This window comes from Sciurus carolinensis, chromosome 10 (assembly GCF_902686445.1).
Source record: "Sciurus carolinensis chromosome 10, mSciCar1.2, whole genome shotgun sequence".
Taxonomy (NCBI): domain Eukaryota; kingdom Metazoa; phylum Chordata; class Mammalia; order Rodentia; family Sciuridae; genus Sciurus; species Sciurus carolinensis.
Genome location: NC_062222.1, coordinates 108320262 through 108464440, shown reverse-complemented (window position 1 = coordinate 108464440; position 144179 = coordinate 108320262). Strand labels below are relative to the sequence as shown.

At 36.7% G+C, this 144179-nt stretch overlaps 1 protein-coding gene and 1 non-coding gene across 8 annotated transcripts; both read left to right on the top strand.

Annotated features, from left to right (window-relative positions):
- The first annotated feature begins 51569 nt into the window (after nucleotides 1–51569).
- Nucleotides 51570–127279, top strand: N4bp2 (NEDD4 binding protein 2). Of its 7 annotated transcripts, XM_047566305.1 has the most exons (20): nucleotides 51570–51618; nucleotides 54268–54367; nucleotides 64931–65010; nucleotides 66666–67012; nucleotides 70727–71879; nucleotides 75277–75401; nucleotides 79774–79862; nucleotides 84352–84428; nucleotides 88750–88905; nucleotides 91061–93429; nucleotides 94204–94289; nucleotides 94831–94876; nucleotides 96949–97145; nucleotides 101312–101430; nucleotides 105457–105595; nucleotides 109561–109749; nucleotides 110731–110899; nucleotides 118825–118948; nucleotides 120197–120272; nucleotides 126712–127279. In XM_047566305.1, exons 4-19 carry the CDS (start codon nucleotides 66784–66786, stop codon nucleotides 120240–120242), a joined length of 5313 nt encoding a protein of 1770 aa, XP_047422261.1. In that variant the 5' UTR covers nucleotides 51570–51618; nucleotides 54268–54367; nucleotides 64931–65010; nucleotides 66666–66783; the 3' UTR covers nucleotides 120243–120272; nucleotides 126712–127279. The 7 variants fall into 7 exon arrangements, with proteins under 7 accessions (XP_047422261.1, XP_047422258.1, XP_047422257.1 ...); XM_047566302.1 differs by lacking the exon at nucleotides 126712–127279 and having other exon boundaries at nucleotides 66757–67012; nucleotides 120197–123470; XM_047566301.1 differs by lacking the exon at nucleotides 126712–127279 and having other exon boundaries at nucleotides 120197–123470.
- Nucleotides 54791–54989, top strand: LOC124995147 (small nucleolar RNA SNORA73 family). The gene has a single exon (XR_007110625.1). It is a non-coding gene; the product is annotated as a small nucleolar RNA SNORA73 family (small nucleolar RNA).
- Nucleotides 127280–144179: the final 16900 nt, after the last annotated feature.

Below are 144179 nucleotides of genomic sequence, written 5' to 3'. Positions count from 1 at the left end.
TATTTGGAACTTGTTCTTACAGATTTTGAGTTTGGGGGCTTTGCTTCTAATTATTCTGTCTCCATGAGTCCTGGAATCTGGTATGTATAAAGGTCACCAAAATTCTCCCTTCAGGGTAATCAGCAGGGAGAAGTTTTGGACCTGCATTTCTCCTGCAGATAACAGGCCGTTTGCTGAGGAATGTAGCATATCCTATTGACTCACGCCAGGCCAGGCCACAATGGCCTCAGGCAAATTGTTTTTTTTTTTTTTTTTTTTTTTTTTAATATATATTTTTTAGTTGTAGGTGGACACAATACCTTTATTTTATTTTTGTGTGGTGCTGAGGATCAAACCCAGGGCCTCATGCATGCTAGGTGAGCGTGCTACCACTGAGCCACAACCCCAGCCCCAATAAATTGCTTTTTAAAGCAAGTGGGGGCCACCCAGCAGGACCAGTCAATAGAATTATCCCTGAAACCTCATGTTCCCACTGCTCATGTATTCAAATCATTTAACTGGAAATTCCATTTTGTTCTTAAGAGTGGTTTATTTTGTCCTAAGATTTTCTCTACTCATGATGATTTTAAAAATTCAGGAGGTTACTTAGGCCTGAGAACCATTGCCTTTAAGAAACCAGGGAACCTGTTCAATTTGTTCTTAATGGATTATTGGGTTTCCCCTGGAGTGTCCCGACCACTGAGTTTTCCAAACAACCTTAGGGCTAAAGCTTCAATGGCCTCCCTTAAAACTGAGACAGGAAAGGAAAAGGAAGAGGTAGAACGGAGAAGACTTTACCAAAGAAGAAATACTAGTTCTTAAATAGACTTTGCCAGATGGACAAGGGAGTAAACAGTATTTAAAATGGAGGAAACTGCATGAAAAAACATCATAGCTGCCCTCAGACCTCTTGTGAAGCCCAAAATTGTCAAAAAAAGGACCAAGAGGTTCATGTAGCACCAGTCGGACCACTATGTCAAAATGAAGTGTAACTAACAGAAACCCAGAGGAGTTGGCAACAGGGTGTGGAGAAGATTCAAGGGCCAGATCTTGACGCACAGCATTGGTTATTGCAGCAAACAGAAAACAAAGCCATGCTGCCCAGTGGCTTCTGAAAGTTCCTGGTCCACAACATCAAGGAGCTGGAAGTCTTGCTGATGTGCAAATCTAATTGTGCTGAGATTGCTCACAATGTTTCCTCTAAGAACCACAAAACCAGTTTGGAAAGAGCAGCCCAGTGGACCATCAGAGTCACCAATTCCAACACCAGGCTTGTAAATGAATAGATAGCCCATGTAGACAATTTTTTTGTGCCTAAATAAACTGCAAAAAGGAAAAAAAAACTTCAAGGTAATGTTTATGTGCATGCCCTTATAATGTATAGACACCCAAGAGATACTAAAATTTTTAATATTTATATACTAAACATATTTTAAAAACCAAAATTAATTTCTGAAGAAGCATTTTTAACCCCCATTTTTTGTGTGTGCACGCGAGGCAAGCACTCTACCAAATGGACTATATCCCCAGACCTTAACCCCCATTTTGCCCTTACCTTTTGGTCTGTGGTAATTCATTGAGTACATACGAGTTTATAAACTCAATAGGAACATGGATAGTGTTTTATTTAATCTTTTAGTTCTCTGAGTACCTGAAGTTACATGCATGGCACACAACAGACATAAAACTTTTTTTAAAAAATTGAAACTTGTACACCTACGAATGGGTCCATGTTTTCACTGGTTCTCCATCATCCTGCCATATTTTAAGGCCTCTAGATAACTCCAAACACCAGTCTCACATTTGCCTTCTTTTTAAGGTTTTTGGGTCCAAGAGAAAAGAGCATCTGTAAGGGCTTGGAATACCTATTTCACACCAGTCTTGTTATGTCACACTATAATGTTTAAGAATAAAGTTGGTATAAAGAAGAAAGGAGGGACGGGCTGTAGCTCAGTGGCAGAGTGCTTGTCCAGCACGTGTGAGACACTGGGTTTAATCCTTGGCACCACATAAAAATAAACAAATGAAATAAAGGCATTCTGTCCATCTACAACTACAAAAGATTTATTTATTTATTTATTTATTTATTTTAAATTTTAGTTGTAGATGAACACAATACCTTTATCTTATTTATTTATTTTTATGTGGGGCTGAGGGTAGAACCTAGCACCTCACACATGGTAGGTTAGAGCTTTATCACTGAGACACAACTGTAGCCCCAACTATAAGAAGAAGAAGAATGAGGAGGAGGAGGAGGAGGAGAAAGAAGATAAAACATCCTTGTAATTTACAGGATAATCCTTGCAGATCACTTAGTATGCTAATCATTACAGAGTACAGAAAAGTCATTTGATATCATGTAAGGCTTTTAGGAAACTTACACATGAACTGAGTCTTAAAGAACTCTCCATGTCCTTTGTACATGATATAGTAATTTTCATATTATATCATGTTGTATTACACCAGTTTATAAGTTGCCTAATTAAAATATGAATGCTTCAGGATAGAGTTAGCATTATTGGCAGTTTGTGTCTCCCACATTTGGCATACAGTATTGCCCAATAAATGTTACGAGAGAGAACAGGAAAGCAAGGAAAGTCAGTGGGTGTAGCTCAGTAGCAGAGCAATTGATTAGCATGTGACCCCAGTACCACACACACACAAAAAAAGCAAATAAAGTGACAAGAAGAGAAACAGGAAAGTTCTCATAACCAGAACCAGAAGCATCCCAGACAAGTGCTCTACAACTGAACTATGTAAAATTTTGAAACTAAAAACTCCCATAGTATATATTGTTAGGGCTACAACATTTACATTGGCTTAAACCAAATGAAATTGTTTTATAGTTCTAACTAGTCAAATCATTAAGATTTTGTGTAGTTAAATCTAATGGTAAGGTTCAAATACATGCAAGGATGGTAATGATATACATCAATTTTAGGACAGTGAACTACCTCAGAGAAAGAGAAAAGATGGTAATTAGGCTTCTGGTGGACCCATCACAGAAAACATATGTAGAAAAATTGAGAAGTTTGTTTGCACAGGATAGTAGAGATCCAAGTTGGCAGACAGGGAAATGGAGTTGGAATTTTCCTTTGCTTTTTTTTTTTTTGGTACTAAGGATTGAAAACCAGTGATACTGTACCACTGAGCTACTCCCCCAGCCCCCAATTTTATTTGTTATTTTTTAGTTGTAGTTGAACACAATACCTTTATTTTATTTTTATGTGGTGCTGAGGATCAACCTAGGGCCTCACATGTGCTAGCTGAGTGCTCTACCACTGAGCCACAACCTCAGCCCCCAAATTTTAAATGAAATATAATTTAATTTAATTTAATTTAATTAATTAATTAATTTTTTTCACAGGAAACCACATAAGGGAGTTTATTAAGTAAACAGAGTATCTCCCTGCAGGGTAAGAGAGAAAATGAGAGGAAAAGAAAGGGAAAGAGAAAGGGCGCACACTAGAGAGAGTGTGAAAGCCAGGAGGATAGAGAAAGTGAGTAGGAGAGAGAGATGAGGAAAGATGGCAGAGTAGCTACAGAAAAGCAATTGAATTCCACCGGGCTAACAGGGGACCAATATCAGAGAAGAATACTTGCAAGCTGACTGATGAACCAATAGCTAGCTAAGATGTTCACAGATTGACAAGTGGTTGGGAGGCGGGGAAAATGGCTGCACCGGAAAGGTCGGGGGAGCAGCTTTGTACATTACATTCCCCTGTTTCTGTTTTTATAAGAAAATCTTTTGCTCTCCAGTTCTTTCTGAAGCCTTCTCTCCCCTTCCTGCCTAAGTGATTAGGTCTGGTTTTGCAGGTGAGATGTAAAAAGTCTATTCTCTCAGGGGCAATCTTCAACTTGCAGACTTCCAGAGGCAGATGGTTTTCATGGACTTCATTTCCTCAATTTGACTGATCCCCTATTTCTATACTAACTGCCTGTCCCCAATTCTGGCTTCATTCATCCCTCTAATTTTAGGAACTCCTTTGCTGTAAGGAAAGGGGGTCGATGACCGCTCGGGCTTCTTCGAGCTGGAAGGGGGCAGCGTGGGCAAGCAGTTTGGAGTTCCCTTTTAGAAATCAGGTCAATTGAGGGGTCCAAGGTAGAAGTCCAGTTGGGGAAGAGCAGGTTGTAAAGGCATCTGGGGATGGGTGCTTCTGAAGTTCAGTGATGAATGCAGAGCAGAGAGTCTGGGCAAATGGAAGGTGGGACTGTGTCCAGGGGGAACTGGGGCTCAGATGGGGTTCCACTCACTTAAGAGATAGTGGAAGAACCCATCCGAGTCACGGCACCAATGCAAGGAATCCTATGGAAACCACGCCGGACACAGGAAACCACATAAGGGAGTTTATTAAGCAAACAGTGTCTCCCTGCAGGGTAAGAGAGAAAATGAGAGGAAAAGAAAGGGAAAGAGAAAGGGCACGTGCTAGAGAGAGTGGAAAAGCCAGGAGGAGAGAGAAAGCAAGTTGGGGGAGAGAAAAACAAGAGAAAAGATCTAATTTTATTTTTTATATAAAATTTTATTTTTATTTTGCTCACCTATAATCCCAACTGTCGGATATAATCATATAATTTTTAAATCTAATTTTATTTTTATTTTAAGAAAGGGTTTCTCTCAGTTTCTAAGGTTGGCATTGAATGAATCCTTTTACCTCAGTCTCCCAAGCAGCTGGGATTATAGGCATGCACAGCCATACCCAGCTGCATTTGCTTTTTATATTGGGAAAGACTACATCCTATTTGAATAATGAAGAAAAGATCCAGTAAACAGAAATTGAAAATCCATGAGAAATGGGAACTAATTCAAATGTAAGGTAAGGAATCCTCAAGCAGGAATAGGTAAACTGAAAAGACTGGCGATTATTGTTACTGAATAGTGAAAGACTGAATATACAAATGAACATTGACCAAACCACACATGACAATAGAACTCTGACACGTAATTTGAAGCAATGGGCCATAACCAACAGGACTTGGTCAATAACTGCCAGTCCCCCCACCTTTTGTTTTATCCTTGCATTCCAATTAAGGACAAGAGAAAGCCAAGTGTGCTCGCTAAGTCAATATGATGAGACGTCCCGCTTCTAGAAAGCCTGTGTCCAGCTTCCTCATACTCTGAATCTGAATTCCAACCAGACCTTACCTGAAAAACTATTTTAAAGGTTTGTTTGTTTTGGTTGTTGTCGTTTTATCTTTATTTTTTGGCAAGTACTTAGGATTAAACCTACAGGCTCACATGTTAGGCAAGCACTCTACCATTGAGCCACATTCCTAGCCTTTTTTATTTTGAGACACAGAATGGTTAAGTTGCCCAGGCTGACCTCCAACTTGTGATCCTCCTATCTTAGCCTCCTGAGCATCTGGGATGACAGGTGTGCACCATCACACCTGACTGTTTTTTTTTTTTTTTTTTTTTTTTTTTTTTTTTTGTGAGGCCCTAAGTAACTTATCAAAGCCCTATATCAGAAATACTGGCTGTTTTTTTTCTCTATACTACTTTCTGCTTGCCTTTGAGTTTCTGCTAAAGACAAGTGATGGTGACTGACTCCCTTGCTAGAGCAAGCTCTGTGTAATAGCCTGTGTCCTTCCAAGGAAATAGCTTCATTTATTTCCAGAGTAGATGGCTAAATTCGTGCTTTCAAAGATAAGTGTGTGAGCTTTCCACCACTGGGACAAAAATCCCTGAGAAAAACAATTCAGAGGAGGGAAGGTTTATTTGGGCTCACAGTCTAAGAGTTGTAGTCCATGGTGAGTTGGCTTTACTGCTTTGGTGCTGAGGTGAGGCAGAATATCATGGTAAAACAGTGTGGCAGAGGAAAGCCACTTAAGGGGAGAGAAAGATTGGATCCAGGGACAGGATGTAATTCCCTAGGGAACTCCTCCTATAAGGACTGGCTTCCTTCAACTTGGCCTCACCTCCTACGTATTCAACATCTCCTGATAATGCCATCAAATTATTAATCCACTGGTGTGGTCAGAATCCTCAAGATCCAACGCCTTCCCCAGAGCCCCACCTCTGAACATTGCTGCACTGGGGACCAAGACTGAAACACATGAGCCTTTGGGGGGAATTCCAGATCCAAACCTTATCACCTAGGTATGACCTTCTGAAGAGATGCTGAAGGGAAGTCAAGAACCCCAGAGGACAAGTTTTGGATGGACTGTCTTTATATATGTGGAAACCCAGAAATTTGGCTGGATTTAGGAAATGTGACTGATCAAAAGGGCTAAATTCTTCAACAAACAAGGGAAAGTGGCAGGAACAGAAGAAAGAAATGGCAGTGGGAAGGAGGTGGTGAGTACTTTCTTTCTACTTTCTACTCTTCTAAAATAGTACTTTAAGTCTTCCCATAAATCTGGGTGCATAAAGCCAGGTGCAGTGGCATGAGCCTGTAATCCCAGTGACTCAGGAAGCTGAAACAGGAGGATCGCTGGCAGCGTAGTGGGATCCTCTCTCAAAATAAAAAATAAAAAAGGTCAGGGATGTAACTCAGAGGTAGAGTGTCAATCAATAAATGGGACAGATTCAAACTAAACAGCTTTTTCTCAGCACAGGAAACAATCAATAATGTGAAAAGAGAGCCTACAGAGTGGGAGAAAATCTTTTCCACACACACTTTAGACAGAGCACTCATCCCCAAAATTTATAAAGAACTTAAAAAACTTTACACCCCAAATACAAAGAACCCAATCAATAAATGAGCTAAGGAAATGGGCAGACACTTCACAGAAGATATACAGGTGATCAACAAATATATGAAAAGTGCTCATCATCCCTAGTAATTAGAGAAATGCAAATTAAAACACTCTAAGATTTCTAACTCCAATTAGAATGGCGCTTATCAAGACACAAGCAATAATAAGTGTTGGCATGAATGTGGGGAAAAAGGCACACTCATACATTGCTGGTGGAGTTGCAAATTGGTGCAGCCACTCTGGAAAGCAGTGTGGAGATTCCTCAGAAAGCTTGGAATGGACCCACCATTTGACCCAGCTATCCCACTCCTTGGTTTATACCCAAAGGACTTAAAATCAGCATACTATAGTGATGCAACCACATCAATGTTCATAGCAGCTCAATTCACAATAGCTAGATTGTGGATCCAACCTAGATGCCCTTCAATTGGTGAGTGGATAAAGAAACTGTGGTATATATACACAATGGAATATTACTCAGCCATAAAGAAGAATAAAATTGTGGCATTTGCTGGTAAATGGATGAAGTTGGAAAATGTCATGCTAAGAGAAATATGCCAAGCCAAAAATGTTTTCTCTAAGTGGATGATGATATATAACGAGGGGGGGTGGTAGTGGGGAAGAAGGAAGGAACTTTGGATGGTGTAGAGGAAAATGGGGTGGGAGGGGAGGAGGACAGAAAGATAGTAGAATGAAACAGACAGTATTACCCTATATGTATGTATGATTACATGAATGGTGTGAATCTACATTGTGTACAACCATAGAAATGAAAAGTTGTGCCCCATTTGTGTACAATAAATCAAAATTCAGTCTGTAAAAATAAAAAAAACTTTTAATTAAAAAAAAAGACCCATTTGTTTACAATTTAAAAAAAAAAAGCAAAAAAAAAAAAAAAAAAAAAAGAGGTAGAGTGTCCCTGTATTCAACCCTTAGTACTGCCGAGGGAAATAAAATATCCACAAACGCAGTGGCACACTCCTGGAATCAAAGCGACTCAGGAACCCAAGGAAAGAGAATCGCAAATTCAGGGCCAGACTCAGCAATTTAACAAGACCTTGTCTCAATATTAAAAAAAAAAAAAAAAAAAAAAAAAAAAAGTGGGGGTGTGCTGGGATCGTGGCTCAGTGGTGGAGCGCTTGCCTCCCACGTGCAAGGCACTGGATTCAATCCTCAGAGTAAAGATATTGTGTCCATTTAAAAAAAAAAGTTGGGAGTGTAACTCAGTGGTAGAGTGTCCTGAGTTCAATATCCAGTAGTGCAAAAAACATTTTAAATAAGTATAAAGGAACACCAGAGGCTGAGGAGGGAGAGTGACAAAGAGTAAGGTCTCTGTCCTCATTGTTACTGGGGGAGGCAGATGCTAGAACAAGTGTGTGACATTCTGTGAAAGTTGTCAGAATCAAAAAGGAATTGCTTATGTTAATCAACCACACACGCACACAAAAAAAAAGGTTAATAAAGCCAGGAGGTTATAAAGGAAGGGTTCTTACACAGATTGCCTAACTCACACAAGACTGTCAGAAACACATGCTTGCACAGAGACTACTGCAACCTTACACAAAAAGTGCTTCTCCAAGGACGCCTGCCCAGCAACTGTTGGTTTGACGCCACTCTTGTTATGAATCACTGAGACCAGGGATTATTTTTTCAAAACACCTGATGTTAAGTCTTGTGGGTTTTGCCTTTATAGACTTCCCCTTGCTGCAATCTCCTTGCATGCACTGATAGTCTAGATAGCAAGCATTTTCCCACTGTGATGCTGTTATTCTCAATGCCATGAAGTTCCCATGTAAGTACCAGTATTCTTGGGAGAATCCAGTTTTTACATTTTGGTTGACAGTTCAGTATAGGGAAAGAGAAAGAGGGCTATGAAAAGACCACAGGAAGGAAGGGATTCTTAATCAAGAATTTGAGGGAGGAGGCAGTGATATTCATGTTGTGCCCTGAGGGATAAGTAAGAACTAGTGAGCAAAGAGAGTATTCCATTGTTCTAATTTTATTTCTGTAAGGAGATCATATTGACTTTGTAAAATTTGTTTAGTTATAAAGAAAAGGTTTATTTTGGCTCAGGCTTCTGTAGTGCAATGTCAGGGGACTGCATCAGGTGATGACCTTCTTGCTGGCAGAATCCAAAGGCAGTTCAGGATGTCCTATGACAAGAGCCACAGAAAGAGCTGGGTGTAGTGAAGTATACCTATGGTCCAGCTACTTGGGAGGCTGAGGCAGGAGGATCAAATGTTTGAGGTCAGCCTGGACAATTTAGTGAGACCTCAACTTAAAAAACAGACAAACAAACAAAAAACCTGGGGACGTAGGTCGATGGTAGAGCACACGCCTAGCATGTACAAGGGCTTGGGTTCAGTTCCTAGTGTTGCCAAAAGCTTGGTCCTTGTCCCCGATGCCAATCCAAAAAACGAGGACAACGTTTTGAAAAAAAGATAAAAGGCAGTTTATTGCTTTGCTAGCAAAGGAGAAACACAGCAGACTCCTATCCAAAAGGCTGTGATTCTCCCCATCAGCAGGAACAGGGAGCTTTTAAAGAGGTGGTTCAGAGAAAATGAGATTAGTGGAGAGTGATCAGGAAGGAGAAGATCAGGGAGGAGAAGATTAGGGAAAAGAATATCAGATCAGGGAGGAAAAGGTTAGGGAAAAGATCAGAGAGGAAAAGTTTAGGGAAAAGAAGATCAGGGGGAAAAAAGTTCAGGGAAAAGGTTGGGAAATAGCAAAGTACCATATAAGTTTCAAAGGATATAGTCAAAACATCCAGTGAGCGCTTGTTAGGCTAGTACTGCAAAAGAAAAAAGAAAAGAGAGAGAGAGACAAGAGACAGAGAGAATGCACATGTAAAAGCATACTGTCTCAGGGGAAACAGGATTACCTTTCTTCCCCATTTTAGGCCGATTTATCTGTCCTTGAGCACACACCCACCGTAGGAATGAAGTAATCCAGACTTTGGGAATGGTACCAAAAGATCTCAGAAATGACTATCTCCCAAATTAACAAGTGAATTATAACTCCAACAGAACCGTGGAATATAGCCTTTGAACTAATTCTTTAAAAGCCCCCTCCCTCTTCCTGCTGATGGGCAGAATCACAACTTCTGGGATAGGAGTCCCTGTGTTTCTTCTTTGCTAGCAAAGCAAAAGAGTATACTGAAGAGTATACTGTCTAGGGTTGAGGTGTACCTCAATTGTAGAGTAGGTGCTTAGCATGCATGAGGCTCTGGGTTCAAACCAAAGTGCCAAAAATACCCAAAAAACAAAAACAAAACAAAACAAAAAAACAAGAAAAGAGAAAAAAGAAACAAAACAAAACAAATAGCTTCCACCCAAAATACTGTGTCCTGGTTACTATAGTTTTATAATAGATCTTGTTCAGATACATTATACCATCTTGTTTTTCTTTAAATTCATTTGACTCTTCCTTTTTTAAAAAGACTATTTTTGGATGTTGATAGACATTTATTTTATTCATTTATTTATATGTGTTGCTAAGAATTGAACCCAGAGCCTTACACATGCTAGGTAAGCACTCTACCACTGAACCATAACACCAGCCTCATTGTTTGATCATTTGGCTTTTCTTAACCTTTTCTTTTTTGGTATGGGGGATTGAACTTAGGGTTGTTTGACCACTAAGTCACATCCCCAGCCCTATTTTGTATTTTAGTTAGAGACAGGATCTCACTGGGTTGCTTAGTGCCTCACTGTTGCTGAGGCTGACTTTGAACTCTGTCTCAGTCTCCTGAGTTGTTGGGTCTTCTTAACCTCTTAACCTTAGTTTCCCCGCCCCCCCCCCCCCCCCCATATCTATAGGTTCTAGTCTGCTTGTCAAGTTTCATGAAAATCTGTGATAGGATTTTGGTAGAAAAGGCACAGAACTCAAATCTTTCTTGAAATCTTCTTATGTATCCCTTAAATATAAACTTTACATTTTACTTTCCTCAAAGTGATCTTACCTGATTTCCTAGACAAGGTTGAATTTCCTTTCTATATATTGCCACTGCAACCTACACTTCCTTTTAACTAACATAAATTAAATTTGTAATGTTTTATTTAATTTGTGTTCTGAGTGGAGAGTTCATAGGGACTACTTCTTTCTAGTTCACCACAATATCCCCTAGCACATGGTCAATTTAAACTCAGAAACTGCAGAACTAAAAGAACTTTATTTGGGGTCTCAGCAATGGCAATTCAGGAGACAGTTTCAGATAACTCTGAATCTGAATCTGTTCCAATGAGGCTGAGTGGGAGCTTATGCAGGCAAGCATTACTATTTATTACAAAGCAGTAAACATTCCTTTGTAGGAAACTTCTGTTGAAATGTTGAGGGAGAGCAGTAGCTAGTGACAAAAGATAAAGAAAAGAATGTATAAACAGAATGGAAATGTCCGATAATCTCTTGATACACATCACAGTGTAATGACCTGAGGCCTGCACCCAGGGGCACGTTACCACTGAGCTACATTCCCAGTCCTTTATATATTTTATTTTGAGACAGTCTGCAGGGCAGGGCTAAGGTGATCAAAGTTTACATTTCAGGCAGCAGCATGAGACGCTCCTAAACCCTACCTAATGGCCTTGAAACTCTATTTTGAAAAACTCTTCAGTGTTTCATCATTTCAAAATTATGTTTCATCATAATTTTCCTTTTTTTTCATGCACAGAGTCTTAAATAATTGTGGTTAATACGTGTTATTTATTTACTTTTAATTATCATTATTATTGTGTGTGGTATTGAACTCAGGGGCCCTCTACCACTGAGCAACATCCCCAGCCCTTTTTATTTTTTATAATGAGACAGGATCTCCCTAAGTTGCCCAGGCTGGTCTTGAGTGATTCTCCTGCCTCCGCCTCTGGAGTTGCTGGCCTTACAGGTACGCTTCACCATGCCTGGCTCTGTGAATTCCGTTTTCACACTATCACTTCTATTTTTCTCTTGTGTAGCTCTCCCTCCTGGAGGCCTCTCTCCTACTCACATCAGTACTGATTTCTTTCTAGACTGGCTGCACAACTGTCACTCCTGGACTGTACCATTTCCTGTACCTCATGACTTACTCTTTCTTTGTGTGCCCACTTATTTTGCTGGAGTGCCTCCTTTAGCCTCATCCTGAGAAAGGGTGCAAAGAAGTTTAACATTCTGATACTCTGTATGTCATGTCTAAATATGTCTAGGTTAAAAAATCATTTTTTTAATTCTGAACTTTTTGCACAATGATCATTGTCTTCTAGCATCCAATGTCGTTGAGAAATTCAATCTTATTCTAATTCCCAATCCTCTGTTTATGGTCTTTCGCCCACTTTCTTTATGTACTTTTTGAACTTTCTCCTTTTTCTAGTGGTTCAGAAACATCAAGATGATGTCTTGGTGTTGATGTTTCTCTCATGTATTTAATTGGGCACATAATAAGTTTCTTTAAAGTAAAGACTTGGAGTCTGCGGGCTGGGGTTGTAGTTCAGTGGCAGAGCACTTGCTCAGTACATGTGAGACACTGGGTTCAATCGTCAGCACCACATCAAAATAAATAAATAAGACAAAGGTATTGTGTCCATCTACAACTAAAAATATTTTTTAAAAAAACAACTTGGAGTCTGGAGATGTAGCTCAGTGGTAGAGCACTTGCCTAGCATATATTGGGTTCTGAGTTCCAATTTCAGTACCGCACAAACAAATAAAAACAAAATTGGAGACTTGACCTTCATTTCCAAAATTAATCTTGTGCTAATTTCTTTTTTTTGGGGGTGGAGGAGGACTGGGGATTGAACCCAGGTGGAGGAGGACTGGGGATAAACCCTGTCCACTCAACCACTGAGTCACATCCCCAACTCGTTTTTATATATTTTTTTAGAGACAAGTTCTCGCCAAATTGCTGAAGCTGCTTTGAACTCATGATCCTCCTGCCTCAACCCTCTGAGCCACTGGGATTATAAGCATGTGCCACGGAGCCTGGCTTGTGCTGACTTCTTGATAATTTCATTCTCATTTTTCTCTTTTTTGGCATGTTTCTTTTTTTCTTGTGGGACTAGGGATTGAACCCAGGGCTCTTTCCCTCTGAGGTACATCATGAGCATCACCCCCACTTTTTTTTCAGCCGGGGGCAGGTACTGGGGATTGAACCCAGAGACACTTTACACTGAGCTATGTTCCCAGTCCATTTTATGTTTTATTTTGAGACAGGGTCTTGCTAAATTGCTGAGGCTGGCCTCAAATGATTCTCCTGCCTCAATCTCCCCAGTTACTGGAAATATAGATGTGTGTACCACAACACCTGGCTTGGGAACTCTTTTTGTTAGATATTAAATCTCCTGGAATGGTGCTTTAATTTTCTTGTCCTTTTTACTTCATCCCCATTTTTAATTTCTAAAAGCACCTCTTGCTCTCTAACGTTCTAACTCCCTCTCCCCCTCCTTCCTCCCTTGCTTCTTTTCTCCTTCCTTTCCTCCTTCTTCCTTCTTTTTTTACCTCCCTCCATTTGTTTCTTAGAGGATTAAAGTCTTATTTTATGATGTAAAATCGTATCTCCCTGAGCATATTAGCTTACTTTTTGAAATTTTCCTCTACTGCCTCTATTATCTGTCTTCTGAGTTCTTTCTCTTCCTCCGGTTTGTTTGTTTTGGTCTGTCTTCCCTGTTGGAAGCTTTCCTCAAAGGCCTGGTGATCCTTGGATGTTTGTTCAGATTTTTAACTGAATCGCTGCAAATCTGATTCGAAGCTCTGTGTGAGTGGGCAGGCCTTGTCAGTTTGTGGGTTTATATTTAGATCGATGTGATCCTTAGCCAGCTTTTGTATGTGGGTGAGCGTGTGGTCCCCAAATGTCGGTATGTGTAGGTATTTTCTATGTGACAATTTTGGGTTTTTTTTCTGGAGAAAGTCTCTAATCTCCTGCATGGGAAATATAAACCTTGTTCTGGCACTGTAGTCTAGAGTGAGGGAAGGATGAAGGAATCTCACAGTTCAGTGTGTAGACTTGGGCTGAATCCATACCCTGTCCTCCTCCTGCCTGGTGCTCCTGAAGTTCCTCAGATAATGGGGGAGGGGAATGGGGGAGGGGTAGTTGCCTGCCTAGGGAGGGTGTTGTAGGGCTAACTACTTTTTCCGACCTCAGACACCTGAGTTTTCAGTGGACATTTCTTATCACTGTCTTCCAGGGTCTCAGGCTTCAATTGCTGAGACTTTCGGGACGCACGGTCTTACTTCTTCTGGGTATTCTCCAACCAAGCTCGGCTTTGCTCTGCTAATTTAGTTACAGTTCCTTCATCTGTTTTCGTTTTCATAGGTTGTAAGTTTTGAGGTACCTGTGTTTCCTAGTTTAATGGAAGGGAGGTTTGTGTTTCCATTACTTGTTTTGATGTGTTTGGGGGAGATTTTCAAAAGGAAAGTCTGGGAAGGTCAATGCTCATTCATTCGCTCCTGAAAATTCTGAAGGACATCCTAGCATTTGTCTTGATCATCACCATCCAAACCTAAAAACCAAAACAAAACACAAGTGTGCAGTTTTGTACTCAGTGCTGGTGCCAATCAGTGCAGTGCCTGGGCATATTGCAGTCTGAGACAAAAGAAAAAATAAGTAATACTGATCAGATTTTTAGATTTTTGATATTTGATTGTGGGGTCTTTTATACCAATTATCACATTTTAAAAAAATTATTGAATTTGGGCTGGGGAGATAGCTCAGTCGGTAGAGTGCTTGCCTTGCAAGTACAAGGCCCTGGGTTTGATCCCCTGCACCACAAAAAAAAAAAAAAAAAAAAAAAAAATTGAATTAAAATATAATTTATCTTAATTACTGAGTCTTTTGGCCCACCTAATACTGGTTAAGTCACTTAGTTGCATCACCAAATCCTGGCCCTGAAAGGTATTATTTTCCTTATCAGATAAGCATGCCCATCCCACAGGCTGCTTCTAATCAGTTTGTCTTCCTTCTTCCTTTTTTTTTGGGGGGGGGGTACTGGTTATTGAACCCAGAGGTACTCTATCACTGCTACATTCCTACCTCTTTTTTATTTTTTATTTTGAGACAGGTCTCAAAGTTGCTGAGGCTGGTCTTTTCCTTTTTCAGCCTCCCAAATTGCTGAGATTATAGATCTGAGCCATTGCACCTGACCCAGTGTATCTTCCTACGACCTCCTACATAGCTATACCTGAATCTTCTCTATTCATGGTGGACAAAAGTTGATTGCTTCTAAGAAATAAAGGATTGGGATCTAGGTGTGGTAGTGCAAACTATAATTCCAGCAACTACTCAGGAGACTGAGGCAAGAGGATTACAGGTTTGAGTCAGTCTTAGCAATTTAGTGAGGCCCCAAACAACTCAGTGTAGACCCTACCTCTAAATAAAATATAAAAAAAAGGGCTGGAGCTGGGCACGGTGGTGCATGTCTGTAATCCCAGTGGCTCAGGAGGCTGAGGCAGAAGGATCACGAGTTCAAATCCAGCCTCAGCAACAGTGAGGTGCTAAGCAATTCAGTGAGACCCTGTCTCTAAGTAAAATACAAAATAGGGCTGGGGCTGTGCTTAGTGGTTAAGCAACCCTGGGTTCAATTCCTGGTAAACAAAACAAAACAAAACAAAACAAAACAACACAAAACAAAAAACAAAAAAAAAAAAAAAAAGGAAAGAAAAGAAAAAGGGGAAAAAAAAAACAGATCCGGGGGTAGTGGTGCGGACCCGTAATTCCAGTGATTTGGGAGGCTGAGGCAGGAGGATCTTAAGTTCAAAGTCAGCCTCAACAATGTAATGAGGCCCTAAATAATTTAGCAAGACTCTGTTTTGGAACAACAAAAAAGAAGAAGAGGAGGAGGAGGAGGAGGAGAAGAAGAAGAAGGAGAAGGAGAAGAAGAAAACAGTCGGGGAATGTCTCAGTAGTTAAGCATACCTGGGATATATCCCTGTACCAAAAACCAAAAACAAGAAAACAACTTAGAAAAAATCCTCCTATACTTCTAAATTCTATAATTTAAAAAAATCAGTTGGGCATTGTGGCATAAGCCTGTAGTCTTAGCTATTTGGGAGGCTGAGACAGGAGTATCCTACGAGCTCTAGAATTTGAGATCAGCCTGGGCAACATAGTGAAAAACCGCATTAAAAAAAAAATTGCTAGGCATGGTGGTGCATGCCTGTCATCCCAGTGGTTCTGGAGACTAAGGCACGAGAATCTCAAGTTCAAAACCATCCTCAGCAACTTAGAGAGGCCCTAAGAACTTAGTGAGATTCTGTTTCAAAATATAAAAAATTTAAAGAAAGGGCTGGGGATGTGGCTTATTGCTGAAACACCCCTGGGTTTAATCCCTGATACACATACAAAAAAACCCCCCTTGGTTTCCATCTCCAGCATCACAAAACACAACAAAACAAACAAAAAACCCCCTATACTATAATCTAGCATTCCAACTTGTGGGGTATACAACCTCAAATACTGAGAACAGACACTCAAAGAGATTCTTGCACAACCATGTTCACAACAGTTCTATTTGCAAAGCCAAGAATGAAAGCAACCCAAATGTCGGTTCATGATTAAATGAATAAAGAAAATGTGGTATATGGGCTGGGAGTGTAAGTTGGTGGTAGAACCCATGCTTTAGCATGTGCTATGCTCTGGGTTCACTTCCCACCCCTGAAAGCCCAAAAATAAACAAATAATAATAAAGTACCAAATATATGAGGAAAATCCATCTCTAGTATTTTATAAATTATTGTTGCAATGTACTCTGGGAAAAACTATTTCAATACAATGGAAGTAATACTAAAATGAATGATATGAATAGATTGGGAACATTTTGGGGGGCGGGGAGGGACACTGTGAATTGAACCCAGGGGCACTTTACCACTGAACTACATCCCTAGATCTTTTTTACTTTGGGACAGAATCTCACTAAGTTGCCCAGGCTGGCCTTGAACTTGTGATCCTCCTGCCTCAGCTTCCTGAAACATTGGGATTATAAATGTGTTCCACCATGCCCAGCTATTTTTTTTTTTAGATTAGGTTTTACTATATGCTGACCTAGAACGCTGGGACTCAAGTGATCCTTTTGTCTCAGATTCCCAAGTGGCTTGGATTACAAGCATGTACCACTGCACCCTACTTAGACTAGGAACTTTTAAAACCATTTTCTGTTTTGGAAATTTCACAGTAGATAAAGAAGTTGTCATAGTTTGGACATGGTTTCTTCCCCAAAAGTTCATGTGTTGGAAGCTTGGTCCCCAGTGTGACAATGTCAAATGGTAGGGGGACCTTTGAGAGGTGGGACCTAGGGGGTAAAAAATAGAAGAGGTAGGGCCTAGTAAGAGGTCCTTAGGCATCGGGGGGTACTGTCCTTACAGAAGAGATTAAGGTAGTTTTTGTGGGGCCCTGACTTAATTCTTGCCAGTGCAAGTTGTTACTAAACAGCTGCTCTTGCTCCTCTGGTTTCTTGTCTCATTGTGCGACTGCTCCCATTCACATATGCTCTCTTCATGATGCCACCTGCTAGTGTGATGTAACCAGGGGAAATTTGCAAATGTTGGCACCATACTGTTTGGACTTTCAGCCTCCAATACTGTGAGTTAAATAAATGTCTTTTATATACAAATTATCCAGCTTTAGGCATTTTGTAACAGTGACAGAAAACTAACAGAAATAAAATTTTAATGTTATACAAAGCAATACTGTAAATAAAAATGTGTAACCTGGACTGGAGCTGGGGATGTAGCTCAGTGGTAGAGTGCTTGCCCAGCATGTGGTAAGGCTCTGGGTCAATTCCTAGCCTTGAAAAAAATAAAAGCATAAATCTTTTATATTTTTTATGGCACACATGCTCATCTTCCTTCCTTCCTTCCTTCCTTCCTTCCTTCCTTCCTTCCTTCCTTCCTTTTTCTTTCTTTCTTTCTTTCTTTCTTTCTTTCTTTCTTTCTTTCTTTCTTTCTTTCTTTCTTTCTTTCTTTTATCTTTCTTTCTTTCTTCCTTTCTTTCATCTTTCTTTCTTTCTTCCTTTCTTGTACTAGAGATGGAACCCAGGATGTGCTACCATTGAACTATGTTTCCACTACTTTTCATTATTTTTATTTTGAGACAGTGTCTTACTAAGTTGCCCAGGCTGGCCTTGAACTTGTGATCCTCCTGCCTCATCCTCCTGAGTGGGAATTACAGGCATGCACAATCACGCTCCATTTAATCATATATTTTAAGACCAACAAATTAATAGTAATAACAACAATAACAATAAATGATTGTAATAATAATGCAGCAGCACAGTAGTATATTAGAAAGAATATTGGCTTACACAAAACCAAACATCTTAGTTTTTTGTTTTTATTTTTTTGTGGTGCTGGTATTGAACCCAGGGTCTTGCTAGTCAAGTTCCCTACCATTAAACTATAGTCCCAACCCCCACAAAACATCTTTTTTGAGATATCATTCATATATCATAAAATTTACCCATTTAAAGACTGCAATACGGGGGGGGAGGGGTAGGGGGGAAGGAAAAAATAACAGAATGAATCAAACACCATTACCCTATGCAAATGTATGATTACACAAATGGTATGCCTTTACTTCATGTACAACCAGAGAAACAACATGTATCCCATTTGTTTACAATAAAAAAAAAGACTGCAATACAATGACATTAGTAGATTCACAAAATTTTACAACCATCACGACAATCTGAGTTTAGAATATGTTCATGACCCCGAAAAGGAAACCCATTACTCTTTGACAGTCACTCCCTAGTCCACCCTTCCCAGGGTTAGACTGCCACTAATCTAGATTCCGTCTTGATATATTTGCCTATTCTTCGTTTTTCATAGAAATGGAACCATAAAATATGTAGCTTGCCGAAAGTCAAACAATAAGGGACTGTTAGTTTGGATCTGGAGTGTCCCCCAAAGGTTCCTGTGTTGAAGGCCAATGCAGCAGTGTTCAGAGGCGGGGCTTTGGGGAAGTGATTGGATCATGAAGTCTGACCTCATCAATGGATTAGTCCATTGATGAATTCATCCCTGAATACACTATTGGACGATGGTGGAACCTGAAGGAGGTAGGATCTAGTTGAAGGGAGCAGGTCCTTAGGGGCATGCTTTTGGGGACTGTGTCTTGTCCCCAGCCACTCTCCTTCTCTCTGCTTCCTGGTGACCACAAGGTGATCACCACACCCTTCCACCATGATACACTGTCTTACCACAGATCCAGAACAAGAAATCATTAGACAGAAGAAGTCTTCCTCCTTTAAGCTATTTTTCTCAGGTATTTTGTCAGTGACAAAAATCTGACTAACATGGGGAATGTCACCGATTGAATTAAATGACATTTGTCTGTGCTTTCATGGAAGCCTCTGCACATATGGTTTCCTTTTTAAAAAAATGTTTTTTAGTTGTCAATGGACAACTAATTATTATTTATTTAATTTATTTATTTATATGTGGTACTGAGGATAGAACCCAGGGCCTCACACGTGCCAGGCAAGCGCCCTACCACTGAGTCACAACTCCAGGCCCACATATGGGTTCTGTATCTCAAAGGTTCTTTATCCCTGCCTACCATTCAGTCATTCATTAATTCCTCAAAGGACTCATTCCTCCATTAAAAAAAGTGGTTATCATATATTAGGCACTTTGGACAGTGCTAGGAACACAGTATCAATGTGACAGACACGGTCACATCCGGGACTTCACTGAGTTTATATTCTGGCGAGGTGGGTGTACAAAAACTTCAATTAAATGAATATATGCTGAGGTAGCTATTAGCATGGGGAAGTAATCAGTGACTAAGAGAGCCTGAAAAACGATTTAAAATTTTTAAAAATTTGTTTTACATGACAGTAGAATGCACTTTGATATATCATATATAATGGAGTATAATTTCTGATTCTTCTAATTGTACACAATGTAGAATCCCACCAGACATATAATTATATATGTACATAGGGTAATAATGTCTGATTGACTCTAATGCCCTTCCTACCCCCATACCCCCTCCTGTTTTTTCACTCCCCTCTACCTAAAATAGCTCTATTCTTTCCTAGCTCCCCCCACCCCCCCTGGACCTTATTGTGAATTAGCATCTGCATATCAGAGAAAACATTTGGCCTTTGTTTTTTGGGTTTTGGCTTATTTTGCTTTTGCTTAGCATGATATTCTCCAACTCCATCCATTTACAGGCAAATGCCATCATTTCATTCTTTTTTAAGACTGAGTAATATTCCATTGTATACACACACACACACACACACACACATATATATATATATATACACATACATACATACTTTTTAAAATCCATTTATCTGTTAAAGGGCACTTAGATTGTTTCCATAGTTGTTTAGCTATTTGTGAGTTGAGTTGCTATAAAAAGTGTTGTGGCTGCCACATTTTAATATGCTGATTTTAAGTCCTTCAGGTATAAACCAAGGAGTAGGTTAGCTGGGTCAAATGGTGGGTCTATTCCAAGTTTTCTGAGAAATCTCCATACCACTTTCCATAATGGTTGCTGAAGAATGATTTTGAAATGGATAATTATAAGGAAAATTATGGATTAGTGAGGTGGGTTAAACATCCTATGATGTTTGACTTACACATGAAGGGGGCAACTTGGCATATGATATTAGATATATATCTTTGAGCCACCCAAATTTAATGGCTTAAGAACAAACATTCAATATATCACAGTTTATGTGGGTCAGGGATTTGGAAGTGGCTTAATTAGGTGGTTATTTTTCAGAGTCTCTCATGTGATTGCCATTAAGGTATTGGCTAGGGGTGAAGCCACTGGAAGCTTGATAAAGCTTCCAAATGGGAATTTGATTCCAAGGTGGCTCCTTCACCTTTCAAGGTGGCTGATGGCAGGAGATCTCAGCTTTTCACTTCATGGGTCTCTCCACAGAAGCTTCCTCAAAAGTGAGTGATCCAACAGAGCAAAGAGGTCACAATACCTTTTATGACCCAATCTCACAAGTCACACATTATCCCTTCTACCACATTCTATTCTTCAGTGGCTAGTCATTAAAGCTACTCCATACTGAAGTGGAGGAAAATAAGGCTTCAACTTTTTTGAAAGGGTAGTATCTAAGAGTTCATAAACTTATTTTAAAGTCAACATGCACGTACAGGGAAATGCCAGGAAAGGTCAGCATGGCTAGAATTAGAGTGGAAGAAAGAGGAGTTAGAGGAAGAAAGAGGAATTAGAGTGGATGACTGAGGAGACGGTAAGTGACAATGCTGGGGAAATGAGCAGGGGCCAGATTACTGCCCTACTCACTTTATTGATTTAGCTTCTATTTAAGGACAATGGGGAGCCATTAAAGAATCAACTAATTTATTTATTTATTTGTACTCCTGGATTGAACCCAGGAGTGCTTTACCACTGAACTATATCCCCAGCCCATATATATATATATATATATATATATATATATATATTTTTTTTTTTTTTTTCTTTTTAATTAAGAGGAGACAGGGTCTCACTGAGTTGCGGAGGATGGCTTTGAACCAGGAGTCCTCCTCTCAGTCTCCCCAACCACTAGGATTATAGGCGTGCCCCATAGAGACTGGCTTTAATTTTTATTTTGTGACAAATTCTTGCTACATTGCTGAGGGCCTCACTAAATTTGCTCAGGTTGTCCTCAAACTTGCCCTCCTTCCTTCTTAGACTCCCAAGTTGCTGGGATTACAGGCACGTGCCACCATGCCCAGCCGACTTGTGAATCGTATTTCAGTAAAAATCTTTTTTAAAATGTTCTTCATGTGGGCACAGCGGGTATGCCTGTAATCCCAGCAACTCATGAGGCATGAAAGTTTGAGGCCAGCCTCAGCAACTTAGTGAGACCCTGTCTCAAAACAAAATGGGGATATAGCTCATTAGTAGAGAGCACCCGGGGGTTCAATTCCTGGTACAAAAAAAAAAAAAAAAAAAAAAAAAAGAGAGCGAGAGAATACATTATATTAAACCATATGTATCAGCCATTTAAAGTTTTCAATTTGGGCTGGCAGTATAGCTCAGTGGTAGAGAGCTTGCCTAGCATTTGGAAAACTGATTTATACTCCCAGCACCACACCAAAAAAAGTGTTCCATTCAATGGCTTTTAGTATATTTATAGAATCATGCATTTATGACTACAATCAATTTTAGAATATTTTCATTATCCCCCCAAACCCCTTAGCTGTTACCCCTTATCACCCAGTCTCCATCCCACAACCATCATTCTGCTTTGTCCTTTCCAATAAATGGGGTCATATAATATGTAGTGCTGTTGAGTGGCTTCTTTCACTTAGCATGATATTTTTCAAGGCTCATTCATGTTGTAGATTATTATTATCATTATTACTATTATTTTGTGGTACTGGGGATTGAACAAAGGGGAACTCTGCCACTGAGTCACATCCCAGCTCTTTTTATTTTGCCCAGGCTAGCCTGGATTTGCGATCCTACTGCCTAAGCCTCCTCAGGAGGGAGGCTTATTGCTGGGATTATAGGTGAGCACCACCTCATCTGGCATAGGATGGGCTAGTTTGAGTAATTTCAGTGGTCTCTGAGGTGTAGGGACTGCACCTACCTAGGGGTGCTACCTAGGGGTGATTAGGGCAGGAGAATGGCGGCCTGAAGTTTAAGAGCACTATAAAGGATGTGGCCTGTGAATTGGTTGATTTGCATATAAAAGATGTGCTCTTAGGCAAGTCCTTTACTATCTCTAGGAATTGACTAATCCTGGGAAGAGCAGTCACTCAGAGTCAGCAAGTTCCCAAAATGCTAAAGCATCCGAAGCACATGGCTAATATAATTACCCTGGTGATTAATGTAGAACATCTTTCATGTGCTCATTGTGCGTTTATATATGTTTGTATCAGTGCCTGTTTAGATCCCTTACTTATTTAAAAAAAATTCATAGAGGCAGACAGTAAAATGACGATTGCCAGGGACTGGAGAAAAAAGGAAATCGGGAGGTGATGTTCAAAGAGTACAAAGTTTCAATTATGTAAGATAAGTACATTTTGGAGGCCTAATGCACAGCACAGACTCATTGTTAGTAATACAGTAACAGTGGTCCACTTTATGCTTTGTGAAGGGTTATGCAAAATAATATTCCTATAAGATAACTCCCCAAGAAAATGGAGGGACAGTGTGGCTCCAGAAGTGGGAAAGGAAATTGGCCAAACATTAAACCTCTCCCCTCACCCCCCAAAAAATACATTTAGTTGTAGATGGACACAGTATATTCATTTAATTTATTTATTTTCATGTGGAGCTGAGGATCAAACCCAGTGCCTCACATGTGCTAGGCAAGCGCTCTACCACTGAGATAAAGCCTCAGCCCTCCTTTACCCATTTTTAAATTGGGCTATTTGTGGGGTTCTTTTTTTGTTTATTTGATTTTTGTTTTTGCTTTACTGGTGATTGAACCCAGGGCTAAACTACTGTTTATAGAGCTACATCACCAGCCCTTTTTATTTTTTTAATTTGAGACAAGTTTTGGCTAAATTGCCAGACTGGCCTCAAACTTGTGATTCTCCTGCCTTAGTCTCTTGAATAGCTGGAATTACACGCATGTACCTGTATTTACTATTGAATTTATTATTAAATTACAATAATTATTACAGAAATAAGTCCCTTTTAGTTATATGATTTGCAAATTTTTGTCCTATTCTGTGGATTGTCTTTTTGCTTTTTTGTTAGTGTCCTTTGAGGCATCAAAGAGAGAGTTTAATAGGAAAGTGATCTAGGAAGATTAACATTTTAGAGAGAATACTCTGTTTATAGTATAGATAATTATGTGTGGGTAAGCAAGACTGGAGAAGAGAAACCAGTCAGTAGGCAGTTGTGGTGATCCAAGAAAGAGAAAATGATGGCCCAGAATAGAGCAGTAGCAGAGTTACAGAGAGAAACAGGGTTTAGTAGGAGCTAGAATTTCTGGGACTTGAAAATTGATTGCCTACTGATGGAGGAATACAAGAGTTGTATTAAAGAAAGAGGAATCATGAATGAAACCTATGTATCTTTGGCTTGGACAAGTTAGAGACACAATGCAACTGTAATTAAAGAAGTACCAGAGGTAGGATTTTCTTATATAATTGATACTGTATTTATTTATTTATCTTGGCCATACTGTGGGTTGAACTCAGGGTCCCACACATGCTAGGCAAGTGCTCTACCACTGAGCTACATCTCTGCCTTATAGTTGATTTTTTAAACAAAACTGAAGTATATCAATTTCTGTGTGTGTAGGGGGGAATGTACTGGAAATTGAACCCAGGGGTGCTCTACCACAGCTACATCACCAGCCCTTTAAATTTATTTTTTATTCTGAGACAGGGTCTTGCTGCATTGCTGAGGCTGGCCTTGAATTTGTGATCCTCCAGCCTCAGCCTCCTGAGTAGCTGCTGGTGGGCATGTGCCAGCAACCCCACCTAAATATATAAATTTCTAACTTCTTGAATCAAAAGGAATACAACCTAGATGGGATACAAACATGTTGAATTACTTTTGTTTTGTTTTGTTTATTTGGTACTGGGGATTGAACCCAGAGGTGCATAACCACTGAATCATATCCCCAGTCCTTCTTTACATTTTATTTAGAGACAGGATCTCACTGAGTTGCTAAATGCCTCTTTAAGTTTCTAAGGCTGACTTTGTACTCATGATCCTCCTGTCTCAGCCTCCCAAGCCACTGGGATTACAGGTGTGTGCCACCATGTCCAACTGAATTATTTTTGATTTACAGAAAATAGGAAATGAAGTTTGGATGCAAGATGTTCATTGCCATGAAGGATGTTTTCCTGTTTTGAAAGTTTTATATAAAATTTCTGATCGATTTTAGGCAAACGTGATTTATTTATTTATTTTTGCAGGGCTAAGCTCAAATGCAGGGCCTTGTGAATGCTAGGTAATTGTTCTACCACTGAGCTACATCCCCATTCCAGGCAAATGTGATTTAGATACAAGAGCAATGTATGTGTCACATGCAGAAATATTCGTAAACAAAAAGTATGAAAAATGATTAATTTATTCATATCTAAAATGATTGACTTATTTATATCTAGAATGATTGATTTATTTAAATCGGATTTATTTCTATAATGTAAATATAATTTATTTATATTTTATATTAAGACTGAACAGAAAAGGAAGTTTTAAAAAAACTTTTGAACTGGTGTGGTGGCTCACACCTCTAATCCCAGCAACTTGGGAGGCTGAGGCAGGAGGGTCCCAAGTTCAAAATCAGCCTCAGCAATTTAGGAAACCCTGTCTCAGAATGAAAAAATAGGACTGGGGATATAACTCATTGGTACGTGCCCCTCAGTGGTTTAATCTCCAGTACCACAAAATCAAAAAACAGTGTGAAAATAGAATTATGGAAGCAAACCAGTTCTTTTCTTTTTTCTTCCTTCCTTCCTTCCATCCTTCTTTCCTTCCTTCCTTCCTTCCTTTCTTTCTCTTTTTCTCTTTTTCTTTTTAGCAGTACTAGAGATTGAACTCAAGGTCTTGTGCATGGTAGGCAAGTGCTCTACCAATGACTACACTCTCAGTTCTTATTTTATTTTCCAGGCCTAGTATTGCTAAATTACCCAGGTTGGCTTTGAACTTGCAATCCTCCTGCCTCTGCCTCCTGAGTAGCTAGGATCACAGATGTACTCCACTGTGTCCAACCCCAAGGAGAGCCAGTCAGTTCTGATGATGGATTATAACTGAATTGTTGAAACTGGATATCCACATGTAGAATGAAATTAGACCCTCATCTCACACCATACACAAAAATCAACTCAAAATGGATAAGACAAATGCAAGATCTAAAACTACAAAACTCCTAGAAGAAGACAGGGGGAAAGCTCCATGACATTGATCTGGCTAGTGCTGTGTGTGTGTGTGTGTGTGTGTGTGTGTTACTGGGGATGAAACCCAGGGGTGCTCTACCACTGAGCTACACTCCTAGTCCTTTTTATTTAAAAAAAATTTTTTTTTCAGAAAGAAAAATCTTATAAAAGATCAAATCACAGGCTGGGGTTGTGGCTCAGTGGTAGAGCACTTGTCAAATATCTGTGAGGCACTGGGTTCAATCTTCAGCACCACATTAAAAAAATAAATAAATAAAATAAAGGTATTGTGTCCAACTACAACTAAAAATATTTTTTAAAAAAATCAAGTCATATTATCAGTGACTGTCAATATTACTGAACATATATTCTAACTTAAGGTTTTGAGATTTTCCACAAGAGAACTATTTTTGATGTAACTAGGAAGATGACAGACCCCAAAATAAAGACATAAACCCTAACTGCTCATTCTAATAATAATCTAGGGAATCCTATATGATTAAAAAAATCTCAATAGAACTATCATAAGTAAAGGAATATGAGAGAATATTATTACAGGTGGATTGGCCATAAATTTGTAAAATGAATTTTTAGCTCTCACTTTTTTTTTTTTAACTATTGGTAGACATAACTATAGAGCAATAACTGGAAAAGGTATAGTTCTTAAATGATGACAAATACATCAGAACATTAGTAATAATATTGAAAAAAGTGGCAATGCTTTCAAATTAATACAATTCAATGTCATTTTTTAAATGACATAAGAATTACATGCATTTATCATGTACACAATTTTAAAATAAGTACACATGTGGAATGGCATAATCACCATATTACTGTTCTATGAATTTAAGTTTTTTAGATTCCACATATAAGTGACATCTATATATTTGTCTTTTTGTCTTTTTGTGCCTGACAGCCTTTTTTATTTTTAAATTTTAAGTTAATTTTTATTTTCTTAATTTTACGCCTCTGGATATTGAACCCAGAAGTGCTCTACCATTGAACTACTATCCCCTAACTACTCCCAACACCCCCCTGGCCCCCTCTTATTGGTACCAGGGATTCAACCCAGGGGTCCTTTATTGCTGAGTCACATCCCCAGTCCTTTTTATTCATTTATTTTTATTATTATTTTTCGTGGTGCTGCGGATTGAACCCAAGACCTTGTGCTTGCAAGGTAAGCACTCTACCAACTAGTTATATTCCCAGCTCTCTATTTTTTGTTTTGAAACATGGTCTCACTAAGTTCCTTAGTGTCTTGTTAAATTAATTTAACAAGTCTGGCTTTGAACTTGTGATCCTCCTGCCTCAGCCTCCTGAGCCTTTGGGATTACAGGCACATGCCACCATGCCCAGCTAGGGTATTGCTAAATTGCTGGGGTTGGCCTTGAATAGGCAATCCTTCTGCTTCAACCTCCAGAGTAGCTGGGATTACAGGTGTGCACCAGCACACACAGCCCACCCAGTGATATTTTTTTGGGATATGAACCCGAAAGCACAAACAACAAAAGCAAAAAAAGACAAATGTAATTATATCAAACTTAAAGCTTCTATACATCCCAGCAAACAATAGAGTTAAGAGACTACTTATGAGATGGGAGAAAATATTTGCAAACCACCTATCTGGTAAGGAATTAACATCTGAAATATATAAGAAACTCAAACAATTGAATAGTAGGAAAAACAAATGACCTGATATAAAAATGGACAAAGTATATATTTATATAGGCATTTACAAAGGAAGATATATCAATTACCAAGAAGCATATGAAAGTGCTCAATATCCCTAATCATCAGAGAAATGCAAATAAAAGCCTCAGTGATGTATACCCTCACACCTTTTAGAACAGTTATTACAAAAAAAAAAAAAAAAAAAAAAAGAGAGAGAGAGAGAGAGAGAGAGAGAGAGAGAGAAAGATAACAATATTGGAGAGGATGTGGAGAATAGGAAACCCTTGTACATTATCAGTAGGATGAAAATGAGTACATCCATTATAAAAAATAGAATGAGGTTTCCTCAAAACATTAAATATAACTACCATTATTGAACTTGTTGACATGAAATTCTTTCAGGGTATTCAATGGAGTTCAACTAAAAACATTTGCATATATGATTCTAGTGCCTCTGGACAAAGCTAAATTATACTTCTAGATTTTAGAGTCATTTTCACATATGTGGTAGTTAAGTCATTGACTACAATGAGATTATTCATGAAGTTGGAAAGTGCAGATGGAGAAAGTAGGTTGAGGAAAGAATCAGGGAAGAGCTGGGCATGTTTGGGCATGCCCGTAATCCCAGCTGCTGAGGAGACTGAGGTAGGAGGATCGGGAGTTCAAACCCAGGCTCAGCAATTTAGCAAGGTTCCAAGCAACTTAGTGAGACCCTATCTCTCAATAAAATATAAAAAGGGCTGGAGATGTTGCTAAGTAGTTGAGTACCCCTGGGTTCAATCCCAATACCAGAGAGAGAGAGAGAGAGAGAGAGAGAGAGAGAATCAAGGAAGAATCAATCAATATTTAGGAGGTACGAAGAGGAATTTCCATTGGGCACAATGGTGCACACCTGTAATCCCAGCAACTTGGGAGAATGAGGTAGGATGATCTGAAGTTCGAGGCCAGCCTCAGCAATTTAGCAAGACTCCCAGCAATTTAGTGAGACCCTGTCTCAAAATTAAAAAAAGAACTGTGGATGTAACTCAATGGTAAAGCATCCTGGGTTCAATCTCTGGGGGGCAGGGGGAAAATCTTCCAAGAAGATCCAAAGGATCAGTCAGAAAAGTAGCAGGAAACCACAGAATGAAAAGAGAGTGCTGGTTAATTTTAGGTGTCAATTTGACAGAATTAAAGTTTTCTACATAGCTGGTGAAGCATCATTTCTGGGTATGTCTGGGAGGTGTTTCAAGAGGAATTGGCAATTGAATTAGTGACCCAATGAGGAAGATCTGGCAGGCACAATTCAATGGGCTCAGGGCCTGGATAGAACAGTAGGGCAGAGGAAAGGCAAATTCACTCTCTCTTCTGGAGCTGGGACATCTGTCTCCTGCTCTTGGCCATCATAATTTCAGGTTCTTTGGCTTTGAGATTCTTGGTATCAGAGATCATACAGGATTGCATGTATTTGGCCTCTGACTAAGAGTTACACCACTGGCTCTCCTGGTTCTGATTTTTTACTTTTGGTGCTTGGGGTAGAAACCAGGGTCTTACTCATGCTAGGTAAGTGCTCTACCACCCCCAGCCCTTGGTTCTGATTTTTTTTTTTTTTTTTTTTTTTTTTTGGTAAATGAACACAATACCTTTGTTTAATTTATTTCTTTTTATGTGGTGCTGAGGATAGCTCAGTGCCTCACATGTGCTAGGCAAGTGTTCTACCACTGAGCCACAATCCCAGCCCCTGATTCTGATATTTTAAAACTTGGACTGAGCCACACTAATGACTTTCATTGTCCCCCAACATACAGTTGGCCTGTTGTGGGACTTCTCAGCCTCCATAGTCTTGTAAGCCATTTCCTCTAAAATTTCCCTCAAATATCTTTCTGGGAAGGAAGATCACAGGATGAAAAGTCCACCTCAGAATTTAGTCATCTAAGTAACTTACTGAATAACTTACTGAATAACTTACAAAATAAAATATAAACAAAAAGGGCTGGGGATGTGACTAATCCCTGCCTACCCCCACTTCCCCAAATAAAAATCTTTCTCCTTATAATTCTGATTAGTTCTGTTTCTCTGGAGAACCTTGACTGATACAAAGAGAGGGTTTAACATATGTATTTTTTGAGAGATAAAGTAAAATTTTTCTGCTGATAATAGGAATACGGAGCTTAGCAGTGATGGTGGGGGATTGAACCCAGGGCCTCACACATGTTAGGCAAGTGCTATACCACTAGAAGTGATTTTAGCAAGGGCGGTTTCAGGAGAGTATGAAGATGGAATTAGAGTGCAATGAGTTCAAGAGTGAATGTAGGGCTGGGGAGATAGCTCAGCCGGTAGAGTGCTTGCCTTGTAAGCACAAGGCCCTCGGTTTGATCCCCAGCACCGCAAAAAAAAAAAAAAAAAGAGTGAATGTAAGAGAAATAAACCAAGTGTGGTGGTATGTTTTTCAATACATAAGTATATATAATTATAGAAATAATTACAAATATGTGTGTATGTGTGCATTAATACACATACATATAATTATTTAACTCTTTTCACTATGAGGGCCTAGGAACAGTGATACTCCAGTAGCAACGATCACGCCTAGTGCTCCTATCTTGATTCTTCAATTCTATACTTTTTGTTTGTTTGTTTTTTGTACTGGGCATTGAATTCAGGGGCACCCTATTATTGAGCTACATCCTCAGTCCTTTTTATTTTATTTTTTATTTTCTATTTTGAAACAGTCTCATTAGGTTGCTAAGACTGGCCTTGAACTTGCAATCCTCCTGCCTTAGCCTTCTGAGGAGCAGGGATTACAGGCATGCGCCACTACACCCAACTCAATTCTATTATTTAATAGATGAAACCAGGTGTTCCTTGAAGAAGTGATTGATTGTAGGACTGGGACAGGATGAGCCTGGAACATCTCATGGTATTAGGACATAAAAATGTGCTTAAGAAAGAAAGTGGTCGTGCTGAAAGGACTCGGTAACTACTAAACTGAAGGAGGTCCTAATGGTCAAACCTGGAATAATTTGAGAAACAACAACAACAAAAATAATGATAGTGTTGGACTATAGCAAGTAGAATAACCATTAATCCATCCTGACATGAATATGATTAAATGAATAAATGGGAGAAAGGCAGCAATTATTTGTCACTGAAAATTCCGATTAATGAATGAATGAGGAAAACACGCAGTCTTCATTAGGCAAGCACAACAGGTAAGATTCAGTGGTGGGGGCTGGGGTTGTGGCTCAGTGGTAGAGCACTTGCCTAGCGCATGTGAGGCACTGGGTTCAATCCTCAGCACCATATTAAAATAAATAAATAAAATAAAGGTATTGTGTCCAACTACAACTAAAAAAATAAAGAAGACTCAGTGGTGGATGGTAAAATCAGTAGTGGAGGGGGGTGATAATGGGAGGGGGGCAAGTAAAGACTCAACAAGTTAATATCAATAACAGCAAATCATGTTTACATATGAGAATTATAGTTGTGGGAGGGAATAGAGTTCTGTTATATTTCCTTGCTCAAGTTTCAGACCAGATGCACTGATCCATGAAGGATTTGTATCATAGTAAACGGGACACCATTCTGTGCTGAACTAAAAGTGATTTTGGGGGGGAGGGGTACTGGGGATTGAACCCAGAGGTGCTTTAACACTGAGCCACATCCCCAGCCCTTTTTTATTTTTTATTTTAAGACAGGGTCTCACTAAGTTGCTTAGGGCCTTGCTAAATTGCTGAGGGTGGCCTCAAACTTGCAATCTTCTTGCCTAAGCTCCCAAACTGTTGGGATTATAGGCATGTGCCACTGCGCCCAGCTAAAAGGGATTCTTTAGAGACATAACCTGCTTACCAGTACCTGTCTTTGACTCATATTCTACTTTCAATAAAGCATGAAATTGAAAAACTTGCTGCTACTGTGGAAAAGTGTCCTCAGTTTTAGACTCCCCTCTAGGTCAACTGAAGCCCAAGGACTGCCTGGAGGCCTGTGCTGGTAAAGAGGAGGCATCTGCATGTCTCCTGCAGTGAGCAAAGGACTGTTTCCTTGTTGGCTTTAAAGGCTTTCTGCCTTAGTGCATTTCAGAAAGCATGGAGAATGTGCCTTACATGTGTAGCAGCGTCCTCTGGTTTTGCTCTTATTCAGAAGCGGAAAATAAAATATTCCTTGTAAGTCAGTATCCAAAGTACATTTGGATAACAGACTTCTTAGAAAATTTGTTCTTATCATTCTCCAAGTCTGCTGTTTCTTGGATCTCCTGTCTCTTTAAAAAGATTCTTCTGAAATACCCTGAAAGGATCTTTTAGATCACTTTGAAAAAGAAAAAAAAAAATGAGTGTATGGATGGGTGTGCTATTTTATCCAACTCAAGTTTATTGTTATTAGCAACAAATAATCAAAGCAATATTCTTAAGATTATTGAAGAATTTTTAAATGAAAAAATAGCAGTGGTGGAAAGTTTACTTGCATAATATCAATGTATTTCCTTCAAAATATTTATCAACACAAAAGAAAAACGAGTAACTTTACTAACTGGTAAATACCAGCTTGACCCTGTGATCACCACATAATATCACCAAATAAGACGTTGACTTCTGATATCATCTGTTGAAAAGACAGTATTGTTTCTATGGTATTTTTGTCAAAAATTCATGATTTAAGTCTAAGTATGAGAAAATATGAGAGAAACCAAATTGAGAGACATTTTGCAAAATGACTACAGATGCTCCTGAACTCAGGCTGGTAACATCTGGATAGGCTCATCTGTGATGGCTAATTTGGGGTGTTAACATGACTGGATTAAGGAATGCCTAGATAATAGGTAAAGCATTACCTAAAGCATTACCTCAGGGTGTGTCTGTAAGAGTTTTTCCAGGGAAGACTGGCATGTGGGTCAGCAAATGAATGGGGTAGACCCTCAGTGTAAAATCTAGGTGTACAGTTCAGTTAATTATATATATATTAGGCAACCTTAGTCCTAAGGTTGTTCAGCCTTTGGACTAGAACTTGCACCAATATCCCTCTGGGGGCTCTTGAGCCTTTGGCCTCCAACTGGGGACTACACTAACGACCTTACTGGTTTTGAGTCTTTTGGGTTTTTGGACTGAGTCATGCTGCTGACTTATCTGGTTCTCCAGCTTGCAGTCATTGTGGAAATTTTCACTCTGATGTTGTGACTCCATTTCCTAATACACCAATATTCAAATGTAAACATATATTCTATTGGTTCTGTTTCTCTGAAGAACTCTCATACACCATTTAAAGTTGGAAATACTTCAAGTTGAAAATATGTGTAATTCATCCGGCTTGCTGAACATCTTACCTTAGCAATAGGGTACTCTGTAGAGTGTCCGTGGTCTGCCCCTCCCCAACACCATGTGGCTGAATGGGAACTTTGCCCCACTGCTACATCCCAGGATTTAAAAAAAGTATTCTACTACATATTCCCACATTTTGAAAATTCAAAATTCAATTTTTTTCTGAATGTGTATCACTTTCTCACCATCTGAAAGGTGAAAAATTGCAAGTTGAGCCATCATAAATTGGGGACTGTATTAAAACTCAGCGAAAGTGTCAAGGTCATAAAAATCAAGGAAGGCTGGAGGAACCATTATAGATTGGAGGAGACCAAGGAAACACATTAACAAATGTCGTGTGGGATTCTGGATTTGGATTCTGGAACAGAAAAAGTGCATTAGGAAAAAAAGTGGTAAAATCTAGGTGTACAGTTCAGTTAATTATATTTTTAGCAATGTTAATGTGCTGGTTTTGATAATTATACTGTGGTTATGTAAGTTGTTAATGATAGAGGAAGTTTTGTGAAGGGTATACATGAACTCTGAACCATTTTTGAGATTTTTCTGTAAGTGTAAACTTATTTCAAAATAGAAAGTAAAAAAGAGAGAGAGAGAGAGAGAGAGAGGGTAGGGGTGTGATCTAGAGTGTAAAGAAAGGAGGAGACTTTGGAGGAACTAAGTCTCTTCCTCTGAACCTAGAGCTGGTAGAAAGCATGAGTGGTGGTGGAGGTAGGTTTACTGGCTCGGTGGCTAGAAGTTGATGGAGTTTTTCAAGGGCAGACCTTGGCTTTACTCTCTATGCCAATTCACAGGGCCTATCACAGAGTGGGGAACTCAAGAAATCTTTATTGAATAGATCTGAGTTTGAATCACTACATTATGATTATATCATGATTTCTAGCTATGTGACTTTGAGTAAGTTACTTATTTTTTCTGGGCTTCAGTTTCTTCTGAAAATGGGAATAATAATCCCAGTTGTTGAAACAGAGATTAATAAGCGTTCATGGGAATCTGTTTCCTTCTCCTTCTGGACACACAGCTAGATAATGCTTTCCAACTTTCAATCAAGTTAGTCCCATAACTGGCTGGCACTTCAGATGAAAGAATAAATGTATTAACATGTTCCATTTCAATCTTTATTATATCATCAGTTCTTTCTTGTGTCATTCAAGATGACACGTTGTCTGGTCATGGAAGTTGTTTAAAATCAAATGAAGGGGCTGGGGAGATATTTCAGTCAGCAGAGTGCTTGCCTTGCAAGCACAAGGCCCTGGGTTCGATCCCCAGCACCCCCCAAAAATAAATAAATAAAATAAAATAAAATAAAATAAAATGAAGCCACCATGCTGATGATAATGATGATGATCTCAGTGACTTGGGAGGAAGAGTAACTGAGGCAGGAGGATTGCAAGTTCAAGGCCAGCCTGGGCAATTTAGTGAGACCCTCAGCAACTTGCTGAGACCCTGTCTCAAATAAATAAATAAATGGACTTAGGGGTGTGGCACAATCATAGAGTGTCCCTGGATTCAATCCCCAGTACCATAAAGCAAACAAACAAAAAATCAAAACCAAAACTAAAGCAAAGAAACCCTCATGAAAATTTCCAAGAGATAATTTTTTATAAAAGATATGATTTATTTTATATAGAACTAACTGCTAATGACTAATCCTTCCCTAATTATGAGCCATGGAGAAAAGCCATGTATTTTTAATTCCTTGACATTGTATAGAACTGGAAGAAAACAATAGCTGCAGAAAAATTTTGCTTTAATGTTTCTTCTCCCATCCCCTTGGCTAATGTGAGGATTTGAGATCATGATAGGCAGTGTGAGGACAGCAGGGAGTGCTGTTCCTAGAGAATGGAAAAATTGAACTTCAGCTAATACAATCTTGTTGGTCATTCAATCTGGAAGGGTTGTTGTAACTTAGATTCAGCTGTCATGGTTCAGATTTTGAAACTCAACTTTTCTGGCTCAATAACATGATCAAGTCAGTTAAATAAATAAGTTAAATGAATCCATGGATTCTTAAGTTATCTAGTCTCTTGTGAGAATAATATATAGACCAGAATGCTAATTTATTAATTTATAATTAGAATGTAATCAGATAGAGATTGTGTATTTTATCAGTTGCTTGACATACTCTTCTTTGTCGGAATAGCTACATGGGAAGCTTAGTTATAATCAGAAAATTTTCTAGTAGTGGAATCTGGAGAAAAAAGAGCCAGATGGGTAAGTTTCTTTTTTTTTTTTTAGTACTGGGGATTGAACTCAGGGACAGTGGACCCTTGAGCTACATCCCCAGCCCTTTTAAATTTTTTTTTATTTTGAGACAGGGTTTTGCTAAGTTGCTTAGGGCCTTGCTAAATTGCTGAGGTTGGCCTTGAGCTTGTGATTCTCCTTCCTCAGCCTCCCAAGTTGCTGGGATCATAGGTAAGTGCTACTGTACCCAACTAGATGGGTAATCTCTCTCTCTCTCTCTCTTATTTTTTTTTTTTAAATATTTTTGTAGTCATCAAAGGATCTTTATTTTATTTATTTATATGTGGTGCTGAGAATTGAACCCAGTGCCTCACATAGGCTAGGCAAGCACTCTACCACTGAACTACAACCCCAGCCCTAGATTGGTAATCTTTTTTTTTTTTTTTAATTTATTTTCATTGTAAACAAATGGGATACATGTTGTTTCTGTTTGTACATGGAGTAATAGCATACCTTTTGTGTAATCATACATTTACATAGGGTAATGATGTTTGATTCATTCTGTTATTTTTTCCTCCCCCCTTCCCCCACCCCTCTTTTCCCTCTATACAGTCCCTCCTTCCTCCATTCTTGCCCCCCTCCCACCCCCCCATTATGTGTCATAATCCGCTTATCAGTGAGATCATTCGTCTTTTGGATTTTTGAGATTGGCTTATCTCATTTAGCATGATATTCTCCAGTTTCATCCATTTGCCTGCAAATGCCATAATTTTATTATTCTTTATAGCTGAGTAACATTCCATTGTATATATATAACCACAGTTTCTTTATCCATTCATCAATTGAAGGACATCTAGGTTGGTTCCACAGTCTGGTTATTGTGAATTGAGCAGCTATGAACATTGATGTGGCTGTATCTCTATAGTATGCTGATTTTAAGTCCTTTGGGTATAGGCCAAGGAGTGGGATAGCTTGGTCAAATGGTGAGTCCATTCCAGTTTTCTAAGGAATCTCCACACAGCTTTCCAGAGTGGCTGCACTAATTTGCAGCCCCACCAGCAATGTATGAGTGTACCTTTTTCCCCACATCCTCTCCAACACCTGTTGTTGCTTATATTCTTGGTAATCGCCATTCTAATTGGGGTGAGATGGAATCTTAGTGTAGTTTTGATTTGCATTTCTCTTATTACTAAAGATGGTGAACATTTTTTCATATGTTTGTTGATTGCTTGTAGATCTTCTGTGAAGCATCTGTTCATATCCTTAGCCCATTTGTTGATTGGGTTATTTGTATTCGTGGTGTAGAGTTTTTTGAGTTCTTTATAGATTCTGGAAATTAGTGCTCTATCTGAAGTATGAGTGGCAAAGATATTCTCCCACTCTGTAGGCTCTTTCTTCACATTGCTGATAGTTTCCTTTGCTGAGAGAAAGCTATTTAGTTTGAATCTATCCCAGTTGTTGATTCTTGCTTTTATTTCTTGTGCTATGGGAGTCCTGTTAAGCAAGTCTGATCCTAAGCCAACAAGTTGGAGATTTGGACCTACTTTTTCTTCTATAAGATGCAAAGTCTCTGGTCTGATTTCGAGGTCCTTGATCCATTGTGAGTTGATTTTTGTGCAGGGTGAGAGATAGGGGTTTAGTTTCGTTCTGTTGCATATGGATTTCCAGTTTTCCCAGCACCATTTGTTGAAGAGGCTATCTTTTCTCCATTGCATATTTTTGGCACCTTTGTCTAGTATTAGAAAATTGTATTTATTTGGATTTGTGTCCATGTCCTCTATTCTGTACCATTGATCTACCTGTCTATTTTGGTGCCAATACCATGCCATTTTGTTACTATTGCTTTGTAGTATAGTTGAAGTTCTGGTATTGCGATACCCCCTGCTTCATTCTTCCTGCTAAGGATTGCTTTAGCTATTCTGGGTTTCTTATTCTTCCAGATGAATTTCATGATTGCTTGATCTATTTCTGTAAGGTACTAGATGGGTAATCTTAAAGACCAGGGTTATCAAATTGTGAAAACCAAATGCAACCATTTCAGTAGTAAGGATATAATTGCTAAGAAAGGGTTTCTTTTTCCCTTCTGATATTTTCTTTCACGTGGGTTGAGCTAGAATGGTGCAACTCCTAGCTTCTTAACTACCTCTTTACTCCTTCCATCCCAGGGAAGGAAGAGAGTGATTTATCAGATTGGTAGATTCAGGAAGAACAATCTAGGGGCTGGGGGATGTGGCTAAGAGGTAGAGCACCTGGTTAGTATGCATGAGGCCCTGGGTTTGATTCCCAGCAACACAAACACACACACACACACACACACACCTGAAGAAGAAGAAGGAGAGGAGGAGGAGGAGGAAGAAGAAAAGGAAGAATAACCTAGGCATTCTGGCCTCATTTCCTCTTAAAGAGTATGCCTACTTGGGCTAGGGTTATAACTCTGTGGTAGAGCGCTTGCCTAGCATGTGTGAGGTACTGGGTTCGATTCTCAGCACCATATATAAATAAATAAATAAATAAATAAATAAATAAATAAATTAAAGGTCCATCAACAACTAAAAGAAAAATATGCTTTTCCTTCAGGATTGAAGTTATCTGGTCCAGTGTGTTGCCCAAGACCAACTTCTCCATTAGACATAGTGAGCACAGTGTCTAGGGTCACTGTGCATCAAACCCAGAGCCTTGCACATGCTAGCCAAGCTCTCTACCACTGAAGCTACACCACTAGCCCTTTTTATTTTGAGAAACTGTCTTGCTAAGTTGCTGAGACTGGCCTTGAATTTGTTATTCTCCTGCCTCAGTCTCCTGAGTAGCTGTGATTATAGGCATATGTTACTGTGCCAAGCATGCTTGCTGCTATTTACTGGGCTACCTCAAGACTCTAACATAAACCATAGGAATATATTTTCTTATATGTTACTATATTTTTAGAAAAATAACAACAAAATGATGACTTATATTTCTATATATTTTCTCAGATAAATTACAACCAAGCTCCTTAAAGATAGGAACTATGTGTTATACTTTTATATTCCTAATAATAAGTTTTCAAGAAATATTGGTTGAATAGAGAATAACAGTCCTGGTATTTATAGAACATTATCTTTCAATGGAATTTCAATGATAGAAATAAATTGTGCTTTTTTTTTTTTTTTTTTTTTTCAGTACTAGGAATTGGACCCAGGGCCTATGCGTATGCTAGGTACAGTTCTACCACTGTGCTATATCCCCAGTCCTAAATTAAGCTCTTAAGGTGCTTAGATTTGTACCTGGCATATTGAAGATGCTATGTGTTAGCTATTATTATTATTGTAATTATTAATTGTAATCATAACTCAAAAGAACTTTTATTTTAATTTTAAACACTCATTTTTCTTTTGTTTCAGGAAATTTCGTAGGTCATTAATAAAAGGTTATTCACAAAAGGTTGTGCTCTTCTACATTATAGTATTCACAATGCAATTATTCTGACATTTTATATCAGATACAATTTCATTCTTGCTTAAATTTGCCTTATATAAAAGATATATGAATATATATGAAGCTTCTATACTGCAATTCTTGGAGTGTACATTATGATACCATGCTCATATAAAATATATCTAACTCTAGGAGTTTCTTTGTAAATATAATTCTGGGCCTTCCAGAAATTTCCCTAAGAACTTCTTATCTGTTTGGTACTGAGAAGAATGATAAAAATAGTATAAGAAGATAGTACCATCTGTAGGTTTGAAAACATAGGGAAAGGGACACTACCTTCTGAAGGGAGTTAGCCTCAAAGTGTTCAGTAGTTCTAGATCTGGAAACTCATTTTTGAATATGCTGAAACAATGATAGCCAAGGTCTGTTTACCTGGGATTGTTCTCTTACCCTGTCCTTAATGCCTTTCTACTGAAAATACACCAGACCAAACCAAACAAATAAAAATGTCCCATAATGCTCAAATTTCATCCTAATTAGTAAAATTCATGAGTTTTTCAGACAGGCCATCATCAACCTTTAATTTGATCAGTCTTAAGTTCTTAGGTGGAGACTAAAAGGAAAGTCTAACAGGTGGAATGTATTACTTGTCCCAGGTCGAGGTTATATTTTCCATCAGCATATACCACCTTAGCTTAGGGTGAATATCTTTCAGAGTGGCCTTGGATGTGGCTTCTCTCAACTGGAGTTTTTTTGTTTTGTTTTGTTTTGTGGTACTGCAGATTGAACCCAGTTATGCTCTACCACTGAGCTATGTTCCCAATTTTTAATTTTTAATTTTAAGACAGGGTTTCACTAAGTTGCCCAGGCTGGGTTCAAACTTGAGATCCTTTTGTTTCAGTCTCTTGAGTGTCTGGGTACAGATGTATACCACTGTATCTGGCCTGGATAGTTTTGTTTGTTTGTTTGTTTGTTTCTTAAAAGTACAATCAAATTTTGAGAACCCAAATAACTCCATTACAAAGATTTTTTCACTTCAACAAACATTTACAGAAAACTACCAAAATAGATTCTTTTGGATGCAACTATCAGAAAATAAGTCAAGTGAGTATAGGCCAAAAGAGGGAGAGGTTTATCATAAGAATGTAAGAATGTTTTGAAGAAACCAAGGAGAGCTGTCCCCAAAAAAGGCTGGAACCAATTTGTTGAGAGCCCGTCTTTTCTCTTCATCTTTTTGCTTGTAGGCTTCATTCTCTCTAAAACAGCTTCCTTTGCTCTCCAGGTCCCACGTGCAGTGTGGTCGCTCCCAACTCATGAGTTAAGCCCATAGACTCGGTGGTGCAAAGAAACCGAATCTCTCTAGAATCCCCAATCTTTTATTCTCACTGAAGTGCTATTTGCTTTTACAAAAAATTCATTTGATTCAAAATTAATACAGTTGACCCTTCATACCTGTAGATTCTACTAACTGAAGATCAAAAATATTCAGGAAAAAAGAAAAATTGCTGGGCGTGGTGGTGCTGGTCTATAATCCTAGAGACTTGGGAGGCTGAGGCAGCAGCTCAAGACCAGCCTCAGCAATTTTGTGAGACTATGTATCAAATAAAAATTAAAAAGGGTTGGTGGTGTAGCATTATGTAGTGCATCCTTGTGATCAATTCCCAGTACAAAAAGAGAAAAAAAAAAGTTCACATCTGTATTGAATACATACAGATTTTTCCCTTATCATTCTCTAAACAATACAACTTAACAACTATTTACATAGCACTTCCATTGTACTAGGTTTTGCAGATAATCTAGAGATGATTTAAAGGATATAGAAGGATGTGCCTACACAATATGAAAATATTATATCATTTAGTACAAGGGACTTGAATGGACAAAGGTCCTGGAACAATCCCATGTGGGATACCAAGGGAAGACTGTGCAGTGAAAAATCTCTCCATCCTCTTTCTTTTAGCCACCCAGTTCACTTTCTCAAAGACAACCAATGGAACAGTTTGTTTCATCTTTCCAGAAGTATTTTATGTAAATGTGGTGAAATCCATCTATGTATCTATGTATCTATCTATCTAGTCATCTCTCACTGTATTTTTTACACCTATGGCAACTTACCATATACATATTTTTCATGGAAAATATATCCTGGAGATTTGAAGCATCAGCACTTAGAGAATGCCATCATTCATTTATATTATAGGATTCTGTTGTTTTGGTGTAACACTGCATTTAACTGCTTCCCTACTGATGAACATTTAGGTTTCCCCGATGTTTTGCTATTACAAATCATGCTGCAATAAAATATCCAGGAAGATACGTGATTTAAATATGCTTAAGAACAAGTTGTATTTCTTTTGCTGTGAGAATTCCTTTTATGTTTTGTCCATTGTTTTTTCCAATTGGATTGCTGGTCTTTTCCTTACTTTTTGTGGTAATGGGTATTGAATCCAGGGGTGCTGTACCACTGAGCTATACCCCCAGCCCTTTTATTTTTTATTTTGAGACAGGGTCTTACTAAGTTTCTGAGACTGGTTTCAAACTTGTAATCCTCCTGTCTCAGCCACCTGAGTAGCTAGGATTATAGGCCTGCACCACTGTACTTGGCTAGATCTTTCCTTATTGATTTCTAAGTGTTTATATATTTTAGAAATCAGCCCTTTGTCTTCAATACAAATTGTACTATTTTTTCTTGTTTATCATTTGCATTTTGATTTTACTAATAGCCTTTGCCCCAAGTCTCACATTTTTTTAGGAAGGGGCTATCAGGATAAAGATATCCAACCATGGTCAATGAACTGTGGCTATGGAGGGAGAGTAATTTCTCAAAACCCTGGAGTCTATTCTTGTAGATTGGGAGTACAACCAACAAGGACATAGCCAGTTAGGAAGGTACCTGAAAGTGGGTATACTACATTTCAATGTGTAAGAAACATTTTCTAATTACTGTGCTTACATCTGCTTTTTTAGGGGACAAGAGCTCACGGTTCTAGTGAAGATATACACCAATAAATAGCTGCATTGTGAATGAGTGAGAGAGATGTATGCAAATTGCTTTGGACATTGAGGAGGAAGCAGTTTATTGTGTTTGGGACATCTGGGAAAATTTTATAGGAAGAAGGACATTTGAGTTGGGTTGTAAAGACATAGATAAGTGAAAGTGAATGGCTATGTGGGCCAATGGTTTTGCCATCATTGGAAGTAGGATGTGTTTGGAAGAGTGATTTTCTCAAAAGGAAGAGTGATATGACTGACAAAAAATGTCAAATGTCAATAGGCCCTGGGTTTGCTCTTTAGCACCCCACCCCTCAAAATCATATCCTTTGCCTGTAAGAAATCTTTGCATCCTGTAACCATATCTGTTGACTTTGTGTGTGTGTGTGTGTGTGTGTGTGTGTGCGCGCGCTCACCCATATGTGCACATTGGGGATTGAACCCAGGGTCTTGTGCATGCTAAGGATCTGCTTTACCACTAAGTTACACATGAACATTTAGTGACATAAAGCTAGAGCTACTACAATATGCTTGCAGCTTGAGTTATGACTTCCTGTAAAGTCACTCACAAAGATACAGAACTGTGGATGTATCATATGACAGAGGAGGATTATCCCAGTAATGAGGAAGCTATCCTTGGCATTATCTAGATTTTTTTTTTTTTTAAATACTCTGTGGCAATCCCATCTCCACCCTTTCAAGTTTGGAGAACTGCCCCATGCCTTTCCATTTACATACAGAGAAATTGGATGAAACAAAGGTCTTATTTCTCAAGAGCATCCCTCAGCAGACTTAGGTTTGAGGCCTATTTTGGGTTCATTTCTGCAGGAGTAACAGAATTTGAAAGCCTGGATTGGGGGGGGGTGTTTAGATTTTATCTTCAAAAATGTAGATAAGTGTATATAAAAAACCCGAGTGTGGCCAACCACATGGAGTGATCCCAGTTACTCAGGAGGCTGAGGTGGGAGGATGGCAAGTTTAAAGCTAATTTACTAAAACTGTCTCCAACACACACACACACACACACACACACACACACACACACAGGGCTGGGGATATGGCCAATGGCAGAGTGCTTGCCTAGCATTTATGGGCTCCTGGGTTCAATCCCCAGTACTGCAACAAAAATGGTAGCAATGAAATTCCAACCAAACAAAGGAATGAAAACCTGAGTATGTCCTGAGATACTCTTCAAAATAAAGGGTTTGTAGTAAGTTTGGAAATATTTACTATTATATCCCCTTTCTTAAAGTTTTACTGAGTCACATCTCAGCCCTCTTTTAATGTTTTTTTCTTTTGAGACAAGGCTGCTAAGTTGCGGAGGCTGGTCTTGAACTTGCAATCTTCCGCCTCAGTCTCTTGAATTGCTGGAATTACTGGCATGTGCAATGGCGCCCAGCCCTCTCTTAAAGTTTTAAAGCACACTATATCAAAAAACCTTTGAGAATTTACTTAAAAGAAAAGCAATGAGAAGTCTTCCAGTTTAAAAGAAATGAATAACTTATTTATCTCTTATTTACATATTTTCTCACAATTTTGAGAAAAGCTAATGTAAATAGTGGGGAGCTGTTAAGTTTCTCAGGAGAGAGAAATAGGTTTGGTTTTTCATCAAGTTTTAACTCAGACTGGAGTGTCTTCATTTTCCTCATTCTGAAAAGTTATCTCTTCTCAGATGTTCTTTTTTTATTAATCTTTTTTAAAAAATATTTTTATTAGTTGTTGATGAACCTTTGATTTATTTATTTGTATGTAGTGCTGAGAATCAAACCCAGTGCCTCACACATGCTAGGCAAGTGCTCTACCACTGAGCCACAAACCCAGCCCCTTCTTAGATATTTGTAGTACCCTATTCTTCTCTCAGGAGATTTAATTATTTCCTTAGTATTGTTTAGAAGAGTTTAACTGTCTTTTATAGATAACTAAATGAAGAAAATTACTTTTGTTCATGACTGAGTACACTAATGTGTAATAATAGCTACCATAATTCTCTACTTTTACAGGTATTATTTTAATTTATTGGAAAGTAGATATTATGCCATTTGAGAGATAAGAAAACTGAGTCTTAAGTTTAAGTAATTTCCCCAAGGTTTAGAGCTTGCAGCAACTGTTGAGTGTGGCAAAGCAGTTTTTTTTACTGTTGTTGTGGTACTGAGGTTTGCATATGCTATAGCTCAAGCATTCTACCTCTGTACCCCTAAACCACAACTCCAGTCCTTTAAAAAAAAAAAAAAAATTCAAGATACAGATTGCTGACTTGAACTTGCAAACCCCCTGCCCTGGCTCCAGAGAAGGTGGGATTAACAGGTGTGTGACACTCCCCTTCCCCTCAGCTAGCTAGCTTTCAACCCAGGTCCTCCAAGTGCTCTACCACTGAGCTACCTCCCCAGCTCTAAAGCAATCTTACACAAATTCATCAAAACTCACTTATGTTGGATAATAGCAATATTATGTAATATTCAGTTTCCATCAGATTTGAAATAAAAAAACACAGGCATTCCAGCATATGTTAGTCCCAGTTTTCTTTCAGTAAAGTTCTTGCAACAATTTTAACCTATGTTTAATTGAGAATGAAAACAATTTATGAGCTATCATGTAAAAGAGGAAAAATTCCTGAGACAGATTTTTCTTTTGATTTGCCATATACTGTGTCATAGAGTAAATGCTTTTTCATTCGTTCACTCAGCAAACAACCATGAAGTGTTTATTTTGTACAAGGCTGAGTTTGGCAGTAAGGAATACAAGGCTGAATGGGAAACAAACCTATCTTGAAGGAATTAGTGATCTAGTGAGGGAGATTATAAATGTGTAAATAATTATAATTCACTAGAATACTCCAAGTCAAAATCAAATTCATAAGAATATAAAGGTGGCACAGATCACTTTTTGGTTGGAAAGAAATCATACTCATGTTCTACATGAAAACAAACTTGTTTAGAATTTAACCCATTAAACAGACCAAAGGTGGCCTTAGACAAATAAAAAGGTTTATTTATAATGCCTTACCAATTTTATCTACAAAAGTTGAAAACATAAACTTCACTATTTAAAGGCTAGTCTTTTTTCTAAAACATTAGGACCAGCTAGGTGTGGTGGTCTCCCAGTTACTGGGGAGGCTGATCTGGGGGGATCCCTTGAACCTTGGAGTTAGAGATGAACACCTGGGCAGCAAAAGTGAGATTCTTTCTTTAAAAAAAAAAAAAAAGAAAGAAAAAAAACCTGAATTCAGCTTTTTAAAAGTGTTTAGTAGGTGTTTCACCATTTTTCATATTCACCTATCATTATAGAGTATTAAATAATGTCACATAGTCAACTGTAGCATAACCAATTGTAATACAACCAACTGGTCTTCTATAGAGAGTAGGGTGTGAGCTGGAGTAGCACCCACATCAAGATATTCAATAATTCAAAGATTTTTAAATTTCTTCTTACAAACTACAAGATACATGATCTTGAATGTGAATGAGCAAAAAATAATCCGTTTATTCCTTGTCAACCTAAAGCTGCCTCTCCCTTTGAAAGATGTGTTGTACTTTTCCCATTGGCTTAGAATTTGAACCAATAAGGGAGGAGGAAATCTTTAAACATCCACAAAGGAAGGCTGGCCTTGTGAATGTTGAGTAAAGATTGCTTTGTTCTTCATTTGAGTCTGACTTTCAGAATTTTATGATATTGATGTTTTTCTTTTCCTGACACAGTAACAAAAAAAAAAAAAAAAGTTTAAAAAACTATTTGGCCTGGATGTTGTCTTTGTGCCTTGAAATATTTTCTCCAATGTCAAAAACACTTCATTTCTTATTGTTCAGATTTAAGATGCGATAAATCCTTAACAGATGTTCAAAGGAAAACAAAGAATATAAATTCAATCTTTATTATCATGTTGAACATATTTCATATGAACAAAATTAACATTAATTTGCTATACTTGTTTGAAGTTTATAATTACTAGGTTTCTTTCATTTCTAAAGTAGCATATATTACAGTTATTAGCCTCTTTTAAGGACTGTTGAGAGGCAAAGTTAATATTAGGTTCTCAGCAATGGCTATTTATATCTTGAGATTCCAGGTTACTACAATTTTTGTTTTTGACATTTAGTAAAAGCATTAATAAAGGTGTTTGCATAGTAATTTCTTAACGCTGGAACTCAAAAAGAAAAAAAAAAAAGGAAAAAAATCCCCCCTCCTTTTTCTTGTGTGGGTGATTTTATCAGAAAATTTACCATCCTGAGTTCCCTGCTTAAATATTACAGGTTTCTAGAAAAATCAGGAGAATGTTTTCATTGAGTGTGAGTAGGGGCACCAATTAGATCTAAATGAAGAAAAAAATTAACTTGCACTTTCGCCAAATTTACACTCGGTTTATAGCAAGTGCCCTAACAACACTGACAGAGCATGTCCTCTCCAAGCAAAGGAATACTTGGTCATAAGGTTATTTCATTTCTCTGTTATGTGAAAAAATAGTAAAAGTGGGATACAAAGTAACTGCAAAGAGAGGGAACAGAAGAAAACAAAAACATAACAAAAAGTCAAGCAAAATCATCACCAATAGCATCACCAGTCAGAAAGCTAGGGGGAATTTTTCGTAACCTGGAATACTTCATGTCAGAACACAGAACAAATAAATCAGGGAAGGCAGAGTTCCGGGGGAAAAAAAGAAGCAGGCTTGGAGGACAGGCTAATAATACAGCAATCGCAAAAAGGAAGGGAATACTGTTGCTTTTTCTTGGCACCTGAAAAAAACTCAAGCTCTGCAGTGGGCACAGGCCGGTGCCTGCGGTTCCACATGCAAACGTGCAGGCACATTTGTGTTTCCGCCAGCGAGTTCAGACCGCACGTTGGCAACACCGCTTGGGAGCAGGCAGCCTCCGTCCGTGCCGCGGCGGCCGCGGTCTTCTTTGTCTCCCCGCTGGGCTCAGCGGCTGCGGCGGCCCTTCTTGGCCCGGAGTGAGCAGCCCCAGGGAGCAGTGCGGGGCCGTCCGGCCCGCCCGCCGTCCCTCCCAACTTGCAGCCGGGACCCCACGCTGGCGGGCCCGCCCCAGCTCTTATTTCCTCCCTCACCTCGGCCGGCTCGTACGACCTTGTGTTTGTTTTGGTTTTCGGCTTGGGAGAGAGTAACGAGGGCTGGAGTGGTTTGCTGCCGTGGTTCAGCGAACTGCTTATTTTGGCAGGAATTCCGGGCCCCTGGTCGCTACATCCAGCAGCGCGAAACGGCTCCTGCCTTCCCCCGAACCTAACCAACCGACAGGAGCTTGCTCCTTCCGGTGCCCCCGACAAGGAAGGGGGAAGCCACAGGCTTTCGGGCGAGCCCTCGGGGGCTCGGGGCCCCAAGCTGTAGAACCGGCCCGGCCGGGGCTCGGTCTCCTGAGGGAGAGGGAGAGGTGGAGCGCCGGCGGGCTCGGGTCGCCCGGGCCGGCCCCACGGGGCGGGTCGACGCGCCCTGGCGGAGCCCCGGGACGAACCAGAGGTCGCGGCGGGCAGCCCGAGGGTGTGGGGGAGGCGGAGGGCGGCGATCCACCTGGGCGACGTGGCAGCCATTGCCTACTCCCAGAGACCCCTCCCCACGCGGCCGCCCACCCGCCCTCTCGCGGCTGGCCCCTGCGAGGCTGCTCTTCCCCGGTCGGACAGAGAGCGGCAGTGTCTCCCTGCTCCGCGCGCTCGTTGCGCGTCTCCCCCCGCGGCCGCAGCTGCTCGCCAGCCCTGCGCGGCGCCGGAGAGCGCAGTGGCGGCGGCGGGAAAGGGCTGCGGACCCGCGGTGCCGCGTCGCACACTCGACGACGCGGCTCCGGCTTCGGCGCCCTCCGTCCGCTCCAGGAGCAGGTAAAGGCATTGGGCGGGAGGCAGGCGGCGGGTCCGGGGAAGGGGCCCGGGAGGGAAGGGATCCCGGGGCGCCGAGCCGAAGCGGAGGGCCTGAGGCAGCGGCGGGTGGCGCTGCGACTGAAAGCAAAGCTCCGAACGTGGGGGCCGACGCGGGCTATCCGGCCCGCGGGCCGGGCCTCGGGACACAAGGGAAGTGAGGCGTCGGCGAGAGGCGGGCCCTGGCGCGCCGCCCGAGGCCGGGCGAAGGCGGGCGCCTCGGCCGCTTCCTGGCCTCTCAGTGCCTGGCGGGCCTCCAGGCCCCAGACACGCCCCTCTGGCCCCCCTGGCCGCCCCCTCCCGATTCCGCTGGGACTTGACCTTGCGCCCCTCGGAGCGCCTTCGGTGTTTCCCAGGCGGAGCCTTCTGGGAACTTGAGGCCACCTTCCCGAGCACGTAGTCCTAGCAGAGCTGTTTATTTACTCACTTCTTCAAGTCCAAACACACAGCTACTCACTCCACACCTTTGGATTTTGGGTTCTGCAGGGAGACCTACCCCTTCCTTAGTATTTGTGCGTCTTAGACCCTCTTCCACTCCCCACCCCCACGGCAACTTTGGGACTATTCTGGAGCTCTCTGTTCGGGACCCTCTTCCAGCTCTCCGTTTGGAAATCCGACTTCGATAGTGTGAGTCATCTCACCGGGGACAGAGTTTATCCTCATTCGTTTTTGGTTGCAAGAGTTTTTCTCTTAAGAGAGCTAGAGGAATGAAAATTTGTAGATGTCAGATCACGGTCAGGATTGGCCTTAAAGAATCTTCCCTTTGGCAACCGTCTTAGAACTAGGATCAGATTCTTTGTAGCACCGACAGGTTTGTACACATTCTCGCCATGCAGTGGTTGTAATGTCTCCATAGCACAGTTCTGACTTGAAGGCAGGATTGGCTGGCTCTTCTACTCGACATCTTTAAGCCAATCAAGAAGCGCGGCTTGCCTGGAGACTGGTTAACTCAGAAAAGGTGGGGATTGGTTGAACTCGGAGGAGAAAATCCAGATGAACCTGGCCTCTTAGAAAACAATGACTGGTTTCCCCTTGCCTCGTCTCTCGCTTAAAAAAACAAAACAAAAATTGTTACATTTTGATACAAGTATCAACCTTTGCATTCTGTTTTTGTTTCCTGTGTTTTCTCTCAAACCATCTCTCTTTTGCAACTCGTTTTAACCTCACCCTTCAGTTTTCCCCCAAAGAATTCTTAACACCGTTAGGAAATGTAAACATATGTTTCGCGTTTTGGCAAGCGTGGTTCCATTTTTTTTTTTTTTTTAACATCGTTTCTTTTCAAAGGTCAGAAATTAAATCAATTTTTGGTTCCTATGGCTTTTTAAGTGCTATGTGTGGATGGGTATGCTGGAGGTGGTGGGAGAATAGGATAGAAATGGCTGCTCTTCTGCAGGGAGGGTACAGTTAAAGAAAAAAAGACTAGACTGTAAAACAATTAAAAAAAAAACAAAACCTCTACAGATCATTATACAGTACTTGAGAATATCAGTTTGTGCACCTGTTGACTTTAGTTGCCTTGAAGGGAAGAGAATGGGAGTACTGAACTGTATAGAAAAAAATCACTTGAGTTATGATAAAGGCATGTTTTCCTTCATTAAAGCGCATTAAAATGGGCACAGTGTGTTATGTAGAAGCTAAATTAATGTCAGTGCATGTGCATTTTCTTTTAAAAGCGTTAATTATTTTCCTTATAGCACTTCTCCTTCAAGCCCAGCCCTGTGGCTCAGGCCTGTAGGTGAGATGTTGCTTGAGACCCCACTTAAAGGAGGGGGGGGGCATTGTCTCAAAAAAAAGGGAAGTTAGCGCCTCTTTCCTTCTTTATGATTATTCACGATTATGCATGTCTTTTGATAGGCAATTTATTAGTGAATGTGAATTTTGGAAAATAACTAACTTTGCCTTCCCTTCAACACCCTCCCCACCTTGTCCCGCTTCTTCCCTTGAACCCGGTATTGAATCCAGGGGTGCTTTCACTGAGCTACATCCCCTGCCCTTTTTGTTTTTTATTTCGAAACTGGGTCTGGATAGGTTGCTTACTCTAGCCTTCAACATGGGATCCTCCTACCTCAGCCTCCTGTGTCGCTGGCATTATAGGTGTGTGCCCATGTGCCAACTGCAGCAGGCCTCAAGTTTTTTATATATACAAAACAACATTAAGTTTGGGAAGAAACTGGGTTTGCTTTGTGAAGCAGTAAATAACTATCCTTGCCTTTAAAAGTAATTTACATTTGGAATTAAGAGATTGAAACCCCTGCTCTCCCCCCGCCTCCCCCATTCTGGGGATTGAACCCAAGGGGCATTGTAGCACTGAGCTACACCCCCTGCTATTTTTATTTTGTGTTTTGAGACAGGGTCTTGCTAAGTATAGATTCTTCTGCCTCAGTCTCCCAAGTAATTGGGATTTAGAGGTGTGGGCCTCGAGGCCTATTTTAAATTAGCTAGATTTTTATAATTACCAGTCAGTGGAATTACTGGATCAAAGAGCCAGCACTGCTAACACTTGCCTGAGAATTGGCCCTGGGTGTACCAGTTTCACTAAACCTTGCTAGACTGATGGTGGATCCTGTTTTTCTGAACGTGGATTGTCTATAACCTTTGATCATCTGTTTGATCAAGCTATTTTTCTTAAAACTGAGCAAGCCCCCAGAATATAATTATTAAGTGTCTTTTTCTTGAAAATATTTTTCTTTAGTTTGCTGTTACTTTGTAATTACTTTTTCCTTTTTGCAGTGCTTCCCAGGGCCTTGTGCATTCTAAACAAGTGTTCTGCCACTGAACTGTGTATGTCCTCAGCGCTTCTAATGTTCATTCTTTTTCTCTTTCGTGTTCTGATTCTTCACTGAGCCCCACTGTATTATTGTATTATTTTTCTTTAATAATCTCTTTAATATATTCCTTTTCTTTCTTTTTTGAAATGTTGATAGACCTTTATTTTTTTCATTTATTTATATGTGGTGCTGAGAATTGAACCCAGTGCCTCAGCACATGCTAGGCACGTGCTTTACCACTGAGCCACAACCCCAGCCCTGTATTCCTTTTCTTAATCTCTACTGCTACTGTCCTACTCCAGGTCTGTATCATCTTTCACCTGGCTTGCTGCAGTGGCCTCCCAACTGGTCTCCCTGCTTCCGGTCTTGTCCTGCAGTCCTCTTTTTATTTCCTTCTCTAGCTATAGTCATCTTAACACATTCAAGCATGTAACTCCTCTACTAAAAACCTTTTTTTGTGGATTTTCATTGCCTTCAGGATAAAGTCTGAACTCAGGACCCTCATGATTTGGCTTCTAATTAACATTTTCATTCTCTTGTCACTGTCGCCCTTTGCCCTCAATATGCTGGTTCCATTCAGTTACTTGATTTCTCCCTTAAGATACAAAGTTCATTAAATATATAGACCTTAGCACAGAAGCTTATCACTCCTTACCTCCTCTTTTGCTTTGTTAACTCATACTTGTCTTTCAGGTTGTTTCTGAGCAGTATCTTCATGAGAAAGCCCTCTTTTGATACACATGTGGGTTATATGAATCTCCGGTTTATTTCCCTAGCACTCTGTTCTCTTATCACATAGTGATCGATTATTTGTCATCTCGTACCATTTATTGGTTAGGTTGTAACAAAGGAGAGAAGTAAATTGAGCATCTTCAAATGATGCAGTTTGCATTGAGTATATTAAAAAGGGTATTAAATAGTACTTTTAGGGTCTATCTAGTAGGGAAAGGACAGGGACATTGTATCTGATAGATGAAAAATTTCTAAGCCAGGAAAGGCATATTAGACCCATTTATAGCCTGAATGAAAAATACCCTTTTGACATCTAATTTCTACCTGTTCAGTTTCTGTTTATTAGTTAGAACTTTTTTGGGTGCAGAAGATAGAAAATAGCCTGGGGAGTGGCTATTGGTTCATATGACCATTTAATAGAAATTGTATGATAGAGATGAACATGAGGAACTAGGGTGTCAATTTGCCCCTAGGAGGGCCTTTCCTATACTTAGAGTGTATATGGGCTTTATTCCTCTTACTAGTTCCTGGCAGCATACTTAGGATCTCATGTCAGAGGCTCTAGATAGGTTTGGTCACTTGTCCATCTCTTGACCAGTTCCTGTAGTTGAGGGGATGAGGTCATGTGATGTCACTTACATGACCAGGACTCTCTTAGCAGAAAATGGACCCGCAGTAGGGTAGAAGGTAGTCATTCAAAAAGAATCTCTGTCGTAATTCTTTTTTTTTTTTTTCTTTTGGTATGGGGAATTGAATCCAGGGTCACTTAACTGCCCAGCTGCCCACTGTCACCCCCCCCCCCCTTTTTTTTTTTTTAAGTTTTGAGACAGGATCTTGCTAAGTTGCTTAAAGCCTCACTAAGTTGCTGAGGCTGACTTTGAACTTTGAATCCTTCTGCGGCCCCCTCTGAGTTGCTGGGATTATAGGTGTGCACCAACATGCCTGGCTTTCAATTGTAATTCTTTTTTTTGAACTCAGGGGCACTCACCACTGAGCCACATCCCCAGCCCTATTTTGTATTTTAGTTAGAGAGGGTCTCACTGAGTTGATTAGTGCCTTGCTTTTGCTGAGGCTGTCTTTGAATTCATGATCCTCCTATCTCAAACTCCAGAGCTGCTGGGATTACAGGCATGTGCCAACACTCCTGGCTCCATTGTAATTCTTAATTACTCTTCTGATTATGAATTTATCTTTGTAGGTACTTTATTTGTAGGAAGAAGATGCTCTGTATTGTGGACCTGAGTATTCCAGGAACTGAAATGGTAAGTTCAATATTTTAGAGTACTAAATTGGCATTTTGGTTTGTGCTAGCATATGACAAATGTTTGTTGAGTGTTTGCTAAATAAGACACGGATCTGTAAGATGCTTATACTAGTAGTCTAAACAAACACAAAGGTGCTAAGATAAAGGTATGCCTAAAGTGCAGTAATAACTGAATCTAAGTTAGATTTTGGGAGAGTGGAAAACTTTCCTAAAGTACAATTAATTGAGCCAAGAAGTATAACTTCTGGGGGATGAGGAAGAGGGATTTCTGGACAGAGCATGTGTGAGGCAGAGTATCATATTAGCCTACTTGATGAGGGAAACGAATAATTAGGTGTAAGTGAAATAGCAAGTACCTGGGGAAATGGGGAAGAAGAGCCCCTTAGGTAGGTAGGTAAGGGGGCAGGTTGAATTATGGGGAATGGATATGATATCTGCACAGTCATTGGGGAATACAGAGTAACAGATGGAGTAAGTTTCACAGATCATTTCCAGAGCTATCAGGATCTAGTAAAGTTATTTGTCAGGGGACCCAGAGTTGGTATTAATTGTGTAGTTGCAATTAAATATAATTCATTTTTCAGGATTTCTATTTGTGATTTTCTTTTCTGGTTCTTACTGTACTTCTCTGGAGTGAATATTCTCTTTTGCTGCTAAATCACTACCTCTTTTTCTTTGTAGTTAACTCTTTACATCTTAATCCTTTTTTTTTTTTTTTTTTTTTTTTGTGGTTCTGGGAATTGAACCCAGGGACACTCCACCAGTGAGCCAGCGAGCTATATCCCTAGCCTTTTCTACTTGTTGTTTTGAGATAGGGTCTCCTTAAATTGCTTAGAGCCTCACTAAATTGCTGAGGCTGGCTTTTAACTTGCAATCCTGCCTGAGTTCTTGAGTTGCTGGGATTACAGGTGTGTGGCACTGCACCTGGTTTATCCTAACCATTTAAAAATGTCATCTTAACTATAGGCACACATTTTCATCTTACAAAATGAAACTCTGTATCCATTGAACAGCTTCCTTTTCTCCCTCCCCCGATCCTTGGCAACCATATTCGACTCTCTGTTATCATTTTAGTAAAATTATCAATAATATATATACTAATTACACCATATTCATGTTTCTCCAATTGTTCCCAAAATGTCCTTCATTGCTGCTTTTTATTTTTAAATACCAGGTTTCAATCAAGGGCTACCAATTGCATTTGATTATTCGAATTGTCCTTCTTAGTCTCCCACTTTTCCACCTTCCTGTCCTTCACCATGATACTGACTTGTTAATTCTGTTGAGGCCATACTACATTCATATTGCTGATTATTTCTCATGATGAAGTGTGACTGCTTTCCCTGTGTCCTGTAATTCCTGTAAACTGGGAGTTAGATATAAAGGTATGAGTAGACTTAGGTAAAACATTTTGGAAGAGTATTTCACTTAGTAATACTTCATACTTCATAGTTTTTCGTGTTGAAAGGCAAGTAATATCTTGTTGCACTATTACAGTGTTATTTTTGATCATCAAGGTTAGTGACAGACGGATGATTATTTCATTGTAAAGTTACATTTTTCTTTTTGCCTTGAGCAGTAATCTGTGGTATGTTAATATGGCACCAGGTCAATTTTTTCTCTCTCTCTCTCTCTTTTTTTTTTGCATGCTGGGAGTTGAAACCAGGGCTTCATGCACACCTGGCAAATGTTCTACCACTGAACTGTATCCCCTGCCCATCAGGTTAATTTCTATTAGTCTTTCACCTAGTAATGATTTTAGCATCCATTGACAATTTTTTCAAAAAGTTTTTTTAGATGTTGATGGACCTTTATTATTTATATAAAGGTGTTGAGAGTTGAACCCAGGGCCTCACACATGCCAGGCAAGTGCTCTGCCACTGATTCACAATCCCAGCTCCTCATTGACAATTTGTTTTGGAGGTTCTGTTATCACTTATTTGTGAAACTGCAAACAAGTGATAAAAAATAAAAGCTGACATACAGACTTTGCTTTTTGTCTTGTTCTCATTGTTTTCAGTCTCCTCTTGAACAGATGAAAAGACAACAGGTTAGACCAGTCATGGAAGTAGGGGATAGGCCAGCTCTGGATAGCTGGAGTGGGTGGAAGAAGGAGCCAGAGAAGAGAAGCCTGGGAACTTGACTGATGGCCAGAGGGATGGTATTATAGTACCAACACCTGGTCCAAGGAGCTGTACCCTAACAACTCTAGCAGGAAGTTCTTTTTTTCCCTTTTCATTGATAATTCTTGATTGGTGATTATATGATTATCAGAATTATATGATTATCAGAATTTTGTGTTACAAAATGGTGATTTGTTTCAAATTCTACTTTTCCTTTTACATTGAGTTAAGGTAGCTAACTGCCTCTATAAAGGTTTCCCTCATCAACTAGGTCTATTTTATTACTTTGAAATAGCATTCTACATAAAAAAGCAGAATAAATGCCTGGTTCTTTCCCTTTATATAACCATTTTCAGAGTGTAATATTCCCTTCCATTGATGGTGAATGAAGTCTTATCTTTTTATGGCTTTCTCTTTGGAATGTCATGTTTACATTATGAACATTCTATTTGGGATTTGATTTCATTTAAGATGATAATTTGATATGAGTTTGCTTTTAATATATGATGTATTTTATTTTATAGTAAGAAGACTTTATATTGGATAACAGGAAGAGGTGTAGAGTTTGCAGGTATCAACTGTGGTCTTACTAAGCATGTCAGTGTCATCAATGCCAGACAGACGGTAAGTATTATTAAAATCGTAGGATATTTTACACATAGATTTTCAAGTTTTCATTTATATAGTTGAATGATTAAAAGAACAATGTCTTATGAGAAAAAAAAAATCATGGATTTTTTTTTTTAATTAGAATTTCTAAAGAAGCTGGTGGTTGTATAAAACATCTTGACTTAGAGAATCTAAAGAAGTATATTGTGGTCCCAGTTTTTCCTTTAATGAGTGTTTTAGTTTCTGTATCTCTAAAATGCCTCTCTTACTCATTCACATTTTATATATTGTTAGCCATCCACAGTTATTATTTGTGTGCTTATTTTATGCATGGAACTATGCTAAGTGCAAGAATGGAGTATATGATATGATTCATGTTCTCAAAGAATATGGCTAGTTGGGGAGACAAACATATGTAGATGAAATTGTAAGTTGGTTGCAATGTAGACACCGTGGGCGGTCACTCTCTCCAGGCTCTGTCTAGCTGGTGTAGGAGAGCACAGGGCTCTGCCACATATTGTACAGTCCCTTTTCACAATGTTGCAGATGAAGCTGGGCTTTGTGTCTGTATTTGCATATTCCTATAGCATCTCAGATTCTTTTGGGTCTGAGGAGACAAACCATGTAGAAAACATGTTAAGCGAAAAAGAAATAGAAAATATGTCAGTAAAACTATTAATGGAAGGCTCTAAAATAATTAAGCAGGACTAGTACTGCAGTAAGTGGTTCAGATTATAGAAAATATTGAAGGACCATAGAGAAAACTATTTTCCTGCCATTCTTTGAACAAAAACTATATTATTCAGCAACTGGTTTTTATCTTTAGCAACATGTCTCAGAGCTCTGTCTGGTTTCTACATGCTATTTTTTTAAACTGCTGTATAATATTTAAAAGGGTGATTTTGCTATAATTTAACCATACTCATTTTCATCAGTGTTTAAGATATCTTTGATTATCAGTTATAATATTTCTTATAGCATGTAAGTATCTTTTAAGGTGATTGTTTACATTTTCTGTAAATTGTCTTTTGTAGTGACAGATCTTTTGTACTTCCATGAGATTTTAATATCTGTTTTACCCTTATTATACAGTACACTTGAATTCATCTTTTAGGTAACCTAACCCCAAGTAAAGATCTATTGTGTTGATTCTTGGTAGCATTTGTTTTCAAGGGATGTGATTTCTGATCTGTCTGGAATCATGATATGTTTGGATCCTGTATAGGGGAATTTTTTTGATGGTGTTCTTTTATTTTGATGATTTTAAAGAGCTAATTCATTTTTAACATATTTAGTTGTTAGTATCAATTTTCTTAAGCCTGTTCTTCCTAAATAACTGATAATGAGTGTTAAATAGAATTTGTGTGTGCATGTGTGTGTGTGTGTGTGTGTGTGTGCGTGGTTCTGGGGATTGAACCCAGGGCTTATGCATCCTAGGCAAATGTTTTACCATTGGGTTACATCTCCAGCGCCCAGAACATCTTTGTTGTTATGGAAATATATTATTTTTTGGATGTTATTTCACAGTGACAGTGGTAAGTTATTTAAAGTCACTGGTCCTGACAATATCCTACGTATAGCAATAGGTTTATTCATAAAATGATATGGGAAATTTTTTGTGTTGATGATGGAATTTTCAGTTGGAGATTTTTTTGTTTGTTTTTTGTTTTATGTGGCATTATTGGTATGTCCACTTTAATGGCAGTATTGACCATAGCCATACCACTGTAGAGTTTATGTTCACTCTAGTATAGTTGGGCAACTTTTTTTTCTCTTTTTGGTGATGGGGATTAAATCCAAGAGCACTTGATCACCATAGCCCTTTTTATTTATTTTTATTTTGAAACAGGTTCTCACTAAGCTGCTGAGACCGCCTTCAAACTTATGATCCTCCTGCCTCAGCCTCCAACGTTGCTATGATTATAGGCTTGCATAACCATACCCAACCCCAGTCATTTTTATTTTTTATTTTTGAGATAGGGTCTTGCTCAGGTGCCCTACCTGGCCTCAAACTCCCAATCCTCCTGCCTTAGCCTCTCAAGTGGGTAAGATTACAGATGTGTGCCACTGCACCCAGCATATTTTGGCAAACATTACAAAAACTTGTCTCAAAATTTAGAAGAACTAGAAGTGTAGTTCAGTGGTAGAGTACTTGCCTAACATATGCAAGCCCCTGGATTTAATCCCCTGTACTGCATACAAACAACTAGAGTTGTTAAGACCTCTGCTTACTGGACTGGAATGGTATGGTGTGGTTATCAGGGAGTAAGTATCGATTATTTTCTCTGTTATTTTAAAATTGAATATTAGAGGTAGAAGGGTTTGGAAAATAAGTATATATGGAATTTATTTTCATAGTATTATTAATAATAAACTACTTTTAGTTTCTTTATATGAGCCAGTCTTTTCAAATTTCTCCAAAATATATCAAACCTTATTCATTCTTATTTTCCATGTCCTTTTAGAATGCATTTCTATTAAGGTCAGGTTTGTATGTGAAGAAACTATATATGCTTGTTTAAATTTGTGTCTTAATAATGAGACTCATGAAAAAATGATGATACATAAAATCAGATAGTAAAAGAGTTAAATATGAGCATCACTTATAGTGGAATAAGTAGAACTTAAATAAGTTGGATATATAAGCAAAACTGGTGATTGGGAGATCGTACCAGCTTTGTATGTTTATATATCATATTTTTTCTCTAAACATTAGTTGGATACTCAGATTAGGGAAATACAAATCAAAACTAACTAGGTCAAGCTAGATCCAACTAGAATGGCCATAATTAAAAAGAAGGTTAATAGCAGGTATAGGTGAGGATGTAGTGAAATCTGAATCCTTTATACATTGCTAGTAGAAACTGAAATTGATACAACTGCTTTGGAAAACAGTCTGGTAGTTCCACAAATGTTAAACAGAGAGCCAGGTGCAGTGCTATATGCCTATAATCCCAGCAACTTGGGAGGCTGTGAGGCAGGAGGATCGAAATTTTGAGACTAGTCTCAACCATTTAGCAAGACACTGTCTCAAAATAAAATAGAAAAGAACCGGGGAGGTAGTTCAGTGGTAAAGCACCCCTGGGTTCAATCCCCAACTAACCAACCAACCAAACCTCTTGTTTATGGTGCCATATGATCTAGCAATTCCACCTTTAGACCTATACCTAAGATATGAAAACATATGTCCACACAAAACTAATATATGAATATTCATAGTGACATTATTCATAATAATCAGATGTCCATCAACTGATGAATAAGTAAATGAAATCTGGTATATTTATGCTACAGAATATTATTTAGCACAAAAAGGAATGAAGGACTGATACAGGCTGGTTGCAACTTGGGTGAACTTTGAAAACATTAGACTAAGTGAAAGAAGCCACTCATAAAAGGTCACATTGTATAAGTCCATTTATATAAATGCCCAGAATAGTAGGCAAGTCTACAGAGACACAAAGTAAATTTGTGATTGTCAGTGATTAGGGTATGGAGTTTCTTTTTGAGTGATGGAAATATTCTGGAATTATATTGTGGTTATAGTTATACAACTCTGTAAATATAGTGAAATCCACTGAATTGTGCACTTAAGATTTGGTGAATTTTGGGCTGAGGGTACAGCTCAGTGGTAAAGTGCTTGTCTAGTATGTGTCAGGCCCTGGTTAATCCCCTGCAATACATACACACAGAGAAAAAAGAAAGAAACCCCAAATGGTGAATTTATAGTTTGTATATTGTATTTTAATAAAACTGATATTAAAAAAAGATAATTGGGAGCTAACACACTTAAAAAACAAAATCAGATGAGAGACGATGCTGTTTTTGAACCAGATGAGTGGTGGAGGTGATGAGAAATGGTTGGATTCCAAATGTATTTTGAAGTTAGAAGTGGCAGGATTTGCTAAGTGATAAGCAGATATGAGGTGTGAGAGGAAGAGGTGGCAAGAATGATTCTCTTGGCTTTTTGGTCTCAGCAATTGGAAATTATTAGCTGAGATTTTGAAAACTAGTTAGGGCAGGTCTTTAGTGGAGGATCAGATTCGTCATAAATGGAATGTTGGCTTTTCAGATGCTTTTTCAGTATACATTGAGTTGATTATGTGATTTTTCTTTATTAATGTCAGGAATTACATTGATTTTTCAAATATTAAAATAATCTTTTATCTTTAAAATAGATCCATTATTCTTTTTGTAAGTCACTAACGTAACTGGTATTCTGTAACCTATCACTCATATAATTTATTCATCTCTACTTTAAAATTTTATTTAGGAAAGTTACATGTGTTTTCTATGAAACAGGACTGTAATTTTTCTTTTTCTTTCTTCATGGGGCTGGGGATGGAATCCAGGGTCTTGTATGTGCTAGGAAAGTGCTCTGCCACTGATTTACACCTCCTGCCCTGTTATTTTTCTTTTAAAGTCTTTGTTAAGGTTTAGGTATCAAGCTTAGGCTGACTTCATAAAATGAGCTAGAAAGTGTTGCCTCTTATTTCTGCCTTCCTTCTTCCTTCCCTTCTTTCTTTCTTTTCTTCCTTATGTTGTCCAGGTTGGTCTTAAACTCAAACTCTTGGACTCAAGCTATTTCCCTGCCTCAGCTTCTGGACACACCTGCCTGGTTCAGATTTACCATTCCCCCCCCCATTACCCAGCATTGAACCCCAGGGGATTATACCACTGAACTATATCCCCAGCCCTTTAAAAATGTTTGAGACCAAAAAAAAAAATTTTTTTTTGATACAGAGTTTTGCTAAGTTACTGGGGCTGACCTCAAACGTGTATTTCTCCTGTTCCAGCCTCCCAAGTACCTGGGGTTATAGGTACATGCCTAAAGTCATCTTAATTTTGATTGCTTTTTGTGTATTTTTTCTTTTCTATTTTCTGCTCTTTTGTTTTTCTTTGTAGTTTCTTTCGATTTGATTCACTGTTTTTTTCCCAATTGCTTGGGAATGATGGATGCTTCCATCATTGATTTTTTTTTTTTTTTTCCAGTCGTTCTTCTTTTCTAATATACTTTTTTACATATTGTCTTCTATGCATGACTATGATATCCCAACCTGTGGGATACAACTAAAGTATATGGTTCAAAATATTTTATAAATGAACATAGTGAGTTCTTCCTTGACTCACTTGTAGAGTTGTATTTAATTAACTTTCAAGCAATTGGGTTCTAATTATATTTTTGCTGCTGATTTCTAGCATAATTTCATGTCCATTTGAAAATAAAGAGTATACTGTAGTTATTTGGGTGCAGTGTTTAACTGATACTAAGTCTAGTTATGTGTATTATGTGGCTCAAATCTATGTCCTTACTGTTCTCCTCCCTGCCTCCCTGCTCCCTCTCCCCCCACTCCCACCTTCTTCAGTTTCCCTGAGTTGTATCCCCTTATAAAAATGTAGATTGAGATCACTACCAGGATATAGACATTTATACAGTCAAATTATGGTAATTCCTTAGGCCATTTATAGCCATTCCTCCTTTTCTTCTTCTTCTTCTGCTGCTGCTGCTGCTTCTTCTTCTTCTTTTTTTTAAATAGTATTAGGGATTGAACCTAGGGGCACCTAACCACTTAGCCACATCCCCACCCCTTTTGTTTCTTTGAGACAGGGTTTCACTAAGTTGCTTAATGCCTCATTGTATTGCTGAGGCTGGCTTTGAACTTGTGATCCTCCTGCCTCAGCCTCCCAAATTGCTGGAATTCTAGGCATGTACCATTGTGCTTTATTTCTCCCTTTCCCTCCCTCTCTTACTCCATTCTTAAGACTTGGAACCACTAATCTGTTGTCCATGTCTATAAGTATGTCATTTCTAGAATATTATATAAGTGGAATCATTCCATATATGCCCTCCTAGGGTTGGCTTTTTTCACTTAGCGTAATTCTCTGAAATTTCATACAGGTTGTTGTATGTACCAAGTATGTTTTTTAATGCTGACTGATATTTCATAGAATGGATGTATCATATTTGGTTTAATCATTTATCCATTGAAGGACCTCTGAGTTGTTTCCAAGTTTTGATTATTATTAATAAAGCTGTTGTAGGCATTTGCCTACAGTTTTGAGCTTATATAGTTTTTAATATCTCAGAGATAAATCCAGAAGTGCAACTTGTGTGGTAGTTGCATATTTAATTGTTTTTTTGCGGTACTGGAGATTGAATCCAGGGCCTTGTGCTTGACAGGCAAGCACTTTATGAACTGAGCCATATCCCCAGCCCCACATATTTAATTTTTTAAGAAACTGCCAATGTTTCTAAAGTGACTGTACTATTTTACATTCCAATCAACAACATATGAGTGATCTAGTGTCTCTGAAGCTTAGCCATTATTTGGTGTTGTCAGTATATTTTATTTTAGCCAACTTAATAGGTAAGTAATATCTCATAGTTTTAATTTGCATTTACTTAATGGCTAATGATGTTGAAGGTTGTTTATTTGCCATTTGTATAGCTTCTTTGGTATAATGTTTTCTCTTTTTTTACTGATTTTTTAGTTGAATTGTTTGTTTTGGCTGTTAAATTTTGATAAGTTCTTTACAGTGTTCTAGATATTAGTTTCTTGTCACATACGTAGTAGATAAATATTCTCTCCTAAGTATGTAGCTTGTCTTTTTATCCTCTTAAGGAGATTTTTTTTTTTTTTAATATATATTGTTAGTTGTAGGTGGACACATACTTTATTTATTTTTATGTGGTGCTGAGGATTGAACCCAGGGCCTCACTTGTGCTAGGTGACTGCTCTACTCTCAGCCACACCCCCAGCCATTTTTTTTTTTTCTTTTTTCTTTTTTTTAATAGGATCTTTCATGGAGCAAGTTTTTATTGTGAAGTGCAAATTTTCAGGTTTTCTTTTAATGGATCATGCTTTGATGTCTCCCCCACCCACATTTAGATCCCTGAAGATTTTCTCCAGATTTTTCCCCTAAAAGTTTTATATCTTACATTTATTTATTTATTTATTTATTTATTATTTTGTGGTACTGGGGATTGAACCGAGGCCTCTCCACCAGTGAGCTGCATTCCCAGCCCTTTATAATTTATTTTCATTTTTTATTTTTGTGGTGCTGGGAATTGAACCCAGGGCCTTGTGCATGCCAGGCAAGCGCTCTGCAAACTGAGCTACATTCCCAGCCCTTTATTTTTTAATTTTGAGGCAGGATCTCATTAAATTGCTGAGGCTGACCTCGAACTTGTACTCTTCCTGCCTCATTCTCTTTAGTAGTTGGGATTATATGCATGTGCCACAGCACCCTGTTATTTCTTATATTTAAATCCATGATTCATTTTGAGTTAATTATTCTGTAAAGTGTGAGACTTAGATCAAGCTTTATATTTTTTACCTCTGAATGTCTGCTTGTTCCAGTATCATTTATTAAAAAGTCTGGGGCTGGAGTTGTGGCTCAGTGGTAGAACCTGGCATGTGTGAGGCCCTGGGTTCAATCCTCAGTACGGCAAATAAATAAATAAATAAATAAATAAATAAATAAATAAAAGATCCATTGACAACTAAAAAATATTTTTAAAAAGTCTATATTATTCCATTGAATTTCTTTTGCACCTTCATCAAAAACCAGTTGGGCATATATATGTTGGCCATTTTGGGGTTTTCTTTTCTATTCCCAGATTTATAGTCTGTTATCAAGTCTATATGTCTGTTATTCTGCTGATAACCATCCACACTTGATAACCGTAGTTATTTAACAACTCTTGAAATCAGGTTGATTGCTCCTTCCCACTCTATTCTTTTTCAAAATTCTTCTAGCTGTAGTTTCTTTTTCTTATAAATTTTAGAGTAATCTTGTCTATATCTATAAAAAAACAAAACAAAACAAAACAAAAAAAACACCTTACTTGAGTTGATAGGAATTGTGTTAAACCTATGCATAAATATGGGAAGAATTGACGTCTTTTCCACGTTGAGTCTTTCAGTCTGAACATGCTGTGTTTCCCCATTCATTTAGATCTTTGGTTTCTTTTATCACTGTTTTGTAATTTTCAGTATAAAAGTTCTTCATTTCTTTCGTTAGATTTGTACTTAAGTATTTGCTTTTTTTGGAGTGATTGTGAATATTGTATTTTAAATTTCTGTGTGCATGTGCATTGCTAGTAGAGGTAACTGTTTTTTTTTTGTGTAATTTCTTTCTTTCTTTCTTTTTTTCTTTAATCCTGTATCCTTGTTAAACTTGTTTGTTGGATATTTTGTAGATTCCTTAGAATTTTCTATATAGATGACCCACATCATCTGCAAATAGGGACAGATGTATTCCTTCTTTTCTGATCTATATGTGTTTCATTTCTTTTTGTTTTTTTTAATCCCTTATTTCACAAACTAGAACTTCTAGCATTATATTGAGTAAAAGTGGTGAGAGTGGCCATCCTCACTGTGTTCCTGATTTTAGGAGGAAAGCATTTAGTATTTTACCAGTAGATATAATGTTAACTATAGGGTTTTTAATTTATTTTTATTTTTTATTTATTTTTATTTTTTTATGGTGGTGTTGGTATTGGGGATCAAACCCAGGGTCTTGCATAAGCTAGGCAATCGCTCTATCCCTAGCTAACTCCCCAAACCTTTTTTAAAATTTATTTTGAGATAGGATCTTTTTAAGGTGCCCTGGCTGGCCTTGAACTTGTGATCCTCCTGCCTCAGCTATCTTAACAGGGATTATAGGCATGGACCACTATACCCAGCCAACTGTAGGTTTTTTGTAGATGTTATTTATCAAGTTGAGGAAGTATCCTTCTATTCCTGTTTTTCTGGTAGGTTTTTTAAAAATTATGAATGGGTGTTGAATTTTGTCATATTTTTTCCTGAATTGATTGATGTAGTTGTAATTTTTATTCTTTAACCTGTTAATATGATAGATTGCATTAATTTTTGAATATCGAACCAACTTTGCATCTTTGGAATAAACTTCATGGTGTATAATTCGTTATACATATTACTGAATTTTACTTGCTAATATTTTGTTAAGAATTTTTATATCTACCTTTAAGAGGAAAATTAGTCTATATTTCTTTTAGCTTTGTCTGGTTTTGACTTTTTCTTTTTGTGCTGGGGATCAAACCTAGGACATCAGGTGTGCTAGGCAAGCTATATCACCAAAGTACATCCCAAGCCTTCTGATTTTGGTATCAGTGTAGTACTAGTTTCATGAAATGAATTGTGAAAGTGTACCCTCCCCTTATTTCCTAGAAGAGTGTAGCATTAATGTTAATTTTTCTTAAAAATGTTTGTTAGAGTTCTCCATTTGGTACTGAGATAGATAAATTATTTATTGTTAGTTTTAAAATCGTGTATTAAATTTCATTTAAAATTATACGTCTTTTTTTTTTTTTTTCTCTTTTAGTACCAGGGATTGAACCAGAGGTGCTTAACCACTGAGCCACATCCCCAGCCATTTTTTATTTTTTATTATGAGACAGGGTCTCACTAAGTTGCTTACGGCCTTGGTAAGTTGGTCAGGCTGGCTTTGAACTTGTGATCCTCCTGCTTCAGCCTCCCTACCACTGGAATTATAGGCTTGAGCCACTGCGTCTGGCAAATACAGGCCTTTTATCTATTGAGTGTGTATGGTAGTCTGTGGTTTTTGAGAAATTGGTTATTATACTTACTTCTGTGTGTATAAATGTTCATAGTTTACTAGTCTATTGATATTGTTGGGGTCTGTAATGATATTCCTTTTTCATTCCTGATATTGATAATTTTTCTTCTCTCTTTTAACTGAAAGTTTGTGAATTTTATTTTTTTCAGTTAACTAGTTTGTACTTCTGAAAATTGATTTTCTCTTTCTCCTGTTTTGCTATCTGTTCTTACCTTTTTAATTTCCTTCTACCTTTTCTAGGTTCTTGTGTTGGGGGCTTCTGTGTTGATTTGAGATGTTTCTTCTTTTCTAATGTATGCGTTTAGCACTAAATACTCATCACTGCTTTAGCTGTGTTCTGGAATTTTTTGATATGATGTATTTTCATTTTGATTCAGTTCAGCATATTTTAAAATTTTTTCTTTATACCTCATTTTTGATCCTTGGATTATTTAGAAGAATATTAGGCTCCAAATTGGAGATTTTTCTGTTATCTTTGTTATTGACTTGTTTGATTCTCTATGGAGAACAAATTGTATGCTTTTCAGTTCTTTTAAATTTGATAAGCTTTGTTATGTAGCGTAGGTTATGGTTTGTTTTGGTAGGTGTTCTGTGGGTGTTTGAAAAGAATGTATGTTCTGCTGTTGTTCTAGAAATGTTGATTAGATTCTTAATTGTTGGTATTCTTGAATTCTATATCTTTGGGATTTTTTGTCTAATTCTATAAATTGTTATTGGAGCAGTATTGAATATCTAATACAGTGAATTTGTCTTTTGTTCTTTCAGTTCTATCAGTTTTTTCCTACCTGTTTGGTAGCTCTCTTGTTGAGTATGTGGACTTTTAGGTTTGCCATGTCTTCCTGGTGAATTGATCCTTTATCATTATTTAACATACTTTTTTTTTGTCTCTGATAATTTCTTTGCTCTGCATTCTACTTATATCTAAGATATAAAAATGTAATTTTATTTAATTTTAATTAATTTAAATTTAAATAGGCACATGTGGCTGGTGGCTACCATATTGACAGTGCAATTCTGGAAGGTGGAGAGAGCTATGACACAAGTTTAATTAAAAGGTAAATTTTATAGTATGTTAGAAGGTGACAAGGGCAATGGGTGGCTAACAGGAAGGAGGAGACTGGGGCAGAGGGAGTCGGGTATTTGATTTTCAACTGGACAGTTTGAAAAAAATCATATGATACTTGAACAGAGACTTGAAGGAGTGTGGAAGTTAGTAATGCAAATATTTGGGGAAAAGTAAATTAAGAGCAGGGTTAGCAGGACGGGAAGCCACTGAAAGAACTTTAGCTTTTATTCCAAGTGACATGGAGAACAACTTGAGGATTTAAAATAGATCCTGATTCAGTTTGATTTACGTTGTAAAATAGATTTTAGGGGACAAGGGTGCAAACTGGGAGATGAGTTAGGAGACAGGAATACAGGTGAAAGATGATGGTAGTTAGACTAGATGGTTAGAGTGGATTTTGGGAAGAATATGTTAAGTCTGAAGTGTCTATTGGATACATCCAAGCAGAGGAAACAATAAATTCTCTGTAGTTTTATTCCCAATATATGAGTCACTGCCCTTGTGGAGCTTACATTTTACTGGATTGTGGATAGTAAACACAATGTTAATAAAACATACACTATGTTAGAAGGTAAGTCTTAGGCAAAAAAATTCAGGTAGAGAAAGGAATTAGAGGACTTTCTAAGATGGTAACATTTGAATAACCATAAGAAGGTGGTGAGGAAATATATCTTTTAAGTACCTTGGGGGAAAAGTATTTCAGGTGTCAGGAGCCAAGGTGTAAGGGTTCCCAGGTATGAGCATGGCTCATGTATTTGAATAAAAGCAAGGAGGCTAAGTGGTTCTGAAGTGGCATGAAAAAGAGAAGGAGGATCTGGAGATGACAGTACAGAGGTAACAAGTTTCTGGATTAAGACCATTTTAAGGGCTCCGGCTTTCGTTGTGCATGAGATGTGAAGCTAGTGGATAGTGTAGGAGAAGAAAGGGGTATGAATCAGCTTAGGGTTTAATTGAGTCACTCTGCCTGCCGTGCTAAATAGACTGAAGGGGCAAGGGTGGAAGTAGGGAGATTGATTTGTCAGATTAATCCAGGTGAGAGTCTGAGGTAGCTGAGGCTAGGGTGGTAGCAGTGAAGATGGTAAAGAATGATCATATCCAGAATATATTTTGTGGGTTGCATTAGCAAAATTGGCTTACCAGTTGGATGTGGGATGAGAGGAGTCGAAGATGATTCCAAGATTTTTGACACGAGCAATTAGAAGGATAGAGGTACATTAACAGAGATGGGAAAGACTGGAAAGAACAGGTTCAAAGGGTGTGATCAGGAGCTCAGTTTTGGACATGTTAAGTTTATGATGCCTATTAGACATATGAGTGTAAATTCAATAGGCATTCTAATTTTATTTTTGGATGCTGTTTTATGTGTTTAAAATGAAATAATGGTATTAAAACAGTGTAGTCACTGTTTTATACAGTATATTTACTATTCTGAAATATATTATGTTTTGTTAATATTTTAATTTTTATTTAACATGTTCAATCCTGGCAACACTGGAATATTTTGGAGAGAGAAATTGTTCATCTGTTTTTTGGCTTTGCTGCCAGAGTCGATGGTACTTTCTTAGCATTAAATAATGATGTCATTCCAGTTTTAGAAATAGAAATATAACTATATAGCCTGAGTGTTTTTACTTTCTATTTTAGGTCCTATTACCACTGGATTGTGCAAGATTTTTAATGATACTTTCTTTGAATTATGATTTAATATCAAACATCTTAAATTTTTTTAAAAAAGGGAAACATTTTAGTTTTGGAAGTCAGAATGCCAAGGAAAAGGAAAAATCTTGGGGGAAATCCTATTCTGAAGACTGCAAACTCTAAGGAAGTTGTCGTATCCAGTCTTGCTAGTCATGAGGAATCAACCACTACTCTTCCTTCCGTGTGTGAGACAAACATTGATCAGGAAGAACTCTTCACCAGTATCTCAGAGATGTTTTCTGATCTGGATCCTGATGTAGTGTATTTGATGCTTTCTGAATGTGATTTCAAAGGTGAGAAAAAGTTCAGTTTGAACCCTTTGCGTCTAATAAGAAGACTTCATATATATGCTATGATTAGTAGTAATATAGAAAAGTAACTGTACTATTCCCTTTTGTTCATTTTCTAAGCGCCTGCCATGGGGCAAGGTACTAAGTAGTTTGGTATTAGGAGGACTGAGAAGAAGAATAAAGCATAGTTTCTACTCTTAAAAAATGTATAGTTCTAGATGTGAGATGCATGTATAGATATTATTCTACATTTTATTTCTTCTTATCTTTCCCCTAGAACAGGTTGGCACTGTTGACATTTTGGACTGTTAATTCTTCATTGTGAATGGTTCTTCTGTGTATTATAGAATGTTTAGTAGCATCCTTAGCCTATACTCACTAGATGCCAGTAGCACCCCGACCCCTGGTTGTGAGAATTATAAATATTTCCCTATATTGTCATTTGTCCCCTGGGAGACAAAATTGTACATGGTTGAGAGCCAGTGTCTTAGAATGTAAGCTCCATGAAGACAGAGATTTTAAAAACTTTTTGTTTTACTTCTATATTCTCAACCCCAGTCCAGTGCCAGTCCTTGTGTACAATAGCAAATGACCCATAGTCGAAGTTAGCAGATATTTATTGAATGACTAGGTAATTATTTATAATTATAGAAATAAGAGCTGATTAAGAATTGAGGCTAGTAGTATTGTTTCATAACATTGACTTTGGACTCAAGAAATTTGGATTTCAGTTCTGCTAACCTCTCTGAGTCTGTTTTCTACTCTGTTAATTAAAAAAAAAATAGCATATATCTTATAGGACTTTTTGGTTGAGGATTGAATTTTTTTGTGTTTTGGTGAAAACAGTAGAGTAGATTATTAATAACTTGAAATAAATTGCTTAGAAGTATGTTTGCAGACAGAGGGACTGTCTAAAGTTGACTAGATGAGTAAATTACATGTCGATACTTAGCATTATTGGCCATGATTAGTATAAAGTGAAGATTTGAAGGTTTTGACAATACATGATATACTTCCATTTTCATTCATTGTGTGAGCTGTCATGTGAGCATATTTTACCTATTGTATTTTGATATGTATTCAGAAAACCAGGTTTATGCAGTACATTTGGTGCTCAGAAATGATGGTGTATAGAGTTTTGAAAGTGATATCAACATTTATTTTCTAATTTTGGTGTCTTTAAATTTGTTGCATATACATTAACATAGGGTGAGGAAACCATAAGAAAACCATATTATCCTATATCCTAACAAAGAACTTGTTTCTTTTTTCAGGATCATCTGTAGACCTTGTTCATAAACATTTGGTATTTTCAATAGTTTGAATAATAGCATTGATGACATTTTATATTCTGTTTTTTAAACTTATATGGCATAAACACTTTTTCAATGTTCTACAACCTTCATTTATTTTCAGCAGTTTTCCAGTACTCCAGTGAGGAATTGTGATGTAACTTATTTATCTACATTTTTCATTAATAATTAATATTGTGAAGAACACCTTGATAAAAATAGCCTATTCTTTCTTTTGACTTTTTTTTTCTTAGTCCCAAAGTTTTATTTTCTGCGTCACAGGGTAAGAGCAGTTTTGACCCTTGGAAATACACTGCCAAATTGCCCACCAATGAGGTATGCAGATTTGTAATATCACTGGCACTGTATAAGTGTAGAGCTTTCATCCCAGCCTTTTTAGCATTGTGTAGATTTAAGATTTTAATAGTAATATATTGTACCTTAATTTGCATTTTTTTAATAAAGAGGAATATTGGACATTTTTGTAGATGATTTTTCATTAATTCTTATATTTATTGTCCATTCATATTTTTGTTTTTGTACTGTAGTTTCAATTTTTTCCAATAGTTTGACTTTTCTTTTTGTTTGATAATTATCTATCTTGAGCTTGTATTTATTTTTACTTAATACTGTTTTTCATTATATACATGCTAGTTTTTTAAGTTGATCTTTTCTGGATTTTCTATCATGTAGATTTTTTTTCCATAGAAATACCTCTTATTTGCTTTCTTTTTCTTTCTTTCTTTTTTCCTTTTTTCCATTTTTAGGGCTTCTTGCCTTTGTAGTATTGATATGATATCCTAATTGATCCTTCTGCCAGGTTTGCCCCCTCCAATCCCTCTTTGTTTTTCTTCTTAAGGGAACATTAATTGGGTGCTTACTAGGTGCCAGTCCTTGTGCACAGCACTTTTTCATGGATTATCTCATTTAGTCCTCACAACAACCTATGAGGTAGGTACTTTTATTATCCCAATATTACAAATGAGAAGTGTGAGGCTTAGGGAAGCTAACTGATTTGTTCAAAGTGATGTTGCCAGCAAGTAGGAATTTAAATGCCGGTGTTCTGACTCCAGACCAGAGCTGTTACCTGCTGTGCTGTGCCATTTCCACATTGATCTTCTTTAAAACAAAACAAGAGAAAAATCCTCAAAAGTAAAATAAAAAAACCCCAAATTTCAAACGCTTTGAAAGTTTTTCTTGTGGTGTGGGAATCAAACCCAGAATTTACATGCATCTAAGCAAGTGTTCTACCACTGACCCATATCCCCAGCCCTAAATACTTAAAAATTCTAATGGTTGCTCATTTGTTATTACAGAAAGAGCTCAGCATTGGAGTCAGACACACCAGTCCTGGCTCTGTCACTTACTATCTGTGTGACTTGAGCCAAGTCAGTATACTTTTTGAGCTTCATTGTCTTCACCTATTTCCAGGATGATATACCTCATAGTATTCTTTGAGGATTCAGTGAGGCGATTTGTATAGAACTTCTATCCCAAATGCTGTGACTGTTGGTTTCCCTTCAAGTTCCCTTAGAACATAATATTAATATTTCTTAGCATGCCATATAGGACCCTTCTCAATTTTACCCCATCTCCCTTTCCAATTTTATCTTCTTTTCTTATCCACTGGACATACCACTGTGTGCCCACTCTCCAACCAGCTTCTCTTAACACTTCAGACATGCTTTGTGTTTTCCAACTTGGCTTATCTTTTCCTCCCATTTGGCAAGCTGCTTTTTAATCCTCAAGTGCCAGTTCACATATCCCTGTATGTAAAATCTTTCCTTAGTTTCCTGTACACTGCTATATCACTCTGAAAAGTATGCATTATTCAATTTATAGTATGATGTAATTATTTTCTAATGTGATTTTCTTCAGTTTCCATTAAACTGCAAAATTCTTTAAATGTAGTAAAGACTCTCTTTGTTTTTATAAAAAAAGTATTTCTGATATGTAATACGTGCTCATAACAATTTTTTTTTGTATTAAGTGAAATTTGTAGCATGGACTCTATAAATTAGATTCACTAGAATATGAACTTAAAATATGCAATACTTAAAAGAACATGTAGTAGGTAAGTAATTAATGAATAAATTAACTGACAGTAGGACCTTTATAAATAACCCTAAAACAATTCCAGATATTTGTACTTAATTGAAGTCTATATACTGGATGATAGTTTATTATTGTCTAACAGAACAGCATGGCATGTCTCCATCATTAAAACTTTTTTGCTAATGCAGACTTTGTTATATTAGTAAGATATTAATTTTTAAAAGATGACTTGAATATGTATAAATTTATTTGTATTTCTTTCAAGGCAAAAATCCAGTATTCTCCCTGGATTTTAATGAAGTTATGTCTTACTTTTTCAGTATTTACATGTATTTTTGTTGTTGTTGTTGTTGTTGTTCTTGTGGTACAGTTGAAAATGCCATGGATTGTTTATTAGAATTATCTGCCTCTGATGCCAAGATAGAAGAATCATCTTCACAAACCTTTGTTGCTTCTGAGAACCAGCCAATTGAAACAGGAAGTGAAATAATGGAGAAGTATCCTCCTGAAGAAGAGAGTGAAGATTTGAAGATGGATTCATTTCTGGATATGCAGCTGACTGAGGACTTGGATTCCTTAATACAAAATGCTTTTGAGAAATTGAACTCTTCTCCTGATGACCAAGTATACTCATTTTTGCCTTTGCAAGATGTTAATAATTTTAATGACCCAAGTAAGTTTATAAATTCACATTCAAGTAGTTCAACTCCTGTCCATTCTACGCAAAATATGGATGCAAACAGTGAGAATTTAGAAAATTCTGCCTCTAAGGTAAATTCAAACCCGTTAACTTCACATTCAGTTTTGAATGGGTCCAAAAGTTTTATAAAGGATAACACTTTGGCTTTGGAAGGTAATAACTCAGAAGATTCTCTTCTCAATAGTTCTTTAAATTCAGCAAATGACTCTATTGTGGGTTGTAGCAATCTTAATCAGATACAGGGTGAGCTTTTAGAATCTGACTGTGTTGAGGCTCAACTTTCCGAAGCCCCTGTTAATTTGGATGCTAATGAACCTCAGGGTTCTTTAAACCTTCCTGTGCAAAATCCAGGGTGTGATTTGCCAGATACTGTTGGGGATCAGAAGTCGACCTCTGTCTCTGATATTTTTGTACCTTCTGAAGGGTTCAGTTTCAAGCCACACAAACATACTGAACTACCACCGAAGGGGAAGGATGTGAATTACTGCCCAGTACTTACTCCTCTGCCTTTACTGCTTCCTCCTCCTCCACCTCCACCAATGTGGAATCCAATAATTCCTGCTTTTGACCTCTTTCAAGGAAGTCATGGGTTTGTGGCTCCTGTTGTAACCACAACTGCACACTGGAGACCCGTCAGCTACACATTTCCACCCTCGATCATTTCTCACACTTCCCCAACAAAGGTTTGGAGAAACAAAGAGGGAACAAGTGCTTATCAAGTACAAGAAACTCCAGTTGTAAGAAAGAAGACAACATCATATGTTGGACAAGTTCTTGTTCTTCTCAGAGGCCTTCCAGGATCAGGAAAATCTTTTTTGGCGAGGTAAGAGGTTTTAGTTGAATTCTAGAAAGTATGATGGATGACTCTGAATAGATAGTGTGAATATGCAAAATGCTTTGCTTGGTAGAGATGTTTAGTAACCCATAAGGTATTTTTTAACTTGTTTTTTTGAACTTTGTAGATAATAACACTTTTTTCTCCATTAATTTTTATTGGAAAATTTCCTCTCAGAATACCTTTGAAAGAATAGAAGAAAAAATTAAAGATGGTTCTAATATTTGACCTTGTGAAATCAACAGGAATAACTTTCTGTGGAGGAGAGCTAATTTGAGTGGGAGAAAGACGAGTTCAACTTTGATCATGGAATTAAACAGCCAGATTTAATTTTGCATTCATGGAAAGAAAGTCTTACATGAACTCTACTGGTAGTTGGAAGTTTGGGATTATAGTAGGTTGTTAAACAATATTTTAGAAATGTGTGATTTCAAGGTAAGAGTATTGGATTAAAACTGGTAGTCTGAGATCTTCAAATTTTTCAGTGATTTATTGGTTGAAAACAGTACTCTCAATTATTTTCTGCTATTCATTTTTGTTCATTTTGTAGTTAAGGTGAGTGTTGAGTGCCTTGGTCTGGGAGACCAGAGTCAAGGTTAGAAGTAGCCTTGTTATAGTTCTAGTGGCACTCCTTCAAGAGTACTATTTTCTCTGGATACAATGGTACTACCTGTAATTGACTCAAGAGGCCAAGGCAGAAGGATTCCAAGTTGAAAACCAGCCTCAGCAACTTAGCAAGACCCTAAGCAAATCAGTGAGACCTTGTCTCAAAATTAAAAATAAAATGTGCTGGGGATGTGGCTCAGTAGTTAAGCATTCCCCAGTTCAATCCCTGGCACAAAATTAAAAAAAAAAAAAAAAAAATTAAAAAATAAAGTACTATTTCCTTAGTTCCTTTTCACCTCTCTTAGCCTTTAAATGGCAAAAGATTTATGCCTAACATATTTACCTGTCCTTTTTTTCTTTCCAAATTTTTAATTGTTTACCCTTCTCTCTTCTTGGGACAGTCTTTTCTGTTCGGTCCTGGGTATATTTAGTCTTAGTGAGTATGCGTAGTTACTTGTGGAATGTGTTTCATTAGCTCATTTTCAGTTTTTTTTTTTGAAGTAAAAAATATTTCTTTTATTGTAGGAATTATAATTGTAGATCAAAAATAAGATGTGTAAACCATGGAAGAGTAACAAAACCTGAAGTTTGAGTTGAAAAGAATAAAGAGGACTGAGGTTATTAATTACTGGTGTAGCAGAACATTAAAATGGGACTGGTTTCAGTGTTGTTGCTTGAAGAGGTCCCTAAGGCCAAGAATAAATAAGGTTCCATGTCTCAAAATTTGGCTCTGGACTTCTATTGCAGAGCTTTTTGGGGGGAGTGTCCCAAACCAATTTTTTTTTTGGTATCCTGGGAGTACAAAGGAATGAACATGAAAGAGAAAGAGAAAATGTCTCTGGAGAAAGTGGTTGCAGGGCTGTGCATTTTCCCTCTGTGTACTTAGGGTTGCTGAGGGGGATCATGCTCTGAGGTCATCCCATGGTTAGTGAGAAGGTTTTTCCCTTCAGAGCTTGGTGGGTGTTCACAGGACCGAGAGGACACAGCGGTCTGTAACATCTAAAGGCACCAGGAGGTTGCACAGGCTCTCTCAGCCCATTCATTTGCTTTTTGATAACTTTTACTTGTCTAGACTTCAGCAGTTTTCACATATTTTATTCATACATTTACAAACATATTCCTCTTTAGGTACATCATAGGCTTTTCTCATTGACTTGTAGTAAGTTACAGCATTGTGTATTGTGAAAGAGATTGGAATGAAGGGCCATACCTTAAAAGGTAATAGAGCTGTGAGACAGTATCATAGAACTATGTTTCAGAGGCTTTAGAATCAGAGGCAGCTCCAGTTTGAGAATGGAAAGTCCCAAAGGAGGAACATTATTTTTTGAACAGAGAGAGAGAAATAAGTGGTATAGTGTGGAGACATAGAAGCTGAGTTTTTTGCAGAGACAATGGTCCTCAGGATTAAACTAGCATGTGAGCTCAAGGAAAATGAGGGGGAAAAGAGGGCTTTCAGATTTATTGGAAAGAAGGTCATAAAGGGATAACTTAAACAGTTTTGTGTGGTGCAGTGATGCATGCCTATAATCCCAGTGGCTCTGGAGGCTGAGGCAGGAGAGTCGTGAGTTCAAGGCCAGACTCAGCAACATAGTGAGGCCCCAAGCAACTCAGGGAGACCTTGTTTCTAAATTAAACAATAACAAAAAAAAAAGGGCTGGGGATGTGGCTCAGTGGTTAAGTGCCACTGGGTTTAATCCCTGGTACCAAAACAAATAAACAAAACCCCTCAAACAATTTTCTTGTCCCATGAAGATGGAAGATGGGTTTAGAAGGTTCAATAGTGAAGCAGTTAAGAGAAGGAGAGAAATTGGGGAATGAGTGTAAAGAATTTAAAAGTATGGTTACAATTTTTGTTTCTTTTTTGTGTGTACCCCAAATATATTGAAGGTAAATTCCAGAATCAGAAGAGATGTTAGAAATAAAAAACCTACCCACAACACTACCTTAAGTTTGTTTAATTTTAACAGATTAGATTGATAATCTATTAACATGATATTTTGGGTGTTTTTGGCATACTTGTTTAATTAATAGTAACATGCAAAGAGCTGTATCTATATTTCCTCCTCTTTCTGGTACTGAGGATTGAACCCAGGGATGCTGAACCATCCCAGTCCTTTTTATTTTTAATTTTTGAGATAGGGTCCTGCTAATCAAGAGGCTAGGCTTGAATTTGTGATCCTCCTGCCTCAGATTCCCAAGTACCTGGGATTACAGGCAAGTGCTACCATGTGTGGCCATCTTCTTCCTTTTTTTTTTTTTTTTTTTTCTGTGGTGCTGGGGATTTGAACCCAGGTTCTCATGCTTGCGAGGCAAGCACTCTACCAACTAAGCTATATCCCCAGCCCTATTTTTGATTATTAGTTCTCTCTTAGTACTTGCCTGCTTTGAAATGACCTTAAAGTGGGTGAAATAGATAAGTGTGATTCAGGTGATCAGACAAGGGGAATGCTTGTGACAGAGCCCTAAAGCATTTTTAGTTTTCAGATATTCTTGGTAATTAAAAACTTACTAATCTTCATACCTTTATAGTTAATTATAAGTTTTTATAATGTTAAAAATGTTTCTGAATATTACGTAAATCAAAGTGCCTTAGCCCAGTTTTTTGGAATCAAACTTCTGCTTAGAGGATTTTGGTATGATTTCTTTGAATATTATTATAATGTTTTCACTCTTGTAAGTTTAGTACCTAAATTTTTTTTATTTGAATTATGACTGTAAAAGTAGGAAGGAGAATTTTGGAAGGAAAATTAATGAAAATAATTCCCTTTGTCATTCACAGAACTTTGCAAGAGGATAATCCAAGTGGAGTCATTCTTAGTACTGATGATTATTTTTATATAAATGGACAGTACCAGTTTGATGTAAAGTACTTAGGAGAAGCACATGAATGGAACCAGAATCGTGGTAAGAATAGACATGAGATTATGGGTAATATTAAGAGTAATATAAAAGGAAAATTCACTTAGTGTTTGTATTTTGAAAAACTTTAAAGAATTTATATCTTTAATTCTATAGCTATAAAATATATATAAATTTATATTAATATACTTATATTACATATTGTTTTAGTTAGCTTTTTTGTTACTGTGACTAAGACACCTGACAAGAACAACTTAATGGTGGAAAAGTTTATTTGGGGCTCATGGTTTCAGAGGTTTCAGTCTCTAGATGGTTGACTCCATTGCTCTGGGTCAAAATGATGGCCCAGTGGAGGAAAGTTGCTCAACTCATGGTGGATACAGGAAATGGGATGGGGGTGGGATTCACAGGAAGAACAATCCTTCAAGGACATGCCTTCAGTGACCCTCCTCCTCCAGGCATGCCCCATCTGCCTATAGTTACCATCCAGTCATTTCATTTGACCTGATTAGGTCACAAATTCTCATAATGCAATCATTTTACCTCTGAGTATTCTGAATTAATAGGAGCTTTTGGGCAGACACCTCCTATCCAAACCATAGTATGTAGTAAGAAGTAAACAAGATAGTTTTATTTCACAGGGTTATAAGAATTAAAATAATTTTTATAAGTGCTTGCAATATTATATGGCACATTTAAGTTTTATTTAATCCATGGGGATCTTGTGAGAAATAAATCTACTTTTCTACTTGAGTTTCAGTAACTCAAGGAGGTTACAGTATCTAGTATGCTCTGGTTCCTATTTTCTAAAATGGAATTTGCCTTGTAACCACTGGTCTTCCCTATAGTGGTTTCATTTTTATAAAGGGTAGTCTAAATGGCCCTCTTCAAACTTAATCTGCAGGGTGATCATAGGTGAAACTTTATTTCCTTTTTAATACAGCAGTCTTTTCACTGAAGGTGACTTTATTATTAGATTTTAATTATTTGCATAATTTGAATTATGTTTGGGAATTTCCTACTAAGACATACAGATAGTATTTTACTTAATGTACTTTTATGTTAAATGCACTCTGAGGGTGATACTTGAGTTTGGCATCTTTGGGCATTGTGAAGTGTTTATATATTCTTTCTTGAGCTAAAAAAGTGAGAACTCAGGAATATGAAATTACAAACACAGCTAAAAGTAAAAGAGGCACTATGATGTGCTGGTGATCAAGTTTGGATTTGCGAGATACTAGTTGTGTAATCTTGTACAAATTGTTTATTCACTCCAAGGCCTAGTATCTTTGGTTTGTAAAAGGGGATGTTACTGGATCAAATAGCCTTATAACAGCAACAACCATAGCGATAATAATAATAATCAAATAATACATTAATAGGTCAAATTCTTTTTTGTTTTTTTGTGGGCACCAGGGATTGAACTCGGGGAGGTACTTGGCCACTGAGTTATATCCCTAGCCCTATTTTGTATCTTATTTGGAGACAGGGTCTCACTGAGTTGCTTAGTGCCTTGCTTTTGCCAAGGTTGGCTTTGAACTTGCTGTCCTCCTGCCTTGGCCTCCCAGGCGGCTGGGATTACAGGCATGTGCCACCATACCCTGCCACCCAAATTCTTTTAAGTAACTTTATTAGGATAAAAATTTGTGGGTTTATAATTCACTCATTTAAATTGGACTGTTGTAGTCAGCTTTTTCACTACTGAGACTAAAGGACCCCGCTAGCACAATTGTAGAGGAGGAAAATTTTATTTGCGAGCTCATGGTTTCAGAGGTCTCAATCCATAGACAGCAGACTCCATTCCTTGGGACTCTAGGTAAGGCAGAACATCATGGTGGAATAGTGTGGGAAAGGGAAGCAGCTCACATTATGATCAGGAAGCAGAAAGAGTGGGGTCTCCAATTGCCAGATACAAATATATACCCCAAAGCCACACCTCCAATTTCCACCTCCAATTTCCACCTCCTCCAGCTCCATTCTGTCACTTCAGTTACCACTCAGTTAATTAATTAATCATGATGGGAATTAATTCCCTGATTGGGATAAGACTCTCACAACCAAACATTTCTCTTCTGAACCTTCCCACATTGTCTCACATGTGAGCTTTTGGGGAACACCTCATCCATTCCATAATATGAACAATTTAATTGTTTTTAGAATTTAATATTCAAAGTTGTGCACCCATTACCACAATCAATTTTAGAGCATTTATTACCTCAAAAAGATTCTGTACCCATTAGTGGTCATTCCTTATTTTCTCTGTTCGTTTTTTTTTTCTTTTTAAAGTGTGTCTCATTCTTGAGCACCCATTTTTTTTTTTTTAACTTCGTTTTATTTATTTTTTATGTAGTGCTGAGGATCGAACTCAGTGCCTCACACTTGCTAGGCAAGCATTCTACCACTGAGCCACAACCGCAGGCCCTCCATTTACTTTCTATCTCAATAGGTTGCCTATTGTGGCTCAATTTATATTACTCATATAAATTGAATCATACAGTATGTGGTCTTTTGTGATTGGCTTCTTTTAGTTAGCATAATGTTTTCAAGATCCATCCACGTTGTAGCACGTCTTAGTACTTCATTCTTAATTGCTGAATAAGATCCATTGTATGGATATGTCACATTTTATTTATCATTTCATCAGTTAATGGACATTTGGTTGTTGCTCCCTTTTGGCTATATTAAAAAAAACTGTTGTAAACATGCATGTCTGTGTCAAATCTTTTTAGGAATTCCTAGCCTGTTTTCCAAAGCAGCTGTCATTTTCCATTGCCACTAATAGTTTTCAACTTATCCAAATCCTCACCAACAATTATTATCTTTCTGACAATAGTTATTTTGGTGAGTGTGAAGGGGTATTTCATTGTGGTTTGATTTTTATTTCCCTGGTGACTAAAGATGTTGAACATCTTTTTGTATACTTTTATTGGCCTTTTGTACTTTTGATTAGAGAAATGTCTGTTCTTAGTCTTTGCCCATTTTAAAGTTGGGTATATGTCTTTTCATTATTGAATTGTAAGAGATTTGGCAGAACATTAAAAATGTTCAAATAATTTCCTTGTAGACTTTTTTTGTTCTAGTGCAGTGTTAATTTCCTGAATGGTCGAATTCTTTGAGCAAAAAAAGTTAGTTCCACAAGAAAATCCCTTATACAATAATATGTGATAACTAGGCATGGTGGCACATGCTTGTAATCCCAGTAACCAAGAGGCTGAGACAGGAGAATTACAAGTTCAAAGTCAGTCCTAGCAACTTAGTGACACCCTGTCACGAAACAAAAAATAAAAAGTGCTGGAGATATGGCTAAGTAATTATGTACCTCCTGTTCAATTCTCAGTAACAAAAAGAAAAAAACCCCAAAACAGTAGTATATCATGTTTTCTTTATTTCAAATCATTGCATGTTTTGTGTGCATTTATAGTTTTTTTGGTTCTTTTTTAGATGTACATGATTTTTTTGTTTTAAAGCTTTGTTTTAGAATAATTTTAGATTTATTGAAAAGTTACAAGGATAGTAGAGAGCTTCTGTATATCTTTCAACCATTTCCCCCTGATGTTAACAACTTATATGTAACTATGGTACATTCATCAAAATTGAGAAGTTAACATTGGTACATTACTATTAACTCCAGACTTTTAGATTTTTAACTTTTCATTAAAGTCCTTTTCTGTTTCAGAATCTAATGTAGAGTGCCATGTAAATATTTATTTTTACTTTTTTAAAATATATTTTTAGTTGTTGATGGACCTTTATTTTATTTATTTATATGCACTGCTGAGAATTATACCCAGTGCCTCACACATGCTAGGCAAGTGCTGAACCACTGAGCTACAACCCCAGCCCTATTTTTATTCTTTTTGGTATCAGAGATTGTACTCAGGGTATTTAACCACTGAATCATATCCCCAGCCCTTTCTGTTTTTTTATTTTGCAGACAGGGTCTTGCTAAGTTGCTGAGGCTGGCCTTTTTTGAACTTGGGATCCTCCTGCCTTAGTCTCCCAAACCGCTTTGATTATGGATGTGCACCACTGTGTCTGGCCAGTGTGTTTTTTAGCATGGTGTAAATTTTCTCTGATTATTACATAACTTCCGTATTTATTATTCAACATTGACCTGTTCTTTAAATTTTCATGTCCTCAAAAGTGATATTTAGGGGCTGGGGGTTGTGGCTTAGTGGTAGAGCACTTGCCTAGCATGTGTGAGGCACTGAGATTGATTTTCAGCACTGCATATAAATAAAGTTCATCAACAATTTAAAAAAAAAAACTTAATGTGATATTTAGAAGTCAAGTAGTGAGTAAAATTAGGATATGTCTATAGTTTTAAAATTATGAAAACAAGATCAGATTTTTAAAAAATTAAGATAATACTTAATATTATTAAAGGTGATTTGTCATTTTATATTGTATTTTTCAGCAAAAGAAGCATTTGAGAAGAAGATATCACCAATAATAATAGACAATACAAACCTACAAGCCTGGGAAATGAAGCCATATGTTGCTTTGGTTTGTAGTATAAGTTATTCTAAGTTTAAAATAGTGTGTTTGGAAACATTGGGGGATATTAATTATCCAAGTGAATCTCAAGCACTTGAGAATCTCAGGTCTTATTCTGTCTCTAACTGAGCTTTCTGGTCATTGGTGAAATGAGAAAAATAGTACAATCAATACAGCTGAGTTTTTCCATAAGCTAATAAATTTATTTTTAAATTCTGTAATTCATATGTTCATTTCTGAGTTTTTTTTTTTTTGGTATATTTTATGCAAAGGTAGTGTTTATTAAATTGAAAAATAACCTTTTGCTGTTCTGAGAAATTCAGAATTCTATAAACTTAACTATTTTCAATTTTCCAAATTTTCCAAATTCCCCTTAATACCTAACTCTTCTTCCTTTGCCTGGAATACACCCACTTTGCCTTCCCACCACATTTACCTGGTTTACATATACTTATTCTTTTTGCTCAGCTTTGGGATCACCTCTTTCAAGAAGGTAGCTGTCATTAACTTATTAAGAGCTGAGTTAGGTATTTTTTCTACTTTCATGGTATTCTAACGTACTTCTTTTGTAACATGCAGCACACTGTTTTAACAGTAGACCATGGGCTGGGGATATAGCTCAGTTGGTAGAGTGCCTTCTCCGCAAGCACAAGGCCCTGGGTTCAATCCCCAGCACTGCAAAAAAAAAAAGAAAGAAAAAAAAAACAAAAACAAAACAACAACAACAAACAGTAGACCATGAGTCAGACTAACTTTTTCTATACAGTGTATATTTATGGTTTTGAGGCCACAAATAATCTCTTTTTTTCCCTCTCCATGCCAATCCTTTTTCCTTTAAGGATATAAAGAACTATTCTGAGTTTCTAGACTGTACAAATATTGACTTTTGTGCTGGATTTGACTTTAAGCCATCAATTTATTTTCAAGGGTAGGACCATTGTTTTATTTATCATTGGCTCTTCAGGGCATAGCACTGTACTTGGCATATGTATGTATTGAGTTAATTCATAAATGAAGCTTTTGTGAAAAGGAGTAATTTTTTGCTTTAGTCCTCCATCATTAGCATATGGAAATGCAATTTCTACTTTAGTGAATGAGTGTTGTGCTTTCTCTCTTATGTCCTTAACACATCCAGACTCTGTTTATCTCCTTTGCTGTACCTAGTACACTTGTACTATTTCGAAGATGTGATTCTTTACCCTTCTGAAGAAAATTGTGTCTTTTGAAAGCAAATGAGATATATATATATATATATATATATATATACATATACATATAGATATGTATATATATATATTTTTTTTTTTTAAATTTTATTTTATGGCATTGGGAGCTGAAATTCGGTTTACTTTTTGGCCCCAGGAGTTCAAATTTCTGGACTAATTTATCATAGGAGTATGCTGTCTCCCTTAAACTTACATGATTTCTCCATAAGTCTTCCTTTGCTTCCTGCTATCCTCTTAGAAAGTTCTTTAACATTAACTGGGTGCAGTGGTGCATGTTTGTCATCTCAGCTCCTTGGGAGGTTGAGGCAGGAAAAGCCCAAGTTTGTGGCTAGCCTTGGCAACCTTGAATGATTCTATCTTAAAATGAAAAGGTCTAGGGATGTAGCCCAGTGTTAGAATGCTTGCTTAACATGCTTGAGGCCCTGGGTTCAATCTTCAGGAGTAGGAAAAACCTACTTGGCTTTTCCAGTTGCTCTTGCATGTATGTAAAGGACACCTTCTTATCATGGAGTGCCACACTCATATTTTCTTCAAAAAGTAGATGTAGCAATTACTGTAGAGAAGGGGATCACTTTTCACTTCTTCAGGTAGTAAGAGAGCTGTCAGGAAGTGTAATGGAGCAGAGATAATAATCTGTTACCACCTTGGCCGTTCATTTACAAAAGTAAGTAATGAGTTGAGGATAACCAGGGAGCTATCAAGTATTCTTATTGACAGTTGCTACAGCTTATTACTTTGCTTTAAATATATATATATTGCTTTCCTTTGGGTAGCTTGATATAAGGCAGCCAGAATGCTCCCAAATAACATAAGATTTACCCAATCATATAAGAGTTGAAAAGATCTTTAGATTCACATTTTTGTGTGTATGGTGCTATATGACACCCTTTTATGTAATAAGATACCCAGCCTATTGCCAGACTCAATAAATTGTATGAAATTTGGTGCTGAGGTGAGGAGATGGGAGTAGGCTCATTATAGGACATTATATTACTTCTTTGTGTGGTGTCTTGGTTGACTTTTGGGTTTTTCTGCTGGAATGGAAGAAAATAGCAATGACCACTTTGGATATCTTGTCATACCCAAATGAAGGGATGGATAGTGGTCAGAGATGCAATGAATGTTGGGGAGATGGCAGGCCAGATTATATACGGATCCATATATCACTGTAAAGATTTTGCATTTTACCTTGAGTGACCTGTATTGTGTCTTAGATTGCTGGGGCTCCCATATCAAAAAAAACATAGACCAATTAGCTTTAACAACAGAGATTTATTTTCTCACACTCTGGAGGCTAGAAGTCCCAGATTAAGCTCCTTTAAGGTTGGTTTCTAGTAAGGGCTATCTGCCTGACTTGAAGATGCTTGGTTACCTTCTCACTGTGTCTTCACATGATGGAGGGAACAAGTACTTTGGTGTCCCATATTCCTATTGGATCAGGGCCACACCTTTCTGACCCTCTTTAACCTGAATTACTTCTATAAAGGCCTTATCTCTAAATACCATCACATTGGGTGCTGGGGTTTGATTCAACATATGGTTGCTGGGGATAGACAAACATTCAGTCCATCTGACTATTAATAGGATTTCTGAAATACATTAATGAAAGTAGACTTGAAAGCAGGGAGACCAGTTATAAGACCAGTGTAGTGGAATTAAGATAAGACATTGTGTGACTTGGATTAACATGATAGCAGTGAAGATAGTAAGTAGTGATTAGATTCTGGATATGTTCTGAAAGTAGCGTGAACTGAATTTCTTGTTGGTTGATGTGTGAAAGAAAAAGGAGTGCTGAGCATGTGGCACACACCTGCAATCCCAGTTACTTGGGAGACTGAGGTGAATTTTGAGGACAACTTGGGCAATTTAGTGAGGTCCTGTCGCCAAAAAAAAAAAAAAAAAAAAAAAAAAAAAAAAAAAAAAAAAAAAAAAAAAAAGGACTGGGCATATAACTTTGTGGTAGAATGTTTGCTTAACGTGTGTAAGTTTCTGGGTTCAATCCCTAGTACTGGTGGGGTTGGGGAGAAGAAGGAGTCAATCAGTTGTGACATAAAGGTTAGTCTTTGTCTGGTGTAACTAGAGATTATCATTAGCTGAAAAGGAAGTACTAGCATAGCAGAAAAGACTGAGAAGACTACCCACCCTGTAGGGTGAGAGGAAATATAAGAGTGTGTAATAAAGTAAGCATGTCAGATGTGGCTGAGGGTCAAGTGAGAGAGGACTGAGAATCATAACGTTTTTTCAATGTAGAGGTAATTCGTTGGTTTGATGTCTAGTTTTGGCAGAGGAGTCAATTGATGTGACCTGAAGAGAGACTAGCTTAGAATAATTAGAGAAAGAAAAATATAGTGAGAATTTTGAGACCTTTTTTTTTTTTTTTTTTTTTTTTTTTAACAAAAGAGAGCAGGAAAATAGAGCTATCCATAGCTGGCAGTGGAGGTAGAGTCAGGAGAAAAATGGGAGAAATAACTGGATGGTTGTTCACATATTATTGAGATTGATTAAGGAGAGAGGGAAGATTTAATGATGGCACAAGAGGGAGAATTGCCCATCTCCGTTATTCTTGGTTAGGAAAGCGGGGCTAGATCTTGTGTACAGTATAGTGCTTGACTGTTAGGCTATAATGATATTAGAGCTTTGAAAAATGTTGAACTATTTAAAATATTTTCAAAACTATAAAAGTCATGCACATATATGATAAATATTCAAATTATAAAAAACAGTGCCTGAAGTTCTCTTTAAAGTTAAATGCTTTTAATAATATTTTTGACATTCTTTCTAGAAGTTCTCTGCACATAAATTTGAATAATCCTTTTAACCAAGTGAAAATTCTTTGTCTTAATTTTCTCAGCAATTTATATTAAGGATCTTTTTTCATTAATAATGTAGAATTTTAGAAATTACTCCTTAATATTTTATTTTATGGTTATACCTTCATTTACTTAGCCAAACCCATTTTAATATTCACTGAGTTATTTGTATTTTTCTGCTATTACAAATGTTAGTGAACTGGACATCCTGCATATGTGCATATGGTATGTGTATGTGTGTGTGTGTGTGTATTTATCCATCTTTGTTCTCTCATATCGATATCAGCATAAATTTCTGTAAGTTAATTGTGGGGTCAAATAAATTGTACATTTTACCAGTTTAACATACTCATCAGATAATCTTTGGGGTTATTTCATTTTTTAACATGCTATAAGTTTAGAAATAATGTGTTTAATTTTATAGAAATAATTGTTAAATTGTTCTTGTCTTTTCATTTTTAGTCTCAAAAACATAAATATAAGGTCCTTTTCCGGGAACCAGACACATGGTGGAAGTTCAAACCGAAGGAACTTGCAAGGTAAAACTTAGAGGCTATCTAAACATGTTTTTTATTTCATGACAATAACAGAGAAGTCCATCAATTTTTTTTTCTTCTTTATAGAAGATGAATGAAATAAAATTGACTAGATTTCAGTTTGGCACTTAGAAATTGATAACAAATTTTCTATTGTTATGGGGTTTTTCTGTTTTTATGAAATTTATAGTTTTTTGTTTCTAAAATTGTGTTTATAGTCAAAAAATTTCAATTGTTTTATGTAGCTAGTACTTCATTTCCTTTTAATAATAACATTAATATCTAAAACAAGAACCAACTCTAGTGTTTGGCACACCTCAACTGTGTGCTACTGGGAGGTTCTTGTAGTTGTGAAATGAGTTAGAATGTTGAAAGGTAGTAAGAGTAGCTTAAGGATTGAAAAGGTAGTAAATGTCATGTTCAGGTATTTCACCCTCCCACCTCTCGGGATTATACTTTTTTATTTGGTTGCTTGATGAGTAAAAATGTTACTTAGGACGTGGACATACAAAGCTTTGTTTCTCTGTATTTCTGTAGAGATAGGACTAATTTAATTTTGGTTATGTTGTTTTCTCTTGGTAATTTTAACTAACTTCAGTACTAACTAAAGGACAACCTAACTTTAGTACTCACAATGTTGTGTGACCATTACCACTAATTCTTTCATTTCCTCAAAAAGAAACTCCATAACTGCTAGCCATTACTAGCAGTTCCCCCCCTCCTTTTGGCAACCACTAATCTGTTTTCTTTCTCTGTGGATTTTCCTTTTCTGGACATTGTATACAAATGGAATTGTACAACACATAGCCTTTTGTGTCTGGCATTTCACATAGCATAATGTTTTCAAGGTTCATCCATGTTGTAGCATATATCTATTAATTTTCTTTTTAATTATCTTTTTGGTACATTACTGGATTTGGTTTCCTATAGAAATTTTGCATCTGTATAAATGAGTGAGATTGACCTGCAGTTTTTCCTTCTTTGACTGGCCATGGCTGGTATCAATAGTTTTAGGTTCACAAAATTAATTGGAAAGTATTGCCTCTTATTCTCATTCAAATTTATCTTAAGTTCAAGCATTTGATAAAATTTACTTATAAAATGGTCTGAATCTGGTGTTTTCTTTGTGAGAAGATTTGGTTGGAATTTTTCCATCACACTGAAGTTATTAAGACTTTATTACATCTCTGCTGCATTAATGGTTAAGTTTCTCCTTTCAACCCTAATATGTTTAAATTATCTTCCTTCTTTTTTTCTTGATTATTCTCATTAGAGATCAGATTTTTTTTTTTGTTATTTTTTATTTTATTAGCCTTTCAAATAAACAACTCTTGGCTTGGTTGATCTTTTCTGTTGTAAGTTGTTTTGTGTTTAATTCATTTCTGCTTCTCTTTATTCTACCTTCTTTGCTTTTTAAAATCATCTGTTTTGCTTTGCTTTTTCTATTATTTTTAAAACTTCATTACCTGAAAATCTAAGTCATATTCTGATAGGAACATTTGATGCCATATATTTCCCTGTGTGCTACTTTATCTGTCATCAGAATTTTACTGTATAATGCTTTCTTTTTTCTTGTTTTCCAAATTGCATATCCCTAATTTTATTCTTTAATTTTTGGGTTTTTAGAATTGAGTTTTTAAATTTCTGAATAGATGGGTGTTTTCCTTTTTAAAATATTGATTTTCAGTTTACCTATAGAAGATCAGATTATGGTTCATATCATACTAATTCTTTGATTTTTTAAAATGTATTGTGGCCCAGTTGTCACTTTTTAATAAATATTCCATGTTTGATAAGAATGCATACTGGTTAACATGCCTGTTAATTATGCTTATTACTTAGTTGCTTAACATCTCCTATAGCTTTGCTGCCCCACCCCCATGATGGATTAGTTTTTGGGAGAATGATGGTGAAATCTCCCAATGTGAGAGAGGTGTGTTGAAATTATTATGTTGAACATGTCAGTTTTTCGTTCTCCTTCTGCTTAAGTTTGCTGTATTTATATCAAGTATTTGTTGAAGTTCCTAGGAGCTTAAGATTTTGATATTACCCTAATAAATAAACCTTTTATCCCTTTCTAGTGATTTTTGTCTTATTTTTAATAGTAATTGTGTTGTGAAGTTTGTCTAATATTAATAGAAATGACAGCTTCATTTAGTATTTTAGTGTTTCTTTTTTCATACTTATGCTTTCAACTGTTCAATATCCTTATGTTTAGATGTATCTCTCATAACTACTATGGTTAGGTTTAAAAATCCTATTCTGCCCATCTTGGCTTTTAACTCATAGTTATTTTATGGTTTTGTTATTCATATAATTGATCATCTTTCTTATTGTCTCACTGTGCTTTCTCTTTATCTTACTTATTCTGTGACTGTTGTGTCACAAGAAATTATATAATTGGATTTTTTTTCTCCTGTCATGTCTTATTTTGGAATTTTTGGTTGGATCTAAATTTTGTATTCAATTTTTTCTTTACCAATTTGTAGATTATATATACTATGTTTATTCTTTTAATAGCTACCTTATACGTTTTATCATACAAACTTTAAAATAAAACCATTTTCTTAGCCTTCTTCTTCATAAATTTAAGAAGTTTAAGACATTTTTACTATGATACTTATCTCCCTTCCAACTTACATGGTATCATTGTCCAGTATATACTGACAGTGTTTATTTTTACTTATTCATGTAATTATTGCTTTGGGCTTCATTTTTTCTTGCATTATAAACCTTTCATCTGGGAATTTCCCTCTACCTAAATTTTTTCTTTTAAAATTTTCTTTACAATGAAGGTATGCTTGGTGTCAAACTCTTTTTTTTAATTTTAATTTGAAAATCCTTTTATTACCTTCATTCTTACAAGATACTTTTGCTGTATATTCTAGATTGATAGTTATTTTCTGTTTTTGAAGATAACATTTAACTCTTCTCATTTCCATTTTTGTTAAGTCAGCTGTCTGTCATTCTTATTGTTTGTTCCTTTGTAGATGACTACCTTAAAAATTTTTTAAAGACGTTTCTGGCTGCTTTTAATATCATCTCTTTGTCTTTGGCGTATGACAATTTCAGTTCTGGTTTTCTAGTTATGGATTTCTTATTTTTTATCTTGTTTGGAATTTGGCTCCTGAAATCGGGGGATTGGTGTCTTTCATCAGTTCTGAAAAATTCTCAGCATTTTTCTTTAAGTTGATTTTGTCCCATGTACTCTCTTCTCTTCCTGGGACTTGAATTAGATGTATACTAGACCTTTTTACTCTGTCCTCTGTGTCTATGTTTCTTAACCTCTCTTTCATATTTTCTATCTCTTTGCTTCTCTGTGATCTGAAACCAGACAAGATCGAGGTAGGTAAATATGAAATAGCCAGATTCATCCAAGAGGCAAACAATAATATTAACCCTGGGATCCAGACAGGAAATCTTGACTCTAACCCAAGATAGAAGAGTTGTAGCTGAGATGTCTTCATTAAGACAAGACACTTGTGTGACTAAAGCATAACCATCTGACCTCCTGGGCAGATGTAGATCCAGATGCCATATGAATGAAAGCCCCTTTAGTTTAAGGGTTAAAGATCTCCATGTATTAGTTTCAATTAAATGTGAGCTCACTAACAAAGACACGTGAAGAAATAAACTACCATGAGTGAAAACATGAACAACGTCATTTTTGGACATCCAGAGTCTTCGTATAGTGGTTATTTCTTTGCTTGAACTTAAAATTTAATAAAACATATTTGTTTTAATTTACTTGGGATCTAATTTTATTATAGTAGGAGGACAGTTTAGGGCATCTAGTTTGTCATACTGGCATAAGGGGAAACTTTTATAGTGTGATGTCTATTACTTGCTAGTTAATAGTTCGTGATATCTTGAAATACAGATTTTTTTGAGATTTTTTTGCAGACTCAAGAACAACTTCTTTTTGGAACCTCCCTTTTCACAAATTGATAAAGGGATTTGGAAAAGATTAAATGGGATGATTAAGAAAATGGCAATTTATGAAAAAGTCTGATTAAAATGAAAATTAGAATCAAATATCATATATTACATCATAATAACACAGTTTAAGATTGTGTGTTAGAAATGTATCATTAATGGGGTGTTGGGGATAATAATAGCTCAGTGGTAGAATTCTTGCCTAGCATGCTCAAGGCTCTGAGTTCCATCTCCAGTACTGAAGGGGAAAAAAAAAAAAAAAAAGGAAAGAAACAATGAGAATTGTAGCATATGTATCATTATTCTCCTAGACATTGTTTCTGTAAAAAAAAAAAAAAAAAATCAATTACCAACATCCTTTGTACCTTTTCTTTCCTGTAATTTTTAGGCGTAATATTCATGGGATAAGCAAAGAAAAAATAACAAGAATGTTAGACCACTATCAACGTTTTGTTTCAGTGCCAATAATCATGAGTTCTTCAGTTCCAGAGAAAATTGAACGTATTGAGTTATGTGCATATTCTTGTGAGGATAGAAGTTCCAGGTAGGTTAAAATACCTTATTTAAAAAAATTCAATTTGAAGCATATTGTTTTTAAAAAACTGGTTACTTTTGGAGCTTGTAAAATCACTGCTGATTAACTTTATAAATGAGATCAAATTTTGTTATTTTTAAGGGTTTAGGTACAGTCTTCTCTGGTGTTAGCTGAGGTATAGTTAGCAAGAGAAGTGAAAGTTCATGTGAAAGATAATATAAAACTTTTTTCATCGTATTTAGAGTTTTGTGAGTTTGTGATTATACAGGGAAAACATCTTTTTTATGTAATATGCTGTGCTATTTCCCTCCTCGCTGTTATTATTTTATGTGTATCCACATCACATCTTAATTTTCTAATATTTTACTGAAAATATTCTTTCAAGCTAGTCTCATAAAAGTAAATTATTCATGATATACTTTTACTGAGTTACATATGTTGTAGCCATTTGGAAGTTTACACTCTGGGATAGTACTTGTATTAGTCAGCTTCCTTTTTACTATAACAGAATATCTGAGATAATTATCTTAGGAACTAAAAAGGTTTACTTTGGCTCAATTGTTCTATTGCTTTTGGCCTTGGCGAGGCAGTTTATTATGGTGGGAATGTGTGGAGGAGCAAAACTGGTTTCCTTATAACCAGGAAGCAAAAGAAAAGAAGAGTCAAGGACTGAGGCTGGTGGGATGGGGTGGGCCACAGTCCCATTCAAGTACACACGTGACCTGAGACCTCCTACTAGACCTCACCTCTGAAACATTCCATATTACCCAGTAGTGCCACTCAGAGAACCAAGATTTTAACTCATGGGCCTTTTTGGAATACTTACCAAACCATATCAGTACTGGTTCTAAGTATTTATAACACATAAACAACTGATAAATAAGTGAGTAAAGAAGAACCTAAATATGTGTAGAGATCTGAATTGCCCATATTTTATGATGGTAAAAGATGAAGAGGCATTGTTAAAAAGGAGTTGGGAGTAGAGAAGAGAAAACTAATAAATGTTTTTTAATTAAAAAATGGTATTGCAAAGTGTTTTTTAAGAGCATGGACTTGAGCTGTATTTCCTAGGCCTAAATCCCAAAGCTCTAATCTTTGATAGATTCCAGAATCTCTCTCTCTACTTCAGCTCTCCATTACTAAATGACAGTAATAACACTCATAATCATAGGATTATGAAGTAAAACTATAAAGGATTTAGAATCTGGCACATAGAAAGCTCAGTGTCAGGTATGATTCCACTTAGGAAGGCTTCATGGGAGAGTTGTGACTGAGAGTTCCTGGAATAAAGAAAGGAGGATAAGTGGACAAATTGAATAAGGAAAAATCACTGAAGTTGAAAGTATAAGATTAGGCAAAAGTGTTCTGAGTCTGAAATTAACATCTAGCATGGTTTTAAAACATTTAACAAATGACATCTCAAATGAGCTCTCTTCCTCTTTTTCTAATTTCTCTTAATCATGCAAATCATCTTGGGGGTTGGCTCTTTGTGACTTTGTAAATGAAACTTCTTTGTAATGCACGAAATATATAGAGAGATCTAGTTTTACATATGCTAAGTTTAAATAGGTTCGAAAGAAGCTGGGGAGGTGGTATGCTCTTCTAGGAACAAATTTAGATCTTCAACTTCAATATTTAATGCATAATGAACACCTTTACTGAAAATCTCATGTTTATTATTCAGTTCAAAGAGTTTACTTCAGATGTGCCAAGTCTCATGGTAGCTAGATGTTGTGGCTGCAACAAAGGAATGTGTTCATAGTATATTAGGGAAAGATCAACACTAGCTTTTGTTAAAAATAAATAAATAAATGAATAATTTTTTTGTTTGTTTGTTTTTGGTATTACCGGGGGACTGAATGCAGGGCCCGTTGCATGCTATGCAAGCATTCCATCACTGAGCTATATTCCTAGCATGGCTTTTATAATTTTTTTTTTTTTTTTTTGCGGTACTGGGGATCGAACTCAGGGCCTTGTGCTTGTGAGGCAAGCACTCTACCAGCTGAGCTATCTCCCCAGCCCTATAATTTTAATGTAGTTTTATTTTAAGAATTTTTTTGGAATAACTGATAAGTGCCCTTTCAATTGAATACTTCTTAAATCATGGTATTAATGGTAACACTAAGAAACTTCCTTATGTTTCTTTTAAAAAAACATCTTACAGCCCAAGAGACAATGAAGATATTACGTCTGAAAAAGAAGAAAATGTTTTATCCTCATCACTGAAGCATCTAGAATTAATTGAAGAGAAGAATCTTGAAGTGACCAAAGAAAATGTGCTGTCTGAGAATGTTACATATCTCCCCCACGCAGATTTAAACAAAGGAAGGAAAGAAATAAGTGGTATCAATTATAACATTCAGAGCGAGTTCATTCAGGAAGCTCCACACGTGTATCTTTCAGACTCTGGAAGCAAAGTCCAAGCAACAGAAAAGAGTGAAAAAGAAAAGCAAGTAGAAATGACATCAGAAAAGCAGTGTATTAAAACTGATGCAGATGGAGCATCACCAAGTATTTGCTCTCATGAAAATAATCAAGAAGACTGTGATCTGGCAAATACTGTACCACTTCAAAATGAAAAGTCTTCACCTGGTGAAATATTAGAAGAAAGAACAACAGTAAAGAAAAAAGCCTTTGGGAAACAAAAAAGCAAATCACCTTTGGAAAAGTTTCCAAGACATGAAATATCGAATTTTGTTGGTGATTGGCCAGTTGATAAGACTATTGGTCAGAGAACAAAAAGGAACCGAAAATCTGAAAAAACTTCATCTATACAAAGTGACAAAAAATTTAATCGCCCTCAGTCACGCAAAGTATTAGATAATAGTGTGCCCCTGAATACAGATCATATCCAACAACAGGGATCTCCATATGAAAGTGTAGAGGATGGCAAGAAATCACAATGTGATGATTCTTCAGAATTTCTCGATATCTGTAAATATGATACTTACAAAAATCCTGAAAAAAATTCATTCAGTATTGTGGGTGACTGGCCTTCATCTGATTCTTTAGCTCAGAGAGAGCATAGATCAAAAATGCCTAAGGCTGGATTAAGTGAACCCAACCTAGAATTTGGAACTAATGATAATATGAATGAAATATCCTTATACACAACACATGAGGCCTGTTGGGGCACGTGCACTGAAGAACTAAAATCGTTGGGTAGCAGCTCCACTCTACGAAGTGCTGACATGATAACCAGTGAAATGACCCATGAGAATCAAACTTGTCTAAGTAAAATGATTGATGGGCAGCACACATTGCCTCTAACTTTCACTAATAGTACAGCAAATATTGCTGGAGTAGTAGGGCCACAAATCCTTGCTGAATTTCCAGGGGAAATGCCTAGAGGAGTCCCTGGAATAGAAATAGGCACGTGTACCCAGACTGAACCACAGGATTTTGCTCTTTTATGGAAACTAGAAAAGAATAAAATCAGTGTTTCAGATTCTATCAGAGTATTAACAGGAAGATTAGATGGATTTAAACCAAAAGCTTTCAATATTAACACAAAATCAAATGTTCAAGACACAATTCCGTATAGGGTAATGTATGATAAAAGCACATATGTTGAAGAAAGTGAACTTACCAGTGCCGATGAATCTGAAAATCTTAACATCCTTTGTAAGCTATTTGGATCTTTTTCATTAGAAGCCCTCAAAGACTTATATGAAAGGTGTAATAAAGATATTATTTGGGCCACAAGTCTTCTGTTGGATTCTGAAACTAAATTATGTGAGGATACTGAATTAGAGAATTTCCAAAAATCATATGATGAATCACAAGTTGGGCCATTTTCTATGGGATTGAATTTGAAGGAAATTATTAGCCAAAGAGAAACAGGGGAGGATTCTAATTCTTCTATGCCAGAAGTTAGCCCTGGAATCTGTATCACTAATATACAATCTAGCTGTAATGCTGAAAAGGTAAACTCAGAGCAGGCAGAAATAAGAACCATAACTCCTGAAAATCCTGGATCAATAACAAATGTATTTCCTAGTACTGCTGTAGATCTGAAGAGTAATAGTGAAGTACTTCCTAACAGCCAAGTAGAACTTTCAGGTTTATGTAACTTCAAGTCATCTCTTCCAGCTATTCTAAAATCAGCTACCCCTAAAGATGTGAGTGAAATAGAGAACAGTTTAGTAGCCGCAGAGACTGGAGATGGTATACATTCTTTATATTTGTCAGATATTTTAAACTCTGTATCAAGTACTTCAAATCTTGAATTGAATGAAGAAGTTTATTTTACTGACTCTTTAGAAATTAAAAAAAATGAAAATCTTCCAAAGGATTATGTGAAATTTGTGAACACTGACGAATTTATGAATGAAGATGAACAGGAAATGGAGAAAATTCTAATGGCAGGAAGTAATTTGTCAACTGAAGTTAGTGAAGAAGATAAAACTGAAATATTGAATCCCATGCCAGTGATGGCCAAATCTTTGACCATAGACTGTCTGGAATTGGCATTACCCCCAGAGCTGGCTTTTCAACTCAGTGAATTATTTGGTCCAGTTGGTATTGATTCAGGTAAGGAAAAACTAAATTACCTTTAATATGTGTGTCTTTGTGTGAAAGAATATAGAGGTTTCTATTTAATTGCAAAATTATTTCATATGTTATCTGAAACATAAAAATAATTTGTTTTCTAACTGCACATAGTGCCTTATTTTTTGCACAGCATGTTTTTAGAAGATTTAATAAAATGGGATTTGAAGAAGTAGAGAATATTTTAAAAAGTTTGTGTCTATCCCATGTTTGAATTGAATATTTACTGTGTTATTTATCTCACACTTAAACAGATGAACTTTTTTGAGTCCTCTGGTGTTACTCCAGATAAATTTAAGGCAAGAATTAATTTCTTAGAATACACTTACTGAAAAATCTCAACTAATGGAAATGAATCAATTACATGTATTGAAACTAAGGAAAGTGAATAACTTAGATTCATTATGAAACTTTTTATAACTGCACTAGTCAAGAAGTGTTAAAACGTGCTAAGGGTTGTGACTCGGTGGAGTACTTGCCTGTGTGAGCCACTGGGTTCAATCCTCAGGCGCCACATAAAAATAAATAAACAAAATAGAGGTATTGTGTCAATCTATAACTAAAAATATATTTTAAAAAAGTGTGAAAACAATGACAACATAAAAAGATTCCAAGAGGCTTACTAAATAGACATGCATAAGTTACTAATTAATAATACAGATTAATTTTATAATACATGTGGTAGTTGATACATTTTCTGCAAATGTATAATGAATAATGATTATATTTTCTTTTCTTTTTTCTCCCCTTCACAAGGGTCTCTAACAGTTGAGGATTGTGTGGTTCATATAGATCTGAATCTGGCTAAAGTGATCCATGAGAAATGGAAAGAATCTGTAATGGTTGGTAGGCTTCTTTGTATGAAGAGCTCCTTTTGTGTCTTATTTTGTTACCTTCGTTTTCAAAAAAATCTACCATATTATATAAAAGAATTCTATTGAATTTTGACTTTGAGAGAGAATGAACTTTTACTAGTTAACAGATTATTGATAGTTTTTCTCTTTTCAGTATTTGAGCTATTTTCAGACTGACCAAATTATGTAATTGGTGTTGAAGCTCAATGTGATTGTTGATTTTTTTTTTAAAGGAAAAAATAAACAGTGAGTTTTTTTATTCCCTGAAGGACTGCAATATGAATTGATTAAACATCAAAAACAATAAAAAAAAAAATGCAACAGAAGAGCTCTTTAAGTGGATCAATATGTAGATATAGCTATATTTATAATTTCATTTATCTAGTCTTATTGTTTTACTTATAGTTAGTAAGAACAATTTACAGTTATACAAGAAGAAATGATTTCTAGAGAAAAATAATATGACCTGTGGGCTTGTTTACCAACGCACCCTTCCTTTGTTAATCCTGTGCTTTGCATGTGTGTTTAGGAGCGACAAAGACAAGAGGAGGTATCTTGTGGCAAGGTTATGCAAGGTAAAGCACATATGTTTTATTTCTGATATTCTTGTCTTGATGTTGAAACTGGGGTGTGTGTGTGTGAACTCATTCTGAATATCCTTCCAAAAATATGTTTCTCATAAATTTTGATTTGCAAATGAAGTTTTTTAAAAGTATTTAACATTGACTCACTCACTCACTCCCTTCCTTCCTTCCTTCCTTCCTTCCTTGCTTCCTTCCTTCCTTCCTTCCTTCCTTGCATTCTATTTCTTTTTTTTTTTTTTTTTTTTTGGTACTAGGGATTTAATCCAGGGCTGGGCTACATCCCTAGCCCTTTTTTATTTTTTATTTTGATATTTTGAGATAGGGTCTCACCAAGTTGTTTAGGGCCTCGCTAAATTGTTGAAGCTGGCTTTGGACTTGAACTTCCCCCTGCCTCAGCTTCTCTAGCCCATGGGATTATAGGCATGCCCGACTATGCTGGGCTTTAATGTTAGGGTGGTCTGAGGCAGCTGGGTGGGAGCGGGGCATCAGGCAGCTCCCTGCCAAAGAACAACCAATCAGACACTGACAGATAAACCCTAGTGGCGTCTTGCAACCGCCAGCGAACCCCAGGGGGACACTAAACCCTCAAGCCTTCCCCCATCTATCCCGGACTATAATACCCGCCCCATCAGGGCTGCAACCCACCCTGATGGCCCTCTACCCTGACCTTCATTTTGGAGGACTGGTGGTGAATCTCGCCCTAGAGTCAATCCCAATGAAGCTTTGTTCAGCCTCTTTGGTCTGACTCCTATCTGATCACCTGCATCCGATCTTACATTTAACATTGAATTAAAAAAAAAAAAATTTTTTTTTTTTAGTTTTAGGTGGGCATAACACCTCTATTTTATTTATTTTTATGTAGTGCTGAGGATCAAACTCAGTGCCTCACACATACTAGGCGAGCGTTTTACCGCTGAGCCACACTGAATCTTGATAGAAAATAAAAAAGGAGAATAAAACTTCTGTATTTTATCTTTATCATGAGTGCTGTGGAACACCTAAAGTATGCTTTAATACATATAGTCAAAGTGGTCCCTGTTAAGGTTTTGCTCTACATGAATGATAAGTATTTTGGTTTGACAGCAATAAAGTATAATGTGTTTGAGAGCATTGTTGAATTATTACATGGTTATTCAAAATTTTCATTGATGTTAATATATTAGAGCACAAAGGGCAGCCTGCTTTTTTGGTACATCCTGACAGCTTGAAAATACTTGTTTGCAGATGACTCCTTTAGGGCAGCATTGTCTTCAGTAATTTCTGCAGGATGGCAGAAGTGTTGATAAGGGTCCTCCTTTTGTTCATGATTTCCCCCAGGCATCTCTTTTGTCCACTCCCCACTGTGACCAAGGCAGAGAGCTCCAGGTTAAGATTCTGAGGCTTTGCTTCAATTCAGACCATGCTCATGTCATAGCTTCTAGAGTTAAAGCTGTCTGAGGGGTAGAAGAGCCTGGGGCGTGTGGTGGTTGTGGGAATGCCAGTGTTTGCTGTTTCTTCTCTCCCCGGGGAAAACGAGCAATATATCAGCATGTGTCAGTGTTCTGTAGAGATGCTGAAATGTTACATATTAAATTCTGTTACCGTGAACTTCTTAGAATGTTCAGTTCTTTATTTTGAAAATCTTTCGCTCAATGTTTAGTGTGCCTTCAGTGAGTTATAGATTTGCCAAAATATCCATCCTCTCAGTCCTTGTAGTAGCTGGGCAGAACTGACCAGTAGGTTCAGTTGCTTACTTCCATTGGCTTTAACTTTCTCTATTTATCAGTGTCTTAGATACATGTCACCATCATATGAAAAAGAATGGGAAATGGTAAGTTGATTAATAGTTATATCCAGATCAATGCTCATTTGAAGAATTCCTACACTTACACATATTATTGCTTGTTTGCTATTATGTGAAGATGTATTTTGAAATTTCAGAGCTATATTATCCTTAAAAGCTGCAAAGTAAAATCAAAACAACAGCATGTTTCTGTGACCTCTGAGGTAGATGCAACAGTGAATAGTGTTTGTTTTGTACATTAATTGTTGAGGATTTGACAATATTTATTTTGCACTTGTAGATCCTTCCCTGGTTGGACATATTGGTCTTGATAATCCTGAACAAAAATCATCTCAGAGAGCAGGCAAAAAATTACTGAAGACTGTAGCAGCACCCGAAATGCTCCCCTTGTTGGATCATTGGAATACTCAAACTAAAAAAGTATCACTCAGAGAAATAATGTCAGAAGAAATTGCCTTACAGGAAAAACATGATTTGGTATGAGTTAGCACAAATATTAAGCTATTGTCTTTGATTCTAGTTGATGATGCTTTTATTTTGATTTTCATTTAATTCTGTTTCCTAGTTTGGACCCCATACTTAACCCTGTTGAAGTTAATGTTAAAATTGCAAAATGTTTTAAATATAATCTGAAGCTGGAGGTTTTTGTTCTAGGTAGTTGATACTCTAACAATAAGCCACCTGTGTCATTTTAGATTTAATTGCGCAGGCAATTGAACTACATCTTTCTTAGCTTTTGACATTTATCTCTAATTTTTTATTTCAAGAAAAAAAGGTCTATATTTAAAGATAATTTCATATATAAATTGTAATGAAAATGTCTGTCTTGTTATTAAAAATGTATTCATTCTTTTTTTTCCTAGTATTGGGGATCAAAACCAGGGCTTCACCTATGCTAACAAGCATTTTACTACTGAGCTACATCCTTAGCCCTAAGATGTGCCCATCTTGAAACAAAATTGTTAAGAAAAAAATTTCAGAAATGTGTACATTTCAATTTGAAATTATTCTTTTCTTGCTTTCATTTAAATAACTTCAAGTGAAAGCTGTTCTTGACTTGGAATGTTGTTTACTCTTTTTTAACCTTTGTGGTACTGAGATTGAACTCAGGGCCTTGCACATACCAGGCAAACACTCTACCATTGAGCTACTTCTCCAGTCCTTGAATGTTATTTACTTTTCGTTCCTTATTCAGCATATCTAATTGTATGCAGCCATCAGTGAATTAGATTTCTTTTTCATTTCTTCTTATTCCTCTGAATTCTGAAAATTAGGATTAAAAAAAATCGAAATGACTAATGACTAAAATCCCAATGACTTGGGAGGTTGGGCAGGAGGATTGCAAGTTCGAGGCCAACCTGGGCAATTTAGTGAGACCTTCTCTCAAGGTAAAATAAGGGCTAGAGGTGTGACTCAGTGATAGAGGGCTTCTGGGTTCAACCCCCAGTACCACACATCCACACACACAGAGAAAAAAATTTGAAAATTAAAATGGAAAAGACCTTAGAGCTTATTTAGTTTAATTCTCAATTTAAAAAAAGCATAATTCTTAGATGGTAATCTTAAAACATTTATATATTTCTTACTTATTTGACTGCTTAATGAAGCACATTTATATTTGGCCATAACACATGAAATTAGGACATAGGAAGAATGATAAGATTCCTCATATTTATTTTTCCTAGTTATCTTGTTAATTAAATTAGAAATATGCTACTATTCCCATCTTTGCACCCTTATGTAATTCAGGAAACAGTCTCTTCAGGTATTGTCTTATGATTTTACTGTTGTTTCAAATAATCTTCTTAACTTACATATGTAATGCATTGGAGAAATGGAATTTCTTTAAAAAAATAAGGAAAGCCTAGCACCTGTGCCCGAATGCTGTGATACTTTTGCTGAAATGCCATTTTCTACTACTGAAACTTATCCTTTTGGTTCTAACCAGCCTCTTAATCGCTCAGTATAATAGTGAACAGATGAACTTCTTTTGACTTTACCACGTAAGGCATTTTTTTTCTATCAGTGATTTTTGCTTTTTTTTTTTTTTATGAGTTGGGTAATAGAAGGTGGATGACTTGGTTCCAAGAATACCTGTAAATGGAGCCTCAGTGAGAGAATATTTTTGTTTTCTCTTTATTCTTTGTCTCTGAAGGAGAAATAAATTTTGCATATTTTAAGCAAAAATTATAGAACAATGTAAAATATATGAATAGGAAAATTAGTTCTAAAATGATTAAGGTTGTGAGTTCCAGTTTAATTGATAAGATGTTAGAATTTGTAGTTTAGAAACTTTATGACCTGGTGGAATTGCTAGTAAATCTAATTGTTGAATTTTTTTGGTAAATTCAGATTTTAATGCATATCTTAAATAAAATGTGAAATACTTTAAATTTTTGAGGTAGATTGTTTCACTTACCCTTGTGCTATGTTCAGTTTTTTTTTTAAAGAAAAAAAAACCAAGTTTATTTGCTTTCTGCACATCCAAGATTCAGTGGTGATAAAGGGATGCCATAATTGTAAGAAACATTGCTGTACAAAAGGGATAGAGTGACATGTAGTAGTTGCTCATCTCAGCAATCCTGAAATCAGCCTGAAGCACCAATCCCCCCACCCTGCCGCCTTTTTTTTTTTTTTTTTTTTCTTTCTTTCTTTCTTTCTTTCTTTCTTTTGTTTTTTAAGCGGGCCCAATCTTGATTTTGGTGGGGGGGGGGTATGTTCTGTTTTATCAATTACTTATCCTGGTCATATTTTTACCTGCTCTATTTCCTCTTTAATGTTTGGTGTTATAATAGCTTAAATATGGCTAGGTTGTAAAACAAAACTCTCCTAGAATTGTCCTGAATTATTGTAATTTTTTTGTGGGGGAGTGAGTACCAGGGATTGAATTTAGGGGCACTCGACCACTGCGCCACATCCCCATCCCTATTCTGTATTTTACTTAGAGACGGGGTCTCACTGACTTCCTCAGTGCCTTGATTTTACTGAGGCTGGCTTTGAATTCTCCATCTTCCTGCCTCAGCCTTCTGAGCTGCTGGGATTACAGGTGTGCGTCACTGCCTGGCTTAACTTTTAAATGTAGAAAATTTCACTCACCTTTATTACCTTTGAAATTTTATAAGAAGATATTTTTCAGAGATTAGGATCTTTGTAGCAAACAAAATTAATTATATCATGAAATCGACAGAGTTAGTATTCACTTAAATCACTTTTAGAATATTTACCATATGCTGGCTTCCATGGTTCACTCCTATAATCCCTGACAGAGGCAGGGTGATTCCAAGATGGAGGCCAGCCTTACCAATTACCAGACCCTAAGCAGTTTAGCAAGACCTTGTCTCAAGACTGAAAAGAAAAAAAAAAAAGAAAAAGCCGGAGATATAACCCAGTGGGTAAAGTGCCACTGGGTTGAATCCCCAGTACCAAAAAAGGAGGAAAAAAAAAAAAGAGTATTTATCATAATGTAAGTTAGAATTAGAACAGGTTGTTTTAAGAAAGTTCTTTTGGTCTGCCAGTTTTAGACAGATCTGCAAATGAATTGTGAAAAATAACTAACAGTTCTCATATACCTATTTTGGAGTAAATATGTTTGTGAAAATTTTTAAAATAATTTTTAGTTCTAAGGTTTTCTGTCAACCTGAATTTGCAACTTATTTGTACATTGTAGTTTCTGCCCATTGAGGAGAATATGTTTTTGAGGATCTTGTTCACAGCATCACACAGTGTCCCTTTTATGAAGACCCATGGGAGAAATTTCCCTCAGGTCTCAGTACCAGAAAAGCTGTACTTCTCCTGAGCAACTGGTTTGTTTTGTTTTATGGACACTGAGAATCTTTGTTTCCCCCTTTGCTTGACCACTAAGAGACTCAGAACTAAATTTGTGGCCCACCATTAGCAATTGTACAGGATTTTGTGGCATGGATTTATGTACTGATTTTACTTGCCTGCTTTGTCCTATATGCTTATCTTTATTTTCTCTGATCTCTTGGCTTCTTTATGTATTTATATCCTATTTATTTATATATACAGTCATGTGCCAATTAACAACAGGGTTAGTGTTCTTAGAAATGTGATGTTAGGCCATGTCATTGTTGAGTGAACATCATAGAGTGTACTTGCTTGAGCCCCGAGAGTATAGCCTACACACTTCAGCTGTGGTTATACTCACCATGGTATGTGTTGTCCATCATTGACCGAAATGGTGTTATGGTGTTATGTGGTGCATGACTCTGTGTGTGTGTGTGTGTGTGTGTGTGTGTGTGTGTGTGCGTGTGCGTGTGTGTGTGTGTGTATATCTATATATCTATATATCTATATATATCTTTATCCTTTTATATAAAATGGTTGAATGTATTGGATATGTATATATGAATATGTGTGTATGTATTTATACATTCATGCACATCTGTGTGATTGTATATGTAGTTATATATTTATGAGAAACTTAAAATACTTTCCAAAAATGGGATATAAATAAATCGTGCAATAATACACTACTAACTTCAGCCTTAAATCAGTGAAGAAAGTCTGTGATTACTTATAAATTCTTAGTCTTTTTGCAACAAAATAATCATGCAGTTGGTCAGCATTGTGCTTGTATTATAAATTTCATCTTAAAGGTGATTTTCATGTTTTTATTTTAGAAAAGGGAGACACTTATGTTTGAAAAAGATTGTGCCACTAAACTAAAGGAGAAGCAGCTCTTTAAGATATTTCCAGCCATTAACCAAAATTTTCTGGTGGACATTTTCAAGGATCACAAGTGAGTGGTAGGACTATCTAGAATTTCTGCTCTGATGTCACTGAAAGCATATGCCAAATAATCTTTTTTATTTTTCTAATTATACAATAATATAAATAAATTTAATTGAAATGTGTATAATGTAGAAGGCAAAACAATTCCTGGCAATTCATATTCTTCAGTGTTTTTCTTACATATGTGCTAATGAAGATGTGCCTTTTTGCTTCTGTGTATATATAAGTAGACATATATTTCACAAAATAAGACATTTTATTTTATGTACTGATTTTGTTGTTTTGCTGGTGTTCATTTTTCCTGTCCATACATTGTGACCTGCTCTTTTCTTTTTCAAGTCTAAGGATTAGTCTAAAGTACCATAATTTTTTAAATATACCCCTTTGAATTTTTTAACTGTAAGAAAATTAGAAACGATGTTACAGAAAGCATCCCTGGACGTGAATCTTTGTGTACATGGGTGAATGGTATTGTAGGATAATTCCTAAAAGTGAAATTGTTGGTTTGTAGAGTGTGTCCATTGAAAATTTTTATAGTTAATGCCAAATTTCCTTTAATAAAGACAGTCTGCATTAAGTATATTTACTGGGAGTATAACCTCCCTGAATATTAGGAACTTAAAAAATTTTTGCCAATCTGATAGGACAAAGATATTTCATTATACTAATTATAAGTAAGGTTGACCCTTTTAAATTTTATTTCTTGCCAGGCATGATGGTGCACATTTATAAACCCAGTGACTCAGGAGGCAAAGGCAAGAGGATTGCAAGTTTGAGACTAGCCTCAGCAATTTAGTCAGGCCCTGACTAAAAATAAAAAGGGGTGGGGATATAGCTTAGCTGTAGAAGGCCCTAGGGTTCAACTCCCAGTACCGAGTGCATAGATAAATAAATAATTTCTACCAGTTACTCACCTGTTTTTGTTTTGTATTGTTTTGCCTTACTGGGGATTATCTGCTATTGAAAGTTTAAGTAACTTGGTACTTTGAAGATTCTGAGCTAACACCTCTACCACTGAGCTACATCCCCACCCCTTTTCAAATTTAAAAAAAAAATTTTTGAGACAGTCTTGTCTCAAACTTGTGATCCTCCTGTTTTCACTTCTACTCTAAGCGTCACCTTTGGCCTGTTTGTCTTTTGGTTCTTTCTACCTCTATCTGGGCTTTATAGAGCATACATATTTAGTCTTTGTTAAGATAGGTTTCAGTTATTGTTTCTGCTGTGATACTGATCTTTTAACAATATAGTCTCTTTTGCCATGCCTATGTTTTATTTTGTTATGTTTTAGAAAATCTTTTATTAGTTACTGAGTTTTGTCTTATTTTAGGAAGTCTATTTTACCCCAATATAAAAATATTTTCTTCAGTATTTTTAATAAAAATTTAAAAACCTACCCACCATTTTTATAAGTGTGGTAGAGATTTAGAAACGAGGTAGAGAGTTAATTGTTTTTCCAGATAATTGGATGAATGGGTCATTCTTTTTTTTTTTTTTTGGGTTCTGGGGTTCGAACCCAGGGCCTTGTGCTTACAAGGCAAGCACTCTACTGACTGAGCTATCTCCCCAGCCCCGGGTCATTCTTAATTATCCTATATTTACAAAAATTAGTTCCAAATAGATACCTTTTTACAGTCTAATATCTTGACCTTTAGTTTATTGACATTATCATTTCAATCACAATAATGGATTTCTGGAATCAAACCTATATTACTTTTAGACTTTTTTTTCCCTTTTAATGTAGCATAGGAATTGATCTACTAATTCATCAGGATTTTTGCAGCAATAATTAAATGAGATTGGTCTGTGATTTTTTTTTTTTTTTGTTCTTGTGCTGTTTTTGTCAGATTTTGGTTTCAGGGTTTTATTTGATCTCAGGCAAGACTGCTAGTTTTTGTCTGCTGTGGAAAGTTTGAAGGTTCTGAGCTTGTACCTTTTTGGAGAAAGGGCTTTTAGAACCTTTTACTATCTTTTTTTTTAAAATGTACCTTTATTTATTTATGTGTAGTAGTGCTGAGGATTGAACCCAGTGCCTCAACTTATGCCAGGCAAGTGCTCTATCCTGAGCTACAACCCCAACCCTTGCCCTATCTTTTAAAGTTATTGCTTTACTAAGATGTTTGCTTTTTTGTCAAGAGTCATTTCTGATCATTTGTCTTCCAGAAAATTATCAATTTTACCTACATTTTTTAGTTGTATAAAATGTTCTTTTGTACTTAAAAACACTTTTATATTTGTTCATATCCCTTTTTCCTTTGCTAATATTGCATTTTTTTCCCCTGTTTTCCCTCTTTATGATATTGTCCATTAAACAATAAGCTCTTGGTTTATGGGTCAAAGTCTAATTTTTTTTTTTAATTTTACGGTTTTTTGTTTGTATTTGTTGATTCCTTTTTCTTAAAATTTGTTAGTATATTTTCAGTTCTTTTGTTAATTCATTTCCTTTCAATCTTTTTTTTTGCAGTGCTGGAGATTGAACCCAGGGCCTTGTGCTTGCAAGGCAAGCACTCTACCAACTGAGCAATCTCCCCAGCCCTTCCTTTTCAATCTTTAAAAACAATTACATTTAAGGGCTTGAATTGTCTTTATATTGTTTTTGTTTTGACATATACTATTTTTATTTTCATTGTTTTCTAATATAATCTCCAATTGCAGTGTTTACCCAGGAGTTTTTAATTTTCTAAATGGTTTGATGACTTTGGCACTGATATTAGGGAAGGTTGTTGTTTGTTCTTGTTGTGCTGGAGTCCAAGAAAATGGCCTAAAAGAATTCTATTTTTTGGAATTTGAGATTTTCTTTGTGGTTTAATACATGATTCGTTTTTATAAATATTATATGAGTACTTTTGAAAAGAACATTCTCTGCTGAGTAAGCAAAATTCTAAGTAAGTCATTTAAATTGGTTTTTTAATAGTATTATTCCAATTCATAATTTCCTTATTTATTTTAATTACCCAACCAACAGTTTTCTTGTAATTATGTGTTAAAATCTCCAAAGGGTTGGAGGATAGGGAGGTGTTGCTGGCATTTGGTAGCTTTCTTCTGTTGGGGCAGGGAGGGGCCAGAGGATTTGAGTTGAAACAGTCGAGAGTTAGGTTCCCCAGGCAAGGTGAGGGGGCTTGGTAAGTTCTTTCTGGGGATGATCAGAGTGATTGGTTATTCAGGCACTTGGAGTGGGTGGTTTTCTGCCAATAGTGGATGATTCTTTTAGCAAACAGTAGCTTCAGTTTCATTATGGTAAGGAGAGTAGATGGGCTTCCCAAGTCTCTGGGATTATAGGTGTGGGGCCTCCTCTGGCAGGTGATTTTAAGAACTCAGAAGGATATGGATAGTTGCTGGTAGCATCCAGCCCCTAGAAACCCCTCTGTATTGAGTTTTTGAGGCAACAAGATGAGAGGACTAAAGTGAAATTGGAAGTCCCAAATGGCTCCCCTTCACAAGTCATCTGTAATAAATTGAAGAATAGTAAAATACACACTATTTAGGTAACTGGCTGTCGCATTTCAAAAATATTCAGATGTGGTCAGCTCTTCATTATCTGGCCAGTGGAAGAGAGAAGAGGCACAAATAGTCTGAAATAATGAGCATTGTGAAATAATTTATAATTTTCTTTGAAATGAATTTATTTCGATACTAGAACATGAGGGTATCAATGTTATTCAATTTGTAAAATTTCATACAGATAATATATATAATATTATGTAGATGTAGATAATATAGATAATATAATCACCCTTCATAATACAACAGAACTTCTTGCTCTTATGTAACTGTAACTTAGTACCCATTGATCAACCTTTCCCCATTCCTCCTTCCCTCCAATGTTACCTTGGAAATTTTTTAAAGTTAGTTTTTGTGAGCCTGTTACTTATTACTTTCCTGTAGATCATTCTTGACTCTTTGAAATACACAATAAATATTTAATTTCAGTGTTGAAAACTTATATTTTACAAAATGCTTAGATTGCTTATACTAATGTCTCCACATATTTTATTTTTATATATTGACATTGTGTTTGTACTTAAACTTTCTACAGCTATTCATTAGAGCACACAGTGCAGTTTTTAAACTGTGTTCTTGAAGGAGATCCTGTAAAAACAGTTGTAGCTCAAGAGTTTGTTCACCAAAATGAGAATGTCACTCCTCATACTGCACAGAAGTCTAAAGAAAAAAAGGTATGCAGTTACTTATTTTTCACTATAATGGTAGATAATTATACTTAAAAATATGATTTGTTCATTGAGTATAATAATTTAATGATTATTTCTCACCTTTTTGACTTTATGGGAAATTTAATGACCAATAGCATATTTGGTTTAGAATTCTCTGTGCACCCCAGAATCCTGAATATATATAGCTGATTTTTTTTCTTTAATATCACTGCACATGATAGGCATCTGAATTCTGCGCAGACTCTTCTGTTATAGATACAGTAGAGTATAAAGCTTCAAAGCAGTGGATTTTATAAAAAAGAATCGGTCTTAGAGTGTAAATATGTGGGCAGAAACATAACTTGAGAAAGTGCCATGCTTTTTCCCCAAAGTTGTTACACATTTTACATTGGAGTTGTTTTCTTAATTTATTTTTGTATTGTTCACTATAAATGCATGAAAAAAATTGATTTTGTATATTAATCTTATATAAGTATTAGACATTTTTGCAAAACTTTATCTCTTGCTCTTTTTATCTTCTTCCTTTTTTCCTTCTTTGTCTCCCATCTTTCCGCCCTTCCTACTTTCTGACATGCTAGGCAAGAGCTCTATCAGACTGGGGATGTAACTCATTGGTAAAGCACTTGTTTGAGTTCAATCCGTAACATCACCAAAAAAAAAAAAAAAAAAAGCACTCCCCTTGAGCTATATCCCCAACCCTATATTATTGTTATTTCTAAGACTTCTCAGTGATAAATTACATATTTCTTTTTTTCTTTGAATGTTTTACCATCACATAATTGATATATTAGACTTAGGTAATTTTGGTATTCTTGTGACCTATTAGTGCTGTTTCTGGAACAGGATATAAATGATACCTCTGATGCCTCTGGTCATATGGAAAATAAGGTACCATCATAGATAGATGCCATTTATTAAAAAATGCAGATAGTATACAAAATGATCATGAGGCCTTGTAGACTGGAAATGAAGGTTACTTCTCTGTCCTGATGGTATTCAAGGCACTGTGGGACATTCTGGTGACAGGGGAGATGATAGGGAGGAGGGTATATTGCTTGAGGTGATTGGAAAATGTTGCAATCAGAAAAGGAGTTTATGTGAGTTTTATAAACCTTGGCCAAAATGTTAATCTTTAAATTATTCTGATAATTAATCTTGCTCACAAAATATGGGCAGGTGTCACAAAACTGGTAAAAATCTTAGGATTTATAAGAAGAAGCATCTGTTTCCAGGACACCAAGGAACAAGTTACTAATGGGTATATCATGGTGCCAGTAACATTTTGCTTTGTCAGTTTTTAAGAAACTAACATGTTAAGTTATGTTTTATCAATACTACTAATTATTTCTTTAGCCTTTACTAAGATTTATAGGTTTGTTATCCATAGGAAATGATTTTGGCATTAGGGTGCATCAGGCTTTTAAGAGAATAAGTGGTACTTATATGGATTTTTAGGAAGCAAATATTTCCCTTGGGTCTTGTTAATTAAATTACAGGATACCACATTCTTATGAAGTAAATACAAAAATGAGTGCCAGTTGCATTTTAAAAGAGTATCTGACAAAGTGTCTTTTATTAGTTACTGTTTTTTCTTCTTTAAAAACAGGCAATGAGGGACTGGGGAGATAGCTTAGTTGGTAGAGTGCTTGCTTGGGTTCGATCCCCAGCACCCAAAAAAAAATAAATAAATAAATAAATAAATAAATATAAACAGACAATGAAAGATCTCTTGTTAGAGAACCAAATATGAGTTGCATTTTTTTAGTAAAAAGAGACCCTAATGCTGTAAGAGATTTATGATGTCCATAGCATTAGGCAAGTGCAGATTTAAAAAATTGTAGAAAGTATTTTTATTAAACTGCCTCCCCCAAGTCTTTGATTTTATCAGGGAGGAGGTAAGCCAGGCACTCAGTATATTTGAACTTTAATATAAACTAGTCTGTGGTTAAGCACCAGCAAGAGTGACATAAGGAGATAGGATCTATGAATATTCTTATGTAAGAAACATCCTTGCTTTGTTTTTTCATAAAATGTTAAGTGTTTGTTGCAAAAATTAATCAATTTATTTGCATATTTTAGGTCTGGTAATGACTTAGAAGTACAGTAATGTCATTCTTTCAAGCCTCTATATAGTTCTAGGGTCCAAATAAGCAAAAATATAATAGTGGAAAAATTATATAACCATCTACTATTATATATTATACCAGTTTTGTCTAATCTTTCTTGACTTCTGAACTCTGTTCACAGACATGAAATTTGAAAAAAAATTTTTAATGAACTAGTGTGACACATGTACATTACACAGTATACATTACAATTTTACCTAATACTAACATATTAAATGATATCACACAAGAATTTTAAATTCATGTTAAGGATTATTTTATAGACATAATTTATCTTTTGATAATATTTCTAACAAAATAACAATTTCCAGCTTTTAAATCTTAACAGATAACCTACACTATTTACTTTCAGTTCATGATATCAGAAAAACATGATTTATGATATTGAAAAATTATAAATTTTTTTCGGTTTTAGTATTGAATGCTCATAAATGTTCATTAAATTACTGGGTATAGTACTTATTGCTTGGAATTCTTTTACTTTTTAAGGAAATAAGTTTAAGTAATATTAATTAATTCCCTTTCCTATGACAAGCTAAGAGATACTAAATTGCTGTTTGCAGGCGGTTCTTTTGCAAACACCAAAAGAAGATAAATGAGATAAATTTGATATAAAAAAAAATCACTGTATTTTCTTTCTTTCTTTTCAGTACTGGGGATTGAACCCAGGGGCACTCCACCACTGAGCTGTACTCTCAACCCTTTTTCATTTTTTAATTTTGAGACAGGTTATCACTAAGTTACCCAGGCTGTCCTTGAATTTATGATCCTCCTTCCTCAGCCTCCCAAGTAGCTGGGATTATAAATAATGTGCACCACAATTGCTTGGGCTATATTTCATTTTTTTTTTAACATTGGATTTTTATAATCTAGAGATATTTGTGTGAGAATATTATTTTAAAAATGTAACTTTCTTCTTTGGTGGAGAGCACTGAGGCAATTTACATAATGGTTATTTTCATTATCTTGTATTTTATAATACAGTGACTTTTACTTTAAGGGTAATCACATGATAATTTTTTAAAAAGATCTTTGAAATTGGGTAATAGTTAATTGACTTCAGTGGCTAATGGCTGACCTCAACTGATTAGCTGGTTGAAACTGCCCCATAAACATACAATCTTTATCAACTACCAGCCATTGTAACTCCACAAGGTCTTCTGTTTTGAAGCTGTTCTGTTTTTCAGTTATTGTGTCAATTGGGTTTTTAAGTTACTTTTTTTTTTTTTTTTTTTTATTACAGTGCTGGGGATTGAACCCAGGGCCTTGGCACATGTTAGGCAAGTGCTCTACCACTGATATATCACCAGTTTTCAATTGAATTTTTTAAAAGATAAATTGAAATTTGCCATTTCTACCTTTAATGAGCTGAAACTTTTTTTTTTTTTTTTGGGTGCTGGGGATCGAACCCAGGGCCTTGTGCTTACAAGGCAAGCACTCTACCGACTGAGCTATGTCCCCAGCCCCTACCTGAAACTTTTGAATGACTTTGCAAACTAAAAATTGGAATTTCTCCATTGAATAAATGAGTTTTATTCTTTTAATATCTTATATTCTGTCTTTTGGCTTGATTTTGTGACCTAATTGTATTTCAATGACTTTAAGGAACTCCTTATCATCTCCTGAGATAAGAGTAGTTAAATGAGGGGTAACATTAAAGATGTGAAAAAGTTACTATTAGTCAATAAATGCCTGACTTAAAAGGTAGACATGGGGAGAATCTGTTTTTTGAGAAGAAAGATGATAAATGAGAGAGCCCAGTTTTTGTATGTGTTTTCTGAAGATATATTTTTACCTTTTTTTTTTTACTGTCTTTGAATATTACTATATAACATCTTATAGGCAAAGAAATCGAAGGAGACTGAAGATACCCCAAGTGAACCATCTTTCCAGGATTTCGAGTACCCTGAGTATGATGACTACAGGGCAGAAGCTTTCCTGCACCAGCAGAAGAGGATGGAATGCTATAGCAAAGCTAAGGAGGCTTACCGCATGGGGAAGAAAAATGTTGCCACCTTTTATGCCCAGCAGGTAAAGTAGAAACTGATTATAATTCTTCTCTTGTCAGTAATGGTATCTAAATAATCTTGAAGCAGATAACACTTGTACTGTGTTGTGATTAGATTACATTATGCTGGATGTGTTTGTATGTGTGGAGATTATATAAATGACATCAATAAGGCATTCTCATGTAAAGGAAACATGGTAGTGTGAATTTCATCTCCTTTGAATGCTCAATTCTTTTATATTTATGGCTTACATGAATTACAGTTTATTCTGACAATTCATATTTTCTTTAAGATTAGATTCAGTTATTCAGTGCCATTTCTAAACAGGTAAGTTTTCTGGAGGAAAAGAAGCAGAATATTAATATTGATTATCTCAGAATGGAATTACAGGGTATTGGGCTTTCTGTTGTGTTTGAATTTCTAGTAATGTATCACTTTTACGGTCAGAAAAAGAAAATGACCTTAATGTTTTTTAGGGAAGTTGAATTTCTACCTGGGCTCATTTTGCATGTTATTTTAAGGAAGCTTCTGGATTTACTTTTCATTTTCATGGTTCCACAATGGCTGTTTTGTGATTGACCAGAGAAGGGTGTCAAGCTGGCATAGCTCTGTGAGCCCTAACAGCAGGGCCCTGGGGATGGCTGCAGGAGGTAACTGTGAGAGGGAATGACACTGGAACTCAGGATTATCAGGACACACCTTGTCATCAATAGTAAACCCGTGGGCTCTTTCATGAGATGGCTAGTGTTTATTTTCCTTTTTTTATGATTTTTGGTTCAGAAAATTTGTTAGAAACAATGGTTCAATATTTTAAAACCACATTATAAATCTGTAGAAATTCACCTAAATTTTGGTGCAGTTCTTGAATTTTAGCCCATTGAATTATTTGAGATTTTAGGTTTATTGTTCTGCCTTTTATTTAGGGCAGAGGAAATGTTAGTTTCCTTATCATTTAAGTAGAAAATATCTGAACTGTCCATTGGTGATTTGTTGATAATTAAAGGGCAGTCTTCATGAGCAGAAGATGAAAGAAGCCAATCACCTTGCTGCTGTGGAGATCTTTGAGAAAGTCAATGCCTCCCTGCTGCCACAGAATGTCTTAGACCTCCATGGGCTGCATGTGGACGAAGCAATAGAGCATTTGATGACAGTTTTGCAGCAGAAAACTGAAGGTAGGAGTATGGTGATGATACATTTTCTATTGTCAGTAGAATTGGTTTATTGGTATAACCTGCAAATTCAGGAGCATCTGAATGTGCAGGCTGAGGATATCTGTGCACACATATAAATAGCTATATTCCTCATTCTTCCACAGAGCCTACTCCGTAGAGAATTCTCATTGTCATGACCATTATTAGCATTGTTTCCTTTTCTATCTCTGTTTCGGTTGTTTGCTGTATTTATTGAAGGGAGGTGTAGTGTAGTCTGAGAATCTTTTTGACTTAGAAATGGTACATTTCAGTGATATGTATCTGTGTTCAGTTGATGTTTATTAAGCAGTAGATATTTATAGAATATAAATTGTTCAATTGATATTTATTAAAATAGAAAAATAAGGTGATAGATTTTTGCAGAATTGTCACAAAAGGCAGGATTTCTCAGGTTTTCAGGGTGGCAGTACCCCTTCTTCCTTTCTGCCACTGCCTACCTCTTCCTAGTTTTACTTCTTCCAGGGCTCTGGATGAAGATCTTTTCCATGCCTCCATGCAGTGTTGTATATTTCATGTGCATTGAAGTGTCTTGTTTGCTTAGCTTCTTGTTTCCTTTTCATCATCGGGAGTCATCACTTTCATTTCATCATTACCCCTCATTCACTTCTATTCTGTGTGGTAAATAAAAGGCATTAGTCATTTCCACAAACTGGGAGAAACACTTCAAGCTGATGGTAGCACTTATCAGAAAAGTTCAGTCATTTTTGGTTACCTCAGACTTAAATTAAAAGTCATCCATTTCATCATTACTAGAGTATTTTTTAATTCTCAACTTGGCTTTCTCTTTATCATTCATCTTATGGGGAGATGCTGTAGCCCCATGCCTCAGCTGTTACCCTTTGAGTTCATAGCCCTGTGCTGTCATTGATAGCTGTGTTGTTCTCTTTAATTATTTACATACATTTTAGAAAACTTACTTCACATGGTTTATCAATTCAATACATATCTCTTGTAATTAAAGAGTTGGTAAGTAGGATTGTTATACAGAGTTGAAATTTCAACTTTTTATTATGACATATTGTGATCATTTTGAAAAGGTTATAGAATAATATAATAAATACCTATGTACCAGTAAATCCAAGTAACAAGTGATAACATTTACCATGTCTCTCTCTCTCATGACAGGGATTGAACCCAGGCTTGCTTAACCACTTTTTTATTTTTTACTTTGGGACAGGGTCTTACTGAGTTGCTTAGGGCCTTGCTAAGTCAATGGGTCTGGCTTTGAATGTGTAATCTTCCTACCTCAGCCTCCCAAGTTGCTAGATTATAGTCATGTGGCATTGTACTTGGCTGTTTCTCATTTTTTTTTTTTAACTCTTTGTTTTGTATTCTTCCCTAGTCCTTTCTTTTTCTTCCTTTTTTAAAAAAAATTTGTAGTGCTGGGAATCGAACCTAGGGCCACCTGTGCCCTAGGTTTCTTTGCAATGGAAGTGCAAAGGTTTCTTTGCAAAGGTTCCTTTCTTTGCAATGGAAGTGAATATCATATAGTTCAGTCTATATCTTTCCTGTCCATTTTTTACAATATCTTTATATGCATGCATCCATAGTCAACATATAGTATTCCTTTTTATGAGTTTTAAGAAAATGAATATACAAGATGTTACATTGTACCGTCACCTAAGCCACTTATTTTTTGTCACTTAATGCAGTTTTTAAATTAAAAAAAAAAAAATTTTTTTTTTAGTTGTAGATGGACACAGTGCCTTTATTTTATTTATTTATTTATTTATTTTTTTATGTGGTGCTAAGAATCAAACCTAGTGCCTCACATGTGCTAGGCAAACTCTCTGCCACTGAGCTACAACCCCACCCCTTAATGCAATTTTTAAGATCTCCTTGTCTTTATGGATCTTGTTTTTCATTGCAACTGCTGTATAATACTCTATGGATGTATGATAATGTATCCATTCCTATATTGATAAACATTTAGTTGTAATGTTGTGAACTTTATTTTGCATATCAGCTTGTGCATTCTTACCACTCTTATTTTCTCTTTCTATTTTTTGGTACTAGGGATTGAACCCAGGGGTACTGTATTACTGAGCTACATCCCAGGTCCTTTTTATTTTTTTTTATCTTGAGACAGGATCTCACTACATTGCTGAGGCTGGTCTTGAATCTGAGATCTTCCTGCCTTAGCCTTCAAGTTGCTGGGATTACAGGTGAAAGCCACCACTGTGCTTGGCTTCTTATTTTCTAACTTTTTATATTGAAAAAATTGACCTGCAGAGAAGTTGGAAGAATTATATAATGAGTACTCTTCTGTCCTCTACATAAATTGATCAGTTATTAATTTTTGGTCAAATTTACTTAATTTTTCTAAAATTGCACTTTGCTGAACTATTTGAAAATAGACTAGATTTTGTGGTCCTTTAACTCTGAATACCTCAACATGTTATCTCTTATCTTCATTCTCCAACATAACCATAATACTTACCATTGATATACTAATATTGTCTAGAATGAAGGCTGTATGGAGATTTCTCCACTTGAGCGGATAATGTCCTGCAATAACTGTGTCTTTTCCCCTCCCTCTGTCCAGGATCTAGACAAGCATCACATGGTCTGGTTCCAGTATCTGTGTATTTTCCTACAATATAGGCCAGTTTCACCTTTTAAAAAAATTTTTGTTTTAGTTGTAGGTGGACAATACCTTTATTTTTTTTTTTATGTGGTGCTGAGGATTGAAACCAGGACCCCACGAATGCTAGGTGAGCACTCTACCTCTGAGCCACAACCCCAGCCCATCACCTTTTTGTTTTTTATCTTCCATGCCATTGACATTTTTGAAAATTCAAAGCCAATGCTTTGGTAGATTGTCCTGCATTTTTAATTTAGTTAATTGTTTCTTCATGATTAGACAAATCATTAAATGTTAATTTTGGGTGGGGGCGTTGGTAAAAATACTACCTAAAAGATGTTAAATCATCCTTGTTGAACATACCAAGAGACATGCATGGTCAGTTGGTCTTGTTATTGATGGTGTTGAGTTAGATACCTTAACTACAGTAGGACTTTATCCAATTTCTCTGTGTATTTTCCCCCTTTGTAATTAATAGTAATCATCTTTGGTGGTTAATGCTTTATGGCCTTTTTTTTTTTGAACTGGATATTGGGAGATTGAACTCGGGTGCTTTACCACTGAGCTATATCCCCATCCTTTTTTATTTTTTTATGGTGAAACAGGGTCTCAGCAAGTTGCCTAGGCTATCTGCAAACTTGTCATCCTCCTACTTCAGCCTCCCAAGTAGCTGGAATTACAGTGTGTGCCAGTGTACTCAGCTTATTTTGTGACCTCTTTAAGCGCTGTACTACTGTAATAAGCACTGTACACATAATGGTTTTAGCATCTGTTGATGGCCCTTGACTGAATCAGTTATTATGTTGGTGGTTACATAATGGTTTTATAATTTGTTTTGATTCTATGTTCATTCTTTGATAGAGGATCTTCCCACTCTAGTAAGTAGTTTTTTTTAATAACAGAATCTTGGGCTACATGTTGTGGCACACAACTGTAATCCCAGCGATTTAGGAGATTGAGGCAGGATTGTAAATTAGAGGCCAGCCTCAGCAATTTAGCTGGAACCTGTCTCAAAATAAAAAAGACGGTGCATATAGCTCAGTGGTAGAGCTCTTTCCTAGCACATGTGAGGCACTGGGTTCTATCCTCAGCACCACATAGAAAGAAATAAATAAAGGTATTGTGTCCATCTACAACTAAAAAAATTAAAATAAAAAACAACCATAGAATAAATTACCAAATAAAGAGTAGGTGATCCTCTAATTTTTTAATAATAAAATTATGTTTAATATGTCCAGTATTAATATATGTATACATTGTGAAATGATTACCACAATCAAGTCAGCACATCCAATACCTCCTAGAGTTACCATTTTTTTCCTCTGTGTGTGTGTGTGTGTATGGTGAGGATACTTGAACTCTAGTCCTAGCAAATTTCAAGTATATAATATACTATTATCAATAATAGTGAACATTGTTACACATTAACTCCTAGGAACTTACTGTTAGAATTGAAAGTTTGTATCACTTAACCAACATCTCCCATGGCCACCACTACTCTCTTCTTGGTTTGCCTTTTCGAATTCCACATCTAAATGAGATCATAGAGTATTGTTTTTCTCTGCATGGCTTATTTTGCTTGGTATAATGCCTCTAGGTTCATCCATGTTTGGAAATGGCAAGATTGCCTTCTTTTTAAATCACTGAATAATCTGTGTGTAAAACAAAATGTAATAGAGCCAAACAATGGAATTTTATTTGATCATAAGGATAATCAAGTACATGCTGTAACATGAATGAACCTTGTAAACATGCTATGTGAAAGCAGCCAGATGCAAAAGGCCACATGTTGTATGATTCCATTTATACCAAATCTAAATTGGTAATCCATAAAGACAGAAAATAGATTCATGGGGGCTGGAGCTGGAAATTGGAGGTGACTACTAATAGGCACAGATTTCTTTTGGAGATGAGGAATGTTCTGGAATTAGGGGTATTGGTTGTATAATGTAAATACACTAAAAACCACTGAATTGTACATTTAAAAAATGGTGTTTTGTTATGTGAATTTTATCTCAATAAAAAAAATCGTAAGAAAAAAAGAAATAATTTGCCCAAGGTAACACCTGTTCCGATCCAAGATACAAATCTTTTCTGTAAGCCAAATCCCATCTTGTTAGGAGGTGACCTGTAGTAGCCTGTAGTTACTGTAAGTCACCACCAGATGGTAGTATTGTTGAATAGAAATGTATTAAGGGGAAAAACTGACTGCCCTACATTGCTCTTGGTCATAACATAAAAAGATTATCAGAATTGTAGACTAAAAAAGAGAGACACCTGGGCCTTATGTATTGTGATTTAAATTCACATCAATGGCTACAAACTATTTTTGCCCCCAAATCCAACCAGAAGCTGATCAAGCCTTTAGATCTGATTACTGTATATAGAGATTTATGGGGGATAGAGGAACATGTTAAACAACACGAATGGGGATGCAACAGCAAAATCCATATTTTCAAAATCTAGGATAAGTGACTCATTTTTTCCCAATAATTTTGAGAAAAACCAAGGAAAAACCTTTAGATTAAAAGTTACTTAAGAAATATACCAAGTTGGCCAGTAGTACTGGTGCACAGCCCATAATCCCAACAACTCTGGAGGCTGAAAGAGGAGGATTGCAAATTTGAGGCCAGCCTGGGCATCTTAGCGAGACCTGTTCTCAAAATAAAAAATAAGAAATGCAGGGGGCATAGCTCAGGGTACAGTACTGAAAACAAAGTCTGTGTATGTATGTATATATACGCATACATATACATGTACATACATACACACACACCAGCCATTCTATCTCCATTCCATCCCCAGCACCACTGTGTGTTGTATTATCTGCATATGTATATATATACACAAGCATAGTGTGTATCGGCCAAGTGTAATGTGTGGACTTATTTGAATCCTGATTGGAGGGAAGGGGAGAAGTGTTCGGGAGTAATATTGACCAAAGTATATTGTTACATTCTTTGCATATAGGAATATGTAACAACAAATCAAGAAATCCCATCATCATGTACAATTATAATGCACCAATACAAATGTGGATAAAAAATATCCTGATTCAAACAAATCACCTTAAAAATACTTTTTAAAAATAATTGGGAGAGAAATTTTTAGAAACTTGATGATATTAAGGAAGTATTAGTTTTATAAGATGGTGATATTGCTGTTTTATTTATTTATTTATTTTTTTGAGACAGGGTCTCACTGTTGCCCAGGCTGTTCTATGACTCCTAGGCTTAAGTAATCCTCCTGCCTCAGCCTTCTAAGTATCTGGGACTACAGGCATCAAATGGGTGTGTCTGACTTATGGTTACATTTTTTTAAAGGAATCCTTTTTTGAGATACATATTGATAATTTGCAGTCGATATAGTAAGCAATCTGGAATGTACTGAAAATGAGTTAGAATTTTTTCAAAAGTTATAAATAGCAGGAACAGCCTGTAATTTGGGAAGTTAAACATATGCTTTAATTAATGAAGCAAATATCCTTTAAACTCCTACTTTATTTGAAGCATGTGAATCAGCTGGAGAATACCTGCAGAGCAGCAAGTGATCTTTGAAAGGTGAGATGGTATAAATGACCTAACTGATAAGGGGAACAATAGTGAAGAAGTGAAGAAATGTGTGAGAGTGAATTATGGTCAGTTAAGAGATTTAAGGTGTTTTGTTTGTTTTTGATAAGTAAACTTTTGGGATATAACATACCTAAACAACAATTTATTAATTACAAGTGTGTAGTATAAAACCGTTTAATAAAGTGGAAACCTTACTATAGGTAGCACCCAGAAAGTGATGAATTTTAAACAATGTATTACTTAAAATAATGGCTATGGATTAGAGTAGAAATGGGAATCTTAAGCAAATATAAGGAATTTAAAATGCAAGAGCAGTGTGTCCTTTTAAAATTCTCAGCCTAGCCAGGTGCGGTGGCAGATGCCTATAATCCCAGTGACTGAGAGGCTTGAGGCAGGAGGATCACAAGTTTAAGGGCAGCCTCAGAAATTTAGAAAGACCTTCAGCAACTTAGTGAGATCCTGTCTCAAAAAAAAAAAGAAAAAGGAATGGGAATGTAGCTCAGTAGTAAAGGATCCCAGGGTTCAATCCCCAGTACAAAAAAAAAATTTTTTTTTCCTCAGCCTAACATTGCCCTCAAGATGATGAAACTTGAAAAACCATATGATGGAGTTTTCCTGGTGTATTAGAACAAGTTAATGAGCAGAAGATGAAATGCTCTGCTATATATATGTGTATTTTATGCTAAAAAGCAAAACTTGGGCTATTTATGAATAAAGAACAAATACTTATGAGTTCATTAAATCAACTTTGTATCATGAAGTTTTTGTTTGTTGTTGTGCTGTTATAGTTATTAATAACTTCAGGATTAATATACTGGCTTTCCCAAGGTCACATCCAAAGCAGGAAGAATCTCAGGCTCGTTCAGTATTTTAACTATTATCTATCAGGAAGAGTTTCTTTATTTCTTTTTTTTTTTTTTTTTTTTGCAGTCCTGGAGATTGAATCCAGGGCCTTATGCATGTGAGGCACACACTCTACCAACTGAGCTATATCCCCAGCCCAGGAAGAGTTTCTTAACAATCATTTAACAGTAGGACTACACTTCATAGTATAATTAGTGAATTTGTTAAGAGCTATTCTATAAAGTAATTCTTTTTTAAAAATTTTTTTTCATACATATATATAGGGTAATAATGTCTATCTCATTGTACCATATGAAGTAATCCTGTTATCCCATTTCCTGATGAGGAAACAGGCACGGAGAAGCTAAGTAACTTGTGCATGGTCATGTAGTCATTTATTGGCAAAATTGATTCAGATGAAATATGTCATTTAAAGCATGCCCGCCCCTCTATTTGTATAGTAATTGTTAGATGTAATTAATATTGTTGCTGTCGAGGGGTGGGAGGAGTGGGAGGGGTGGGAGGGGTGGGGGGGAGGGGAAAAATATAATAAACATCATTACCCTATGTAAATGTAAAAAAATATAAATAAATAAATAAAAAAAAAATATTGTTGCTGTCATTATCATCGTTTCAGAGAGAACTTGGGGTAGTGCGTGGAAAACCTCCTTTCTCACAGGGGAAGAAGTCCCACCTAAGTCTTTTTAGGTGGAGAGATTGCTGTGAGGCAATGTATGTTTTAAGATGTATTTTTAATCTGGGGGCTTTCTGAGGTAATAAACCTCTAAGTCTTCATGAAAATTTCATATGCATTTGAATAGTTAAGACATGTTTTCTGTTGAGAACATAAGAAATGATTTTATCTTTTCCAATTCCTGTTGTAACAGAATTTAAGCAGAATGGTGGTAAGCCCTATCTTTCTGTGATTACTGGGAGAGGAAACCACAGCCAGGGAGGAGTTGCTCGCATCAAACCAGCTGTCATTAAATACCTCACAAGCCATAGCTTCAGGTGGGTACAGATTTCTGGTATCAGTAATGACAGTTGTCCATATGTAGTTAGGTAAGCAGTAACAGTATGCTCAGACTGTTTATCAAAATAGTTAACTGAATTTAACCATCATGGTTTAGGTACAGGTTCATGCTTGGAATAGGGTATAACTTCTCTGCTGTATTTAAACCAGGAATAAAAAAGAAATGTTTGTTGTCAGTAGTCATCTGATAAAACTTTATCATAATTCTGAAATTCTAAAAAATTAAATATATTTGTGTTCCTTTGATAATTTATTATGTAATTAGATTATACATACACATATCATAGATTAAAATTTGCTGTTAAATTATGCTTTTGAAAGGAAAAATATTTTAGATGGAATTGGACTTTTACTGAAATATAGTTATAATTGACAGTGTGGAATCTTTTTAGCAGAAACACTCCAGTTAATGTGAATTTATATGTCTTCATAAGTTAAATTCCATTAATGCTTTCTGCTGACACACATGAAATGTCCTTTTTTATTGTGGTCTTATTCAACAACAGAAAATGACAATAAAAATCCAATATTAAAAATCTGCTGATTGATATATTTCCTGGGGATATATATCCTTAAGTCATAGCTCGCATCCAGTTTTAGTTAGGGTAGCCACTTATTTCATTTTTACCATTTTGTTTATGGCATGTAATAAAATGTTACTTAGCTACAGTATAGAAAAAGGTAGTGTTAATTCTGAGCATGAAAACAAGTGACATTTTAGATATTTTTACAAAAGGAGTAGTTAGACCAGAACATTATTTTGTTGAGATTAATGGTCCATTTTATTGCCTAGTGTTCCTTGAAATTTTACCCTGAGACAGTTGGAAGTATTGCATGGCCTGATGAATCAGACTTCCCTGCTTCATCAGAGATTTCTTGATGCTTTATGCACAGAAAGAGTATAATGCAGACCTCCTCTTATCTTCCATACAGCAGACTCATCTTCATGAAGGCCAAATTCATGAAAGACTTGAGAGGTTTTGAAAAAAATCTTAAATTGTGTTGACTACTGAGTTAGGAATAGCCACCAGCCCTTAGGATTATATTTGTTTTGATAATAGTTTAAAAGGAACATAAACATAGATATTGGTCCTTGGTATTAATAAGAGAGAGTACTTTGGTAGTAAATATTACTAAGCATAAGTACTTAGAATTGATTAAAAGATACATTTCTTAACCAATTCAAAAATTTAATCTTTAAAACATCTCTTTTCTCATTTCTGCAGGTTCTCTGAAATTAAACCAGGGTGCTTGAAAGTCATGCTAAAGTAAAATAAATGTCCTTGACTTAGAAGTATGAAGGTTTGTAGGTTAAAGTTCATTTTAATTGAAGTAATTCAGTCAATTCTGCTTTAAACATATGTTTTATTAGGAATAATGTTCACTTATGAGACAAAAATTGTTTTTCAAAATTCAAGAAAAGTTTAATTTTTTTTTTACTGAATCAAATTCCAAATAATGTTACCTGTTCAAAGTATTAAAGAGAATTTTTATGGATTACAAAATGTCCAAGAAAATTATCAGCTGCAGTTTTTAAGTCTGAAGTGCTTTGATTCTTTCTCAAAGAGAAAATGCTACCTTTGAGAACTGGTTCAAACCTTTCAGAGGCTTGTATTAATATTAGTAAAGAAAGAAAGGTGATCTAACAACAACACTTGAATTCTTTTTGCTTTCAAAGCCAAATACATAAAATCATATCATTTTGCCATGTCCTGCAGAAGGGGATCGTTGTCACACTTTCTTCTGCTTTGTACATGACGGTCATCTCTTGCCTTTTTTTGTTCTGTTCTTCTGTGTGTGCATTTTCTATGAGGAAAGTTGGGTCTGAGATTATCTTGCAGTCTTATCCCTTCCATAGGCATAAAGGTCTTCAGACGCAAGATGGTGTGCTGTCTACCGTGCGTTGCTGCCTTCTAGGACTCCCTGAAACAACCGTGTGCCCAAGTGGCAGCACAGACAGCACTAAAGAGCTGTATTTTATATTGGGGGCATGTAACGTCTACATTAGTAGGTCACAATCCTGTTAACTTAAATCAGAAGACATTTTTGATATCATAATAAAAGGAATCTGTACAATTTAAAAGATTTTTACCTTTATTTTGAAAAAGAGCCAACTTTCTGAAACTTTCATTGATTGCTCGTTTCATTAGCTGAAGAGTCCTGTAAGTATGTAAATTATAATTTCTTTTACACAGGTTTAGTGTGGTAATACATAATTTTTTAGTATGAGACAGTGACTAAAATAAGTTTGATTTTGGACATATAGAATACTGTCTATATATAATTTTAGCAAACAATTGTGTTGCTTTTTGTTTAGTTTTAAAAAATCATTTGGACAGGAATGATAAGATTATTACTGAAAGTGTCCTGAAATACAGAATGGTTTCCCAAATGAGCAAACATTTTAATGAAAATAAAACTCAAAATCATATTTTTATATATCATCCATGCATGATTTTAAAAGAAGCTTATCTTTGAATTTATTTCCACAAAAATAGGAATATATGTTTATTATTTAGAAATGACTAATGACTGGTGTTGAAGTATTATTCACTTTCTTATATTTGTAATAATTCATTTAAACACATGGCAGTAAACTAAACTGCACACTTTTTGTAATGTTGTATACATTCAAAATAGGCAATTCCTTCTAACAACTTATTATAAAATTATGCTTGTTAATGAAATAAAAATATTCCTATGTATAAATTAATATGATTTAAGAGAGATGAAAACCAACACTAAAACCTGGAGTTATTGGAGTATGTGCAGTTGCATCCTCATTTTCTGTGTTTTTATATTTTCTTACCTGGTTAAAAAAATACCACTTTTGAGCACTTCAGCCAGACTTACTTCAATATTATGTTGATAATGATTAATAAGGAAGCAGTCAAAAGAAGTAGTTATGGTATTCTGTGGGTACAAACCAAATGAAAGAAGCTATGTTCTATACCGTATCACTTTTATGTCTTATTTTGGTAAATCTGTAGTATTTCTTAATTACCATTGATAAATATGCAAGCAAAGTTTGTGCATCGTAAATATTTTTATGAAGTTGTTAAACCTACACTGCCTCCTGCCCTACTACCTAGTATAGTTTAAGCAACACATAATTCAAAAGAAAAATTTATAATTCCTCATCTTTTGCTCATTTCCAAATCCTGTATGCAAGAAGTAAAGATAGCTTAAGTATTACTGATGTTTTCACATGTTGGTATATTTATACCAATACATGACTCACTAGAAGAGCTCTTTGTAAACTTAATATTTTAAAATATTTGAAAAGTATAGTACTTCTGTGGTATGGAAGGTTTTAGTAAAAATTAAATCCATTTGTATTCTTACTGGTATCTACCAGACAAAAGAGAAAAAGAGAACTAATGTGGAAACCGTAGGGTGCATGCATCCGGGCCAGAGGACTCTTTACAGTGTTTTCAATCTGTCCATTTCCTCTGTCCAATGTGAGAAATTAGAAGCATGTTTTCATACATTTATTGAGTGTTCATATATCTCTATGTTATTTTCAAGTTGAAGTTTCTTCTGTTAGTAGTTCGATACTATTTGCATTTCTGTGGCCTTTAAATATGGTACATATTATATAGTAGTGTGACTCTAAAATGTTTTACATTTTATAACATTTTGAAAGGAAAAACTCACAGTTCTTTTTCTGTCCTTTTATTATGGTCTTTTTCTTTTTAAATTCAAGTGCTTTGTATGTTTAGGAAAAGGACACATGTAATTACATGATTAGTTATTTCTGAGCTGGAAATTGGAAACTTCTGAAACTCAGGAAATTGCTCTGACAATGTTTTAACTGCTCTCAATGTAAGAAATGTCAAAATGCGTTAAAAAAGACAAAAATAATGTGTGCTGTTTTTTCCAAGTGCTTTTTCTAAGTGCTTTTTCATTGTGCAATGAGGTGAAATTTGATGTTTTGTGTGTAGTGGTTAAATATTGCTTATTTTTATTTACGTGTAGGGAACAGATTTAAATGTGTGGCAAAAAAAAAAGTCATTTAAAAGGTAAAGTATGTTTATGTAGAATGTATGTTAATGGTGCTTTTTTGAAGTGTAATTCAAGTTTACAGTATTACTTAATGCCTCTTTACAGAATTTAATAGAGAAAAAAGCCCAGGACACATCTGTATCCTGAAGAGCCTTTTTCATAACTTCATGTTATAATATGACAAGGTTTATTATTTTCCTTAAAGCTGAGCAGTGACTTTTGTGGTCTAAATGATAAACCTGTTATTAATAAATGATTGAATTAACCATGAGATTTCTCCTTAAAATATAACATTGCAGCTATCGGATGGAGAATATAAGATCTTCAGATGGTATATCAGAAACAAAATGTTTTTATTTGTACTATAAAGAAAATGTAATTTTGCTGTTAACTCTGTACTTTTTTTATTGAAAATGTTTATAACTTTGCTTTTAAAATTTCTTATGAAACCATTTGCAAATTTCACACTTAATTTAATAAAATGCTTTAGCTACAGTCCAGTGTGAGGAAATCCTTCGTTTGATGTGATAGGTTTAGTGACTTAAACATTAAAGAATATTTTTGTGTGTAACGTAACTTCAGGGGAAAAGGGTCATAAAAGTTTCATTTCTGGCCGGGTGTGGTGGCACACGCCTGTATTCCCAGCGACTCGGGAGGCCGAGGCAGGAGGATTGAGAGTTCAAAGCCAGCCTCAGCAAAAGCAAGGTGCTAAGCAACTCAGTGAGACCCTATCTCTAAAGGAAATACAAAAAAGGGCTGGGGATGTGCCTCAGTGGTGAGTGCCCCTGAGTTTAATCCCCGGTACCCAAAAAACAAAACAAAAAAACCTTTCATTTCTGTACCACAGCTTTTCTTCTAGTTCATTTTAGTGTAACAAGTAGGGATCTACTTTTGAACCACATAAATGGATTAGGTAAGGCTCTTTTTCTTTACATTCTTATGTCTTTTGATTGACATCAAAATGAAGAATTGTGTCTGTTAGGGACTCAAATAATACTTTAAATAGCATTAAGGACCTTCAGCTCAGAAAAGCAGAATAATTCACTCATTAGCAAGGACTTAAAATATTTATTCAATAAATATTTATTAAGCACTTATTACTGAAGATACAGTGTGAGACAGTTTCTCTCCACAGGTATCTTATAATTATTCTCACCAACAATTATGTGTATAGTGATTTGTACTCTGGTACACTTTCATATATGTTATATTTTAAATCTCAAGAGAATCTTATTACCTAGTTGGTGCTATTCCAATTTAATGGATAAAGAGACAAGATTAGAAAAGTTAACTGATTTGCCAGTTAATGACAGCGATAAAACTCCAACCTCAGTTCTCTGATTCCTAGGATAGAGCAACTGCATTTGTCATAAGTGTAAGGATAGTTACTTAAAAAGATGTAATACCCCCTCCTGAGAGAAATGTGGCTGCACAGTAGAGGTCTATAAAAATCTGCCATTTATGAAACAGCCTTCTTTCTTTATCCAAAGAAAGCTGGTATTTTGTGAAAAACCCAATACCAATGGCAAAAGAAAAGGTTTACTTCTCTCTTAATTGAAAATCCCAAAGTCCAAGTACTGATGGGAGTGCTCTTTTCCATGAAGTTTTGGGGGTCTAGAGCCCTTTTAGCTCACTATTCTGCCATACCCAAGATATGACCCTCATTTTCCTACGCCAGGATGGTGGCTGAAGCTCTAATCGTCCTAACTATATTCTGTTGAAGAAAGGACAAAGAAGAAGGGAGCAGAGCAAGCAAGTACCAGTGGTCTTAAAGATGATTTTTGGAAGCTGCCATAGGACGCTTAAACTTACATCCCGTTGGCTAGAACTTAGTGATGTGGTAACATCTAGCTGCAAGGGAAGCTGGGAAATTGTCTATTTTGGACTGCCACATGTTCAGCTATACATTGGGCATTGTTGGAGGAAAGAGAATGGAAATAAGAGGAATGAATAACAGTTTCTGCCTTGACAGTTATTTGATATGCAAATGTAAAAATTACTTCTTTTGGTTTGGTTTTTTAATTTGTTTATTGGGTTTTTTGGGGGGTGGGTACTAGGGATTGAACCCAGGGGTGCTTTACCACTGAGCTATATCCTGGCCTTTTTTTCTTTTTATTTTTTTGAGACAAGGTCCCATTAAGTTGTTTAGGGCCTCACTAAGTTGCTGAGGCTGCCCTTGAATTTGTGATTCTCCTGCTTCAGCTTCCTGAGTCATTGTGATTACAAGTGTATGCCACCATGCTTGACTGAAAATTAGTTCTTGATGCATTTCTTCAGTAGATCTTTGTTTATGACTTCCATATATGAGGAATAATGAAAAGGAAGTCACAGTTGTATGTGTTTTAACTTTAACAATCTTAGTAAACAGTGGGACTGATGAAATAGGTTTTTAGTTGCTGTCTTAATTACAGGTGGGTTCACCTTTGATGTGTGGCTTTTAAGTTATTCCTGGTGATAACTACTTAGAAAACGTGTTTGCATATTGGCTTCTTTTCCTTTAAACCTCTTTTAATCATGTCTGTGCCCAAAAACTTAGTGCTTGGCACATGATATTTAAAGCTAGTAAAATGTACGAGAGGAGGTAAATACATTCATGTCTATGAGTGAGAACCGTGGTGCGCTAAGCAGGGAGGAGTAATTCTTTTGGAGTGGTGAATTTGAACTTCTATCCTGCTCAAAGTATTCCAATGACTCTGTAGGAAAAGGATTAAACATTGCATGTTTGCAGCTTTTGTACATCACTAAAGGTACAGTCTTGGTACTTTTCATAGGTTCTGGAGCACTCATGCTGATCTTGACTTATTCTTTTAGAGGTTATTTAGTTTGAATTAAACTAATGAAATATTAGCATTTTAACACTAGTAAAGTTTGAAATACAAATTCCTTAACTTCAGGACTGGCTACGTTTGGGGGTAGATAAATGACAGAGAATATGACCCATCAGTAGTTGTATCTCTGGTCATATGCAGAAGGGGCTGCAGGCTGTGAAAATGGACTGAAGAAATGGGGTGATGGAGTTAACATTTATCCACAGTCTCACACAACAGTACTGAATATGCTTTCTTTCCTGTGGATTTGGTGAAAATACTCTTTTAACTGGAACATATGAAGATATGTATAAGTAATCTTAATTTTAAACCTGGTGTAGGTTTATAGGTTGCTTCGTTATACTAGTGGTAAAAGAAGTTTTCTTAAAACAAAGTTCTAGAATGTTATCCTTACTTGTGAAGTTACCATGCCCTCTATGGAAAACAGACAGCATTAGCAACATCTAATGGTTTGGGGCAAGTCATGCTCACAGCATAAAAACTTTATTTGGGGAGGATCATAGCCTTGATCTAGCTGTACATCTTACATTCTTAGGAAAGAAACTAAGTGACATGACCCAGTTCAGTCAGAGGCTGAACCTGGAAGGAGGTATGTAAGTCAAAGCCTGTTTCTGGCATTTTTGCATCTATTTGGTACAGGATATATATATTTCATGTGTTTCATAGTTACATACTAAGGCTGATCCTCCCACTAGGAAAGTTGGGGGAAAATTGAAAACACCCTAAAAACGTTGCTTATTTGGTAAGTTAGTAGGGAGGTTTATGTCAGAAATCTAAGTGAAAGCCCTTAGGTGCCATCTGACTAGGAGCCTCGAAAGAGACACCCCATAAAGCTAGTATACTAAAAGGCTTTGCCTTTGTGGTTATGGGGATGAGTCAAATAATTTTGCCCTCCTTTCCATTCCCAGAAGACTGCAAGGAAGAAAAGCAAGAGACCAATAAATAAATAAAATGATTCTGAAAAGTTGTAAACATAACTAATCCTCACAGATTAACAGCCTAAAGTCACATTACCCAGGGTAGTCCGAAAAACCCTGCAAGCCATGAAATGTGTTAAAAGAGGGTCCCAGCCTGATAACGTCACCATTAGCTGCCTGATACAGATGCAGATCTTCTCAGAAATAATACAGCTTCGTCTTGGAGAATTATATCTAATTAAGACTGCAGATCAAACAGCCACTTTGTAGAAATTCCAGAAGACAGAAGTATGGAAAATGTCAAACAGTATCATCAGGATAAAGTCACAGACTGGGAAACTACACAACACACTTTCTTCAAAAACAATTGCAAAGAAAATAAAACCATGCAGATGAAGGAAGAACTTGCACATTAAGACTTGAGAAGCATATTAATCATTTGTGATTTGTGGATCTTATTTGGGTACTGACTCGGCAAAAACAAAACTAAAATTTCCTGTACATCAATAAAAGATAATTGGCAATGTGAACATTGACTGGACACTTAATTGTATTAAAGAACTATTGCTTTTTTTTTCTTTCATTTTTTAGGAATGATGTGGTTATGTTTTTTTAAAGAATTTACTTTAAAAAAAAGATGCTGAAACGTCTTAAAATGATGTGATTTCGATTTACTTCAAAATAAGATGGATGAAGTAGATGGTGGTACTTAATGGGACAAGACTGGCCATAATTGTGGTAAATGTTGAAGATAGGTATTCAGAGAAAACTAACATCTCCACAGTGTGACTTTTTAGCAGAATGAGTCATAGCCCTAGGTAGATGATCTTCACCTTACTTCTGTATCTAATTGATGGAAGCTATTTTTTATATAAATTTTACCTGCAAAAGAGGTATGGAAAAATGTAGTTTTAAACTTTCCAGCCTCTGCAGTACAGAAAGGCTCATTAAAACAAATGGAGCTGGAAAACTAGTATTAAATATCTACATTATACTGATGGTACTTGTCAAACCATGTCACAAAAGCCTTGCATGGGGTGTACAGGAATATGCCAGGGAATACCCCAACACCAGGAAAAGGTGTACCCCAATGGCATTGGATTTCAGAAGCATCAATTTTGCTCTCTGGCAAATAATATGCATTATTATTAATGTCACTTATTTGTATATTAAAACGTGGATAAATTGTGGAGAAAAATGGAAGTTCTTTTTAAAAATTTTTTATTGTAAACAAATGCAATACATGTTTCTGTTTGTACATGGAGTAACAGCATACCATTTGCGTAATCATACATTTACATAGAGTAATGATGTTTGATTCATTCTGTTATTTTTTCCTTCCCCTCCACCCCTCCCACCCCTCTTTTCCCTCTATACAGTCCCTCCTTCCTCCATTCTTGCCCCCCTCCCACTCCCCAATATGTCATCATCCACTTATCAGTGAGATTATTCGCCTTTTGGATTTTGAGATTGACTTATCTCACTTAGCATGATATTCTCCAATTTCATCCATTTGCCTGCAAATGCCATAATTTTATTATTCTTTATAGCTGAGTAATATTCCATTGTATATATATATACCACAGTTTCTTTATCCATTCATCAATTGAAGGACATCTAGGTTGGTTCCACAGTCTGGCTATTGTGAATTGAGCAGCTATGAACATTGATGTGACTTTATCTCTGTAGTATGCTAATTTTAAGTCCATTGGGTATAGGCCGAGGAGTGGGATAGCTGGGTCAAACGGTGAGTCCATTCCAAGTTTTCTAAGGAATCTCCATACAACTTTCCAGAGTGGCTGCACTAATTTGCAGCCCCAACAGCAATGTATGAGTGTACCTTTTTCCCCACATCCTCTCCAACACCTATTGTTGCTTGTATTCTTGATAATTGCCATTCTAATTGGGGTGAGATGGAATCTTACTGTAATTTTGATTTGCATTTCTCTTATTACTAGAGATGTTGAACAATTTTTCATATGTTTGTTGATTGCTTGTAGATCTTCTGTGAAGCGTCTGTTCATATCCTTAGCCCATTTGTTGATTGGGTTATTTGTATTCTTGGTGTAGAGTTTTTTGAGTTCTTTATAGATTCTGGAAATTAGTGCTCTATCTGAAGTATGAGTGGCAAAGATATTCTCCCATTCTGTAGGCTCTCTCTTTGCATTGCTGATAGTTTCCTTTGCTGAGAGAAAGCTATTTAGTTTGAATCTATCCCAGTTGTTGATTCTTGCTTTTATTTCTTGTGCTATGGGAGTCCTGTTAAGGAAGTCTGATCCTAAGCCAACAAGTTGAAGATTTGGACCTACTTTTTCTTCTATAAGATGCAGGGTCTCTGGTCTGATTTCAAGATCCTTGATCCATTGTGAGTTGAGTTTTGTGCAGGGTGAGATTTTTGTGCAGGGTGAGTTGATTTTTGTGCAGGGGATTTTAATTTGAATTGCATTAAATCTGTATAGCACTTTTGGTAGTATGGCTATTTTGACAATATTCTGCCTATCCAAGAACATGGGAGATCTTTCCATCTTCTAAGGTCTTCCTCAATTTCTTTCTTCAGTGTTTTGTAGTTTTCATTGTAGAGATCTTTTACCTCTTTGGTTAGATTGATTCCCAAGTATTTTTATTTATTTTTTTTGAGGCTATCGCAAATGGAGTTGTTTTCCTCATTTCCCTTTCAGATGTTTCGTCGCTTGCGTATAAAAATGCTTTAGATTTGTGCGTGTTGATTTTATAGCCTGCTATTTTGCTGAATTCATTGAGGTCTAGAAGTTTTCTGGAGGAGGTTTTTGGATCCTCTAAATAGAGAATCATGTCATCAGCAAATAGTGACAGCTTAAGTTCCTCTTTTCCTATTTGCATCCCTTTAATTTCTTTAGTCTGTCTAATTGCTCTGGCTAGAGTTTCAAGGACAGTGTTGAATAGAAGTGTTGAAAGGGACATCCCTGTCTTGTTCCCATTTTTAAAGGGAATGGTTTCAGTTTTTCTCCATTAAGAATGATGTTGGCTATGGGCTTAGCATAAATAGCCTTTACAGTGTTCAGGTATGTTCCTACTATCCCTATTTTTTCTAGTGTTTTGAGCATGAAGTGGTGTTGTATTTTGTCGAACTTTTGACGCTTTTTCTGCGTCAATTGAAATAACCATATGATTCTTATCCTTAAGTCTATTGACATGATGGATTATGTTTATTGATTTACAGATGTTAAACCATCCTTGCATTCCAAGGATGAACCCCACTTGATCGTGGTGCACGATTTTCTTAATATGTTTTTGGATACGGTTTGCCAATATTTTGTTAAGAATCTTTGCATCTATATTCATCAAGGATATTGGTCTAAAATTTTCTTTCCTTGATGTGTCTTTGCCTGGTTTGGGTATGAGGGTGATATTAGCTTCATAGAATGAGTTCGGTAGGGTCCCCTCCTTTTCTATTTCCTGGAATACTTTGAGAAGTATTGGAATGAGTTCTTCTTTGAAGGTCTTGTAGAACTCGCTGAGAATTGGTCTGGTCCTGGGCTTTTCTTGGATGGTAGATTTTTAATGGCTTCTTCTATTTCATTGCTTGATATTGATCTGTTTAAATTGTGTATGTCCTCCTGGTTCAGTTCGGGAGGAACATATGTCTCTAGAAATTTGTCAATGTCTTCGGTAGTTTCTATTTTGTTGGAATACAGATTTTCAAAGTAGCTTCTCACTATGTTCTGTATCTCAGTGGTGTCTGTTGTGATATTTCCTTTTTCATCACAAATTTTAGTAATTTGAGTCTTCTCCTTTGTTAGTGTGGCTAAGGGTTTGTCTATTTTGTTTACTTTCTTGAAGAACCAACTTTTTGTCAATTTTTTGAATTGTTTCTTTTGTTTCAGTTTCATTGATTTCAGCTCTGATTTTAATTATTTCCTGTCTTCTACTACTTTTGCTGTTATTCTGTTCTTCTTTTTCTAGAGCTTTGAGCTGTAATGTTAGGTCATTTAGTTGTTGACTTTTCATTCTTTTCTGGAATGCGCTCCATGCAATGAATTTTCCTCTTAGTACTGCTTTCATAGTGTCCCAGAGATTTTGTTATGTTGTATCGTAGTTCTCATTGACCTCTAAGAATTTTTTTTATCTCCTCCCGGATGTTTTTTGTTATCCATGTTTCATTCAATAGCATATTATTTAGTCTCCAGGTGTTGGAGTAATTTCTGTTTTTTTGTTTTGTCATTGATTTCTCAGTCCATTATGATCTGATAGAACACAAGGTAGTATCTCTATTTTTTTTGCATTTCCTAAGGGCTGTTTTGTGGCATAACATATGGTCTATTTTCGAGAAGGTTCCATGTGTTGCTGAGAAGAAAGTGAATCGGCTTGTTGATGGATGGAATATTCTATATATGTCTATTAAGTCTAGGTTATTGATTGTGTTAATGAGTTCTATGGTTTCTTTGGTTGTTTTTGTTTGGAAGATCTATCTAGTGGTGACAGCGGTGCATTAATGTCACCCAGAATTATTGTGTTGTGGTCTATGTGATTCCTGAAATTGAGAAGGATTTGTTTGATGTACAGGGATGCACCATTGTTTGGGGCATAAATATTTACTATCGTTATGTCTTCCTGTTTTATGGTTCCCTTAAACAGTATGAAATGTCCTTCTTTATCCCTTCTGACTAACTTTGGCTTGAAGTCCACTTTATCTGATATAAGGATGGAAACCCCTGCTTTTTTACTGAGTCCATGTGCATGGTAGGTTTTTTCCCATCCTTTCACCTTTAGTCTGTGGATGTCTTTTTCTATGAGATGAGTCTCTTGCAGGCAGCATATTGTTGGGTCTTTCCTTTTAATCCATCCTGCCAGTCTGTGTCTTTTGATTGATGAGTTTAGGCCATTAATGTTCAGGGTTATTATTGAGATATGATTTGTATTCCCAGTCATTTGGCTTATTTTTGGTTTTTAAGTTGGCTTGGTTTCTTCTTTGAGTGTGTTTTCTCTAAGGTAGTTCTTCCCTTTGCTGAACTCCATTGTTGTTTTTCTATTCCTCCTCATGGAATATTTTGTTGAGAACATTCTGTAGTGCAGGCTTTCTATTTGTAAGTTCTTTTAAGTTTTGTTTATTATGGAAGGATTTTATTTTATCTTCAAATCTGAAGGTTAGTTTTGCTGGGTATAGGATTCTTGGTTGGCAACCATGTTCTTTCAGAGCTTGAAATACATTGTTCCAGGCCCTTCTAGCTTTTAGAGTCTAGGTTGAGAAGTCTGCTGCTATCTGTATTGGTCTCCCCCTATATGTAATCTGATGCTTTTCTCTCGTGGCCTTCAAAATCCTATTGTTGTTTTGAATGTTAGGCATTTTCATTATAAAGTGCCTTGGTGTGGATCTGTGATTTTGTGCATTTGGTGTTCTGTAAGCCTCTTGTATTTGATTTTCCATTTCATTCTTCAGGCTTGGGAAATTTTCTGATATTATTTCATTGAATAGGTTGTTCATTCCTTTGGTTTGTACCTCTATGCCTTCATCAATCCCAATAATTCTTAAATTTGATCTTTTCATGATGTCCCATAGTTCTTGGAGATTTTGTTCATGATTTCTTACCGTTTTCTCTGTTTGGGCAACTTTATTTTGAAGATTAAATATTTTGTCTTCATTATCTGAGGTTCTGTCTTCCACGTGGTCTAGTCTTTTGGTGATGCTTTCCATTGAGTTTTTTATTTGTTTTATTGTTTCCTTCATTTCAAGGATTTCCATTTGGTTTCTTTTGAGAATCTCTATCTCTTTGTTGAAATGATCTTTTGTTTCCTGCAGTTGCTCTTTCAGCTTAGTGGTATTATCATTCATTGCCTGCATTTACTCTCTTATCTCATCCTTTGCTTCACGAATCATCTTAATCATGTATAATCTGAAGTCCTTTTCTGACATTTCTTCTAACATACTGTCATTGGATTCTATATTAATAGAATCCAGATTTCTATATTAATATAGAATCCAGATTTGTTTGGATCATTTTCTTCCCTTGTTTTTTCATGTTGTTCATGTATCTTCCCTTCTAGCAGTGCAGATCTGGGGTATTACAGATTTCCCCCTATAGGCTTATAGTGGCCCTATAGGTTTCCAAAATCCTTTCTTTAAAGGGAGATCAATATTAGCAGTGCCCAATTCAGACACTGTACAATCCTAGACCAAATAGCCCCTATGAGGACAATAACAAAATTGTCATAATAAACAGATAAACAGAATGAGTTGAAATACTATCTTCGGTAAAACAAACAGATTTGCAATAAGGTCTGCAGTTTCAAATGGAGGACAAAGAGGATGCAGACGGATGTAGAATGTATCTGTTAATGGGATAAGAAAAGAATATACAGAAGTTCTAGATAATAGAAAGGGTGAGAGTGTAATCAAAAGAAATTGGATGTTAGCATGCAAAAAAGGGAGAAAGAGACTCTGAGGGAACAGGTAAACAAAAGGAAAAGAGAGCAAGAAAAGTAAAGAAATAAAAACTTATATTGTTTCAATAAGGAGAAGAAAGAAACTGTACAGTATAACAGTCATATAGTAATGAAACCTCCCAGTATTCAGTAGCCTAATGCATGAGAGGTACCTGACAATGAGCTTCAAGCCTCTAGCAGGCGTCTCAGGATGGGATTTGCCCCACCCAAAGATCGGAGCTACGGCTTCCAGGATTATCCAAGATGGCTGCTCTGGCTTCCAAACGTGTTGGCAAATTGGGAGCTGCAGCTCAGGGTGTGGCCGTGGTTAGCAGGAGGCCCTAGAGGCAGGATGTGGTTGGTCAGGCAGAGGTCCTGGAGATCGGGTGTGTTTGGTGTGGTTGTGTGTCCTGGAAGCCAGGTGCAATCAGTCGGTCTGGGGTGCAGTCATTTGGTCTGGGGGTCCTGGCAGCAGGGAGCAGTCAGTCGTTGTGAGGGTCCCAGAGGCAGGGAGTGATCAGTCAGGCTGAGGATCCTGGAGACGGGGCTCAGTCTGGCCAGGGGTCCTACGGGGCCTGGCTGTTGCCTCAAAATGGTGGCAGCCATGTGTAATCAAACCTGCAGGTACTGTGACAGTGAACTTCCAGGCAACAGCAGGCAGCTGGTACTCCACTGGTGGTCGGCGATCAGTTTGCTGACTGTTGTCGGACGATCGGGAGGTGAACCTTGTGCGTTGGGCGATGGATAGGTGTAAGGCAGGCAATGGACAGGTGAGAGGCAGGCAAATGGCGGATGATAGGCGCCTAACAGTGAGCAATCTGCACTCAAAAAACGCGTTGATATGCTGGCAGACTGCAGGTTATCACAGCAGACAAATGGGGTAAACAGCAGGGGATCGATAAGCAGCAAAAACTGCCTCACCAAGAAACATATCCTCTGCTTGAAACCGGAGTTACGGAGCGACAAGGAACGCAGCCTCCCTCTAGTCCGCCATCTTGGATCTCCCCGGAAGTTCTTATTTTTTTAAAAGTAAAACAGTAGGGTTCAAAGAAAATCTTTAGGTTAAGAAGCTCCCTTCTCTCAGCAATAGTTCTCAAGCTATGGAATACACAAAACTCATCCACGGAATGTTCAGTTAAAATAACTCCCTCCCTCAGAATCCCCGAATCATTCTCAGAAGGTTGGACCCTGCGTTTTAAGTGAATACTCTGTATGACTCCAATGCCACTGGGGCACACATTAAGAACACTGCCTCAGAGGAACACAGCTGTCACCAGGACTTGATCCTTTTCTTGGCTGCTCAAGGTACTGTTCCTTGGCCTCTAGCCCAATCCTGGTTTTCAGATTCTCAATCAACTCTGCCATGGGACACACAGAGATTACCCTTTTAAATTTACATGGAATAATTTAATCCCCAAAACAATCCAATGTACATTGGACACACAGAAGTTAAACACCTAGCCTAAAATTATTCAGATAGGAAGTGATGGAATGAGAATCCAAATCAAGGCAATGGGGCTTCAGAGCCCATGCCCTTCCTGGGCCCTGATGCTGTATTACCTCAGCAGCAGAAGGCAAAACTCAAGAATTTATCAAAGAAAACCAAGGCACATTTTACTCGGATTGTCTTAGGCAGCTATCAAATTTTATGGTTTCCCTGGCAGTTCTTCATAGACCGCCATTAACAATCCCTTCAAGACCTTCTGTTTTCACTAATTCCGCCCAGTTCTTACAGCTTCTGTCCATTGCTAAGTTCCAAAGCGCCTATATTAAAATTTTTCTTTCAAATAGCAGAACCCTCTATTTGGTATCAAATCTGTTATATCTATTGCTGTGTAAAGAGTTACCCCACATTTGGTGACTTTATTAAAAAAAAAAAAATTATCCTCCGTTTCCCGGGATTCTGGGAGTGACCTTGCTGGGAGCTTCTCACTTGAGTCTTTCATGAGGTTCAGCCAAGATGATGCCTGGATATCAATCATAGGAAGGCTTCAATGGGGTTGGGAAATTCACTTCCAAAGTGGCAACTAACTTACCTGGCTTGGAATTTGGTGCTGGTTGCTGGTGAGAATCAAATTTCCCCCCATGTGGGCCCCTACAAAGACTGTCCTTAAAACATAATGGTTCTCTTTCCTGAGTGGGCTCTCTAGGAGAGGAAAACAAGCTGCAATGCTTTTTATGCCCCAGGGTTGGTGGTCTCACACCATTATATGCCTCATTAGTTAGAAGTAAGTCACTACGTTTGGCCCACATTGAAGGGTAAGGGAATTAGATCTAGCTTTGTGTTTTGTTTTGTTTCAGTTATGGGGAATGAATCCAGTGGTGCTGTTCCACTGAGCTACATCTCCGGCCTTTTATTATTTGCTGTATTTTAAAAATTTTGAGACAGGGCCTTACTGAATTGTCCTAGCTGGTTTCCAACTTTGGATCTCCCTGACTCAGCATCCTGAGTTACTGGAATTACAGGCATGTGCCAACTTTTTGAAGGCCTGAGTATGAAAGAATTTATGAGTATATATGAAAATCCCTTTGTCTACTATGTGCCAGGCAGCACTAAGTACTTTGCAAATATATTCAATATAGTCCTCATAACTGCCCAGTGGGGTATGTGTTATTGCTCACGTGGCAGACATTGTTGGCCTCCTTAACAGACTTTTTCAAGTATCATGATAGTGAGCTCAGGGAAGATCCACCCCCACCTGGACCAGAGGGTGAATTATGATTGATCACAAAGCCAACTGTGGCAATCCTATTTTCCTTTGCTAACAATTGACTGAAGTGTAGATACCTAACTGTGCCAAAGAGAATTCTAATAGGATGGTTTCCTTCCCTGGGATGGAGAAGTACATGGGTGGAAATGCACTCTTCAGTTGTGCTTCAGGGCTGTGTGAGGCCTGGAATTGTAGTCACCATGCTAAAATTATGAAGAGACAAACCAAAGATCCAAATCAATGGGATGAGGATGATGGAGCATAAAGAGGAAAAAATATCTGTTCTTGGTGACATTATTGAGCCCAAGAATCACCTCTGGATCTTATCTTTATCTGCCTTGTTGTGGGAGACAATAAACTACTTTTGTTTGGTCTTTCTGTAACAGCTGAGAGTATCAAGTGATTTGACCTATTTTACAAATTAGGAAACATGTTCAGAGAGGTTATATAATTTGCCTGTTTTTCTGGTTAATAAATAACAGACTCAGATTGAGATCTGTATGTCCTAAGCTCTTGGGACTTGCTTGTTATATCAAGTGACTTTTCTCCAACAATTTTCAGGAGTCAGGAGGAAAGAGACAGTGAGTTGAATGGGGACATTGATTGGCAACCAGGTATGGCAAAGGGTCCCTATGCTTGTAATTATCAAGACACTTAGTTTCTTCATTCAACCTATAGCACTAGCTGTTCATTTAACAGTCAGTATTACAGCCAGTCACCTGCTTATGCACCTAATTGGGGGTGCTACGCTGATCCTAATATCCATTAGTCCCCTGCTGCAATAATTCCCTTTGTTATCCTAGTCTTACTTACAGTCCTTGAATTTGCTGTAGCTTTAATTCAAGCTTTTGTCTTTACCCTTCTCATAAGCCTCTATTTACATGATAATACCTAATGACCCACCAAACCCATGTCTATCATATAGTTGATCCTAGCCCTTGGCCATTAAGAGGAACCCTATCAGCTTTACTCCTAAACTCTGGTTTAGTAGTATGATTTCACTTTAACCCTCTATTAACACTTGGATTAATAACAAATATCCTCACCATATATCAAGGATGATGAGATATCATTCGTGAAGGAACATTTCAAGGTCATTACACAGCAGTTGTTCAAAAAAGGCTTTCCATATGGCATAATCTTATTTATTGTATCAGAAGTGTTTTTCTTTGCAGGCTTCTTCTAGAGCATTCTATCACTCCAGTTTAGCCCCAGCCCCAGAGTTAGGGGGTTGCGACCTCCTGTGGGGATTAACCCGCTTAACCCCTTAGAAGTACCACTCTAAGTGGGAGGGGAGGAGGAATTCAGGGAGTTCTGTGTATGAGGTTGAAGTGATTGGCAGTAAGATATGGCCTGGGTAAGGAGTCGAGTGGAATCTGGAGAGGAGTGATAAAGTGGAAAAATGAGGTGAATTGTGACAGTGTAGTTGAGGTAAATAACTGATTCAGAAAATTTGAGGCAGAAGGAAGTGGAAAGAAGTTGTAGGAAGGAAATTTCAGAGTTCAAAATATTAGAGATGAGGTTATTTGTTCCCAATGGAGTTTGATTTGTGATTCAGCATGGAGATGATGGTCATCAGAATGAAGAAGGTCACTGGATGATATAAAATTTCTGGATCATCCACTTTGTGTACACATTACCCAGGAAGGGGACAGGCAGTGGAACAGAGAGGAAGATTGAAAGCCAGTCTGCTGGTAGTGTAGGTGAATTAAAAATTGTTTTTTATTTGCATGGTCTCCATCCTTCACATTGATAGGATCTGACTCAGTGCAGCCACACTTTGAGAAAAGATTTATAAGGATTATTATTCTTTAGTCTGCTGTTTTGCACTGACTGGAGAGATGAGATGGATAGGATCACTGGAGGAACTGAGAGGACTGTGAGATACCGTTTCCCAGGTCTTTTTGGATCAGTTCTTTGCAGTGAGACATCATTATTTTGTCTGAAGTTTCCTCTTTCCTGTTTATCCATCTGAATTTATAAAACCAATAAAATATACTTTAAAAATTATCCTCTATCTTGGATTGTTGCAGTTTCACTATTTAGAGAAACGACTGAGGATGGATGGCAACTCTCCTGCATCTTTTTGCTAAAACTCTGAAGTGGATGGGGCTGTAAAGCAAGAAGAAATGTATCACTATAAAGCTCTAATAAAAACAATACAAAACAAAACAACAACAACAACAAAAAAACAGTCAAGAAGAGTTTACAGTCTTTTTAAGTTCTAAACTTCTTCTTTTCATTACTGTGTCTTAGGTAAAATTACTTTCTTCCCTTCAAAAATAATTTCTGGCAGTTGGTTACTTAGGAATCTATTTTTAAAGCACCTTATTAATTTTGTATTATATTCAATAAAATTGTTAGCTAGAATTTCTGAATATGGTTTCTCCCTTGACTCCTGTATTTCTTGGTTTCTGTCCTTGAAGTCATGTTAACAGTTTTAGGTCATGTGCCTGTGATTTTATTTAAGCTTACTCAAATCTTTTTTTGGAAGTAGGCAGGATAAAAATCAATCTGTTTTTAAAGGAAAAAGAAGCAAGATGCAAAAGAATTCTCATGGGATGACCCCTTTGTGATTTTTTTAAAGGAAAGGATATAGGTAGATAAATTAATGACGGTGGTTCGGGGTTAAGGTGTGTTTCTTGGCTCTTGTGTTCTTGCAGGAGAAAATATCAGGCAAGACATGAAAAGTGGTAAAGGTACAGCAAAGTTTATTAGGAAAGAAACACCTTCCAGAGGGAGGAAGAAAGAGCAGGTCATCTCTGAGAGTAATGTGGTGCCCTTTGTTCTATACTAGGGGGTTTCTAGAGAGTTCCACCCAGGTACCATCTCTCAACTTTTGACTGATAGTATGATTGCATTATATTTTTGAAGTCCCTACTGGGCATGGTCTTAACCACAGGTACCCAAGTGAAACCCATGGGGGTGGGATTTACTAGGATAATGACATGCTGAAGATCTAAAGGCAACTCAAGGTCACCTTGTCCTGCATTGGTTTCTAATTGGAAATTGTTCTTACAGATTTTATGGTTGGGGGGCTTTGCTTTTAATTATCTTGTCTTCCTGAGTCCTGGAATCTTGGGTCTGTATAAAGGTCACAGAAGTCCTCAGGGTAGTTTGTATTTTTCCTAGCAGAGAAGAGTCTTCGGGCCTGCATTTCTCCTGCAGATCACAGATAACATATCCTGTTGACTTAAGCTATAGCAGGGCCAAAATGGCCTTAGGTAAGTTACTTACAAAAGAAAGCTTATGGCAGAGCTAGCGCAGTAGACCCCATCTATAGAATCATCCCAGGGACTTCATGTTCCCCCTGCTCCTGTCTGTTTGCTACCTATCAGATCTTATAGACTGTACATCTGAAGGACAATGTGTGTTTACATAGCTATAGATATGTGCACATATATGTATATATATGTATATACAAATACTACAGACTAACACATAGAGTGAATAGATTCTGGGCCCCTAATGATGTAGCTTCAGAGAGTGTCATGTTCAGAAGACAAAGTAATTATATTTTTTACTTGTATTCCTCAAAGAACTTGTATGAAATCCCTGCGTTTCACACAACAAGTTATTTTGGCATAATTTGTACGAACACTTATAGTAAGTCTGCCCTTCCTGTTATTTTTTTGTCTCTCCCCTTCTCATAACCTGTAGCTACCCCAAAACCTCTGTCTCCATATTTCCTTCTCTGTCCTTTTCACCAAACTCTTTGGTATATTTGCTAGTGCTAGGCTTCATCTATCACTCTTCCTTTTTTCTTTCTGTTGTTTTCCTCTTGTAGCTCTGGGTCTTTGGGATGTAAATTTCTCATATCAATGTCTTTGGTACTTACCTTCTCCCTCTCCATTTATCCCATCTGCATAATAAGACAATAGGGAGGTGGGGACAGAGTGGGTAGGAAGTGGTCAGGGAGCAAATGTCAGAAGTTTTTAGTAAGAATAAGAAGGAAGCTATGAATACTGTAATAATTTTGTTCCTGTTATACATAAAGAATTTCTGAAAGATTCTATAAGAAACAAGAGCAAATTTTCTTGGGGATAGGCCCAGGGAGTCAGAGATAGGAAAAGGGAGATTTTACTTTCATTGTCTTTTTTAAACTGTATCGCTCTTAGAAAACATTTTAAAAAAAGACAATAGATGCATTTTTAAAGTTTTTTTTTTTTTAGTTGTAAATGGACACAATATCTTTTTATGTATTTTTTGTATTTTTTTCATGTATTTTTATATGATGTTAAGGATCAAACCCAGTGCCTCACATGTGTGAGGCAAGTGCTCTACTGCTGAGCTACAGCCCCAGCCCAAGATGCATATTTTTAAATATAATAAAAAAGTCATACTTGATACTGGAGTGAATTATCTAGTGTGCAACTTGAAGGGTTATGGAAAATAATATTCCTGCAAGATAGCCCCTGGAAAAAAACGGGAGGGACAGTGCAGCTCCGGAGGAGGGAGGGGAAACTAGCCAAGGATTAACCTCCCAGTAAATCCTTTCCTAATAACAATGGACCCTAAAGAAAAGGGGCCGATACTGAATGCTGGGCCCTAAACTTTGATCTTCCCCCATTGCAAATTAGTCCTAAATGGGAGGCACAGCAAATATTGAAACTCTGGGAAACAATGGATCCCAGAGAAGGTAAAACAATGGGCAAGATTTGAGTACTCAACCCTCAGGATCTGGACTCCTATCTCCCCAGATAATAATGACTTTCAACCTTTTTACAACTACCCTCCTAAGTTAAAGTTTTAACCTGTACAACTAACCCCTGACTATAAAAACTTCACATCCACGGCTTCCACTGATTAAACCATCCTCTTTGAACCCTATAAAGTCAAAATCCCCTCTGTAACTGACGGCCATTTTCGTGTCCAGAAAATGAGCCCCGATGGTGCCCGAGTTCTCAAAAGAATAAAAGGCTTCTCTGAATCTTTTGAGGTCTGCATCCATTTTTTTGCGCTTACTCAAATTATATGTATTTTCTTTTTAACATATTTTAAATATATTTTTATTTTTTAATTAATTATTTTTTACAGGCTGCATTTTGATTCATTGAACACAAATGGGATACATCATTTCGTTTCCATGGTTGTACACAATATAGATTCATATCATTCATGTAATCATACATGTACATAGGGTAATGATGTTTGTCTCAATTCACCAATTTTCATATCCTGCTGATACCGCCGTTTAACGGTGATGAGTTCTGCTCCTTCTAATGTTGAAGTTTGAACTCTAGAGAAGCACGCCAAGGCAAGCATATTAAGCAGGTTTTATTTAAAGGTAATAATACAGACTTCTCCTGGGAGGAAGAAGGGGGCCATGGCTGATTGTTCTAAAGTCCCCAGAATTGAGTGCACCCTACATCTTTTATAGGTTAAGGTCTTTTGTTCTCCAGTTGTCTCCCCCCTTATCTCTCCTTCCTGCCATGTGACTAGGCCTGGTTTTGCATTAAGTGAAAAGTCATGGGCAGGGGGAGAGCCAAGATGATTCAGGCAGATAAGGGCCCAGGGGGCATTAACTAGCAGCTCCATGCTTGCAGTCCTTGATAAAGGCAGGTAAATTTGGTAATCAATGGACTCTAGAGATCCTTGACATTCCATTCTTCCAGGGGTAGTCTCCAACTTCCAGAGGCAGATGGCTTCATGGCTTCATTTCCTCGAATTGACCCGAACCCCTATTTCTACACTAACTACCAGTCCTTAATTCTGGCTTCATCGCCCCCATTTCCTTCTACATAATCTAAAGTTTCTCCATTCTTCTCTCACTCCCCATACCCCCACCCCCATTGTATATCATCATCCACTTGTCAGGGCAAACATTTGGCCTTTGTTTTTTGGGAATGGCTTATTTCACTTAGCATGATATTCTCCAATTCCATCCATTTATTTGCAAATGCCATAATATTATTATTCTTTATGACTGAATAATATTCCATTGTATATATACACCACAATTTCTTTATCCATTCATCTATTGAAGGGTTCTAGTTTGGTTCCACAATCTAGCTACTGTGAACTTAGCTGCTATAAACATTGATGTGGCTGCGTTACTGTAGTATGCTGATTTTAAGTCCTTTGGGTATAAAGGGAGGAGTGGGATAACTGGGTCAAAAGGTAGGTCCTCCCAAGTTTTCTGAGGATTCTCCACACTGCTTTCCAGAGTGGCTGCACCAATTTTCAACTCCACCAGCAATGTAATACTGTGCCTTTTCCCCCACATCCATGCCGATATCTATAATTGTTTGTGTTCTTGATAGTAGCCATTCTAATTGGAGTAAGAGGAAATCTTAGAGTTGTTTTAATTTGCATTTCTCTAATTACTAGAGATGTTGAGCACTTTTTCATATATTTATTAATCACCTGTATGTCTTCTTCTGTAAAGTGTCCAGTTCCTTAGCCCATTTATTGATTGGGTTCTTTGTATTTTTGGTATAGTTTTGTAAATTCTTTATAAATTTTGGAGATAAGTTCTCTATCTGAAGTGCGTGTAGAAAAGATTTTCTCCCACTCTGTGGGCTCTCTTTTCACATTATTGATTGTATCCTTTGCTGAGAAATAGTTTTTTAGTTTGAGTCCATTCCATTTATTGATTCTTGCTTTGATTTCTTGTGCTTTGGGAGTCTTGTTAAGGAAGTCTGATCCTAAGCCAATATGATGAAGATTTGGGCCTACTTTGTCTTCTATTTGGTGCAGGGACTCTGGTCTAATTCCTAAGTCCTTGAATCATTTTTAAAAAACATTTTTTTTAGTTGTAGGTGGACACAATATCTTTATTTATTCATTTATTTTTATGTGGTACTGAAAATTGAACCTAGTGTCTCACATGTGTGAGGCAAGTGCTCTACCACTGAGCTACAGCCCCAGCCCCCTTGATCCATTTTGAGTTTTGTCCAGAGTGAGAGATAGAGGTTTAATTTCATTTTACTGCATATGGATTTCCAGTTTCCCCAGCACCATTTGTTGAATAGGCTACCTTTTCTCCATTGTATGTTTTTGGCTCCTTTGTCTAGTATGAGGTGACTGTGTTTACGTGGGTTTGTCTCTGTGTCTTCTATTCTGTACCATTCATCTATTTGTCTATTTTGGTGCCAATACCATGCCATTTTGGTTACTATGGCTCTGTAGTATAGTTAAAGATCTGGTATTGTGATACCTCCTGCTTCACTTTTCCTGCTCAGATTGTTTTGGCTATTCAAGGTCTCTTATTCTTCCAGATGAAGTTCATGATTGCTTTCTCTATTTCTGTGAGGAATGTCATTGGGATTTTAATTGGAATTGCATTGAATCTGTATAGTGCCTTTGGTAGAATGGCCATTTTGACAATATTAATTCTGCTTATCCAAGGACATGGGAGATCTTTCCAGTTTCTAAGGTTTTCTTCAATTTTTTTCTTTAGTGTTCTGTAGCTTTCATTGTAGAGGTCTTTCACCTCTTTTGTTAGATTAATTCCCAAGTTTTTTTTTTTTTTTTCTTTTTCTTTTTCTTTTTTTTTTTTTTTTTTTTTTTTTTTTTTGAGGCTATTGTGAATGGAGTGGTTTTCCTAATTTCTCTTTCAGAGGATTCATCACTTATGAATAGAAATACATTAGATTTATGCAAATCGATTTTATATGCTGCTACTTTACTGAATTCATTTATTCTAGAAGTTTTCTAGTGGAGGTTTTTGGGTCCTCTAAATATAGAATCAGGTCATCAGCAAATAGTGACAGCTTAAGTTCTTCTTTTCCTATTTGTATCCCTTTAATTTCTTTGATCTAATTGCTCTGGCTAGAGTTTCAAAGATGATGTTGAATAGAAGTGGTGAAAGAGGGCATCTCTATCTTGTTCCAGTTTTTAGAGGGAATGCTTTCAGTTTTTCTCCATTAAGAATGATATTGGCCTTGGGCGTAGCATAGATAACCTTTACAATGTTAAGGTATGTTCCTACTATCCCTATTTTTTCTAGTGTTTTAAGCATGAAGGGGTGCTGTATTTTATCAAATGCTTCCTCAGCATCTATTGAAATAATCATATGATTCTTAACTTTAAGTCTATTGATGTGATGAATTACATTTATTGATTTCTGGATGTTGAACCAACTTTGCATCTCTGGGATAAACCTCACTTGATCATGGTGCACTATTTTTTTTAATATGTTTTTGTATGCGATTTGCCAGTATTTTGTTAAGAATTTTTGCATCTATGTTCATCAGGGATATTGGTCTAAAATTTTCTTTCCTTGATAAGTCTTTGTCTGGTTTTGGTATCAGAGTGATACTAGCTTCATAGAATGAGTTTAGAAGGGTTCCCTCCTTTTCTCTTTCCTGGAATACTTTGAGGAGTATTGGTATTAGTTCTTCTTTA

What these genes read in the sequence shown, in the direction of transcription:
- N4bp2 (XM_047566305.1), top strand. Translation starts at nt 66,784, where the DNA reads ATGCCAAGGAAAAGGAAAAATCTTGGGGGAAATCCTATTCTGAAGACT. An exon ending in GGAAAATCTTTTTTGGCGAG is followed by an intron (nt 71,880 to 75,276) that starts GTAAGAGGTTTT and finishes TGTCATTCACAG; the next exon opens with AACTTTGCAAGAGGATAATC. An exon ending in TGAATGGAACCAGAATCGTG is followed by an intron (nt 75,402 to 79,773) that starts GTAAGAATAGAC and finishes TGTATTTTTCAG; the next exon opens with CAAAAGAAGCATTTGAGAAG.